The 144,179-nt window shown below is 40.1% G+C and overlaps 4 protein-coding genes across 4 annotated transcripts in view; 3 read left to right on the forward strand and 1 right to left on the reverse strand.

Annotated features, from left to right (window-relative positions):
* Positions 1 to 8,790, reverse strand: part of LOC133649953 (N-acetylglucosamine-1-phosphotransferase subunits alpha/beta-like) — a 25,928-nt gene extending 17,138 nt beyond the window's left edge. The window contains exons 1-8 of the mRNA XM_062046671.1: positions 8,677 to 8,790; positions 7,301 to 7,392; positions 7,026 to 7,145; positions 6,745 to 6,938; positions 4,517 to 4,584; positions 4,342 to 4,413; positions 4,056 to 4,112; positions 2,569 to 2,724 (exon numbers count right to left, since the gene is read on the reverse strand). Coding sequence (XP_061902655.1) covers positions 2,569 to 2,724; positions 4,056 to 4,112; positions 4,342 to 4,413; positions 4,517 to 4,584; positions 6,745 to 6,938; positions 7,026 to 7,145; positions 7,301 to 7,392; positions 8,677 to 8,790 — 873 coding nt within the window. The remainder of the gene's footprint in view (positions 1 to 2,568; positions 2,725 to 4,055; positions 4,113 to 4,341; positions 4,414 to 4,516; positions 4,585 to 6,744; positions 6,939 to 7,025; positions 7,146 to 7,300; positions 7,393 to 8,676) is intronic.
* Positions 8,791 to 32,428: 23,638 nt separating this feature from the next.
* LOC133650778 (serpin H1-like) lies at positions 32,429 to 52,482 on the forward strand. Its single transcript, XM_062048419.1, has 5 exons — positions 32,429 to 32,561; positions 37,701 to 38,295; positions 48,200 to 48,298; positions 51,088 to 51,320; positions 51,869 to 52,482. Exons 2-5 carry the CDS (start codon positions 37,725 to 37,727, stop codon positions 52,169 to 52,171), a joined length of 1,206 nt encoding a protein of 401 aa, XP_061904403.1. The 5' UTR covers positions 32,429 to 32,561; positions 37,701 to 37,724; the 3' UTR covers positions 52,172 to 52,482.
* A 14,496-nt stretch (positions 52,483 to 66,978) lies between these two features.
* Positions 66,979 to 93,838, forward strand: acer3 (alkaline ceramidase 3). Its single transcript, XM_062048422.1, has 11 exons — positions 66,979 to 67,124; positions 70,900 to 71,010; positions 71,086 to 71,138; positions 73,436 to 73,488; positions 78,471 to 78,552; positions 78,635 to 78,670; positions 89,206 to 89,264; positions 89,501 to 89,602; positions 89,830 to 89,934; positions 91,196 to 91,241; positions 91,310 to 93,838. The coding sequence occupies exons 1-11, from the start codon at positions 67,022 to 67,024 to the stop codon at positions 91,361 to 91,363; spliced, it is 804 nt and encodes a 267-aa protein (XP_061904406.1). The 5' UTR covers positions 66,979 to 67,021; the 3' UTR covers positions 91,364 to 93,838.
* Positions 93,839 to 119,697: 25,859 nt separating this feature from the next.
* The window catches only part of LOC133650779 (transcription factor 7-like 1-B), a 38,216-nt gene continuing 13,734 nt past the window's right edge, over positions 119,698 to 144,179 (forward strand). The window contains exons 1-4 of the mRNA XM_062048421.1: positions 119,698 to 119,880; positions 133,583 to 133,660; positions 142,754 to 142,812; positions 142,891 to 143,038. Coding sequence (XP_061904405.1) covers positions 119,716 to 119,880; positions 133,583 to 133,660; positions 142,754 to 142,812; positions 142,891 to 143,038 — 450 coding nt within the window. The 5' untranslated portion in view covers positions 119,698 to 119,715. The remainder of the gene's footprint in view (positions 119,881 to 133,582; positions 133,661 to 142,753; positions 142,813 to 142,890; positions 143,039 to 144,179) is intronic.

Consider the following 144,179-nt stretch of genomic DNA (forward strand, 5'->3'; position numbering starts at 1 on the left):
TCTATTTTTTTACATGTAAATTGTATCCATCCAGTCTAAACAGATCAATATATGAGGAGTCAGAAAGCCACGATTCACTACAGGCAATAAAGTTAAACGTACAGCTCATATTGGAAAGTAGAGAGACTAAATCAGTGTGATGTTTATTCAGGCTTCTGATATTCAAATGTAAAAATGAGTAATTATAAAGATTATATAAGGACTTTAATTGCTCAGGGTCATAAACATTGCAGTTTATATTATTCTCAATATCAATACAGTGCTGTAAGTCTCCAACTGTGTTAAGGTCATCAAAACCCATAAAATAATATATGAAGGTAGTCAGGGTTGCCTGCTGGGATGGCATTCAAATAGTAAATACTCATACATGGACACTCCCATTCACACACACTCGTACCATACATACTGGAAAATGCTGCTTCCATTTTGCACAGGATCGCATCAATCCCCTTCAATGTATGCATATGACATGACAACATTCACGCACCTCCCCCCTCCCCCACCCGCCCGCCAACAACCCACCAAATGTCACGCGTAGTCACCCCGATGGGCATATGAGTCCCACGGAAAAGGAAAAGTCCCAACCAAAAAGGTGAGGTCCCAACTAGCAGTCAGGTTCTGGACCAGTTCAGAGGCACATCAGCGCCACCCCGCGGGGTATAATGAAATTAAGGTAGATACAAGACCAAAACAATAACAAGATTGTCACGTGTGGATCAGAGCCAGGTGGTAGCCTGCGCTAATCTCACTTCAGAGGAAACCAAAACAGAAACAAACGTGAACAACATGAGGAACGAAAATGACGAACATCAACGCATGAGATTGTACATATTGACTTTAAAGCGCAACGTGAAGGCTTGGGCAGGTAGATCAGTTAGGAGAGATGTATATTAATGTTAACGTTACTTACCGTTTAGCAAGTTATGTTAGCTGTTTGCCGCCTCAGTAGCTGGCTCAAGACCCAAGTTGCAGCCTTGAGTTTAAACTCTGCGTCGTAAGCGTGTCTCTTAATAGGAGCCATTTTGGGGTCTTTACATAAACACACAAATGGAAATGAAACGGCACGCCTCGCGCAGTCATATATCCCAGCATGCACCGTGCGCTTCTTCTTCTACGGTAAGCAACCGCCGACTTCATTTCCCCCCGTAGAAGAAGAAGCGCGCGGTGCATGCTGGGATATATGACGTCTTCGACGAGACGGAAGTCTTCATTAATCGAGTCAGTGTCGCTGCTGTTGTCTAGCAGTTCAGTGACAATTCCTGCCTTCCTGAAAGCATGTCTCTTAATAGGAGCCATTTTGCCTCGCGCAGTCATATATCCCAGCATGCTCCGCGCGCTTCTCCTTCTACGGGGGAAAATGAAGTCGGCGTAGTTACCGTAGTTGCGAGACCTGTTGTGGCTCAATATTGGTCCATATATAAGGCGCACCGGATTATAAGGCGCACTGTCAGCTTTTAAGAAAATTTGAGGTTTTTAAGTGCACCTTATAGTGCGGAAAATACGGTAATTGTTTTCATGGTATTTCAGTTTCTAGCTTTTTTATGCTTCCTAAGCACTTCCCTGCAGCACTATTCCCGAGTGTTTTGTGATTATATACTTCACTTACCTGCATGTTGTCTCCTGTCTCTACATCTACGGTCCGCAACTACCACAGTAATGTGCAACTGTAAACACTTAACAGCTTAATAAGCAGTACAGTTACAGTTTAAATGCATATTTCTGAATAAAGTAGTCCAAAAATATAACAAGTTGAGTTTTAAAAGCTGATGGCTGAATTACAGCCACTGAATATGTGTACACTTCATAACCCGATTAGCCGACTAATCGTTACGATAGTCGATGACGAGTCGGTTATTAAAATAGTCGACTAGCCCTTAAATTTCCGATACGAGCAGACCTGCACCGCATTTATTTGTACAAAGCTCCACAGCCAGTTAACAGCTAATTGTCCTCCAAAAAACGCATTAAGGTTTTTTTTTTCTTGTATTTCAGTCCAGTCATTTTCAAAAGGTAGAAATGGTAGGCTATACGCTACTAGGAGCTGGCAGCTACGAAACAGCTAAGCACACAATAGCACACAAGCAAGACATAACGCAATGTGTATTAATTGAAAAACATTGAAGTCTAAAACAGAACATTTATAGTTTCATATTACTTACACATACAAAGTCTCCAAGGCAAAAGCATATTAGAAATAATCTAGTAACAAATGTGTCCGCATCATCCAATTTACTGCAGCTTAACTTAAAGAATTGTTGTCACTAAGTGTTGCCCGCCTCCCCCAGCCCCCCAAAAAACCCACTCCACTTCAACTTAAAGACAGCACAAGTCCATTCCAGACAGTTAATAATAAAAAGGTTTGTGTTTTTCACACCTACCATTGTTCTTTGTTTGACTAATTTCACTTGATCAAACTTTTTCTAACATTACACATTACAAAATAATACAATTAAGTTATATTTCTGCTGGTATCGTATAGGATAATATTTGTACCCCTCCCCACACCCTTGCCCCCCAACTGTAACAATATGTGCATTAGTTAGTTTGTAGTATGCAGTGGTGTACAACCTTGATGATGCCACTCAGGTCCCAGAACAAATACACGGGGCTGATGGCCAACTTCTCCCCATCCAACATCAGTGTATCTTCCTGAAGGAGATCAGTCAAGTGCTGTGGACTTTTGAAGTGGAGCAGAGCGATGTGGTCTTGTGGGTACAACTCCAACTGAGGATCACATATACAGTACAAACTCAAAGTAAGGGAATCATTTAGCCTACTATGATGACAATGTTGTTGCTACGATAATGTTTTGATAGATTAATGAAAACTATACAAGGTTTCCTGATTAATATTAGTGTTTGTTCTCTGCCACTATGTATGGCGGTTAATGTGTGTCTTTATTATGAAAGCTTTTTTTTTTACACTGAATTTATGTACCTGAATTGTTTGCATTCTAATTTTGTGAACTGAAAATATCATGGGAAAAAAACCTCAGTGTTTAAAAATTCAGCGTAAAAAAAATCACAGTATAAAAATTCGGTGTAAAAAAACTCAGTTGTAAAAAAATTCAGTGCTGAAAAATTCAGTGTCGAAAAATTTGCTGCTTCAAAATGAAAGACTCAATTCCGGTAAAATATTCAAAAAAATCAATCCTGTCTCAGAATCATCCAATGACGTGTCAAGTTTGAAGTCTGGCCACCAGGTGTGACGTCACACACACTAGCACATGACCACCATCATAATACAGCGGCACTTTGGATGTTTTCAAACTACAGAAATCATTCCAATTTTTAAAATCTGCACTTTTGAGTGACATACGGGTTACTACGGTGATCATAAGCAGCGCTGCTTCATGCAGACGAGGTACGGAACAGAATCGCCGGGGCAGCAACAAACCTGAGACCTCGCAAACGCACGTGTCGAACGGAGGCAGATTTCTACAACAAAGTTCTGCAAAACAGTGGTATTACATCGACTAAGTGGATGGGGTTTTTTTTATCCTTTTGCTTTTATTTTTCGCCATTTGTTGCATCTTTGTTGCTCGTGCTTGATTATAAAAGATGTCGATCAAAGAGGTCTGGGAAGTAGAGGAGCAGCGTTCATATATTTTAAATATTCAGTGATTTATTGTTCATAGATCCCACATTCTATATTTTCATGTACATTCTGAGTGTCTTTTTCGTTTATTTATTTTTTTACTGAATTATATGAAAATAGTAAATACATTTTTTGACACTGAATTTTTAAGCACCAGTTTTCTTTTTACACTGAATTTTTTTATACTGAATTTTTTTATAGGGGAATTTTCATACACTGAATTTTTTTTTAATGATTTTTTTACACTGAATTTTAAAGCACTAATTTTTTATAGACTGAATTTTAAAACACTGAATTGTTTTTCAATGTAAAAAAAAAAATCAGTTCACAAATTTCAAATGCAAAAAAGGTTACAAAAGTTCATTGTAAAAAAAAAAAAAGCTTTCAAAATAAAGACACAAAATAACCTCCATACAAGGAGGCAATTTGCATTGCACATTGTGGACCGGCAGCTTTACCTCAGTGATCTTGTCGCTGATAGCAGCAGGCAATTTGGCTCGCAGATTCTCTGATACCTTCAAGGAGATGGGAGTACTGATACTGATGAGGACACATTTACCAAACGCAACACATTTATCAAGTATTTTCAAGTCATAAGACTAAATTTCGAGGTAAGTCTCGAGTCATTGATATCATTATGCAAGTCTCGAGTCATTGATATCATTGTGCAAGTCGAGTCTCAAGTCTTTGATTATATTGTCGAATTAAGTCCAAAGTCATCAAAATTGCCACTAGAGAACACACCTTTGGGGAAAATCCACCTAAGTAAGCCATAGTCTGCATTCGGATTAAACCTGGAAGCTCCTTGTCGGTGGTCTGGGAAAAAAAAAAAAAAAAAACTAGTTTGGTGACCTGATTAATCATAAGCAATTTTAAAAGGGAGTGGTTAGATAATTACATTGCGAAAACAAAATCTTACCAGGTAACTTTTGGAGACTGAGAATACTTTTTTGCCTTCATTGAGCACACCTTCCAACGCTTTTTCAGCTGGAATACATCAAATATGTACATTATTCAACTAACAGCATCAAGGGTTGGAATTGGGGGTTAAATCACCAAAAATTATTCCCGGGGGTGGCCACCGCTGCTGCTCACTGCTCCCCTCACCTCCCAGAGGGTGATTCAAGGGTGATGGGTCAAAAGCAGAGAATAATTTCGCCACACCTCGTGTGTGTGTGACAATCATTGGTACTTTAACTTTAATAACCACTGCATTCAAAAGGTGACATGTTGGCGTTGTCATTAATCCCCAATTTTTTACCCAGAGCCGCTTCTAAACAAATTACCCGTTTTTATTTATTTATGTGAAACAGTTTTTATACTTTTAAACCAAACATTATTATAACGTGCACAGATAGTGGTGCTCAAGCACTAGCCTTTTTGCCCTGCATGATAAAAGTTCCTTTTTTGCCGGAGCCCTTTTTAATTGTTTATTTCTTCATTCATTCAGGAATAAAAATTACTCTGTCTGTCATTGATTCCCTCCAAATATGTTTTATATAAATGTAAATTATTGTGGGAGTTCTTCCAGGACAAGCCCCTGCCCCTCTTCGTATGTGCAGAAAGTACATCCAAACACTTTTTATGAAGTTTATTTTTGATCGTGACTGAAACAAAAAGTGGTGATGTTTGTCTCCAAGACTTATCTTTAATAGTGTACATTTTAAAAACATGAATTATGATACTTTTGAAGAGGATGGGGCGTGGAGGGGTTCCAAACACAATCTGGGAACGCCTCCACCAACGGACAGCATGCACACAGAATTAAAAAACAGGTTATAAAGTTCTGTGGAGCAACATTTTCACCAAAGCGTAACATTTAAGTTGGTCTGTTATTATAATTTAAGTATGAAAAGTAATTTATGTTGTGCAGTAATTCTTATTTACAAATTATGAGATCGCATTACTATTATTTTCAAGTAATGTATGGAATGTATTTGGTTCTTACCTGTTGTTTCCGTGGGCCCGAATAGGGAACGGACGGACAGTGGTGGAAAGAGAAAGGGTAGCGCAAGACTGTTGTGTGTTTTTTATTACGAGTTTTGATAAATGTCCAGTTTGGATATTTTTTGTATTGTTTAATATGTTATTTGGTTACCAAAAAGCATACAAATTGGCATTTTGTATCTGTCTTTGCCAGTTAATTTTTTTTATTTAATTTAATTTGATAGACAGTGTGTACTGATTGTGTTTAATACTCTTTGAAAACATTCTGCTGTGATTTGTAGTATAATAATAATAATAATAATGACAGCTAGATGAAGCAATTTCTATAGAAATTGCATGTGAATGCTCCAATGCTGAAGCTGAACTAAAATGCTGATGGAATGTAGAATGAATGTAAGAATATTTTGAATGTAGAAATGGTTTGAATATTTAAATGGTATAAAATGGTGAAATGGTTTAATTGAAAGAATGGTTTGAATGTTGAAATGGTTTGAATGTTGACGGGCTAACGCTGAACTAGTGGACTGTAGAAATGGTTTGAAAGTTAAAACAGTTTAAAAGTTAAAAAATGGGCACTGCAGGTGGTTGGGGACTACTGTAGCTGACTGTCACCACACACTCCGCACTTCAAAATTAAAGACAGCATAATTGTCATGATCCTTCATGTCCCGGAAAACTGGCAATTCTGGGGAATTTGGAAATATTTTCAAAAATAAAGAAGTCCCAACGATTCCTACGTAGGCTGAACATTTTGACGTTACAACGGCGTGAATCGAAAGAACAGGGATGAAGTTATGCTGAATCAAAAAGTGGCGCAATGATAATGATAAAGAATAGTGCTTCTAGCATTCACACAATCACAATAATAATAATAATTAATAATAATAATAAAGAATAGGTGAAAAATGGTGTATAATCTAGCATGTAGCATTCACACAATCACAATAATAATAATAACAATAGAGAGGGACAAGCGGTAGAAAATAGATGGATGGATAATAATAATAATAATAATCATAAAGTAAATACGTTTCAGAGTGGTTGCCTTTTTTTCTGGCTGGAGCACTAGCTCCCCAAAATGTCTGTGCACGTGCCTGCGCTCCACTCCAAGGCGTGCATCTTGGATAAAGGTGCTCAAGGACAGACGAGAGGGAAATTCCAAAAATTTTATAATCAGGAACATACGCTTCAGATTATTACCGTCAGATCGCGAATGGAAGACGACAGCCGAGACCGGATGGAGCGGTTGGTTGAGTTTCAGCAGCGCCACTGCTTCTGAAAGGGAGGGTGACAGCGATGGTAGATCATTGACGGGCACACCCGCAGGCAGAGCGGGATTCAGCACCAACACCGGCGCAGCAATGCAGTGGGACAGCGTGCATTCTGGCTCCTCCCTGGGGGTAAAAAAAAAAAAGAATGAGACAAAAATTAGATTTTTTGTGTTGTGTCTTCTTATCATCTCTCAACACATTCTCACCCACCTCAGACTTCGTTCTTCCTCCGCCAGTTGCTGTCTGGCCTCTATCAGATCCATCACCAGGGTCTCGTCTGACCCATTGACCCACGTGTACACCAGATCGATGGGCATGGGCGTGCAATCTCTGCAGGTGATAAGAGGACAAAAGGTCTACCGACAGTACACAAGTACAGACGTGCTCGGAGTATTTTCAATTTTTCCCTTCTGAAGGTGAGGGTGTTAGCAACAGAGGGGATTTGAACCTTCAGTCGTGCCCTGCATATTCATATAATGTCTCACCTGCTGTGGAACGATGTACAGTTCTCGTTGTTCTTGTGCGGATAAAACACCTCATTTAACAGGCGAGGCCTTTCCCAACTCCTTTTCACTACCTTTAATTGTCAACACAAGTTTTAAATCATTCAAAAATACAAACCCCGTTTCCATATGAGTTGGGAAATTGTGTTAGATGTAAATATAAACGGAATACAATGATTTTCAAATCATTTTCAACCCATATTCAGTTGAAAATGCTACAAAGACAACATATTTGATGTTCAAACTGATAAACATTTTTTTTTTTTCAAATAATCATTAACTTTAGAATTTGATGCCAGCCACACGTGACAAAGAAGTTGGGAAAGGTGGCAATAAATACTGATAAAGTTGAGGAATGCTCATCAAACACTTATTTGGAACATTCCACAGGTGAACAGGCAAATTGGGAACAGGTGGGTGCCATGATTGGGTATAAAAGTAGATTCCATGAAATGCTCAGTCATTCACAAACAAGGATGGGGCGAGGGTCACCACTTTGTCAACAAATGCGTGAGCAAATTGTTGAACAGTTTAAGAAAAACCTTTCTCAAACAGTTATTGCAAGGAATTGAGGGATTTCACCATCTACGGTCCGTAATATCAGCAAAGGGTTCAGAGAATCTGAAGAAATCACTGCACGTAAGCAGCTAAGCCTGTGACTTTCGATCTCTCAGGCTGTACTGCATCAACAAGCGACATCAGTGTGTAAAGGATATCACCACATGGGCTCAGGAACACTTCAGAAACCCACTGTCAGTAACTACAGTTGGTCGCTACATCTGTAAGTGCAAGTTAAAACTCTCCTATTCTAGGCAAAAACCGTTTATCAACAACACCCAGAAACGACGTTGGCTTCGCTGGGCCTGAGCTCATCTAAGATGGACTGATACAAAGTGGAAAAGTGTTCTGTGGTCTGACGAGTCCACATTTCAAATTGTTTTTGGAAACTGTGGGACCCCCGGACTGTTGAACAACTCAAGTTGTACATCAAGCAAGAATGGGAAAGAATTCCACCTGAGAAGCTTAAAAAATGTGTCTCCTCAGTTCCCAAACGTTTACTGAGTGTTGTTAAAAGGAAAGGCCATGTAACACAGTGGTGAACATGCTCTTTCCCAACTACTATGGCACGTGTTGCAGCCATGAAACTCTAAGTTAATTATTATTTGCAAAAAAAAAATAAAGTTTATGAATTTGAACATCAAATATCTTGTCTTTGTGGTGCATTCAATTGAATATGGGTTGAAAAGGATTTGCAAATCATTGTATTCCGTTTATATTTACATCTAACACAATTTCCCAACTCGTATGGAAACGGGGTTTGTAAATCAACACAAACAACACATTTATAGTAAAGTCACCTCTTCTATGTGGTAGACGGACACCATCAAAAGCATGAGGACCGCGCAGTAGACTTGGCATCTGTGTGGCAGAGACAAACGGTTGTAAACCTTCCTGCGCAGTACCGTGAGCATTGTCTTTCTCCGTATTGTGGAAAGTCGTTGTCAACTGTGCAACACTCCCTTCAACAATGTTAGTCGTGTATCAATGATGGAATGAGGTGCAAAAAGTGGGCGGGGTCTAAAAAAACACCTTTAATTAAAGGGTGAAGAGGGGGTTGGGGAAGTATGAAAAAGGGGATTGGTTTAAATGTGCTATCTCATGTCTTACTTAGATAATGAAACGGACATAGTATGTCATCATCTCCCACCATCAAGCAAGCATTTTAACACCTGAACACGCCTCGCCTCTCTCTCTTCAGCCTCTATTGCTCCATACTTGCCACACCACACCCACAACCCCGAGCGTGCCAGCAGGCTACACTCGCTCATCTGTCAATCCCGCATTGCATGACGTGCTCATGATTCATTGCGCTGCAACAATGCATTAAAGGAGCCATATCTAAGAACTGCATGTCAAGTCATCATTAAATGGCCCTGATATGTCAAAAGGCATTAATAAATCATGTTATTTTCGAATACCTCTATAACTGATAAGAGTAGTTCAGCCGGGATGTGCTCATTTCATAATTAGATTTAAAGCCCTGAAATCTTGTTATTGTTTTCGTGTCAACGTTACACACCGCCATCTTCGTCTAGCTACTGCCACTGGTAAAGGTACTAAACATGTCAGACATTAGTCCATAGTGGGGCCTGCTGGCACATCTGCGGTCCTCTCCAAGGTTTCTCAAAGTCATTCACATTGACATCCCACTGGGTTGTGAGTTTTTCCTTGCCCTTATGTGGGCTCTGAACCGAGGATGTCGTTGTGGCTTGTGCAGCCCTTTGAAACACTTGTGATTTAGGGCTATATAAATAAACATTGATTGATTGATTGATTAGTAAATCTAAAAGGCCTATTTACGATTGTCAACTTATTCCTGACAAAGCCAAGAACAAAATGAGGATTTGTATTGGGGATGCCTTTGAAAGATGGAGACGATTGAAGGTGGAAAAAATGTTTTCATCTGACCCCAAACTTGCTAATTTCCTCCTTGATAGGTAAGTCAGGCATTTACGTTTCTTTATTACTTGTAATAAATGGAAATGGACATTTTGTTTGTAAACTATATTGTAGCTGTTGCTCAGAGAGCTTGCATGCTTTAAATATGTGTGATAAATAAATAAATATTAATAAATAAGTTCATGATGCATAGTTATAAAATATTATTACAAAATGTGTTATTGCAAAATCTCCTGGGGAGAATGCATATGCATTGTGTTAATTGTGTTGCAAAGCGGAACAAGTGTTGTGATGTTGCGACCCCACGGACCGTAAACAAGGGAGAACATGCAAGAAGGGAGGGGTTTGAGCACGTTGTCTTCAGCTCCTCGAACGATTGAAGTGTATTCTTTGATTTGTGCAAAACTTCAAGCAAGTCTTTATTAGAACCTCTTTTCGTTACAAGCAGCCAACGAGGTATTGTATTGTTGTAATTTAATTTATTTCCAGTGTTTATTGATGTGAAATCAAAGTCTGATGTACTGTATTGTACTGTATTTTGTAAGTTTTCATGGCGTGTTGGCATTGAGGCGTGGATGGTGTGTACAGCAAGAAGAAGTCATCAATAAACGGCCGTTTTACAAAAAATAACTTTCCTGTGTTGCCGTGTATCGGAAGGAGCTACAGTGAGAACTCGAGTGCTTTCGCGGGTAGAAGAGAAACTGGACCGTACGCGCATGCGAGCAACGGAGATTAACCTGCCTGTCAATCAAGTCGAGTTTCAGGGCGCGTCAAAGAGCTCTGCCAAAGCCGAGTGGTGGGAGAAGAGGCGTGCCTCTGGAATTCACAAGGACTAAGATGTATCACTTTGCAAACGGTGCTTTGTATGAATGTTTTAAACTAGTATTATGTTCATTAATAGCACTTCATTAAAGGAGTTAAAGGACTCAAAGGACTCCAATGACATCACAGGACTCCAAAAACATCATAAGACTGTAAAGGCCCTCTCCATCAAAGAAGAGGATGTACGCAGACAGTTCTTGAAGCTGAATACGCGGAAGGCCCCCGGGCCGGATGGTGTCTCCCCCTCCACTCTCAGACACTGTGCGGACCATCATGGGGAATGTGAACTCGCTGCCAAACAAGATCGACGAGCTTCATGGACTAAAAAGCCAGCGTGCATATCGAGAGAGCAGCCTGTTTATCTTCACGGAAACGTGGCTAAACCATCTGGTACCGGATGCTAACGTGGACCTGCAGGGATTCACCGCAGTGAGAGCTGACAGAGACACAAAAGCATGTGGGAAAAGCAAAGGTGGGGGGCTCACCATATACGTTAACAACCACTGGTGTAACCCGGGACACATCTCCGTGAAGAAAGTCTTGTGTTGCCCGGACCTGGAGCTACTAGCTGTTAGCCTCCGGCCATACTATCTGCCGAGGGAGTTCAGTCACGTGATCTCCCTCTGTGTTTACATTCCCCCGAGGGCAGATGCAGCCAGTGCATGTGAGATGATCCACGCCATCACATCAAGGCTGCAGACAAAACATCCTGAGGCTTTTTTCATAATTCTGGGGACTTTAATCATGCTACTTTGGACTCAACGTTAGCTGCTTTTTACCAGGCTGTGGATTGTCCCACGAGAAACAACAGGACAATTGACCTACTGTATGCTAATGTCACGGATGCATACAAGGTCACACCCCTCCCCCCACTAGGGAAGTCTGACCACAATCTTGTCCATTTGCAGCCAAAATACACCCCCCTGGTCCAAAGGCAGCCTGTTAACACTTGCTCTGTGAGGAGATGGTCCCCTGAAATGGAAGATGCCCTCAGGGACTGCTACAACACCACAGACTGGGACGTGCTGCTTCCACAGGGTGAGGACATTGATGGGCTGACTCACTGTCTCACGGATTACCTCAACATCTGTGTGGATGTGATCTGCCCTGCTAAGACTGTTCGGTGTTACCCTAATAACAAACCCTGGGTAACACAAGAGGTTAAAGCTGTCCTCAACAAGAAGAAAGCTGCCTTCAGGAGTGGAGACAGGGAGGCAATGAGAGCAGCACAGCGGGAGGTGAAACAACGCGTGAGGGAAGCTAAGGACAGCTACAGGAAGAAGCTGGAGCAGAAGCTGCAGCAGAACAACATGAGGGAGGTCTGGGAATGTGTGAAAACCATCACAGGCCACAAGGCAAAGACCAGAGCTGTTGGGGGGACAATAGAGAGGGCCAATGAGATGAATAACTTCTTCAACCGGTTCAACCAGCCCGTGTCCTCTCCACCCCTCACTCCCCATCGCAGCCACCCTCTTCCCCTCAACACACCTCCCCCCCAGCCTTGGCAACACCCCCCTTCACCACCTCTACGCAGACATTAGTCATCTCTGCGGACCAGGTCAGAGGTCAACTGAGGAAGCTACAGCCTAGGAAAGCAGCAGGCCCAGACAAGGTGTGCCCCCGACTCCTGAAGACCTGTGCTGCAGAACTGGGTGAACCACTCCAGCGGATCTTCAACCTCAGCCTGCAGCTGGGGAGAGTGCCCACCCTCTGGAAGACGTTGTGAATCATTCCAGTTCCCAAAAAGAACTGCCCCAGTGAGCTGAACGACTACAGACCAGTGGCGCTCACCTCTCATTTAATGAAGACAATGGAGCGGCTCTTTCTCAGCCTCCTCAGACCACAGGTGCAACATGCCCAGGACAGCCTGCAGTTTGCGTACCAGGCAGGCGTTGGTGTGGAGGATGCTATCCTTTACCTGCTGCACCGAGCCCACTCACACCTGGATAAGGGAAATGGCGCTGTGAGGATCCTGTTCCTGGACTTCTCGAGTGCCTTTAATACTATCCAGCCCCGCCTACTCCAGGACAAGCTGGACAGAATGCGAGTGGATCCCTGCCTGGTTGCCTGGATTTCAGACTACCTCACCGTTAGGCCACAGTACGTCAGACTGAAGGACATCACATCTGACACTGTGATCAGCAGCACCGGAGCACCGCAGGGAACGGTGCTGGCCCCTCTTCTCTTCACCCTGTACACCGCTGACTTCTGCTACAACTCAGAGCTGTGTCACATCCAGAAGTACGCGGATGACACAGCCATCGTCGGGTGCATCAGGGACGGCAGAGAGGAGGAGTTTCGGAGGCTGGTGAGGGACTTTGTTGTCTGGTGCCACAGGAACCTCTTGCAGCTCAACCCTTCAAAGACCAAGGAGCTGGTCATTGACTTTGGGAGGTCGAGTCCAAGGTCACAACCTATTGTGATCGAGGGAGTCGAGGTACAGACCGTGGACTCATTCAAGTACCTCGGGGTGTGGGTGGACAACAAGCTGGACTGGACTGTTAACACGGACCACTTGTACAGGAAAGGACAGAGCAGGCTGTACTTCCTGAGGAGGCTGCACTCCTTCAACGTCTGTAAAAAACTATTGTGGATGTACTACCAATTGTGGATGTACTACCAGTCTGTGGTTGCCAGTGTTCTGTACTACATCGTAGTGTGCTGAGGGGGCCGTATATCTAAGAAGGACAGCTCCAGACTGGAGAAACTGATCAGGCGGACCGGTTCTACGATCGGACTAAAACTGGACTCACTGGTGACGGTGGCAGAGAAGAGGACTGTGGAAAAACTAGTGAGCATCCTGGATGATGCCGGTCACCCTCTGCATACCGTTATCAGTAGCCAGAGGAGCCTGTTCAGTGCTACACTGCTTCATCCCAAGTGCAGGACTAATAGACTAAAAAACTCCTTTGTCCCACACGCCATTAGACTGTACAACTCCTCTCTGGGAGGGAGGGGGGGGGGGGGGGGGGGTACTAGAATGACGGGAGATGCAAAACAATAACAGTGTAATACGTTTTCATAACATGGTCACTAATGCCTAGTTTCTCTTGTTATATTCTTATTTTACTGTTATATTTGTATTCTCATTGATGCTTTTTGTTTTTTTTCTATTGTAATATTTTTCTATTTTGTTTTCATTTATACCCCCATTATTTACTTTTTTAAATTCGATCTCAATTCTGTACACTGCTGCTGGAATTTTAATTTTCCTGAGGGAACTCTCCTGAAGGAATCAATAAAGTACTATCTATCTATCTATCTATCTATCTATCTATCTATCTATCTATCTATCTATCTATCTATCTATCTATCTATCTATCTATCTACCAGCTGGCTCCTGTCTTCTCTGACATTTTTAACACCTCTCTGGAGCTATGCCGCGTGCCGTCCTGCTTTAAGACCTCCACCATTGTCCCTGTTCCCAAGAAAGCACGGATCACAGGACTAAATGACTAGAGGCCGGTCGCGCTGACGTCTGTGGTCATGAAGTCCTTTGAGCGCTTGGTCCTGCCCCACCTCAAGGACATCACTGCCCACCTCCTGGACCCACTGCAGTTTGCCTACAGAGCCAACAGGTCTGTGGATGATGCAGTGAACCTGGCCCTCCACTTCATCCTGGAGCATCTGGACTCCCCAGGAACCTATGCTAGGATCCTGTTTGTGGACTTCAGCTCTGCCTTCAACACCATCCTCCCTGGACTGCTACGAGACAAGCTCTACCAGCTCAGTGTGCCCGACTCCCTCTGCAGTTGGATCAATGACTTCCTGACAGACCGAAGACAGCACGTGCGGCTGGGGAAGATTGTCTCGGACAGTCGAACCACAAACACTGGTACTCCTCAAGGCTGTGTACTCTCCCCCTGGCTCTTCTCCCTATATACAAACTGCTGCACCTCCAGTCACCAATCCGTAAAACTGCTCAAGTTTGCGGATGACACCACCCTCATCGGGCTCATCTCGAATGGCGATGAGTCCGCCTACAGGAGAGAGGTGGACCGGCTGACGTCCTGGTGCAGCCTCAACAACCTGGAGCTGAACGCCCAGAAAACAGTGGAGATGATCATGGACTTCAGGAAAGTCACAGCCCCACCATCCCCCCTCACCCTGATTGACTCTTCCACCCCCGTCCCCATTGTGGACTCCTTCCGTTTCTTGGGCACCACCATCACCCAGGACCTCAAGTGGGAGCCGACCATCAGCTCCCTCATCAAGAAGGCCCAGCAGAGGATGTACTTCCTGCGACAGCTGAGGAAACTTAAGGTGCCGACCGAGATGCTGGTGCAGTTTTACTCTGCCATCATAGAGTCCATCCTGACCTCCTCCATCACAGTGTGGTTCCCCGGCGCCACAGTCCAGGATAAGAATAGACTGCAGCGCATCGTACATGCTGCTGAGAAGGTGATTGGCTGCAAGCTCCCATCCCTCCAGGACTTGTTCTCCTCCAGGACCAGGAGGCGTGTGGGTCAGATCACAGCTGACTCTTCTCACCCTGGACACAAACTATTCTCCCCTCTCCCCTCAGGCAGGAGACTACGCTCCATCCAGACCCACACCTCCCGCCACCTGAACAGTTTTTTCCCCTCGGCCATCAGGCAAATTAACAATAACTCCTAACAGTAGCTCCTTGAATTCCTTGAATTCCTTCTATGTCTATCTGATAGCTCAGTTACAGCTCTTTTTATCACCAAATATGTGTTATATGTGTTTTATGTTGCACGATTGCACCAAGAAAAATTCCTAGTTTGTGAACCCGTTCTCAAACAATGGCAATAAAACGATTCTGAATCTGGTTCTGATTCTGATTCTGATTCTGATTTGCTGATATTGTTGTACTGTATGTGTTTAACTGCAAATTATTATTCAAACTGTAAGGCTAAATAAGAAGGCTTTAGGTTTCACACAGCGCATATTTCAACAGGAAAATTGTGTAATTTCAGTTTATTCCACCAGGTGTCTCATGCATTTTTTTGAGTTAAAGTAAGATTTGCATGTATCTGTTATTTAAGCCAGCTATAAGGCATTGTTTGAGTTTGGCCAAGATTGGTGAATTTCCTGTTAATTAAGCAAAGTGCATTTTAAGTTAACGAAATAGGCCTACTGGTGATTTAATTTACATATAAAAATGTTAATTAATAGTTAAAAATAGCTGTTTGTACAATATTGCAGGAAGCATTTACAACATTAACAAGTAAGTAAACGGTATTCAAGTTTAAAAGGTAGTTTACATACTTAAAGAACTGTTGGTATTTCAAATTATTAGCCTACTACCAAATTAGATCAACCCTTCATCGTCTAAAAACATTGTCAATTGACAAGCCTCATATTATCTCAATATGTCTGACACAAACACAAAGATTACAGAACAGGACACAAACTCAAAGATTACAGAACAGGACACAAACACAAAGATTAGTGAACAGCACACAAACGCTTTAGCTCAGCCTGAGGTTAATACCCAAGCTGTAGAAGGAGAAGACAGAAGAAGCGAAGAAGCGGAAGAACTCGAACCTTGACAGAAAAAGGGAAGGGGCTTCAAGAAGAAAAATTGAAAGGCGTACATCGCAGATACAAACTTGCCTATGAGAAGTGGAAGTATAATGCGAAGGTAGCCAAAGAGTTGATGAGTGATGAAATCTCAGGGGAAGAATTAAACAAGTCGATGGATCATCTACAAGCCACATATGCAGATGTGAAGGCAGTATATGAGGAATTCCGTGAAATACAAGCTCCTGATGCAGATGTTTGACGTAAAGTGGATGCATGTATATCGATGTCTGAGTTCATGATTAAAAGATCACAACTCATTGACAGTGATGCTGCAGTGAATAAAGAACAGTGGCCAGATGTCGGCTCCATTCTAAATTCATCAAGTCCATCATTAAAGTCTCTATACCTTCGTTCGGAACACAACACTCACTTAAAGGCCTACTGCTTGTATAGCCCTTTGAGACACTTGTGATTTAGGGCTATATAAATAAACATTGATTGATTGATTGATACTGAAACCCACTACTACCGACCACGCAGTCTGATAGTTTATATATCAATGATGAAATCTTAACATTGCAACACATGCCAATACGGCTGGGTTAACTTATAAAGTGCAATTTTAAATTTCCCGGGAAACTTCCGCTTGAAACGTCTATGTATGATGACGTATGCACGTGATGTCACGACGGCAACGGAAGTATTCGGACCCAATGTGTCACCATACAAACTGCTCTGTTTTCATCGAACAATTCCACAGTATTCTGGACATCTGTGTTGGTGAATCTTTTGCAATTTGTTTAATGGACAATGGAGACTGCAAATAAGAAAGTTGTAGGTGCGATCGGTGTATTAGCGGCAGACTACAGCAACACAACCAGGAGGTTGTGTTGTGTTAGACATGGATAGCAGACGCGCTACCGTGAGGACAGCTTTGGCTTCCAAACATTTGATCGCTTGCCCGTACGTGCGTGTCGCTATGTGCATGTCACGTACGTAACTTTGGGGAAATATATGTTTCTTGCCGACTCTGATGGCGGCCGGGGTGTCGTTGAAAGCTACAACGCCCGCCGCCACCGCCGCTCCATAGCTAAGTTAGTTAGCTTCAATTGTTAAGCTTCGCCAAGCTGGAAATTATTAACCGTGTATTTACATGTTCATGGTTTAATAGTATTGTTGATCTTCTGTCTATCCTTCCAGTCAGGGTTTTTTTTAAATTTTGTTTCTATCTGCATTTGAGCCTGATGCTATCACGTTAGCTCCGTAGCTAAAGAGCTTCAATGATGTATTGTCGTGGAGATAAAAGTCACTGTGAATGTCCATTTTGCGTTCTCGACTCTCATTTTCAAGAGGATATAGTATCCGAGGTGGTTTAAAATACAAATCCGTGATCCACAATAGAAAAAGGAGAGAGTGTGGAATCCAATGAACCCTTGTACCTAAGTTACGGTCAGAGCGAAAAAAGATACACCCTGCACTGCCTCTCTAGTCCTTCACTCGTTTCCTCATCCACGAATCTTTCATCCTCGCTCAAATTAATGGGGTAATCGTCGCTTTCTCGGTCCGAATCGCTCTCGCTCCATTGTAAACAATGGGGAAATGTGAGGAATCCTTCCTCCTGTGACGTCACGCTACTTCCGGTATAGGCGAGGCTTTTTTTTTATCAGCGACCAAATGTTGCAAACTTTATCGTCGTTGTTCTATACTAAATCCTACCAGCAAAAATATGGCAATATCGCGAAATGATCAAGTATGACACATAGAATGGATCTGCTATTCCCGTTTAAATAAAAAAAATTCATTTCAGTAGGCCTTTAAGTAACCATTCAGTCAAGAGAGATGATGCTGTGGCCGAAGCAGCTGCGGCCAAAGAGGTTTTGTTAGTGCTACAAGAGCAAGATAAGGAAGTCACTGAACTTCAAAGACTGGAGGCTGTTGCATCGACCAGCTCTTTCTAACAGGGAATCTAAGTTACTGGTCAATCCCAAGTTCTTTCGATGACATATATGCTGAGTAAGAAGGACCATCAAGACATAATTGAAATATTTTCAAGTTTCACTAAAGCTTTAGGAGATCAGCTTAACCAATACATTCATATCGGCTACTCTAGTTGATCTGACACTCAAACGGAAGAGCCAACTTCTTGCACACGAAGAAAGCCCCCACCTGTCCGGAAAGAAACACGGCCTCACATATAAGACAAAAGGGATTATTCCATCTCCTACAGTGCAAGCCTTCAAGGTAACACACATAGTTTACTTGCGGACATAAGACAAAATAGAAAGAGTACAAATGGAAAAACACTAGCTGTTTCAAACATGACTATGAGTACAGAAAGAACTCTTAAACATGTATGCATTCTCCACAAGGCTGAAGAGAAGCTATGTGCTGCACAGTTTGAGGCTGAATCTCTAGCCACAACAACAGGCAATGCAAAATCAGCTCCGAAAGATTGAGTGCTTAGAGGACATCAAGAAGCTGAATGCAGCTGAGGCCCGAGTCAAGTTGTAAGACAAACTCAGTGAGTGTTGAGCATCTTCACGATCCAACCGCTCCAGAGCCTCTTACGCCAAACCATATTCTCACCCTGAAATCAGCACTAATACTGCCACCTCTTGGCCAGTTCTGTAAAGGGGGTCTGTATCTGCACAAGAGATGGAGAAAGGTGCAGTTCTTGACGAATGAATTCTGGCAAAGATGGAAGCGAGAATATAACCTGACTCTCGCCAGATCCTTGTAGTTCGCTGAGCTCCACACAAAGATCTGGGATCGAGGGCAATGCAAACTCCTTCAAGATAGCAAAAAATAATGAACCAGTCAGGATCGCCAGGTGGGATTTCATAGATGTGACGTAGCGCCGAAGTAACTGTTCTATTCAAACAACAATGGCGGCACGCTGCGAGGAGTAGTGGGACTAACGTTAACAAGTCGAAAAACTCTCCATTATAAACGAGAGAACTGAGAACTGTTCATATTGTGCTTGCATTGCACTGGTTTACATCATTAGCTACTGTGTGTCTCACGATTCACGATTTTGACTTTCCTCAGTAACACTTTGGCGTGCTCTGGTTTCACTTGTTAGCCTCAGTAGTTTAGGAGCTGGGGGAGCAGTAAGTGTCGGGGGATGGGTACACAATCACCCTGTCCCATTTATGTGCGACAGACACCTTTGCACTCTCTAATGTCGCTGTCGTCGAAGGAGATGACTGTTCAGAACACGGTTCCTCTTCAGTTTTTTGCCATCTTTTAAAAGTGGACAGAGTTTCTTCGAGTTTCCCTATCAAGCGAAAGCACTGAAAGCATATTCAACACGGTCTTTCCCAAACGTTCAACAATTATAAACCAAGTTCTGTTAGACATCCGTCTATGCTTTTTGCGTTGGTGACTGTGAAATATTTTTTTTCTGGTCCCAATGAAACATTTTATTCGCATATTTTCTTTGCACAAACGACATCGATTGTCTATTGACATTGCTGCGTTGTTTCAGTAAAAGTTCTCAAACTTTTCGCTGTTCTGTTTTGGATTTCCCAGCGTCGCTCTCATCAGCAGGTCATGAGCTTTGGGTTATGACCGAAATAACAAGATCACGGGTACAAGTGGCCGAAATGAGTTTCCTCCGCCGGGTGGCGGGGCTCTCCCTTAGAGATAGGTTGAGAAGCTCTGCCATCCGGGAGGAGCTCAAAGTAAAGCCGCTGCTCCTCCACATCGAGAGGAGCCAGATGAGGTGGTTCGGGCATCTGGTCAGGATGCCACCCGAACGCCTCCCTAGGGAGGTGTTTAGGGCACGTCCGACCGGTAGGAGGCCACGGGGAAGACCCAGGACACGTTGGGAAGACTATGTCTCCCGGCTGGCCTGGGAACGCCTCGGGATCCCCCGGGAGGAGCTGGACGAGGTGGCTGGGGAGAGGGAAGTCTGGGCTTTCCTGCTTAGGCTGCTGCCCCCGCGACCCGACCTCGGATAAGCGGAAGAAGATGGATGGATGGATGGGCTCTCATCAGCGTCACGGGTTGATTTCGATGTGAGTGGTTGAAGTAGCACGTCATTCAAGATCAAATCAAATCAAATCAACTTTATCTATAAAGCACATTTAAAATTTACCACAGGGGTAGCCAAAGTGCTGTACAATGGGCAGGTTAAAATAATACGATAACGGACAAGTGGTTTATCCAATCACATACAATTATGTGATTGGAGCTACATATATTGTCCAATACAGTCTATGATCTTGTTTAACAAAGCTAGTAATAGTGTTCATAATCAAACAAAAAGTGAGTAAACAAGTGGGAGTAAGAATGAAACAAACCTGTTCTGCATAACACAACTCGATGTTTGTTGAAAACAGCATCCATAGTTGATGTTGTCGCTTGTTCTTCTCTTTTGTTCTACAAAGTTCCTCCTCGTAGTCTGCTATAGCTCTGTCTAACACTTCAAATATTTATTTAACAACATTGTTTAGTCGCTGAATTCACCAACACTCTTAGCATTTGTACATTATCACACAACAACAACACTTTACACTGACTGCTTAGCTATGTTTTGATCACCTCAGGGTCCATTTGTGAGCAAATAACAAGCTAAGAAGAAACGCCAAAGTGCGCTCAGAATTCTGTCTGTTATATTTATCTAAAATCTCCTTTAGTGCAACAATACATAAGTCGGTGCTATGCTTACGTTTAAAACCAAATTGATTGTCAGTGGTTAAAATTTACTTCTCCAGTCTACTCAGTAGAACTGACTCGAACACTTTGGACAGGACACCTGCCAGGGCTATTGGCCTATAATTATCTGAGCTGTTTAGCTTTCCAACTTTCACAGGTACTAGCACAACAGTTAACATAGCATCAGGTAACACTCCATGGATGAGAAAACCTGTATAGCACATAGTACACTTTCTTACTAGCATGTTTATTTAATAGGTTCAGCTGCAATGTTATCCAGACCACAGGCCTTATTATCTCTCAATGTCATTATTGCTTCATGTATTTTAGTCAACGTGACAGTTACGTCATCATTAAACTCCACTTTATCCACTGCAAATACATTACTTTTTTATGGAGTTTGACAGGTCACTGTATTGTTTCTGCCACAACTGTCACACCATCAATATTCAATGGTAGGGATGTTGTGCAATTATTAATAGTTCTTCTTTCTTTCCAAAAACTCTTTGCAATTATTTTTTTTTTCAGCTTTCTTGCCAGCGAATTTGACCTCAAAAGTGTTTTCATTTATTTTAATATAGCGAAGTGCATGTTTAAATCTAGCATTGGTGCATTTTTTGTTCTCAAACAAGGGGCCATATCTGCTTTTGCCTGCGTCAGCCCATTTTTTTAAAAGCAATTCGGGCCTCTGCACGGAGCTCATCTACATGACCTTTCCAACCTGGCTTAATATTGCACACTTTTGTCCTACATTCATACAGGGGCCTGCTCGAGATACTGAGAGCCTCTACCCTGGCTTCATACAGGGAATGAAGCCAGGGTACATAATGTTGGTTGGTGCTTCCTTGCATGACTTTACAATACTGCCATCTTTTGGTAACTTTTGCCTATCACATGCTATATTAATATGCATGCTGGTCCTGGATGTAGTAGCTGTGGTCTCCATGGCACTGAAAACTGAAGTTCGACATTGAATAGTTTTTCTTATTTTGTGTTTTTTTTGTAGTCTCATATTCTAGCATCATTTGGCAAATATGAATGGTTTGTATTTTGGTAAGACAGTTTTTATTCAGTGGTTTCATTAAATGAAATAAATACGTGCCTTATTCTGTTTTGACAATACATTTCTATTGTTGGTGAATATTTGAAACACAGTTTTTTTTATCCATTATACTTGAAGAAATTAACAAAACGCTAAAAACAACCTCAAATTTCAATAGTAAAAGTATTTAATGCATGTTGGCATCATAATCATATTCAGAATAGTTATTGCTGTTGTCAGTAAGGGTTTCCATTTATTTATGGGTCAACGATGCTTAATGAAACATTAACTAGCAAAAATAAACCAGGGTAAAATTAAGATAGAAGTTGAAATACAACAAAAAATAAATAATTAAATAGCTATAATATAATTGTTATAAAGAACACTTCAATGCTTCAGCTTGAAGTTAAAGTTAAAGAAACACTGATAATCACACACACACCAGGTATGGTGACATTACTGTCTGTGGTTGACCCATCCCCTTGTTCCACCCCCTGGGAGGTAAGGGGAGCAGTGAGTGGCAGTGGCCGCGCTCGGGAATCATTTTGGTGATTTAACCCCCAATTCCAACCCTTGATGCTGAGTCCCATTTTTATAGTATTTGGTATGACTTGGCCGGGGTTTGAACTCACAACCTACCGATCTCAGGGCGGACCTAAGGTAACTCCTTTCTGTACTGTAAAAAAAATAAAGGTAAACATAACACGAGCAGCTTAGTCGCCAGAGTATTGTCATAAAGTTTACAGTGTTTTTTTTTTACACTGAATTACTGTAAAAAAAAAAAAAAACGGCTTCGCAACTATTTTTACAGAAAACATTTTTGTGATTGTTGCGGGCTAAGATGCTTGAATATGCGGCAGATTTTACAAAACGTTGAGGCAAAAGTAGGTTTTTTTTTCAATCACATTGAATCAGTTTTAATTTGTTGCTGATGTTTTAAGTGTTCCTAGTAACCTTAACCTCTAAAAACACAGGAATTCAACAAATATACTAAATGGCCCGTCTCGTGCTGACAACATTGGCATTTATCTCATTGCTCTGGACCTAAAAATGATGTCTCCAGGTTAAATTAACCACAAAATATCAAATCAAATCCAATCAAATGTTATTTGTATAGAACTTTCATACATGCACTCTTTAGCATCTACATGCTGCCGCTAGATGACATCATACGCAAATACGGTGTTAGTGTTCACTGTTATGCTGATGACACCCAACTCTACACGCCCCTAAAGCTGACCAACACGCCGGATTGTAGTCACCTGGAGGCGTGTCTTAATGAAATGAAACAATGGACGTCCACTAACTTTTTGCAACTCAACGCTAAGAAAACGGAAATGTTGATTATCGGTCCTGCTAGACACCGGCACCTATTTAATAATACCACCTTAACATTTGACAACCAAACAATTACACAAAGCGACTCGGTAAAGAATCTGGGTATTATCTTCTACCCAACTCTCTCATTTGAGTCACACATTAAGAGTGTTGCTAAAACAGCCTTCTTTTGTCTCCATAATATCCCTAAAATCCGTTGCATTTTGTCCACCAGCGACGCTGAGATCATTATTCATGGGTTCGTTACGTCTCGTCTCGATTACTGTAATGTGTTATTTTCAGGCCTCCTTATGTCTAGCATTAAAAGATTACAGTTGGTACAAAATGCGTCTGCTAGACTTTTGACAAGAACAAGAAAGTTTGATGATATCACGCCTATACTGGCTCACCTGCACTGGCTTCCTGTGCACTTAAGATGTGACTTTAAGGTTTTACTACTTACGTATAAAATACTAAATGGTCTAGCTCCATCCTATCTTGCTGATTGTAGTGTACCATATGTCCCGGCAAGAAATCTGCGTTCAAAGAATTACAAACTATTAGTGATTCCCAGAGCCCAAAAAAAGTATGCGGGCTTTAGAGCATTTTCTATTCGGGCTCCAGTACTCTGTAATGCCCTCCCGGTAACAGTTAGAGATGCTACCTCAGTAGAAACATGTAAGTCCCATCTTAAAACTCATTTGTATACTCTCGCCTTTATATTCTGCTCTGCCCCCCTCTCCTGCGTGGAGAGGTTATTAGGTGATCACAGATGAATCACTAGCTGTTCAAAGTTGGGACCCGGGGTGGACCACTCCTCTGTGCATCAGTTGGTGACGTCTCTGCGCTGCTGACTTGTCTCCATTAAAGATGATCCCCTGCTATTCTCACTATGGACTGGAATCTCACACTATTAACTAGATCCACTCGACATCCATTGCACCGGTCACCCAGGGGGCGGGGGGGTCCCCACATCTGCGGTCCTTTCCAAGGTTTCTCGTTCCCATTGGGTTGAGTTTTTTCTTGCCCTGATGTGTGATCTGAGCCAAGGATGTCGTTGTGGCTTGTGCAGCCCTTTGAGACACTTGTGATTAAGGGCTATATACGTTTGTAAATAAACTTTGATTTGATTTGATATAAAATGTTGCACAAACTGCTTTACATTAAAAAAAACAGTGCATCCCACCCTCATTACATAAAAACAGCCAAATTAATCACCCCAAAATGTGAGCTGACCTGCATGATGTCACCTACAGAAGACTGGAGACACATTTCATACTGCGTCATTTGTGTTTTGGTAGCATCTTCATCCCAAACATAACATTTTGCTGCAGAATTTGAAGGCATGATCAAATACTGTACGTCTGCCAGATGCATTGTTGCAGATTGTCGCAATACAACTATTATGTGTATTTTTTGAATCAAAACAGAAGCAGAATTATTTGTGAAGGTTAAGCTTCACTGCAGCACGGTGGTACAGGGGTTAGTCCTGGTACATCACAATAAAAAGTTTTACTTTGTGGAGTTTGCATGTTCTCACCGTGACTGCCCTCTGGGTACTGTGGCTTCCTCCCATCTCCAAAGACATGCACCTGGGGATAGACTGATGGCAACTCTAAATTTGCCCTAGTATGTGTGAATGTTTGTTTGACCCTGTGATGAGGTAGCGACTTGTCCAGGGAAGGTTCTCCTTTCTCCACAGAGGAATGCTGTAGCTCTGACAGAGTGACCATCGGGTTCTTGGTCACCTCCCTGACTAGACTAAGATGAATGCAGCAATGTACAGAGACATCCTGGATGAAAACCAACACTTCTCATCCAACCTAATGGAGCTTGAGAGGTGCTGCAAAGAGGAATGGGCGACACTGGTCAAAGACAGGTGCGCCAATCTTGTGGTATCAAATACTTGAGGTTGTACTTTCTGTCGAAGGTGCATCAACAAAGTATTGAGCAAAGGCTGTGAATACATAGGTACATGTTTTTTTTTTTTAGTTTAAATAAATTTGCAAATATAAAAAAAATGTTTCACATTGTCATTATGAGGTATTAGAATAATTTTCAGGACAAAAAATAATGTATTTTATTTTGGAATAAAGCTGCAACATAACAAAATGTGGAAAACATGAAGCATTGTAAATACTTTCTGGATGCACTGTAGATATTGTATACATACTGTAGGTTACATTTTATGAAATGTTTGAATGGATATACAATGTAGTTGTATTTTGAGATATACGTTGTATTTTGAGATAAGAGCTGTGCCTCGGCTAAATGTTATATGCTTTAAATTGCTAATAAGTGTCACAGTCAACCCTGTAATCCGGTTTTACTCGCTAGCATTAGCTTATAGATAGAGATGGACATAACTTTGTTCTTCCCAGCATGGTTGTGAAGAAAGTGAGTGTGAAAGACAGTTCTGGGAAGAAGAAGAGAATGATGATATTCATTGAATAAATCATCAAAAACATGGCAGAGTGTGGGGCTAGCTAACTAGGTGAAGAAGTTGCTAGTCTGCACCATACTGAAGCAAAATTAGTCGATATCGCCAGCTGAGGACGTTAAAATGATATCTAACCGGCAGACATTTATCCATGAAAAAATGGGGGATCTGCCGATGGCGTGTTTTACGTAGATGCAGCGAGAAGGAGATACAGATGAAGTCCACTGTCCAAGCTAAATACTGTAAATTTTAATGATATTACTGCAGTTGTTTGTCCATACATCCATCTTCTTCCGCTTATCCAAGGTCGGGTCGCGGGGGCAGCAGCCTAAGCAGGGAAGCCCAGACTTCCCTCTCCACAGCCACTTCGTTCAGCTCCTGCCGGGGGATCCCGAGGCGTTCCCAGGCCATCCGGGAGACATAGTCTTCTCAACGTGTCCTGGGTCTTCCCTGGGGCCTCCTACCAGTCGGACGTGCCCTAAACACCTCCCTAGGGAGGCGTTCGGGTGGCATCCTGACCAGATGCGCAAACCACCTCATCTGGCTCCTCTCGATGTGGAGGAGCAGCGGCTTTACTTTGAGCTCCTCCCAGATGACAGAGCTTCTCACCCTATCTCTAAGGGAGAGCCCCGCCACCCGGCGGAGGAAACTCATTTCAGCCGCTTGTACCCGTGATTTTGTCCTTTCGGTCATAACCCAAAGCTCATGACCATAGGTGAGAATGGGAACGTAGATCGACTGGTGAACTGAGAGCTTTGCCTTCCGGCTCAGCTTCTTCTTCACCACAACAGATCGATACAGCGTCCGCATTACTGAAGATGCCGCACCGATCCGCCTGTCGATCTCACGAGCCACTCTTCCCTCACTTGTGAACAAGACTCCGAAGTACTTGAACTCCTCCACTTAGGGCAAGGTCTCCTCCCCAACCCGGAGATGGCACTCCATCCTTTTACGGGCGAGAACCATGGGTCGGACTTGGAGGTGCTGATTCTCATCCCAGTTGCTTCACACTCGGCTGCAAACCGATCCAGTGAGCACTTGTTTGTACTACATTCTATTGTATTGTTTTTCATACAATATTTATTATCTTATAGTTAGGTTGTTTTTTTTTTGTTAAAAGGCATGTTACAAGTTAAAAGTGTACTGTTTTGGTGACCATACACCAATTAAACTGATTTTAATACATTTCAATGGGGTACATTGTTTTGAGATACACATTTTTTTAGTTAAAGGCCTACTGAAACCCACTACTACCGACCACGCAGTCTGATAGTTTATATATCAATGATGAAATCTTAACATTGCAACACATGCCAATACGGCCGGGTTAATTTATAAAGTGCAATTTTAAATTTCCAGCTAAACTTCCGGTTGAAAACGTCTATATATGATGACGTATGCGCGTGACATCAATCGTTGAAACGGAAGTATTGATACCCCATTGAATCCAATACAAAAAAGCTCTGTTTTCATCTCAAAATTCCACAGTATTCTGGACATCTGTTTTGGTGAATCTTTTGCAATTTGTGTAATGAACAGTGTTGGGTTAGTTACTGAAAACCAGTAACTAGTTACAATTACTAGTTACTTAATTTCAAAAGTAACTCAGTTACTAACTCAGTTACTTACATCAAAAAGTAATTGCAGTTAATTATTTTTTTCTTCTTTTTTTTTTTAAAGCTCGCATTAATGGCCTTTTAGCCTTCATTTCAGTACTGTTATTGCACTGGAGAATAATACAATCTGTTGATTAACTTGACATGCATTTTTATTTGCATTTTAACATAATTAATGAAAAACAGTGCAACATAAAAAGGCATTTCTCCTTTCTTTAAACTTGGACCAATGACCATTAATAAAAAACAACTGAAAGTGCAACATAAGAAGGCACATCATCTTCCTTGAAACATAGACAGTGAAATAAAGCCTGACATCTGGAGTGATGCTGCTGTCTTCCACACTTGGAGTCATGTATTGTACAATCCTTGTTTTCAGTGGCAGGATCATTGACACAGATGGTGAAGTTTCAGATGTAACACTTTTGAGGGGTTTAAGCACCTGGAGGACCTCTTCTGCCACTCTCACATCATCATCAGACAGGTTGATGATGTATTTGACATTTTTCTTCAGGGTCTTGTGGGTCAATGCAGAGTATATAGCTGCCTGCTGCTGCAACATATCATAAGTGGAGTTCCACTTCGTTGGGACATCATGTATGAGCTTTATGAGTAGGCAGCTTTAGTATTTCTTGCTTTGTCTTAAGCACATGAGCAGCTGTTGTGCTAGGAAACCTCCTTCCTGATCCATCCTATTGACTGAGATGTGATGCCAAATTCACTACATGCACTATCTGTGCTCCCAGTCCTGTCTCATTCACTGCATTTATTTGATTTTTGGCATTATCACGTGTGACTGGGAAATCTTTATCTTCCATTCCCCCACTGCTTGTGTCAGTACCTGCGCAAGGTGACTCTCGTAGAGGGGGCGTGTCTTCTCATCTGCCAGTCTGCTGTGATGAAGTGAGCGCTTATCGTCACATAGTTTCCCTGGACGTCCACCAGTCTGTCGTGAGCGCAACTGGTGATGCTCGGGATAGTTCATCCACAACTTTTTTTCTTCTCATGCTCATAAAGATCTGGCACAATCTTATCGCTGAAGTGGGTGCGCGACGGGATGTCGTAACGTGGCTCAAGCACGTTCAGCATGTGTTTAAAACCCTCGTCTTGCACAACGGAGTCTGCACCTATAAACACACCGATTGAATAGCGCGGGGCGTTCAAGCTCTTCCGTTACTCCGCTCGCCATGACCACGCTGTGTGTGGACTGAACGTGCATGCGAACAACCTTTTTGTTTTGTTTTATATATCAAACCGCGGATCACGTGTGTGCCTCCCCTCCCCACACCCAGACACACGCCTCTTTTCTTCTCTGCGGCGTGTGACAGGGGAAGACTTAGAAGAAAGACACCGCAGCGCATCTGTTTCTAGCCGATACCGATACTACATAAAAAATAACATAAAATAACGCAGTAACGCATCATGTAGTAACGGTAACTGAGTTACTGAATATAAAAAAATAACGCGTTAGATTACTAGTTACCGCCGAAACTAACGGCGTTACAGTAATGCGTTACTTTGTAACGCGTTAGTCCCAACACTGGTAATGAACAATGAAGACTGCAAAGAAGAAAGTTGTAGGTGGGATCGGTGTATTAGCGGCTGGCTGTAGCAACACAACCAGGAGGACTTTGACTTGGATAGCAGACGCGCTAGCCGACGCTAGCCGCCGACTGCACGGATGATCGGGTGAAGTCCTTCGTCCTTCCGTCGATCGCTGGAACGCAGGTGAGCACGGGTGTTGATGAGCAGATGAGGGCTGGCTGGCGTAGGTGGAGCGCTAATGTTTTTATCATAGCTCTGTGAGGTCCCGTTGCTAAGTTAGCTTCAATGGCGTCGTTAGCAACAGCATTGTTAAGCTTCGCCAAGCTGGAAATTATTAACCGTTTATTTACATGTCCATGGTTTAATAGTATTGTTGATCTTCTGTCTATACTTCCAGTCAGGGATTTATTTATTTTGTTTCTATCTGCATTTAAGCACGATGCTATCACGTTAGCTCAGTAGCTAAAGAGCTTCGCCGATGTATTGTCGTGGAGATAAAAGTCACTGTGAATGTCCATTTCGCGTTTTTGACTCTCATTTCAAGAGCATATAGTATCCGAGGTGGTTTAAAATACAAATCCGTGATCCACAATAGAAAAAGGAGAAAGTGTGGAATCCAATGAACCCTTGTACCTAAGTTACGGTCAGAGCGAAACAAGATACGTCCTGCACTGCACTGTAGTCCTTCACTCTCACTTTCCTCATCCACAAATCTTTCATCCTCACTCAAATTAATGGGGTAATCGTCGCTTTCTCGGTCCAAATCTCTCTCGCTGCATTGTAAACAATGGGAAAATGTGAGGAGTCCTTCCTCCGGAGACGTCACGCTACTTCCGGTAAAGGCAAGGCTTTTTTTTTATCAGCGACCAAAAGTTGCGACCTTTATTGTCGTTGTTCTCTACTAAATCCTTTCAGCAAAAATATGGCAATATTGCAAAATGATCAAGTATGACACATAGAATGGATCTGCTATCCCCGTTTAAATAAAAAAAAATTCATTTCAGTAGGCCTTTAAGAGCTCTGTCACAGAACCAATTAAGCTTGTAAGTTGAGGTACTACTGTCCTGTATATGCAAGACTCTCTCTTCATGCACAGATTTATAGAAACTAAAAATCTTACAAAAATATCGCTGTAGAGCCGTGATGTCTTCAGGAACCGGCATCTCTGTAATCGCTGTGGTCTTGTCAGCGTCCGCCTTCAGGCCCTCACTAGTGAACACATGGCCGACATAACTGACCTCTGTCAGCCGGAACTTGCATTTGAGGGGGTTTAGCCTCAGATTAACCGTGCGTGCGCGGTCAAGCACCCTCTTCAGGTTTGCGTCGTGCTCTGCCTCAGTACGGCCTCCGACGATGTCGTCTATGATGATGGCACAGGGGTAACCAGCAAAAATCTGTTCCATTGTGCGCTGGAATACCTCGCTGGCTGAATTTATTCCAAATGGCATTCTGAGAAATCTGTAGCGTCCAAAGGGTGTGCTGAATGTGGTTAGCAGGGAAGACTTGTTATCCAGGGAGATCTGCCAGAAAGAGCTTTTAGCGTCCAAAACTGAGAACAATGTTGCGTTCGCCATCTGTGATGCCACCTCCTCAACTGTACGCATCAGATGATGGGGGCGCTTTAAAGCTGTGTTGAGGTCTCTGGGGTCAATGCAGATTCTTATATCCTTTGTCTGCTTCTTGTTTGTTGCTACCATGGATGACACCCATTCAGTTGGTTCAGATATGGGAGTGACGACACCCATGCCTACCATCCTCTCAAGTTCTGCCTTCACTCTGTCCTGCATGGCTACAGGGATGCGGCGTGCTGGGCGGACAACAGGGTGCACCACAGGGTCCAGTTTCATGGAGTATGTCACCGGTAACTTGCCAAGTTCGTCCTTGAACAGATCTGCATACTCTGTGAATATCTTATGTGGCAAGTTGGCATCTGTATCCACACTGAGTTGGTGAACGTCAGTGTCACCAGCTTCATGCGCAGGCTTGCTTGTAGGCCTAGTAGTGGCTAGACATTTTTCTCCATGACGTGGAATTGTAGTGCATGTTGCTGACCTGCTAGTTTACATTGCAAAACAACTGAGCCCAGGGTGCTAATCAGATTTCCCCCAAATGCGACAAGGTTGATGATTATTGAACGGTCAATTAGTTATCCGTTCTCCACATGTTTGAAGGCATCATAGGATAGAACATTGCATTGTCCTCCTGTATCGACTTTCATTTAGACGGGCTTGTCATTATATATATCATATAGTTGCGAATGCTACACTTTTTTTTAGCACGTTGGAGACTGTTTTGTCTGTGACCACTGGTGTTATTCCGACAATACAGAATGTCTCATTGTCGGTAGCGTTACCTGTGGCCTGATCCATTTCAACTTGGTGGACGGATTCCCTGGAAAACTGTGTCCTTGAGTATCTCTGCGCTGGTCTGCAGCATTTCCTGAAGTGGTTCCATTTTTTACAAGCATGGCACTGTTGACCAAAAGCCGGGCAAGTGTCTTTTTTGGCATCATGGCTACCACTACAATTATTACAGCTGACAATAGGTTGTACAGTTTTTTCTGTCTGTGGCCTCTGCCACAGTTCAAATCTCTGCCTCCTTCCATATTTGTACTGCAGACTGTCAACACTAGTAGGAGTATGTGCTCACTGTCACGTAGCAGGATTTTTCTCATGTTATCATCATTTATGCCACAGACCAGTCTGTCACGGATGAGCTCATCTTGTAATGTCCCAAAGTTGCTGCTCTTTGCTTTTATCCTTAAATCTGTGATACATGATTCAACTGTCTCACCTTGGATCTGGGACCTTGTGTTGAATTTATGTCTCTCCATTGTGATGTTTATTTGGGGACTGCCGATCTCCTGAAATTTCCTCTTTAAACATTCAGGGTCCTCTTTTGACTCAGCCCGAGTGATGACCGGCCCTGGTACGCCGTCAACGGCGGGTCCTCTCACTTCCGGTGTGTAAACAAACGATCTCTCTCTCTCAATAGCCTCCGATCCTGCTAGATTGAGGAGAATGTAGGCTATTGTGCGGGCCGGCTTGTCATAGTGTGTCACCGTGATGAAAATGTCATATTCCTGTTCAAACACTCGCCAGTTCTCTGCAATGTGTTCATCAAAGACGAGAGTGTCCGGTCTGCGGAAGCCGTCTGACATGTTGCACGGCGCGCGTTGGAATAGCCGTTAGCAACGTTAGAAACGGTCCAGAGTTCTTACTTGATGTAGCTGTGTGCTTTGTGGCAAATTGCATGTCCCAAAGTGTCCGCGTTTACTTCTGACACCATGTTGAATGACCAGACGGAGGGTAATACTTTATAAAGTGAACTCTTTTTATTTACAACTCACTGGTACAGCTCTCAGTAGCACCGGTTGATATCACAGCATGCTTAAAGAAAAGAACCGGCTTGCGCATGCGCAGTACACAATAACAAATACGGTGGCTGCCAAGGTACAATAACTACCAAGTGAGCATTACGTGAATGCTCTGCAGAGACTAAAGAGGAAAAGCAGAAATAAAACAAAAAGAAAGCAATAATTAAGTGACTATTGAATGACTAGACATCCCCTCCCGTTATTTTTGCATTTAGTGACGCCCCTGGAGATAACTTCATTAAAGGTCACAGGGTGTGAGAAGCACTGGGTTGCTCTTTAGGCTTCAAGACAAGGAGGGGGAGGGTTCCTCTCCCGCTGCTTTTGGACACAATGGGCGGGACATCCTGGGAAAAACATTCCACTGCAGACATTTTTGCGCACTGAAAACTTCACACAACTTTGCTGCAGCCGTAGGAAAAGTGTGGCTTTCTATGTAAGTGTCTTTGGGACAAGAACCACTGGAAGATCCTAATAAGGTAAGCTAAAAGTACAAGTTAATGTTAAGCATGTGGAAATATGCGCTAGTGCTCTCAGAATGATGAGTTTTGAAGCGTGGGAAACAATCTTGACATTGACGTAAAGAAGTCTGCACATTTTTTCAGTCTGATCATGGTCAAATAAGATGTGCAAAAATTAACTGCTGTCATTTCTCTTTACAAAAGTCAGAGTATTTTATAAAAATCAACTTGACTTGATGATAAGAATAAAAACTAGATTTGCATCAGCTCCCCTCCAACTGCTGCAAGGATACACCCAGCTGCCGCCTGCAGGGATGTTATGTAACACTTGAGAGCTCTTCTTTGGACTGCATGTCTCAGCGAGTAGTCCGGATATTTCCCTCTAAATATATCACAATGAAAACTGTGCAGTCCTGCAGTATAAAGTCTGAGCTCAACAACATCCTTTCTGTCAACAGCCACCGAAATTAGAGCCAGTGGTTTGTTGTAACTCTCAGAATAAACTGCAATTGATGTGTTTTTTCAACACTAAATGCCAACTCAAAGGCAACATTTTTTTCCATTTTTATTCAAGGTTCCCAAGCTAAAGATGATTTATTTGAGTAACAAGACCAAAAGTGGTAACAGGTGTGAGTTTTAAGGATAGAATTAGCAAATCCATTGAATATACTGTAGTCACATGAAATGTATGTGCCTAGTATGTTGACGCTAAGCATATCCAAGTTATTCAACAACTAAAAATACTGTAGGTAACAGGACTGGGCTAAGATTTTAGTTGCACAATGATATGATATGCATCACAGGTGTCAAACTCAAGGCCGGCTACCAGATTAAAAAAACACCATATATTTTACTGTAAAATTCTGGCGACTGAGCTATCAGTTTTTGCTTTAAAAATCTACATTTTCCTTTTTACAGTGTACATAGATACATAGTAATTTAGTGCATAGGCCAGTGATTCTCAAACTGTGGTACGTGTACTTCTAATGCTTCAAAACATAGCCAGCTAGCGGCTAACGTTAATCCGCAGTCGGCAGTGTTTCAGCTACTTCTAAATCACTAATCTTTGCCTCTGTTGCACACATGAACAGGAGTCACCGTACATTGGGTTTTGTTGCTTTATTTCACATTTCTGTAACAACAGAAATAGCACATTAATAATACCGTCACACCGCGTTGGTCCAAATGTGTCTCAATGAACGGCAGGAAGTGTAATGTTACTCTGTGCGCTCCACAGCAATATACAAAATACCATATCCACACATTGACCTGCATGGTCATTCTAATCACATCAAAAAATCTAAATAAATCACATAACGTAGCACAGTATCTCCACATTTAAGCATTGAGTTATTTAACAAGTAGCAATATCCGGTCATTATTGCATCATCCTCAGGCTATGTGTACACTAAGCCGGGTAACCCCTTAAATGAATAATTATTTAGCATAAGCCCCGTTTCAGCATACTTGCCAACCTTGAGACCTCCAATATCGGGAGGTGGGGTGTGGGGGGTGGGGGCTTGGTCGGGGGTGGGGGGGGGGGCGTCGTTGGGGGCAGGGGGCGTGGTTATTTACAGCTACAATTCACCAACTCGAGTATTTCATATATATATGAAATACTTGACTTTCAGTGAATTCTGGCTATATATATATATATATATATTTATTTTATTTACATAAAAGAAATACTTGAATTTCAGTGTTCCGTGGCTATCCATTAGATGGCAGTATTGTCCTGTTTAACTTCTCCGTTCATGATGAGTATATACTCATCATGAACGGAGAAGTTAAACAGGTTAAGTTAAACAGACTTCTCCATTGAACACGGTGGCCGAAAATGCGCAGTTGTGCACTCGACTCTCTAAAAGCCCGAGATGTTATGACGTCATTGGGCAGGCAAGCTGTTTATATTGTGGGAAAGCGGACGTGAGAACAGGCTGTCCCCACTCAGTCTCAGGTCCACATTGAGCTAGAGGGGGCGTGGCCCCCAGCTCCGGCTGAATACCGGGAGTTTGTCGGGAGAAAATCTCTGCCGGGAGGTTGTCGGGAGAGGCGCTGAATACCGGGATTCTCCCGCCAAAAACGGGAGGGTTGGCAAGTATGCGTTTCAGCCACACTAAACTATTGTTTAAGGTCCCTCTCCTTGGATATTTTTTTACACGGGTAAGTGCGCTGTGTATTTCTTGAATCTCCGGCTCTTAGCTTTGTGTGGACTCATTGATCGTTTACAAACTGAGTTCGGAGAGGAAGTGACGCCAGAAAGACCGCGCACCACACAGGAAGCGACGTCATTAAAGCACAACAGCCAACTTAATAATAAAGCGGTTTCGTAACTCGGAGCTAACCACTGGAAATATGAAGGAGAGTCATCCAGACATGACGTGTTTCCCCTTCTTTTACATGTACAGACGCTTGTAGAAATCACACATGAATACCTTAAGTGAAAGCGATTGCAGCTATTTGGGATACAACATTTCTCAGACGGCAAGAGAACTTTCGAATGTCCAGGTCAGCTGTGATTCTACTTACCGAAAAACTTTGTTCATTTGTCGAAGGAGAGACAACGAGAATGCGAGCTCCCGTGGATGTGCTAAAAAAGGTAGCGTGTGCTTTGTATTACCTGGCCGTCGAGGGAAGACTACGGAAAACGGCGAATGCTTTTGGACTGGCAAAGCAGACCGTATTAGTTATTGTCCGCCTCTCAACGTCTAGGTCCACAGTATATAAAGTCACCAAAAACAAATGGACAATAAAGGTGAAGGCAAAAGAGTGATGAGTGTCCTGACCAGATAGCTAGATCCCGAGATTGATTGTTGTAAAATGTTATTTGTCACATGGTGTACTTTCACGTGTTTATTAAAGATTTGATTAGTTTATGATGGCTCAGGTGTGAGTCACTACAATAGGGCCCCACAGCGCACTGGATTCCAGTTAATTGAAATACCACAACACTGGATATTGTTCAGATAAGTTAAATTTAAGAACTTGCACACAAAGCAACACTTGAGGTGACTATGACGTGCGCATTTTCCGCGCATGCATACTAGGTTTTGATTGATTGATTGAAACTTTTATTAGTAGATTGCACAGTACAGTACATATTCCGTACAATTGACCACTAAATGGTAACAGCCCAATAAGTTTTTCAACTTGTTTAAGTCGGGGTCCACGTTAATCAATTCATGGTAAGGTCGGCGTTGTGCCGGCGGACGGAAGGGGGAGGGGGTCTTAAACCGTGGCATTGTTGTGTGTGGACACGGATAAGGTTAGGTGGGATTTACCCTGGATAACCTTATTAGTGTAAACGGGGCCTCGGTTAGCTTCGGTTAGCTACATTAGCACGATGACGCTACTTCTCAAACATATACGGAGTGTGAAAAACGTCCCACTTTCATACTATCACATCGCTATTGCTGAGTGTGTAAGTAGGGCTCTGAATCTTTGGGTGTCCCACGATTCGATTCAATATCGATTCATACGATCACATCGCTATTGCTAAGTGTGCATCATCCAAGCCATTTACAGCTTACTTGTAACAACAGAAATAGCACATTAACATATTTGTCACACCACGTTGGTCCAAATGCGTCTCAATGAACGGCAGGAAGTGTATTCTTCCTCTGTGTGCTCCACAGCAATATTGCCCATTTGGCATGACCCGCCCCCTTGTGGTGAAATAGCGCTATTGCATTCTCTTGCTATTTCAGCTGTACATCATTGTGGAGAACTGTTTACTCAACTGATATAATAAATCCTGAATTTACATTTACCTACTAAACAAACAATCAAACATATGGGAGGTTTTGCTTATCCTACACCTCCATGGCCAAAAAAAAAATACATTTCTTACAAGTATCATCCCTTCAGGACGAGGAATAGCTAAACATGCTTCACAACACTCCATAGGAGGATACAATAGCTTACCGCTAACAGCAAAGTAGTGCTCCTGAATGTAAACAAATGGATGGATCTATACAGTCATCAACTGTAACGATACCAAGTATAAGACCTGTATATGGTCGATACAACAATTATTGCTTCAATATTTTTTAGCATCACAAAATCTTTTGTCTTTTTTTTTATTGTTTGTAAAGACAGGAAATATGTCCTTGTACACAACAAAAACTTTAATTATGATAAATGTATGACCCTGTAACAACTTGGTATTTGATTGATACCAAAATGTGTAGTATCACCCAAAACAAAAGTATCAAGAATAAGTGCTTATTACATTGTAACAGAAGTGTAGATAGAACAAAGGTAAAGGAGAAAATAAGCAGATATTAAAAGTAAATGAACAACAACATTGATAATCCATTCATGCCGCTTGTCCCTCATAATTTTGACAAAATAGTACAATCAGAAATGACACTATATGTTACTGCATACATTAGCAGCCAAATTAAGAGCCTTTGCAACCCGTTTGCTGACTTACTACTAAAAGCTAAGTTGTCTAGTATGTTCACTATCTTATTTAATGACAACGTTGTTATTTGACGGCAATGAAAAAATATATATATGTGTAATGTATCATAAGATTTTCTGTTAAAATATATCCTATAAGGAATTTTTTGTGGTGCCCTTTATTTTAAAAAGTATCAAAAAGTATCAAAATACATTTTGGTACAGGTACCAAATATTGGTGTTAGGACAATCCTAGTTCAAACATAGTGTTACTGTGCAAATTATATGTTTGTTTTATTTAACTTGGATATTTAAAAGTTTACATTTGAATTACCATGTTAAAATATTCAAGAAATATACGTTTGTTGAAAGGGTATACTTGCATTATTATTATGTATAATCATTACATCAGTGGTTAATTTGGTAAAAAAAATAAATAAAAATGCAATAATATCGTTTATCTGCAATCATTTGTAAATCAATATATTGTCGAGAAAAGTTAATCAGCCCATGCCTATCCATGAGGTCATTCAGTCCATCAAAGTAGAACGAGCATGACGACCATGTTGATGATCAGCTACTGAAGTGACCGTTTGATATAAACATGTGGCTCACCAATGTGTAGAGAGTTTATGCCAGGGGCCGGCCCTGTTTATATGCTTTATTTCATGGGAAAATGTTTCAGATGATTCAGTGGAATGGCCCTTATTGTTAAACGTTCACATTTATTGATGTTTGTCTTTATGTTTGTAGGTTTTAATTTACAAGCACAGCACCATGTGGCTAAAGGTGGTAGCTTTGGCCCTCCTGGCTACAGCAGCATCGGCTACCCTGAGCAACCACGCTACCACCTTGGCTGACAGCTCTGCCAACTTGGCGTTTAGTCTCTACCAAAACTTAGCCAAGGAGAAGAGCGAAGAAAACGTCCTCTTTTCTCCGGTGGTGGTCGCCTCTTCTCTGGGTCTCGTCGCTCTTGGGGGCAAAGCCTCCACCGCCTCTCAGGCCAAAAAACTTTTGAAAGCCGACAAAGTGACGGACGAGCAGCTTCATTCGGGCCTGGCGGAGATCCTGACTGAGGTCAACGACCCCAAGACACGCAACGTCACCTGGAAGATAAGCAACCGTCTGTACGGACACAGCTCTGTCAACTTTGTGGATGCCTTTGTGAAGAGCAGCAAGAAACATTACAGTTGTGACCACTCCAAAATTAACTTGAAAGACAAAACAAGTGCGCTAAAGTCCATTAATGAATGGATCCTTAAGTCCACGGGTGGCAAAGCGCCAAAGATGACAAACAACATAGAAAATACTGATGGTGCCATCCTCATCAACGCCATGTTTTTCAAACGTGAGTATATACATACAGTCAGTGGTGTGCCGTTAGGGCCAGCAAGGCCTTCTCTACTGGCCTAACATAAATTATGATCATAGAATAATAAAAGTTAATTTTAATCTACTTTCCATAAAGTATTCATCATATTCTCTTCATGTCTTATTAGGCTCCAGTGTTGCTTGTTTTTACGTTAGAGCTTTTATCCAATCAGAATTCAGCTAGCTTGTTGCCAGCGCTGTGTGAATTCTGCCGGATAGACAATTGATAGACGGTTGCGATAGCCAATCAGATCACCAGTTTTTGACTGTAGCCCATCTAGGTAGCCTTACGCTAAACGTGACTGGGATTGGATTGCCACTTGTCACTCCCAAGTGAAAATCCAATCACAAGTTGTAATTTGCGAAAAGCAGGAAGGGGCACCGGAGCCATACTCGCATTACACAGTGCCAAGAGAAATCATTGTTTCTCACTTCTTTAACTCACAAAGCAAAAGTTCAAAGATTGTATTTATTTATTTTGCCACATTTAATAGGTTCTTTACAATTATTTTTATTTTGACAGTAACACGTAAGGTATGTTTTAAATGCTGATGCGGGTTCATTGATTTTTAAATGTGCCGAAACATAGCCTGTTTTGTACACTGTTGAGGTGATTCAACTTCCAGTAGTGCACAAGTGTGTTTCTGTGTAGTATTTCTCCAGCCGTGGTCATGTGGTGACATAAATGATGGTATTTTGAGGGGTATTTATTAAAGTCGGACTAAGTAGGACATCACTGAAGGCCTAGGTGGGAAACGCACAGCCCGCCACTGCATACAGTACATATAATATATATACATGATAAATTCACAGTGGTACCTGAGTTTTCACACGCACCACTTTCCATATCATTAGTTTTTTGACAAAACCTTTTGTTATGCCTTGGTGAGAATGAGGACTCAGGTGCAGAAGGGGGACAATTGACACAGGCTTTATTTAAACAGTTTTCTTTGAAATCTCTTTGAACAGAGTGATTAAAACAAAGCGGCTACAGAATCTAGCTTTGATACATTAGAGCAGGGGTCACCAACGTGGTGCCCGCGGGCACCAGGTAGCCCGTAAGGACCAGATGAGTAGCCCGCTGGCCTGTTCTAAAAATAGCTCAAATAACAGCACTTACCAGCAGAGGTGGGTAGTAACGCGCTACATTTACTCCGTTACATCTACTTGAGTAACTTTTGGGATAAATTGTACTGCTAAGAGTAGTTTTAATGCAACATACTTTTACTTTTACTTGAGTATATTTATAGAGAAGGAACGCTACTTTTACTCCGCTCCATTTATCTACATTCAGCTCCCTACTCGCTACTGATTTTTATCGATCTGTTAATGCACGCTTTGTTTGTTTTGGTTTGTCAGACAGACCTTCAAAGTATTAGCTAGCGCATGCCTGCGTTTCATCCAATCAAATGCAGTCACTGGTGACGTTTGACTCCGTTTCACCAATCACATGCTGGTGACTTTTGACCAATCAAACAGAGCCAGGCGGTCACATGACCGTCACACGCGTACCCCAACTTAAAGAAGTTGAAAAACTTATTCGGGTGTTACCATTTAGTGGTCAATTGTACTGAATATGTACTGTACTGTGCAATCTACTAATAAAAGTTTCAATCAAAAGTGTGAAGGAAAAAAGACACTTTTTTATTTCAAACGTACATCCCGTCAAAAGCCTAAAGACTGACCGCACAGTTCCTGTCTTCACAATAAAAGTGCCGCTCCATCGCGCCTGCGCTACCAAATTAAGAGTCTCTGAAAGCCAGTGCAAACAAGCTAGCAAGCTACGGAGTTTGCCGCCAATGTATTTCTTGTAAAGTGTATAAAAACGAATATGGAAGCTGAACAAATAAGATGACAAAAACCAACCACTTTCATGTAGTATTAGACAGAAGGAGGAACTTTTTTCTCCTCCATTTGAAAACGTGGACGTTATCAGCACTACTGTCTGATTCCTATCAATGCAAGTCATCAGAATCAGGTAATACACCAACTTATATTCTTGTCTTCATGAAAGAAAAGAATATGTATGTTAAACATGCATGTATATTCATTAAGACAGCTTTAACATGTGAACAAAAACGGCAAAATAAATAAACATAAATTATATACTGTATATATATAAATGTATGTATATATATATATATATATATATATATATATATATATATATATATATATATATATATATATATATATATATATATGTATATATATATATATATATATATATATATATATATATATATATATATATATATATACATATATATATATATGTATATATATATATATATATATATATATATATATATATATATATATATATATATATATATATATATACATATATATATATATATATATATATATAGGCTCCAGCGACCCCTGCGACCCCGAAGGGAATAAGCGGTAGAAAATGGATGGATGGATGGATGGATGGATATATATATATATGATATGTGTGTGTATGTAGAAAATGGATGGATGGATGGATATATATATATATATATATGATATGTGTGTGTATGTATATGTATATATGAGGTAGATCACCTCGACTTGGTCATTTATTAAGTAATTGATTAACGTTGAAAAACTTATTGGGGTGTTACCATTTAGTGGTCAATTGTACGGATAAAAGTTTCAATCAATCAATCAGTGAATGCCTACTGAGTCTATGATGCTGTTAAGTTATTGTGGCTCAATTTGCCTGAATTTTTTTTATGTTAATGTATTATTATTTAATATATATTATTGTTTTAGTTGCTTAAGAGATATTCCTGGCTCTGAATTTGCTCATTGCTATTTTTATGTTTTTGTGCATTATTTGTTGCCGTCATCATTAAACGAACAGGTTACTCATCAGTTACTCAGTACTTGAGTAGTTTTTTCACAACATACTTTTTACTTTTACTCAAGTAAATATTTGGGTGACTACTCCTTACTTTTAATTGAGTAATAAATCTCTAAAGTAACAGTACTCTTACTTGAGTACAATTTCTGGCTACTCTACCCACCTCTGCTTACCAGTGAGCTGCCTCTATTTTTCAAATTGTATTTATTTACTAGCAAGCTGGTCTCACTTTGCTCGACATATTTAATTCTAAGAGAGACAAAACTCAAATAGAATTTGAAAATCCAAGAAAATATTTTAAAGACTTGGTCTTCACTAACTGACAAAGAAACAGATAACAGATTTGGTGTCCAGTTCAAAGTGTGACATGATTTATTTAAAAATTTGAGAGTTGACTTTTGTATTTTGCATGAGTTATTATTTGTACAAACATGGTGCAAAGTAATTCATGATTTGTTAAAAAATGTTAGTGGCTAGCTTGTTAAAATGGGATATTGTGATTTCACAAGACTGTCTTAGAAGTGATCATTTGAAAATGTTCAATTTGAAAAATGTGCACTTAGAGAAAATAAAGTGTTGCATAATGATATTTATCTGTTTCTATATATATTTATTGTGAGATGTCATTAAGATGATCAGTGTTTCCACAAAGATGAATATCATTAATTATTAATAATAACATAGAGTTAAAGGTAAATTGAGCAAAATGGCTATTTCTGGCAATTTATTTAAGTGTGTATCAAACGGGTATCCCTTCGCATTAATCAGTACAGAAGAAGTAGCTCTTGGTTTCAAAAAGGTTGGTGACCCCTGCATTAGAGTAACAAAAGACATATAGGCATATAAAGCCATAAACGGAAAATCACTCCATAGGGAGGAAAAAGGCAATAGCAAAATTACACACAAATCTAATAACAAAAAACCACAACAATCTATGATTAGCTACAAAAAGGTAAATCACTCATGCAGAGGAGACAAGAAACTATAAACAGAAAGTACGCTATAAAGAGCTGAGATAACTACAAACTAAAGCGCTCCAAGAGGAGGAAAAAAGGAAGGCAAGGCACTATGAAATAACACACAAAAAAACTTGACCAAAAACTTTAGCAAACGAAAATCACTCTTTCTCAGAGGAAACAAAGAAATCAATAAATAAGGCGAGGCAATACTAAGCAACTTGGTTCGAGACTGCGGACGAAGGCTGGAGGTACGTGACGAGACGACATACTCTGGCACAAGACAAGAGGAGGACGAGACATTTATACACATGAGGGAGGGTGACACAGGTGGGCACAATCAGGCAATCAGGAGAGACATCAGACCAGTGAAACGGGAGGAAAAGCAAGTGACCTGAAACGAGAGGGAGAGTTAACCATTCAAAATAAAACAGGAAATGACAAGACAACATGAAACCAGACAAGACTTCACCCAGGTGTGACACCTTTTGGCATAGTTTTGCTCTGTTTTTTTGTATAATGTCTCACAGACAAATTAGGCAGTTTGCTCGTATATCATCCCACTAAAATGAATGTCCAAACAAATAATCCCTCGCTTAGGTGATTCAGTTTCTGTACTTTATTATTTGAGTACGATGGAAAAAATAATCCCCCATGGGGCCAAAGAAAGTTGTGGGTGCCAGCACTTTGATAAAGAAAGTTAAAAACACTATAGATTTCAAGAAATAACTCATTACATAGTACAATAGAATACAATTTGTTAAGATCATGTACAGCACAATAAATATCTGCCTTTTGCGCTTAAATGTTTTTTTAGCCGCAAATTTCTCTTATTCGTAATCTTCCACCCAGCCTGCGGACAAGCCTACCCGCGTAAGTGACACAAAAATGCTAGAGTCAAAAATGAAGGTGGGCTCATTGCTAATGAGGTGGACTTTGCCATGACGCCTTTTTTGCGGTTGTGTGAAAATTGTGTTAATAAGGAGTTTTACTAACATTTGTGAATGTTATTGAAATATGAAAAAAATAACACATTTAATTTGAAAAGGCCGTATCAATCCAGACAGTGTGTCGCCATAGTGATGTAGTTTGAGTGACAGCTGACAGTTTGAGAATAACTGTCCATCAAATCAATGGATTCAATTGATAGATTCTACATCAAATTTCTTGCAACATAAGGTGGCAAGAAATATTTCTATAATGAACACAGCTGGGTTCTAGACCAAAAGTTCTCAAACTGTTTTCACCAAGTACCATTTAAGAAAAAGCTTGGCTCTCCAACTACCATAATATTGACCAACGTTAAAATACAGTAGCGTATTTCAGTTCAAGAAACTGTTCAAACTACAAGTGTTTACAGAGTACAGTGAAGAATGCCAAATGTCTTGAATTTATTTGAAATAAGATATTAGTCATCTCATTAAAGGCCTACTGAAACCCACTACTTCCGAACACGCAGTCTGATAGTTTATATATCAATGATGAAATCTTAACATTGCAACACATGCCAATACGGCCGGGTTATAAAGTGCAATTTTAAATTTCCCACCACACTTCCGGTTGAAATTGTCTAGATATGATGACGTATGCGCGTGACGTCAACGGTTGATACGGAAGTATTCGGACCCATTGAATCCAATACAAAAAAGGTCTGTTTTCATCCCAAAATTCCACAGTATTCTGGACATCTGTGTTGGTGAATCTTTTGCAATTTGTTTAATGAACAATGGAGACTGCAAAGAAGAAAGCTGTAGGTGCGATCGGTGTATTAGCGGCGGACTACAGCAACACAACCAGGAGGACTTTGAGGATAGCAGACGCGCTAGCCGAACGACCTCACCTTGACTTCCTCCGTCTCCGGGCCGCCAACCGCATCGGTGATCGGGTGAAGTCCTTCGTCGTACCGTCGATCGCTGGAAAGCAGGTGAGCACGGGTCGTGATGAGCAGATGAGAGCTGGCGTAGGTGCAGAGCTAATGTTTTTAGCATAGCTCTGTCGAGGTTCCGTAGCTAAGTTAGCTTCAATGACGTTGTTAGCAACAGCATTGCTAAGCTTCGCCAAGCTGGAAAGCATTAACCGTGTAGTTACATGTCCAGAGTTTGGTAGTATTGTTGATCTTCTGTCTATCCTTCCAGTCAGGGACTTTTTTATTTTGTTTCTATATGCAGTAAAGCCCGATGCTATCACGTTAGCTCAGTAGCTAAAGAGCTTCACCGATGTATTGTCGTGGAGATAAAAGTCTCTGTGAATGTCCATTTCGCGTTCCCGACTCTCATTTTCAAGAGGATATAGTATCCGAGGTGGTTTAAAATACAAATCCGTGATCCACAATAGAAAAAGGAGAGAGTGTGGAATCCAATGAACCCTTGTACCTAAGTTACGGTCAGAGCGAAAAAAGATACGTCCTGCACTGCACGCTAGTCCTTCACTTTCACGTTCCTCATCCACGAATCTTTCATCCTCGCTCAAATTAATGGGGTAATCGTCGCTTTCTTGGTCCAAATCTCTCTCGCTGCTGATGTAAACAATAGGAAAATGTGAGCAGTCCTTCCTCCGGTGTCGTCACGCTACTTCCGGTAGGGGCAAGGCTTTTTTTTATCAGGGACCAAAAGTTGCGAACTTTATCGTCGTTGTTCTATACTAAATCCTTTCAGCAAAAATATGGCAATATCGCGAAATGATCAAGTATGACACATAGAATGGATCTGCTATCCCCGTTTAAATAAAAAAAAATCATTTCAGTAGGCCTTTAAGTGAATCACAACTGACTTAAAGGGGAACTGCGCTTTTTTGGGGGAAGTTTGTCTATCGTTCACAATACTTATGAGAAACAAGAACACAAAAAGTTTTAGTTTTTTTTCGCTTTCTAACATAAAAAAATGGGCTCGTTCTGGGTGGCTGGCAATGCAGCTAATTGGAATAATCAATTCTACCTCCAAATCACTTTAAAAATGCATTCAAAAACCGTCAAAAATACTTCATTTACGTTCCGTAACCTGTATAATACCCAAGCTGTAGCGACACTGATTTCGTGATTATTTTTTCATATTAAATTTGTACGACGTCATCACTTTTTGACAGAAAGTGGGTCCTATATTCTCTAATAAGCTTTGCTTCTTCCTACTCCTTTTTGGACATGTTGTAAAAAGATGAAATTATGTAAAATATGTGATGTATCATATTGAGACTGTATACATGTTCAAAAGAAACTTCAACCAACCAAGCAACCAACATTATATATGTATTTTCTATTAATTGGTTACATAGTTCGAAGAACACAATCCAAATGAAATCTTTGTTCAAACATGGCAGATATACGCGCGGCCCCCTTTCGCTTTGGTCGCACTCACAACAAGACAACAATGTGCATTTAGATTTTTGATAGGTAATACAGAGTGGCAATAAGGTCCTTTTATCCTCATCTCAGTGGATGTTTCCAGGTGTCTCAATTGAAGCGATCAGAATAGATTTGATAGTTTTCTGAAAGTTTTGTTTATCATTTTAATATATGTTTAGTGTACACTGCATCCAAACGCTTAAGTGCAGTATAATGTTTCAACTTCCCGGGGCGCTGGACTTATTCCTCTCATCATGTCAAGATCTACTCCAGGGGTCCCTAAACTACGGCCCGCCAGTGTCCAAAATCCTGCCAGCGGGAAGTCCCAAGTTAAAAAACAAAAAATATATGTATTTTTTATTTTTTTAAAATCTTTCCTTTCTAATCCATTTTCTACCGCTTGTTACTTAAGGGTTCTCCTAGCAGCTCAGGCAAATCATATTGTCTAAAAATGCATTTTCCCATAGATAATGTGACATCATCGCGCTCGGAATGTATATATATGTATATATATATATATATATATATATATATATATATACACATACACACATAATATATATATATATATATAAAAATGTTTAACCCAATGCGGCCCCCGAGTCAAAAAGTTTGGGGACCCCTGATCTACACCATCTATTTTTATTTCTGTTTGAGTATCTATTTTTGTGTTTCCAAGTAACAATATTTTAGTTTGACTTAAAGTCAAGGATAATCTGCTTTTATCAAACCATCTTTTTAGTGTGCTTATGTCTACTGTAATAGTTGAGTTGAGTTGAGTTTGTTTTGAACATGTTATCAGTACTTCCTGTGAGTTTTCCTCTGAGCAGAATGCAGCAGTATCATCTGCAATTAGTATTAGCTTTAGGTCTTTTGTGTCTTTACAAATGTCATTGATATAGTCCCAGAAGTGACCCCTGACCCCTGAACCCCATCTAAGCACTATGTTGTGCGATCTCCGAGCCTCACATTTTGCATCATGTTAATTAAGTAGCTTTTTACCCAGTTCAAAACTACACCCTTAATGCTGAATGGTTTTGATAGATTCATAAATACTGCAGCTGCACACTGTTTATTATGTATTGCCTTACAAGAGGGACGAGCGGTAGAAAATGGATGGATGGATGGATTCCTTTAGTTATTTCAATTAGTGCCATCGATGTTGAGATATTTTCTCTGTATCCACTAATGACCTAGACCGGCAGTCAGCAACCCGTGGCTCTTGAGCCGCATGCGGCTCTTTAGAGCCACCCTAGTGGCTCCCTGGAGAATTTTTAAAAAAGGATTGAAAATGGAAAAAGATAGGGGAAGAATATTTGTTTTGTTTTAGTATGTTTTTTGTTTGAGGACAAACATGACACAAACCTTCCCAATTGTTAGAAAGCCCACTGTTTAATATGTTTGTGTGTATGCTTCACTGATGACAGTATTTGGTGAACATTGTTTTGTCCTACTAATTTCGGCAGTTCTTGAACTCACCATAGTGTGGACTGTGACGCAACAGTTTGTTTACATGTAAAATCTTCCACTCCTTCTTTCTAATTTTGTCCACCAAACGTTATATACTGTGTGTGAATGCACAAAGGTGAGCTTTGTTGATGTTATTGACTTGTTGGAGTGCTAATCAGGCATATTTGGTTAGTGCATGACTGCAAGCTAATCAATGCTAACATGCTATTTAGGCCAGCTGTATGTACATATTGCATCATTATGCCTCATTTGTAGGTATATTTAAACTCATTTAATATCCTTTACTTTTATCCTCTTTGTATATAATTTAGTTTTGCATGTCTCATGACACATTATCTATATGTAATATTGGCTGCATTTCAGATAGTTGTTTGTGTGCCATGTTGTTTGTGTGCTTCTGATTTACTAATAATTCTAATGTTGTAAAAATGTGTAGAATAAATATTACATTTCAACATTTCGCTTCAGCCTGCGACAGTCATTTTGATAGTAGGCTATTATAGCTAATATAGACACTTACATCATGTGTTGCCTTCGTTATAAGACTTATATACGGCTTTTCATTTTTTGCAGCTCCAGACAGATTCGTTTTTTGTATTTGTGGTCCAATATGGCTCTTTCAACGTTTTGGGTTACCGACCCCAGACCTAGACAATCATGGCTTTGTGTTTACTCATTTTAGTGGATTTCTGTCTTTACCAACAAGTGTATTCAATCAAGTGATGGTAAATGTTAATTTACACATTTTATTCATTATTCATATGGATTTTCCATTATTTTCTGCATGTAAAACTATAACTATTCTCTATAAAATAGATTTTGTGTTACTTTTTTAAATCTAGAAATAAATTTACTAGATTTACAGTTTTTTATTTTCTAATAAGTGCTTTGATTTTTCATATGATTTGGTTATTGTTGGACGTTTTGGAACGAATTAGTAACGAAAACTAAAGTAGTACATCTCACCAAAATAGTTGATATTTTTTAAACCCTGCTGGCCATAATCAAGAAACATCGAAACTTTGTGCTGCCAACAAGACTTTAGCCACCAAATGCTAAACCACATATTGTATTCAAATGGTCATAACCTTTAATTAACTATATTTTTGTAGATATTTTGTTGACATACTGTTTTGATCCTAAACAAAACCTACCAAGAAAATCTGATTACAAATACAATAGTACATAATATACAGTACATTATATAACAAGAAATTGTATATTACATTGACTTGGTAAATAATAAGATCTATTTTTTTTTCAGCTCACTGGGATCAACTGTTCCATCCCAAGATGGTGGACAAGCGTGGATTCATGGTATCCCGCAGTTACACTGTCTCAGTCGAGATGATGCATCGCACAGGTGGGTGGCACTAAATAATTCACCAGTGGGCACATGGATCTAAATAGCGATAGTATCGATACTGAGGTCTGTATTAGTATCAGATCAATATTAGCGTTATAAGATCGATACTTTGCAGTTTCTTGTCAATACATAGAATTTTCTCAGAGTCTCTCTCTCTCTTTCTCGATCTCTCTGCAAATAATATTTTCGAAATCATATTTTTTCTAGTTGACTGTTTACACCGCAAGTAAAATCTGATTTATATCGGACTCCAGTAATAACACACACAGGCCCCAATGTGGTCCAAATGTGGCCTCGACGTCACATGCATGAACTGTTCGATAAAGTCAAAACAAAGTAAGTTGATCGGATTTCGTAAATGAACAAGGTAGTCACTACTACTGCTACAAAATAAAATCAAAGTCACCACACCTTAAAAATTAGTGTTTTTTACATAAAAATACATTAAAGTAATATAGTATATTATAATATGTATATATATATATATATATATATATATATATATTTATATATATATATATATATATATATATATATATATAAATATATATATATAGTGTAATATATTTGGGAGGGTTCTGTTCTTTTTATGGCTGTTAAGTAGGGGCAACACAGACATCAGCGTGGATCTTTGCTAGCTTAATTTTTTAAGTCACTTACCTGAACAACTTATGCAATGTACGTAACATGTAACCAAATATACCACAGTGTCAATTCAGGTCCTTTAACAAACGCTATTTGTAATCTATATTAATATATTAAATATAAAGCCTATTATTTGCGCACTATTGACTAGTGATGCACCGAAAATTTGGCTGCCGAGAAAAGACTCAGCTCACCAAAACTGGATGTTGTGATGACGGATCCACTTTCGGTGGCAAGTTGCGTCTTTACCAGTGCACACGAATGACATAGCTCGTCCAAAGATGCCGAAAATAATTGCATTCGGGTTGCATTTCCGTTTAGTCTGAAGTCGCATTTGAAAATATCGGATTTGGACTACCTCCTGCTGTGAAAAAAATCATTATTATTGGATTAAGAAAAAAAAAATCAGATCTGTATTACTCGAGGGCAAAAAAAATCACATTTGGTGTGCTGTTTAAACTGGGCCTCTACTGCTAACTCAGGCAAACTTTCTCCGTTCGCCTCTTCCGACTCCGCTTACGACTGACTGTATTTTTATATTCACACTTGCGTTATGTTTTATTTAAAATTAAAATACATTTTATACTAATACTTAATATAATAATAATAGTATAATTTTTATTTTAATACAATTTCAGTCCTTTGCTATCATAGTTTCAACAAATTCAAATTCATAAAGTATTGGTATCGGCGATATTATTCCTGTCTCTACTGTCTTGGTACCATATCGATATCTAAATTCCCAGTATTGCTCACTCCTAATTTTCACTTAAAATAATTTGGGATCTGGGATTACAAGAAAGAAAGAAAGTGCTGGGATATTTAAACAGGAACTGCACTTTTTTTTTCGAATTTTGCCTATCATTCACAGTCATTATGAAAGACATGACGACGGAAGTATTTTTTTTAATGAATTCTAAATAGTAAATAAATGCGATCAAAAGTCTGCTTACAATGTAGTCTATTGCAGCCGTTCTATTCTGCCTATAAAGCCCTTAAAAAAACATCCAAACACCTCCATTAAGGTTTTATATACATGATGTAAGTATATATGTAATATTATAACAGGCACATTTATAAATACATTTATTATCTACGTATTTTGCTCATTTTAAGCATACGCGGCGCATTAATTTCAAAAACGCATTACGACGTTCACTTTTTTTAACTATCACTGATTATTACTCACTGCAGACATTATGAGAGCTAACAAACATGATAAAACATCACATACTGTACAAGGTCTGCAGTGATGAGGATGCTGACTTCTAGAATGTTCATATATTCCCATTTAGGTAAAGAAAAAAGGGATGGAACCAAAACGTCTTTTCGTGTCGTTCTTGTCATTACCGGGTCTAAATTGGATGTTAAAGTGTACCAACTTGTTGGAATACGTCCTCGTCATTCTATTATCCAGGTGAGAGGCATGGTTTATGATCTACAATAAAGTTTGACGAGCAGGAAGCAGCTGATCGGTCGATGGTGTCAAAATTGGCACACAAGCTCGTGACCATGGCGCCGCAATAAATAGTTAGTCTGTGATAGCGCTTATAATAACAATATCACTGATACTTGGTCAAAAATCAAGTCACGAAATGTGAATGGAGAATTAATGGTGCTTTTTGGATGTTTTTTATTGGGTTTTATGGGTTGAAAAGAGGACCTCCCATTGGCTCTGCTGTAAGCAGAGTTTTAATTTATTCACGAGTTAGAATACATTAAAATACTACATCCGTCGTCATGTCTCTCATTAGGATTGTGAACGATAGGCAAAATTCCCAAAAAAGTGCAGTTCACCTTTAAGTTATAAGATGACAACAAACAACCTTATAAGACTAAACTGGAATATTTGAAGAACGATGTGGTAATTTGATGACAATATCTTCAAAATATTGCAAGGACAAAGTTGACTGCTGAGGTTCTTGTCAAATGACGCTTTTGTAAACATTCAACAATAAAGATCTGTTGATGAAATAGTCAAACGAGAAAAGAATTTCGTTGAAATAACCTAATAATGCTGCAGCTCTGATTTCATTTTGGCAAAATTGTGATTCTGCTAAATGTTATGTGGTGTTGCAAAAAGGCTAAATCAACAAATGTCTCACAAGAAGCAGTAAAAAGTTAACAATTTGTTTCATCAGGTGTTTACGGCTTCTCTGATGACCCAACCAATCAGCTATCCATCCTGAGCATGCCGTTGGCTGCTAAGAAGTCCACTGTTGTGTTCATCATGCCATACCATGTGGAGAATCTAGACAGACTGGAGAAGATGCTGACCAGGAAGCAACTGGACACTTGGATGAGCAAACTGCAGCCGACTGCAGTGGCGGTGTCTCTGCCCAAAGTCACAATGGAAGTCAGTCACAACCTGAAGGTAAAAGTCAACCTGCATGAATCTAAATGTATTGTCACTCATACCAGTCTTGCTTGGTAGCTCTTTTACCTTAACCGCTATACAGTCAGTGACCAGATCAATGCATGCTTCAGTACAAAAACAGGTGAGGAGACTCTGACTTGTGTGCTCACTGGAAAATGTAACTTCAAAATAGAGCCCGAGGTAACTTTAGATGAAACAGTCGCTGCAAATAAGTGACATGCATTCCAAAATCGGATTATCTGATTTAAAAAATCCAACATTTGACCGCCCTGATTATTACCTATTTGTGCTACGGTATATTTATCTATGTACTGTACATATGTTTTTTCACTCTAGTTATCATAAAACATCTATACAAATTATTTTAGCATATTATTTGGTATAAAAATTGCAACAAAACGTTTTTAAAACAGGTTAGAGGTTACTAAAGCTACAGTCAGCTAAGCTAAGTCAAGCTGCCTCTTTTCAACCTTTGTGGACAAAACTTCCGCTTGTTTTCATACCGTACTTTATTCAAACTGCATGATCCTTCTGTCTGTCTTTAGAAACACCTTGAGAAGTTGGGCTTGACTGATGCAGTGAACAAATCCAAAGCAGACTTGTCCAACATCTCTGGGAAGAAGAACCTCTATTTGTCCAGTGTTTTCCACGTGGCTGCCATTGAACTGGGCACGGAAGGAAATGAGATTGACACCAGCGTCTTCAACACTGAGAAGATGAAGTCTCCTAAACTTTTCTATGCAGACCATCCTTTCATCTTTTTGGTGAAGGATCAGAATACAACCGCCATCCTGTTCATTGGAAAAATGGTCAGGCCAAAGGGGGAAAAGATGAGGGATGAATTATAATTGTGGGATGTGTTGTGTACATTCCTGTCTCACACTAATGCCGTTCTGCAAAATATGAGGGCATGTGTCTTCAATTAAACTGTAGGATTTGGTGTATTAATTGTGAAAAAGACTAATGACTTGAATCGTATGAAAACAGAGATAAGCTACTTCAATGCCAGCCCAATAAGAAACCATTTTACTTGAATGATGTCTTAACTCCTTTTGTAAGATTTTTTGGCAAATTGAACAATTGCTCTTATTTTTGTCAAGTCCAAATATTTTTTTCAAAGATTTGTCCCCTTCCTGTTTACTTGGGTCAGCAATCCTTACAAAATACAGTTTGAATCTTAAAAAGATGGTGACATGTATTGTCTTTTGTGTTCATTTTTCTTTACCGATTGTAGAACTTTAATGGTACTAAATGGTGTAGTGTCTACGTCAGCTCTTCTGACGGCATGCATTCAGTTAAATCAGTCTTTCTCAAATAGTGGGGTGGGCTCCCTTTTGGGGGGGGGGGGGGGGTAGCGCTGCGATGCCAGGGGGGGCGCTTGTGACCTCTGGGAACATGCTTTTTATGTAGTAGTATGTGATGAGGCGTACAGTATGTTACACTTGGCTTCACTGTAACCATTGTGGAAGATGAGGAAAGATCGGTGTGTTTGGGAGGGGGCTCAAAATATTTTCTTCTTCCTGGGGGGTATAACAGAAAATATTTAAAAAGCTCCTCTCTGAGCTGCTACCTTACCGTGGTAGAGGAGTTTGCGTGTCCCAGTGATCCTAGGACCTATGTTGTCCGGGGGCTTTATGCCCCCTGGTAGGGTCTCCCAAGACAAACTGGTCCTAGGTGAGGGATCAGACAAAGAGCAGCTCGAAGACCTCAATGAAAAATAAAAACTATGGACCCAAATTTCCCTCGCCCGGACGCAGGTCACCGGGGCCCCCCTCTGGAGCCAGGCCCGGAGGTGGGGCACGATGGCGAGCGCCTGGTGGCCGGGCCTGTCCCCATGGGGCCCGGCCGGGCACAGCCCGAAGAGGCAACGTGGGTCCCCCCTCCAATGGGCTCACCACCCATAGCAGAGGTCATAGAGGTCGGGTGCGATGTGAGCTGGGCGGCAGCCGAAGGCAGGGCACTTGGCGGTCCGATCCTCGGCTACAGAAGCTAGCTCTTGGGACGTGGAACGTCACCTCGCTGGGGGGGAAGGAGCCTGAGCTAGTGCGCGAGGTGGAGAAGTTCCGGCTAGACATAGTCGGACTCACTTCGACGCACAGCAAGGGCTCTGGAACCAGTTCTCTCGAGAGGGGCTGGACTCTCTTCCACTCTGGCGTTGCCGGCAGTGAGAGGCGACAGGCTGGGGTGACAATTCTTGTTGCCCCCCGGCTCAGAGCCTGCATGTTGGAGTTCAACCCGGTGGACGAGACGGTAGCTTCCTTCCGCCTTCGGGTGGGGGAACAGGTCCTGACTGTGGTTTGCGCTTAGGCGCCAAGCCGCAGCTCAGAGTACCCACCCTTTTTGGATTCACTCGAGGGAGTACTTGAGAGTGCTCCCCCGGGTGATTCCCTCGTTCTACTGGGGGACTTCAACGCTCATGTTGGCAGCAACAGTGAAACCTGGAGAGGCGTGATTGGGAAGAATGGCTGCCCGGATCTGAACCCGAGTGGTGTTTTGTTATTGGACTTTTGTGCCCGTCACAGATTGTCCATAACGAACACCATGTTCAAACATAAGGGTGTCCATATGTGCACTAGGCACCAGGACACCCTAGGCCGCAGTTCCATGATCGACTTCGTAGTTGTGTCGTCGGATTTGCGGCCTCATGTTTTGGACACTCGGGTGAAGAGAGGGGCGGAGCTTTCTACAGATCACCACCTGGTGGTGAGTTGGCTGCGATGGTGGGGGAGGATGCCGGACAGACCTGGCAGGCCCAAACGCATTGTGAGGGTTTGCTGGGAACGTCTGGCAGAGTCTCCTGTCAGAGAGAGTTTCAATTCTCACCTCCGGAAGAACTTTGAACATGTCACGAGGGAGGTGCTGGACATTGAGTAAGAATGGACCATGTTCCGCGCCTCTATTGTTGAGGCGGCTGATTGGAGCTGTGGCCGCAAAGTGTGGTTTTCGTCCTGGTCGTGGAACTGTGGACCAGCTCTATACTCTCGGCAGGGTCTTTGAGGGTGCATGGGAGTTTGCCCAACCAGTCTACATGTGTTTTGTGGACTTGGAGAAGGCATTCGACCGTGTCCCTCGGGAAGTCCTGTGGGGAGTGCTCAGAGAGTATGGGGTATCGGACTGTCTGATTGTGGCGGTCCGCTCCCTGTATGATCGGTGCCAGAGTTTGGTCCGCATTGCCGGCAGTAAGTCGGACACGTTTCCAGTGAGGGTTGGACTCCGCCAAGGCTGCCCTTTGTCACCGATTCTGTTCATAACTTTTATGGACAGAATTTCTAGGCGCAGTCAAGGCGTTGAGGGGATCTGGTTTGGTGGCTGCAGGATTAGGTCTCTGCTTTTTGCAGATGATGTGGTCCTGATGGCTTCATCTGGCCAGGATCTTCAGCTCTCACTGGATCGGTTCGCAGCTGAGTGTGAAGCGACTGGCATGAGAATCATCACCTCCAAGTCCGAGTCCATGGTTCTCGCCCGGAAAAGGGTGGAGTGCCATCTCCGGGTTGCGGAGGAGACCCTTCCCCAAGTGGAGGAGTTCAAGTACCTCGGAGTCTTGTTCACGAGTGAGGGAAGAGTGGATTGTGAGATCGACAGGCGAATCGGTGCGGCGTCTTCAGTAATGCGGACGCTGTATCGATCCGTTGTGGTGAAGAAGGAAGGAGCTGAGCCGGAAGGCAAAGCTTTCAATTTACCGGTCGATCTACGTTCCCATCCTCACCTATGGTCATGAGCTTTGGGTTATGACCGAAAGGACAAGATCACGGGTACAAGCGGCCGAAATGAGTTTCCTCCGCCGGGTGGCGGGGCTCTCCCTTAGAGATAGGGGGGGGGCTCAAAGTAAATCCGCTGCTCCTCCACATCGAGAGGAGCCAGATGAGGTGGTTCGGGCATCTGGTCAGGATGCCATCCGAACGCCTCCCTAGGGAGGTGTTTAGGGCACGTCCGACCGGTAGGAGGCCACGGGGAAGACCCATGACACGCTGGGAAGACTATGTCTCCCGGCTGGCCTGGGAACGCCTCGGGATCCCCCGGGAAGAGCTGGACGAAGTGGCTGAGGAGAGGGAAGTCTGGGTTTCCCTGCTTAGGCTGCTGCCCCCGCGACCCGACCTCAGATAAGCGGAAGAATTTGGCTAATCAGTCTCGTCTAATTTGTCTCCCAGTAGCGCTCAAAGTCACGCGTCAACTGTCTAATCAAAACGTGTTTATATCTTGACTAAACGAAGCAGGAACAATCACATGTAACAATAAATCAAGTCTTTATTGATTAACTAAAGGCCTTAGTGGCCACATGCATGGACAGCACCTTTTAGCTCTTATTTCAAAATTGTGTACACTACTGAATTGGGGTCTTATGGCCGCTTATGTGGACACTTATACTGTCATCTGGTGGTGTCAGAAGAGTATAACATACAATGGAATTTGGAAAAAAAAGTGTAAAATAAAGAATTAGCATGTCACTAAACATGAAGTACACGTTTGTTACTTATGGACTAATAAGTACATCATATAAAAAGATGATTCTTAGTTTTTATTCTAATTAGGGTTCAATAAGCCCAAATAGCAAAGAGAAGTTAAAAAAAGCATGTAAACAAACAGCTTGGGCCTTAAGAGGTTAAACAGCACAATTGCGGTTCTTCCGCGTAGCTCAGACCTACTTCCTGTTTGTGTCGATTGCGCTAAGCCTTCTTAGTAATGTAGTATATGAACATTTATCAACAAACCAGCGTCCTCAGTTTGCATGTACTGTATCTACATATTTATTTGACATGTATTTATCCACGGTAAGGCAACAAATATAAGCTTTTCAATTGCAATGCTGACCTAGCAAAGAGCAACACAGTGGTGCAAGGGTTATTCATTGTGCAACACAAAAAAAAGGTAATGGGCTTGACTCCCAGTCTCTGGGTCTTTCAGTGTGGAGTTTACATGTTCTCAAGTGACTGTGTGGGTTCCCTCCGAGTACTATGGCTTTCTTCCACCTCCGAAGACATGCACCTGGGGATAGGTTGATTGGCAACACTAAATTGGCCCTAGTGTGTGAATGTGAGTGTGAATGTTGTCTGTCTATCTGTGGTGGCCCTGTGATGAGGTGGCGACTTGTCCAGGGTTTACCCTGCCTTCCGCCCGGGTGCAGCTGGGATAGGCTCCAGCTCACCCATGACCCCCACAGGGGATGAGCGGCAGAAAATGGATGGATGGATGGATGGATGGATGGATGGATGGATGGACCTAGCAAAGAGGAAGCATTTAAATGTTAAAGAAGATGAAGTGTGATGATAACCTCTCATTGTTTCTCATCTACCAACAAAAAATAGCACTATAGATCGCTCTTCAAGGCCTACTGAAATGAAAGTTTTTTTATTTAAACGGGGATAGCAGATCCATTCTATGTGTCATACTTGATCATTTTGCGATATTGCCATATTTTTGCTGAAAGGATTTAGTAGAGAACATCGACGATGAAGTTCGCATCTTTTGGTCGCTGATTAAAAAAAGCCTTGCCTGTACCGGAAGTAGCGTGACGTCGCAGGTTGAAGGGCCCCTCACATTTCCCCATTGTTTACACCAGCAGCGAGAGCGATTCGGACCGAGAAAGCGACGATTGCCCCATTAATTTGAGCGAGGATGAAAGATTTGTGGATGAGGGACGTGAGAGTGAAGGACTAGAGTGCAGTGCCGTGCTCGCTCTGACCGTAACTTAGATACAAGGGTTCATTGGATTCCACACTTTCTCCTTTTTCTATTGTGGATCACGGATTTGTATTTTAAACCACCTCGGATACTATATCCTCTTGAAAATGAGAGTCGAGAACGCGAAATGGACATTTACAGTGACTTTTATCTCCTAGACAATACATCGGTGAAGCACTTTAGCTACGAAGCTAACGTGATAGCATCGTGCTTAAATGCAAATAGAAACAAAAGAAATAAGCCCCTGACTGGAAGGATAGACAGAAGATCAACAATACTACTATCAGGAGACACCGAACCAAACACTGGACCTCTAACTACACGGTTAATGCTGTGCCGCCTGTCGAAGCCTAGCAATGCTGTTGCTAACGACGCCATTGAAGCTAACTTAGCTACGGGACCTCGTCAGAGCTATGATAAAAACATTAGCGCTCCACCTACGCCAGCCCTCATCTGCTCATCAACACCCGTGCTCACCTGCGTTCCAGCGATCGACGGCGCGACGAAGGACTTCACCCGATCATCGATGCGGTCGGCGGCTAGCGTCGGATAGCGCGTCTGCTATCCAAGTCAAAGTCCTCCTGGTTGTGTTGCTGTAGCCGGCCGCTAATACACCGATCCCACCTACAGCTTTCTTCTTTGCAGTCTTCATTGTTCAATAAACAAATTGCAAAAGATTCACCAACACAGATGTCCAGAATACTGTGGAATTTTGCGATGAAAACAGAGCTGTTTGTATTGGATACAATGGTGTACCAATACTTTCGGTTCAACCATTGACGTCACGCGCAAACGTCATCATATCGAAACGTTTTCAGCCGGAAGTTTGCCGGGAAATATAAAATTGCACTTTATAAGTTAACCCGGCCGTATTGGCATGTGTTGCAATGTTAAGATTTCATCATTGATATATAAACTATCAGACTGCGTGGTCGGTAGTAGTGGGTTTCAGTAGGCCTTTAACGGTTTACAAGTAAATGTGTTGGAACATAAATGAATGTTTAAGAAGGACAAACAGATTCTTAGTGCAAAGCATACACAGAGAATGTCTGCAACATACAGACGACAGAGCAGACAGCGGACAAAAATTAAGCCTTCGGTTGTGTTTCTTTTGATAATTATAATTAAGTGTTACGTGGAACAAGTGGAAGAAAATGGATGGATTGATGGATTATTAGTTATAGTCAACTAAAATAGTACATTGGGCTCTAAGTATGTGCTTTTACTGCCATCTAATGAGTGTGTGTTATAAAACAAGTAAAATAAAATCATGTGTAATTAGACAGTATTGAAATCAGACGGACTGTTAGTGTGTGTGTGAAAGTTGTGTAGCTTATAAAGACTTTAAATGCATATATTCGTATAAATCATAAAATGAATATTGTCCCTACATCGTGGATTTGGAACTTAATTTGTAGAGGTGTGGATTTTTGGCTACCTAACGATTTGATCCGATTCCAATTACAGATTCAGAATCAATTTTCAATTCAGCACAATCCTCAATTCACACCAATGTTCGAAACGTATTAGTTGGTATAATAATTGCAATGAAATGTTTTTCAAAACAGGTTACAAGTTAGTTAAGCTCCTTCTGGTTGCATTGAGATGGCCTAAAAACACATTTAAAAAAATAAATTCTTTGTTTTGTTTTTTTTTACAAAAAAGTGCCAGCAAATAAATATAAAGTGGCCATAATTTTAATGTAAATAATCATATTGCTTGTTATTATTCACTTAATGATGACTATAAATCAGTCAAGTTTCCTTTACTTCAGAGTGTAAGGTAGCGCTTACCTGATGCACATTGAATTATCATCAGTGGACACTACGACTCATAACAATACTTCATTATTACTAAGGTTTTATTATAATTAGCACATCTCCTGGAAGTTAAATCTCTCCAAGTCTTACTAGTGATGGCTCTGTTACTAACTTTAATTGAATGTACTTGAACGCACCACAGTCATGGGCAATGAGATGCAAAACAGAAATTGTACATAATTTTCTCTCATGCCACCACAGATATATTTGTTATATTTTTACCTTCCTTCTACAGTTGTGCAATGTGAAAATGCATAAAGTTGAGCATATGACATCAGTGTTGAGCGATGAAATGGAATACGGTGTCACTACGGAAGACTCAATCAGTCCATGCATGCGCAAAGCCTTCGTCACTTAGTCAACTTGTTTTACGGCAATTATGTTCGTGCACGTCGTCACTGTTGTCACGGTACACTTTTTTTACTTCAATAACAATGTCAAAAAGATTACATACAAAACAAAAGTTTTTAAAAATATGTTATTAATTTTGAAACCGTATGGATCTGTACAAAAACCTGAACGATGTGTTCAACAGCCCTAAATGGCAAATACATCTACAATATTATTATTTTTTTAAAGCTTTATTCATATGAAATACATTAATTCAAATTACTGACAATATAAAATTGATGTTTAGTTATATAGCAGATATACATTTGTCTGCCTTTTTGTTATCCTGCAGATAAAGATGTAGGTGAAGTGCCTCATTTAGAAATGTTGAATTGAATAAAAAGTGACTTATTGGAATTCAGTTGCAGTAACATGTCATTCAGTGCAATGACAGTAAAGTGAAAGGAGAGATTGAAATTGTAGAGACGCAATGCCCAGCAGAGATGTAGGGAATGAATAAAAATTTTGTTCCAAGTGATTTTTGTTCTGTATTATGACTCATCAAACTCACATAAAAACCTGTATAGTCATCCTTGCCCATTATGAGATTATTGTTTTTTTGCCCAATCAATGAAGCAGTTTGTGCTTTCTGGGGCTGTACTTATCAAGCTTCTTAGAATTACTCCTAAGAAGTCTGCTAAGAGTTGACTTAAGAGTAAATAAATTATTCGCTGAAAGCTGCACTTAAAAGTTAGTTATCAAGCGTCTTACTCACACTTTCAGCGAAGTGTAGGACTGAATCTTAAGTGTCACACTCAGAGCTGAATTACGACATTACTATGTGCCGTAAACGGAATTTTAGGTGACGTCATTTCTGTGTCCATAGAAATGACCAATCACGGAAGGGAATCCCTTGTCTAAGAATAAAGAAATATCTTAGAAATATTTAAGTGGACAATGGGAGTGTATATTTTCACAATAAACTACAAAATAATACAAAACAAACAAACAATATTGGCAATGAATCAAAAATAAATGTTTCCTTTTATTGTTGCACCTTTCCTGCTTCCTGCTCCCAGACCGTAACAAAGAGGCAGGGGAGACACTTCTCCAGGATGTATGCTCGGGGCAACACCCTTCACTTTACCCGGCAGTGGGTCTCCACAGCGGACAACTTTAGAGTGAATGATGAGTCCGGCGATTAGTTGCAAATCTTGCTTTATTGATTGCTTGCACACAGCCAATCCAACACAAAACAAACTAGTCCCCGCTCGCACTCACAATACTGCTCCCTCTCTTCTCTCGCCCACACACTCACTGACGTCACTCACCTCACATGCTGTAACCTAGCGTATGTGTGTGCCACACACATACGTTACTCTCATAACATTTTCTTTCCAATTCCTTAATTAGGCAACTAATTTGAAACTGTTGTGGGTGGCTCTATATACACTAGTCCACTGCAGCCACATGCAGAAATCAACAAGGAATCGAGAATTATTAAATCTGTGACAAAAATAATACCTGCTCTGTCTAAACGATACCGTTTGATCAGCTGCTCGTCATCAAACAAAGATGAACGTTCGCGCACGTCTCTCGCCTCAGTGCCATCCCCTGCTGGCAACTCCTAACCACTTAAGACACCTCTGAAGGTCTGTTAAATATCGTGGAGAGTAGGAGTGATTCTTAGACTTAAGAACGTTGATAAAAAGCTTTTATTCTTAAGTTTGAGAGTAGGACTAAATTTCGCAAATTTTCAGGACTTAAGTGTAAAATGGCACTCTAAGAAGCTTGATAAGTACGGCCCCTGGTCTGTAATTCAAATTGACAAGCATTGCTAATGGACTTAAGTGTGTATATATACATTTAGAGGACTAAGTGAAGTGTCATTCATTCAGTGATAATGTTTTTTTGTCAAATATATAGTATGTACAGTATATCACAAATTTGATTTTTTTTTTACTTAAAGGCCTACTGAAACCCGCTACTACCGACCACGCAGTCTGATAGTTTATATATCAATGATGAAATCTTAACATTGCAACACATGCCAATACGGTCGGGTTAACTTAAAAAGTGCAATTACTTCCGGTTGAAAACGTTTTATTATGCTGACGTATGCGTGTGACGTCACAAGGGCAAGGGAAGTATTCGGAGCCCGTAGAATCCTATACAAAAAGCTCTGTTTTCATTTCATAATTCCACAGTATTCTGGACATCTGTGTTGGTGAATCTTTTGCAATTTGTTTAATGAACAATGGAGGCTGCAAAGAAGAACGTTGTAGCTGGGATCAGAGTATTAGCGGCTGGCTGTAGCAACACAACAAGGACTACTTACTTGGATAGCAGACGCCTAGCCGATGCTAGCCGCCAACCCCACGGATGATCGGGTGAAGTCCTTCGTCGCGCCGTCGATCGCTGGAACGCAGGTGAGCACGGGTGTTGATGAGCAGATGAGGGCTGGCTGGCGTAGGTGGAGCGCTAATGTTTTTATCATAGCTCTGTGAGGTCCGGTTGCTAAGTTGCTAAATTAGCTTCAGCGTCATTAGCAAAAGCATTGTTAAGCTTTGCCAGGCTGAGAATTATTAACCGTGTAGTTACATGTCCATGGTTTAATAGTATTGTTGATCTTCTGTCTATCCTTCCAGTCAGGGATTTATGTATTTTGTTTCTATCTGCATTTGAGAACGATGCTATCACGTTAGCTCCGTAGCTAAGTGTGTCACCGATGTATTGTCGTGGAGATAAAAGTCACTGTGAATGTCCATTTCGCGTGGTCGACTCTCATTTTCAAGAGGATATAGTATCCGAGGTGGTTTAAAATACAAATCCGTGATCCACAATAGAAAAAGGAGAAAGTGTGGAATCCAATGAGCCAGCTTGTGCCTCACTGCCTCTCTAGTCCTTCACTCTAACGTTCCTCATCCACGAATCTTTCATCCTCGCTCAAATTAATGGGGTAATCGTCGCTTTGTCGCTCCGAATCTCTCTCGCTCCATTGTAAACAAAGGGGAATTGTGAGGAATACTACCTCCTGTGACGTCACGCTACTTCCGGTAAAGGTAAGGCTTTTTTTTATCAGCGAGCAAAAGTTGCGAACTTTATCGTCGATTTTCTCTACTAAATCCTTTCAGCAAAAATATGGCAATATCGTGAAATGATCAAGTATGACACATAGAATGGATCTGCTATTCCCGTTTAAATAAAAAAAATTCATTTCAGTAGGCCTTTAAGGAGGACATTACTTATATGAAATGTTATGTATCCATATAAAACCCACAAGGCCACTTGATGCAGTTTCACATTTTTATTAGAACAAACATTTTATCCTTACAGCCTATTTTGTCAACTACTGAATGTCAGCACTAGTGGTTTCCAGTCCACCCACTTGTTATTAGCATTCTTAAATTTCCTATTAACGGCCTTAATCCATTTTATTTTCATGTCTGGATCTTTTGGAAACGGGTACTGTTTGAATGGGGGATCACAAACACATTTTCCTAAGTCAGAATAGCACTCATGAATGTCACACATAGTTTGTTTCCATCTTGTGAGGTGATATGATAAATATACGTACACGACACAGAATAAACAATAATTCAGAAATATATCTACTTCTATTCACGCTAAAGAGTAAAAACAAACCACGAACTGACGAAGTTTACTAAAAAAGTATGGAGTCGTTTGGCTTTGTTTATCGCTCACAAACTTTGACCTCGACAAATTGGACATGCGCAGAAGCCAACTTGGAACTGGTCCATCCTCGAAAAGGTCCATTGTCTTCGGCATATTGAAAAATATACACGACGCGGAATAAAAAATAATTCAGAAATATATCTACTACTATTCACGCTAAAGAGTAAAAACACACCACGAACTGACGAAGTTTACTAAAAAAAAGTATGGAGTCACTTGGCTTTGTTTATCCCTCACGAACTTTGACCTCGATAAATTGGACATGCGCAGAAGCCAACTTGGAACTGGTCTATTTAATCGTATTTACCAGTATTAATATCATTCATGGAAAACAAGTCTAACCTACCCCTAAAAGTGGATGTTCAGCGTCGCTGCTTCCTGGCTGCGTGCAGTATGTACAATATGCATTCGGGATGATGACGACAGGCGAGTGCAATGTTGTCAACTTTTCATCACATCTTTAGCTTAAAGGCCTACTGAAATAACATTTTTTTATTTAAACGGGGATAGCAGATCCATTCTATGTGTCATACTTGATCATTTCGCGATATTGCCATATTTTTGCTGAAAGGATTTAGTAGAGAATATCGACGATAAAGTTGCAACTTTTGGTCGCTGATAAAAAAAGCCTTCCCTGTACTGGAAGTAGCGTGACGTCAACAGTTGAAAGGCTCCTCACATTTCCCCATTGTTTTCAATGCAGCTAGAGCGATTCGGACCGAGAAAGCGACGTTTACCCCATTAATTTGAGCGAGGATGAAAGACTCGTGGATGAGGAAAGTTAGAGTGAAGGACTAGAATGCAGTGCAAGACATATCTTTTTTCGCTCTGACCGTAACTTAGGTACAAGCTGGCTCATTGGATTCCACACTCTCTCCTTTTTCTATTGTGGATCACGGATTTGTATTTTAAACCACCTCGAATACTATATCCTCTTGAAAATGAGAGTAGACATCGCAAAATGGACAATAACAGTGACTTTTATCTCCACGACAATACATCGGCGAAACACTTTACCTACGGAGCTAACGTGATAGCATCATGCTTAACTGCATATAGAAACAAAAGAAATAAACCCCTGACTGGAAGGATAGATAGAAAATCAACAATACTATTAAACCATGGACATGTAACTACACGGTTAATGCTTTCCAGCCTGGCGAAGGTTAACAATGCTGTTGCTAATGACGCCATTGAAGCTAACTTAGCAACCGGACCTCACAGAGCTATGCTATAAACACTAGCTATCCACCTATGCCAGCCAGCCCTCATCTGCTCATCAACACCCGTGCTCACCTGCGTTCCAGCGATCGACGGTGCGACGAAGGACTTCACCCGATCACAGATGCGGTCGGTGGCCCGGAGACGGAGGAAGTTAAGGTGAGTTCGGCAGCTAGCGCGTCTGCTATCCATCTCTCAGTCCTCCTGGTTGTGTTGCTGTAGTCCGTCGCTAATACACCGATCCCACCTACAACTTTCTTCTTTGCAGTCTTCATTGTTCATTAAACAAATTGCAAAAGATTCTCCAACACAGATGTCCAGAATACTGTGGAATTTTGAGATGAAAACAGAGTTTTTTGTATAGGATTCAATGTGTCCGCATACTTCCCGTTTCAACGATTGACGTCTCGCGCATACTTTAACATACATAGACATTTTCAACCGGAAGTTTAGCGGGAAATTTAAAATTGCACTTTATAAGTTAACCCGGCCGTATTGGCATGTGTTGCAATGTTAAGATTTCATCATTGATATATAAACTATCAGACTGCGTTGTCGGTAGTAGTGGGTTTCAGTAGGCCTTTAAGGATTGCTTCATTCATTCAGCAGGTGTCGTTATAAACAAGACAGCGATTAATTTTCCCTCAGCGACCGATGGTGGCAAAAGTGGCGCACTGCATTAGAAATCAGCGAGAGCAGCCAGACGAAGAAGAAGGGACTTTGCAGCGACCAATCAAATGAGCTCCGGGGAGCGCGGGGCGTGGTCATCCCTGCTCTGCGCTAGGGTTTCTAAACTCACTGACAGCCAGGTAGAACGAATTGATTGATTGATTGAAACTTTTATTAGTAGATTGCACAGTTCAGTACATATTCCATACAATTGACCACTAAATGGTAACACCCGAATAAGTTTTTCAACTTGTTTAAATCGGGGTCCACGTAAATCCCTTCACTATAAAAGTGGGTGACATTGTTATCACCAGGAAAGATGAGGTCACCTACCTAGGTTCCATTCTAGAGGCTAATCTTTCCTGTGATAAAATGGCAACCAAGGTAATCAGAAAGATCAACCAACGAACGAGATTTCTCTACAGAATCTCCTCTCTGGTCAACAAAAGCACCTTGAAGATTCTGGCGGGAACTCTCGTTCAACCCTTTTTCGATTACGCTTGCACCTCCTGGTACCCTAGCACCTCCAAAACCCTCAAATCTAGACTCCAAACATCCCAGAACAAGCTGGTCAGGTTACTTTTAGACCTCCACCCCAGATCACACCTCACTCCAACCCACTTCTCCAAAGTGGGCTGGCTCAGGGTGGAGGACAGAGTAAAACAACTTGCACTGAGCCTAGTCTATAAAATCCGCTACACCTCCCTGATACCGAAGTACATGTCAAACTACTTCCATAACGTAAATGACCGCCATAACCACAACACCAGGGGGAGCTCCACAAACCACATAAAACCCAGATTCCCATCTAACAAAGGTCTGAACTCATTCTCCTTCTATGCCACATCAATATGGAATGCACTCCCAACAGGTGTAAAAGAAAGTGCATCTCTATCCTCCTTCAAAACAGCACTAAAACAACACCTCCAGGCAACTTCAACCTTTGACTAACACCCTCCCCCTTCCACATCCCACCTCCCCGGATTGTAAATAACCAAATGTAAATAATCAAATGTATTTCTAATGTATATACGGTACTTGTTCTTATGCTATCTGAACTCACTATGTTCTCTGCTCGCTGTACATATCCTACCAAGTCAGTCCTACACTGTTTCAATGCCCATTTCTCTGATGATGCAATTGTTGATGACTGAAGTGCTGTTATCAACCAAACCCTCCACATCCCACCCCCCGGATTGTAAATAATGTAAATAATTCAATGTATATACTCTGATGATTAACTTGTGTGATGACTGTATTATGATGATAGTATATATTTGTACCATGAATTGATTACGTGGACCCCGACTTAAACAAGTTGAAAAACTTATTCGGGTGTTACCATTTAGTGGTCAATTGTACGGAATATGTACTGAAATGTGCAATCTGCTAATAAAAGTTTTCAATCAATCAATCAATCAATTCATTTTGCATGTTTGATAGTGTGTACATTCTTCAGATTTTTTCTTCAACAACTTTATTATTGAACTATATTAACTTTATATCAATATTTATGACATATTTGTATAACATAAATATTGAAATGGTGGAAAAAAAATATTCCATGGGCTTTTTTAAAGTTGGAATATCAGCTACCACTTCCCTATTATGCCAAGCTAGTTGTTTATGATGTTAACAGAAAAGTAGGAGTATACATATTTAACAACATCCATCTATTTTCAACCGCTTGTCCCTTTTTGGGGTCGCGGGGGGTGCTGGAGCCTATCTCAGCTGCATTCGGGCGGAAGGCGGGGTACACCCTGGACAAGTCGCCACCTCATCGCAGGGCCAACACAGATAGACAGACAACATTCACACTCACATTCACACACTAGGGCCAAATTAGTGTTGCCAATCAACCTATCTCCAGGTGCATGTTTTTGGCAGTAGGAGGAAGCCGGAGGGAACCCACGCAGTCACGGGGAGAACATGCAAACCCCACCCAGAAAGATCCCGAGCCCGGGATTGAACCCAGGACTGCTCAGGACCTTCGTATTGTGAGGCACATGCACTAACCCCTTTCACACAGTGCTGCCCATATTCAACAATATGCTAAATATAACAATATGCCCAATGGTACATAGATAGAAGCAAATTTATTATTATAATTTTTTTTTAAAATTTATTTTATAAACCTTTATTTATAATATGCAACATTTACATACAATCAAAAAATAATAGCGAAATTAAAAATATCGACGTCAACAGTCTGTCATCGAAGGCCATTCGTTTGGCCCCGCCCCCTCCTGTGTGTTAGCGGCACAAAGAGGAGGATGTTCCATCATGGCGCCGGCGTTGGACAGGCAAGGTTTCTGGGGTCGGCCCACTTCAACGCTGGACTGGTGCGAAGAGAATTATGCCGTCTCCTTCTACATCGCTGAATTCTGTAAGTTGCCTTTCATCGTCCTGTATCCCCCCCCCCCCCCCAAAAAAAAGACCTAAATGAAAATTTAACGGCGCAAGGTTTTAACTGCAGCACCCTGACTAACAAACACACTCATTAAATTAACGTCTTTTTATTGTTGTTATTTATGTTGTTTGCTTTATACGGCGTTGAATCGACGACAAATATTAAGGCGTGTTCGCTTGTTGTTGTAGCGCCACTGTAGCCTATTATTCTGCACCATCAATACCTTCATTCATTCATGGTTACTTATTAACTAATACATATTTACTTACCAACACCAGCCCTGACAAGGCAGGTGAACTTTATACAAGATAAACGTTTAAAGATAGTAAAAAAATCCAATCATTTTATCATTTGGTACATGTTGATAAAACTGCCGTTAGAAAGCTGTTGTCAATTCACTGCAATTAATATTAATATTTTATTTTGCAATGGTGCAGAATTGTATTCTCCACCTTATGTACAATATACTAACACACAATAATTGCACAAAGCAGCTTCTAAAAAATAAACACCTTCATCACTGTTCAAGTGTTTAAAAGTTGGATTAAGGGTGCACTTTCCCATTTTTTAGTACAGTTGGAAGCAGTGTTGAAATTATCATACATTATTGTATTAATAGCTTAGAGGAGCAGTTTGCAACTTTCTCAGTTATATTTTCTAAACCAAAAATATGACAAGCGTATGTTACCATCAGTGGTTTATATGTGTCTGTTTTTTTTTTACAATTAACAATGAAATTGGTATAGGCTCCAGCACCCCCGCAACCCCAACAGGGACAAGCGGTAGAAAATAGATTGATGGATAATCATATTGGTTGAAAATAATTGCTCGAGGTCTGAGGAATTTGTCTGGCTCGTTACTCAAAACATGATTTACAAATGTACATTACATTTATCATGAATAAGGGCTGCAACTAATGATTATTTTGATAGTCGACGAGTCACAGATTATCTTAACGATTAGTCAACTAATAGGATTATAAAGCATAAACCTATTCAGCCATTTTCTTTTAAATTCAGCTTTAGATATTTTGGCTTTTGCTAACTTATGGAGATAACAACTAATTATTTCAGATATATTTACAATACTGTAACTGTGCTTTCTCATTAGGCTGTTATAAAAAACAAAATGACTAATATACTGTTGTCCATTTTAAAAGCGAAGACAGGCTCATTACTGACTAGGCATCTAACGCTATATACATTTCATATCACGGGTATTGTGAACAAGTTATCACGCTGATCATTATTATCGCATAATTGTTGAATGTGCTCTAAAAGTACTTACATACACATTAAAATCTAATATTGAAAGTCAATATCTTAGTTGTCCAGACAGCAATGTGTTAATATATAATATATAATGTGTTTAATTTTCCTGAAGGAACTCTCATGAAGGAATCAATGCTATCTATCTATCAATCTATCTATCTATCTATCTATCTATAAGTTTATATTGGGGTATGTCATTTCTCAATGGGGACAGACAAAATGGGTTATCAATCGCTGTTTGATAAATTTGGTAAAACTAACCATGGGGAGTTTTATTGTGGTTATCATTATTATCGTTTATTGTTACATCTCTAGTACTGACAAAAACACAGCATACTTTTTTATGAAAACAAAGGACAGTAAAAATAGCAGCAATAACATCAAACACCAAAGCTCGCTAACTTCCTCAAAAGAGAAAAGCATTTTGAGATGATGTGTTTAAAAAGCTGTACACAGCTATGTTACTGATTATTGATTAACTCTTGGTATTTTCAGCAATCTAATAGACTCCATTATTTCTAAACATTTTAGTCAATGGATTGTATATTTAATTCTTTTATGATGTCCACGCCAGGGATCTTAATGTCTGTGTGTGTGTGTGTGTGATTTACGGTTGTTCTTGTGCATTTCTTCTTTGCACACCGCATATTGATGCTGCTTCACACCTGAAGTTCCTGACAAATAAAGTACGTAAAGTCATAGACAAAGTTTAGCTGGCTGACTTTGGGGAAAATGATAAGTTAAATATATGTTTCACAGAACTTATGCTCACACTTCTCAGCTAGCTAGCCAGGTAAAAAGATAAACTATCTTACCGAGTTGAGATCGCATCTTCCAGATGTCCGACATCATGCCTCCACTTAGGGCTGGACGATATTGCCTTTTAATAATATCTCAATATTTTTAGGCCATGTCACGATACACAATATATATCTCGATATTTTGCCTTAGCCTTGAATTAACACTTGATGTATATAATCACGCCAGTATGATGATTCTATGTGTCTACATTAAAACATTCTTGTTCATACTGCATTAATATATGCTAATTTTAAACTTTCATGCAGAGAGGCAAATCACAACTAAGTCAATTTACCAAAACTGTATTTATTAAACAGGTATTAAGCAGTGGTACAAACATTCACGTAATTTCCAAAACAGAAAGTGCAAGATTGTCAGAGACATTTTAAAACAAGCTGTTAGTGCACTTTTGTGCATGATGTCTCTAAGATGACTTATCAAAACAACACTAAATTAAAGTGCACTTTTTGTACAGAACATCGCTACAATAGTTAAAAACAAATAAAGTGCACTTTTGTGCATGATGTCACACAAGATATTTCAATAAGTGTCAAATAAAAATGAGCTGCATAGTAGGAAATCAAATAGTGTATGTCCTTCGCTACGTGGTAGGTTCCTGCGGACGTTATCTCCTGTTGTAGACTATTTTTTTCATACAGTGTTAAAATGGAAATTGTTGTTTCTGCATTTTGTGGGTGTGGCACCGAACGGAGATGTTGACATGCGGAGTTTCAAGAACTCTTCATTCTCTAGCGGGTGACTTTTCAAATGATGCTACAAATTAGTAGTGCTGCTACTTTTTGCAGCAACGCTTTTGCCGCATACTTGACATATTACGGTTGTCTGTTCAACATATTCCCGCTTGAGGCCAAACCACCGCCAGACGATGAACCCCCTGCTGTTTTTCTTGGGAATTAATTATTCTTCCTTCATTTGTTACCAGATTCGCACCTTCTTTCTCTCGTATTACCACTCGCACCGCTCCGCTAGCATCACAGCTAATGTTACACATGTCGCTACCTCTCTGCTCCGCAAGAGCGTATGACGTTGCACGCGCGACAGTATGTGACGTATGTAAAAAGTTGCGCTTGTTTTACATCTCTGTGAGAAGGAGAGACAAGAAAGAGTGAGAAGAGCCTGTAGTGTAATGCCCACAGCTAAAAGCAACTGCGTGAGAACGTATACTCGAATATCCCGATATAGTCATTTTCTATATTGCACAGAGACAAACCCGCGATATATCGAGTATATTCGATATATCGCCCAGCCCTTCCTCCACTTTAAATGTTACCGTATCACAGATGTACTGCTATAAAACAAGGTCCGCTTTGCAAAGTGAGCAAGGTATTGATGGTTTGAACAAATGTTGCCACAATTTACATGTTTTCATCTGCGATGTTGTTGCGAGTGGCCGCTCTGACTTGCTTCAGTCCAAAAAAACAAGACAAATAAATTTGTCGACAACAAATTTTATTGATAAATTCAACTACATTTTTTATTTTCACTTCCTGTAGCGATGATATCCCAATACTTTTATATAAATGTCTCAATACTTGAATGCAGCGCTCAGGTTTCAGTAATGAAATATGGTTCATGGTGTTATAATAACCACAACATGATGTCCTTTAACTCTCATAATCTCTGCTCTTTTCCTGTTGTGTTGTGCTGTTTGCTTACAGGGAACACGGTCAGCAACCTGATTATGATTCTTCCTCCTATTTATGGAGCCATCCAGACATTTCGTGATGGCCTTGAGTTTCGCTACATCTGCTCTTTCCTTGGACTAGCGGGTCAGTCGTTAAAGTCACACATTGTCACTACTGCAGCCTTCACAGTTGTCATCACACTTTTGTATTGTCACCCAGCTGTTGGCGTTGGTTCGTGGTGCTTCCACATGACACTTCTCTATGAAATGCAGGTATGCTGAATGAATACTAAAACATGTCAACTGATGTACGCACAATTTATATATGTGGGCCATTCACCAAATTATTGCCATTTGCTGTAACTCTCAGATTAAAAAAAATACATGTTTTTTTCAATTCTAAATCTGATAATACACACATAGAACTACTTAAAATGTGTATTGGTCCATCTCAGGCAACTTATTACATTTTTGACAATTATCTCAAGCCTAAAATAACTAATTTGAGTAACCGGGCTGAAAGTAACAGCAGTGAGGTTTAGCATATAATTTCCAAATACATGGTATATGCGTTTTATGCTAATTAAATGTTGGCACTGAGCACATTATGACAGAGATTCAACAAACAATAAACTTCAAACAATTTAGGTTACAGAGCTGTCCGGTGATCTCAAGTCACCTCTAACCCGATACTACCTGTTGCATGGTTGGGCCACTGGCGACCAAAAAACTTCTTTTAGGAGCATGGTGTGGAGGGTGGCTGGACACCCAGTTGGTACTTAAAACAAAAAACAACAGGAGAACCAACGACGGCCATCCAGCAAAGCCCCGCCAGCCTGTAGAGGAGATAGGCACTACTGGGAGACATGCCTTATGCCTGTGTATCGTATCATGAGTAAAACTCTTAATTCCTCTATACCGGATGGGATGAGCAACATTAACAACATCCACACTTCTCGCTGACACCCAGGGTGAGCGTGGAAGGTATGCTATTGGTGGAAAAATAATTAGACTAGTTCATGACACCCAGGGTGAGAGTGAAAAGTATGCTACTGGTGGAAAAAGAATTCGACTAGTTCATGACACCATTAAAATCGGTACATGGAATGTCCGCACACTACATGCTACTACAAAGTTGGAAGTACTCACACATGAGATGTAAAGATACAAAGGGAATGTGCTTGGCCTGCAAGAAGTTAGATGGCTGGGCAATGGAGAACTCACATCTGATGATAGACATAAAATCTAGTACATTGGTACGAAAGACCGACATAGGATTCAGAAGTTATTTTTCACACAACTTCGTCCCACTCTTGTTAGCTAGTTAGCAAGGTAGAAGCTAACAGTCTTACCAAGGTTGGCCGCATCCTCCCTTCAAATGTCCGACCTAATGTCTCCACTTTAAATCTTCGCATGTTACTGATGTACTGCCATAAAAACAAGGTCTGCTTGAATAAAAGGAAATATCCTCAAACTTTACATGTTATTACTGGCGTTGTTTTTGCGAGTGTCCCACTTCCGCCCGGAAAAACACGAGTGATTACTTCAAGACTATTGTCGACAAATATAATTGTCGGCAACAAATGTTATTGGCGACAATGTCGATTGCACCCCTAGCCAGTTACCCGTAGTTGATAAAGAGGAGCTGCCAGCCGACAGCTACGGTCCAGGCACGTTGGCTGTGCGTGAAGGCGAATACGGTGGAGTGTCGCTGTCGGCAAAGTGTCGTAGCGGCTCCGTACGTGCGCCAGATGGATGCTTTGAAGCAACCGTGTTAATTGGTGAAAGAAAAATATGCAATCTACGTTTTGGCGATGACATTGATATATTCGCTGGATATAGAGGAGTATTTAGTGATTTGACAGCAAGACTAAATGATGTGGCAAAAGCCTATGGAATGGAAAAAGCACAGTAAAGAGCAAAACAAAGACAATGGGAAGTGCATCTGACATACCAAGCTAAGGAGTCTCCATGACAGGAGAACTATTTGAGGAAGTTGAAAACCTCAAGCATCTTGGTGCCACCATTACAGCTGATGGGAAGTATGACAAAGAGATCAATACAAGAGTGGACAGAGCACTACAGTCTGTGACACAATTAACCAGGAATAATAAGAGCAACATCTCAACAAGCACAAAAGTTCACCACCTTTGTTCTGTAGTCTTCTCCACCTTCCTCTATGGATGTGAAAGCTAGACACTCTCTGCAAGCTTAGAAAAGAGGATTGAGGCTTTTAAAATTCACTGCTATTGTCGTCTCCTGAGAGTCCCATACACAGCTCATGAAACCAATTAATTTATCAGAAGTGAAATAACTACAACCATTGGAGTCCACAAACATGTCCTGCAAAAGCCGAGGTAAAACTACAAATAATTAGAACGACTCCAAACAAAAAAAAATTCAATTTATTAAGAAATGTGCCCAAGTCCACCACAGTATGAATGATTTTAATATGGGTACGCCCATAGCAAATCGGAAATTAAAAAGTGTGCAAAGAGCATTTAATAATAAGTTGTGTTGGTAAATTGTCTTTCAAATATTGTATGTTTTCTCTGCTTTGTCATTTGTAGCTACTGGATGAGCTGCCAATGATTTACAGCACGTGTGTCTTTGTCTACTGCCTGTAAGTTACATTTAGATTTCATGTTTTGAAGGATTCTCAATAATAATATTAATAGATTTTATTTGTATTGCACTTAATATTTGAATAACAAATCTCATATAGTGTGAAACACTACATTTAAAGTCTCACAGGCCATAGAGTTCATAATTATGCATATCTAGCGGAAACTTCAACATAAATTATTGATCTTAGTTTTGCAAGCATCAAAAAATTAACTAACTTCTTATTTGTTTAGCGTGGTTTAGAAACGAGATCAGGTGTAGCTAAAAATTCCATCCGTTGTACCGAGAATATTGTCCAACTAGAAATAAATTGAAAAGTATGGGAGATCAAGTTTCTTCTGTTTAGCCCTTATTACCCATATTTGCACTATAGGCCAATTTAGCACAACAGTCAACACTCCTTTCTTCCTCCTGGTGTAGGTCAAGTTCGCCATTGTACTAGAAAAATCGGGTAAAACCTGATCAGACTTTCATTTAGCTTTGTCAGCAATGTAGATGGGGTGACGACATGACATGCAAGCGAGATAGCGTGTAATATGGAAATAAATTAATAAACAAGTCACAGTGCAGTATGCTGTCAGTACCTGTAGCTAAAAAACCCTACGTTTAATGTAATCCTTCCTGTTTATAGCGTTCATTGGAACACGAATAGCAGTGTGTTTAATGTACCAAAGCGTACCTTTTAAGACCAGTTTCTTTACAAAACTATTTTTGGTTTATGAATTTATCAGCCAGCATTTGGCATTAGGACTGGGTGATATGGCTGAAAACTTTATCACAATATGTGTTTAATATTGATACAGTAGATATCGATAATTACTGAGATTTTTTATGACCTGTAGAAAATAAGGACCAAGAGAAAAATATTACATGTAAAAATGTTTACGGTAATTAAAATGTAACCTTCCTATGATTATAATCCCTTCAGCTATCACGGCAGAAAGAAAAGAAAATGTCAACACAACCATGGAAAACAATCAATGTAAATACAATTCTAAAATCACATTGAACACTTAACAATAACCTCTCAAAAATAAGGTGCACAAATAAGGAATACATAAGAAATGCTTAATAAAGTGTAACAAAATAGTGCAAAGTGTGAACACGGAAACAGAGAAACCTGAGAAGAACTATTTTCTGCAGGTTTAGTACCAGGAAGTTGTGTGTGCTCGAAGTTGGCGTAGTATTACCGATCTTGGTGGTGACGAGCGCATTGCATATTTTACAGACCACATTTGTCTGACTACGATCTGGTTTTTAAAAACTTCTCCTGTTTTATTGAAAATGTATTTGCTCTCTGTAGCACTCATTTTTGGTTTCTCTTCACACTCAATGCAAAGAATCAACTGCGAGACAACAAGACTGCGCAACCAAAAAGAAAGTTGATACTGTTGCCTGATTGACTGATCGACTGTTAGCGTGTCACTCCCACTGATCAGTGATCACTTACTGCGTTGCTCAGTTACCAGAGAGCAAGTGCCTTTGTTCATGCAACCAACTTTGCGTTGCAAATTCAGGTTTTTCGGAGAAGAAAAACAACAAAAACGTTTAATCAAGCACAATTTTTGTTGATATCGATTACTTGTCTACCGCAATAAATTGGTATCGTTTTTAGCTCTAGCCAGCGTGGTATTTCCTGTAAATATTCATCCAAGTCATTGTATTTTCAGGGCATTGAATCGATTACAAGATGTGTCACCTCTTATCTGAGCAGACTTCATTAGTTCAGGCTCAAAAACTAGATAGGACAGCAGAACTGCCAACATGTGGAGGCCCAGAGTTGCATGAAGAAGCACATGTAAATGTGAATTAATGAATGAGAAAAATGCAAACAAATTCTTAGCCCCTTCTTACTCTGTCATTGATGGCAAATTTCCTTAATAGTCTTATTGTCCCTCACGGTGAGCAGCATTAGTGCTGGGCTTGTGAAGCATTCTGGGTTCAAATCCCGGAGTTGTTTTTGGAAAGTTGGTAAATGTATTTTTAAATTATATTAAATGAGTTATTTTGCACTAAAATAAATACATGATTGTCTCTGAACAATTTCCTTCCATTAAATTAAATTCAAGCTTGATTAAAAAAGTATAACAATTGTTTCACATAAAAAAAGTGTAAAAAACTTTGTAATGTGGGAGTGGGGAGGATCCAAATGCAATTCTGCTTGGGGCCCCAACTTAGCCAGAAACGACCCTGGTTGTAATGTACAGATTAGTTTAAGCTGCAATAACGCTCCCCTTTTGTTCTTCATCATTTATAGCTCGCAGCAAAGGAAGCTGAATAGCTAAATCGCCGAAGGAAGTTGGGCTTGCTCACTATCCCCACAAACGTGTTTCTAAAAAAACAACAGCAAAACTGGGAAAAATAAAGCAAAAGACATAATGTAATGAAAAAAAGCAGAAATGTTAAAACTAATGAGCTTTGTCCATGAATATATTACGTTTTTAATTTCACAAGAAGGTCTCCCCGAAGTTGCAAAGAGTTGTTTGAAGAATACTTTGGATGGGGAATGGAAACAAAACTTTCAAATGTCTTGAAGTTCATTCAATAAACTCTGTGGATTATTTGAAGGAGTTTTAAGTCCAAAGGAAAAGGCCGTTTGTGCCCCGATACCGCTTCAAATGAGGGTTGCTATTGTTGTGTACAAACTTGCCTGTTGTTAATAATCAGTTTTGAGTAAACAAATACAGCCCGAAGAGGTTTGTTTACGCCTTCTTCGCCTTGTAATTACCTGCTTAGTTCTCTTCTAATTATTTTTTAATTTTTCTTGAGTCAGAATGAAGCCGATATTCTCAATTTCTTTAGCTACCTTTTTAAATAAATTTGTTTCTTTTTTTTTTCCATCGATGCACTTCAAAATTTTCAGTTCTTTTAATTTGTGAAGTAAATATACGGTATCCTCTTCATTCTAAAAATGGATGTTCCTAAATGCTGCCGATGCCATGTTGGAGTAGTTGCCTGTGTTGGATTGATTGGAAATCCGTGCGTTGAGACTGGCACATGCACGATAAGAAGGGTCTACACCTGCAGCACACATCCACTCAAAACAATTTATTTTCAATCGCATAATCTATGTGTGTTAATCTGACTAAATCCGACTAATTTAGTGCATGGAAACAAAGTCACTGGGACTTCACATGAATGAAACTACCAAAATACGTGAAAATATAAAAAACAAACTATTTGAGAAATCTGACTTACATTATTGCATGGAAATGTACCATAGTCAATGTTTTCACTTTGACAAAGAACTTAACCTTTCAGAAAAGTGTTATTAGTTATTAATAATACCATTAATAATATTAACATTTTCTTTTTATATAATCAGAATCACATTCAGCTTTTAACACAAGGAATTTGTCTGTGCTCTTTTTTCAATGCAGTTTCAATTGTTGCTGCTTACTGTAAAAGGTAGTAACACAGGCCATACTTTATTCTGCCCTCCCTTATTGTTGCAATTTAGTTTGCCAAATACGTAAACAGTCCTTTGAATTAGATTTGAAAAAAATAACTGGGTGTTTTGTTGATGTTCTTCACAATGAAGTCAATGTAAAACTAACCACACTAAAGAAAGTACATTATGTATACACATGAAATGCACATGAGGGAAATTGTTATCTCTATTAAACCAGTGGACATAGTGTCGTCAAGCCAGTCTAGAGTAATGCACTCTCAGAAATTATTCAACCCAAGTTTGACACTCTACATAATCACAGATAACCAATCTAAGTTAATCTCCGCACACTGTTGACTATAAAACCAGTTTAAGAGAATGTTCTCATGTTGCTTTTGTTTAGTGTAAAGGCTACTGTCTGGATGAAAGAAGTGAGTACTATTTTCATCAATACAACAAAGTTATATCAAGTTAATGCAAAGTGTGGCTGTTATTTATTTTAGAATATTTTTTACTTTCAAAATGTTTTACCTATCATGATCTGAACAAACACAAAGTCGTCAGCACGTCACATCTCAATTGATTGGAGCAATCCATGCTTGTCTTTGCCGTTGACTCTTCTTTTCAGCCACTTCCGTTTGTCCAGAAATACGCCTACAAGCTAGGGATATCGCTCTCGATTGTGGCAGTTGACAATGGCACACGTCGTCTGCATTATGAAAATTACTGGTTAAATGAACGCCCTCTTAGTCAAGTCACTTTTGGAATGTAACTTCCTCCCTTCATTATGGATTCCAGCAAGGCATTGTGGGAAATATTAAAAAATCGGAACCCCTCTATAGTTGGTAGTAATGTCAAAAGATTTAGGGTAGTTTACACAATATCTTTCTCTTAAACTTTCTCTCCTTACTTTTGCCAGGTAGTTGTGCGACCAGCTGACGAGCTTCTGACAGGCGATTTAGATGTACTTATAAATGGTTGATTTATATAGGCTAGTAAGGTAAAGTTTTGTACCTGACAAGTTTCGGCTATCTTGCTTCTGCAGCCTTCCTATATATATGTGTATTTATAAATCAACCATTTATAAATACACATTAGTAGGCTAAATGAACCTCTTTAACAGATTTAGATGTACGTTTTTTTTTTGTTTTTTTTTCAAAATAAAGCAATGAGGAACGTTTTTATGATATTTAAACTGTTTTTCAAACTTATTATAACCAATAGTATGTATATAATAGACAATATACGGTATATCCATTCATACAATATATCATTTTAATTAGTTTTCATGTAAAAAAAAAAAAAAAAAGTTTTCATGTAAAAAACCCTCAATTTTTTTGAAGGTGTGGCGGCGTTGCGCCACTATTGTTTACGTGTGGGAGAAACCCTGAGATGTATGGGAAACACTGTGTTGGATCCTGCACCATCCCCTCAGGCTAAAAGCTGTTCTATCTAGTCTTTGAGCATTAAATGGTGAAACCTGCTCAGATGTAACGCAGACCGTCCTCAAAGACAACAGGCCGTCCAGTTGCGATCGATTCAGTGCTCTGAGACCATTTGACAAAAACAAGTCTTTTCTTTTTTTCCAGATATGAGTGCTTCAAACAAGAGAACAGCGTTAGTTGGTTTCCTGTAGCATTATTATTCATCTTCAGTGTCACAGTCACTGCGGTGCGTATCGATGATGGTATTGTTGCTCGTCATGTCTTCTATATCATATTTTTGCTTGATGAAATTGTCTGTGTTTGTGCAGGTCTACTTGCAGTGGAAGGAACCAGTGTTTCACCAGGTAAGTGTGTTTAGCTCATTAACCTTTCTCGATGTTTGCTTTTAGGGCTCGGTATGGTCGAATTTTTATTTGCCTTGGGTAAACAAGGCAATCTTCACAAGACAATAATCAGGATCCCCTTGGCTAAACATAAGTTAGCTTTTCAAAATAAGGTGCTAAACTTTTGAAATGTCTTAAAGGTTGGCATGTGTGTTTAATTATACTGTCTCACTCATCCATAGTGTTTTGTTAAGTTTTTGTGTGTATGTGATGAATATTCCCGTATTTTCTTCCAAGTCAAAACATGTTGGATACAACAAACTTCTCTACAAATAGAATATAATAATTTATTTGTATAGGAAATGTCAAACATATTATTTGCTATTAAATATACATTTTTATTTATAAAGTGTAGCAGAGAAAGTTCCCTGCTTGGAAAACACACCTTTAGAGGTGTGTTCTGGGCATGTGGGGTGCTTGTAAGATGTTTGCATACCCCTTAAAAAGTAGATAGTTGCGTCCCTCCTTGTGATGATGAACTAGATTTCTTTCACTGCATATCTGGAGCAAAAGCCAGCAGTTAGTCATACTGCTGTAATGATTGACGTTTATGACTGACCAATGTTTGCGTGAGCAGTGCCTGAGATGCTAGCCTTAGTTCAAATAGTCACCTACTAACGTGGTAGAGAGGTGTTTCCCATTGTGCATGCATTATATGTTGCCTAGCCCTATTTGACCTAAATGCATTTTATTGTCCATACTAGGACTGGGGATTACTGTCTAAAATCTATATTGCGATATATGTTGAATCCCCCTGCGATATCAATGTATATCACAATATATTATTTGGTATGTAAATGATAATAGAACTGTTTTTCAACAGGCTACAAAAGCTGTTTAAAAAGGTTAAAATGCTGACAATTGGATTATCAGATTTATAATCGGACCAAGACAGGGTGGCAGTGTAACAATATAATTTAGATATTTTAATTATTTCCTTTTTCCGTTTTTATTACATACAAAATTTTAGCAAAGTTAAGTCACATTTGGGCAGCACGGTGGAACAAGGGTTAGTGCATGTGCCACACAATACGAAGGTCCTGAGTTCAATCCCGGGCTCGGGATCTTTCTGTGTGGGGTTTGCATGTTCTCCCCGTGACTGCGTGGGTTCCCTCCGGGTACTCCGGCTTCCTCCCACCTCCAAAGACATGCAGCTGGGGATAGGTTGATTGGCAACACTAAAATGGCCCTAGTTTGTGAATGTGAGTGTGACTGTTGTCCGTCTATCTGTGTTGGCCCTGCGATGAGGTGGCGACTTGTCCAGGGTGTACCCCGCCTTCCGCCCAAATGCAGCTGAGATAGGCTCCAGCACCCCCCGCGACCCCGAAAGGGACAAGCGGTAGAAAATGAATGGATGGAAGTCACAAGTGCAAAATAAGTAAATAAACAAAATCTACTATAACCGTGAGCTCTCATTTCAACCCTTTAGTTTTGACACTTAAAGTCCTCTTATATCCAGGGACTTATTTCCTGAGTTTGTAAACAATAACAAACATAAATAGTGATAGTAAAAATATAGATTTAATCACTGTAGTATCAACCATATACAGTACTTATACTTACGGATGTGCCAATCGATCGGCACATCGCAATTTCATAAAAAAGTATGTATACATATATTTAATATTAATGGCTGTATGTGTCCTGCATGCCATATTTTTCCAAGGTTTACTTTAAACCAGAGATGTTAAATATGCGGCCAGCGAACGGGTTTAATTGGGCCCACGAGATGAGTTTTCAAAGTGTAATTGAGCTGTATTTTTAAATGAAAAACTGCTCCTTTCAATGTGTCCACTGGATGTCGCAATAGCAATTTTTTTTGGAAAAAAAATGGTTTATACAAGGCCGAGCAAGCAAGATGTACACAGTAAAGTGGGGCTATGGTTCCTCCCCCTCAACCCAACGTAAAACATGTGTTACTTAACTTACGTATTTTGCTTTGAACACATCGTGCTTTGGCGCCCTCATTTCCACAAAATGTTTCTATGAAAGAAGTGAAAAGTGCAAGCAGAGTGCAGAGTGTCCCAAGAAAAATAATCCTCCTCCTATTTATTCACCGAAATGAAAGGGAAATCACATATTTTTGTGAGCAAGTTTTCTACGTAATGACTATCAATAAAACAAAGCTACGCTCAATGCTCATGCACAAGTACTTGAATAACATCCTGGAATTGTCTGCCACTCAAGATGTGACACCTGATATTGATGCACTTGTGAAAGCTAAAAGATGCCAGGTTTCTGCAATAAAATAAACAATTGGTTAGCCCACGTAAAATGCTGCACGAGACACTGCACCTTGATACAGTTCTTTGAAAATGATTGTCTTCTGTGGAAATTTAAAGAAAGTGAACAGTGTTTTACTGCAATACAGTCAGTCTCTTAAATATGTTCCATTTGTTGAAATTGTTCATGCATTGCACAGCTTCTATTTTTTTTTTCAATACTCAGTGATGCCTACAAGGCAGGGAGTAACTCAACCCTCTTGAATCGTTTCTACCTCCGTTTGTATGGTTTATGTTTGCACAGGATTAATATGTGGAAATGACAAACGAGGTATTAAATACCTCAAAGAGTTTTTATTAATTATTTATTCTGTATTTTGTTCAATCTCAGATTGGCTGTGATTTACAGTTTAATGGCTTTGTAGATACACTGAGACTAAGTTTAAGTTAATTGCGGTCATGGTGCTTTTACAGCTGCACCAATGTTTTTCCTCATCGTTTACAACTAACTTGAAGTGTTTTGTCAAGAGGATTATATGTGATACGTACATTTTCGGAATGTGCTTGTTCTATTTTGGGCTAAAGTAAAACAAAGAAAACAATCTGAAGTTTTCGTGTTTTTGAGTTATTATGCCATGATTTTATAAACCCGGCCCACGTGGGAATAGATTTTCTACCATGCGGCCCCTAAATTAAAATGAGTTTGACACCCCTGCTTTAAACACATATTTAATTACTTTACATCTGTTTTTTTACTTTGTACACAATACGGCTGTTAAAGTACCAGTAGAGTGAAAAAACAACTTGCCTCTATAGTGAAGCTATTAACATATATATTTGATTTATGATGTAGTGGATTGTCCAGAGCTTAAACAGCAACAAAAGTGAATTTTGTACAATAAGTTTATTTTCTCATAGTCAAAAGTGCATAAGTTGGATTGTTTTGTCCCTGCAAACAAACGAACGTTCTCCGGAGGACTCACAAAAAGCAATCTCTCTCGAGTACCGGTCTCCTGCCATTTTTATCTGTCTCTTCGTGCGTCACTCTGTTTTTTCTCGTGCGTCACTCTTGTGGTCTTCGACATGTTTGTTTTTGCAACATCCTTGGATCCCTTAATCATACGTAGACAATCAAAACATTCTGTAGACAGGTTGGCACGACTTAATATTCACTTTTGTCCCACACCCGGTTCATTCAATGGCACAGAATAGAAGAGAAATTAAATGAGCGTACATTCTTGACAGACATGAAATAGAGGTCAAAGGTCAGAAATTCTACTACATTCCCCCCTTCCAGGGTTCTAGAACCCTGGACCATACCGATTTCTGACGTAGACCACTAACTTAAATCTCTACCACAGATAGAGGCAAAAACCTCAATGTTTTTATACGAGGCGAAATTCCTCTATGACTCTCCTACAGAGCGATCGCTGTTACCAGCCTGCAGTAAAACCATCTCACAGAACACAATTAGTGGCCTACCCTTTGATTTAGTAAAGGAATAACAGAATACTTTGATCATGAACATCATTGAACATAATTAGATGAATATATATAGACTTATGACTGTAAGACATTTGGAAAAAAAAATTTCCCGGCATTTGCAATGAATTTAGTTACCAATATTGTTAATTACCAATTGATTTTGAACACAAGACTGAATTTCGTATGAGTCCATGTTCGATTAGTGCTCGTGTAGATGGCTCGGTGGTGCCTCAGGCTGGTGGCCTGCCGACACCTCGTTGGGCTTTTGGCTGCCTTGGTGAAGAAGGAGATCCACTCAAACAGTCTGTCTCTGTCTCTTCTTGGGGTGTGGCTCAGTCCATTGGGCTGACTATTTAATGGCATGTGCGTGCTGGCCGCTTTGGGGAAAACTGAGGCAGAGTATGGGGCGTGGGGCTTTGGTCCAGGCCCTCGGCTTGCTTCAAGGCCTCCTCGCTGCTTCGGCACTCCCGACACCTCCTTCCACAGCTGCTGGAGTCCCGACGGACACATTTTGGCTGGCAACCTTAGTCGTTCTCGTCATCGCTGGCAAGGTGTTGTCTCTCCTCTCGGTTCCTTCCAGTCAGGTATCGGGTGTTGGTCCTGGATTGGCTTTGACCGTGCCCCTCTCAGCGAGTGCAAGGGAATCTGGAGTGGCGGCTGTCATCCTCGCATCTGCACAGAGGAACTGGCACACAAATTCTACATTTTGCAAACATACCATTTTGGTCTCATGGTCTTTCCGCCTTCCTAGGAAGCTGCTGGTCCTGGGAAGGGCTGATCTGTATGCAGTTCATTGGGTGAAAAATTCAAAGGCCGTAAAAACAGTTTTATTCAGGGACATTCGAATGATCATTAACGCTAATGGCAATCATGTCAATCAAATTCAATTTGGTCTGTGCGCAGATTTTAGCCAATTTGTTTTGATTTTTTGGTTCCTCCTTTCAACCTTACCTTGTGACTGAAGATGATAACCTGTTTTCTTAAAATGGGTGCCGTTGTTTGACCTAATCTTTTTGGGGAAACCATGTCGGGATATTAGATCATTCACAAAACATTTAATTACTGAATTGGCATCCTCCTTTGAGGTTGGGGTTGCTTCCGCCAACCACTGCAATTGTCAATCTAAATCATTACGTTCCTTTTTCCTTGTACCGGATTGATCATATCGATTAAATAAAACCTCAACATGCTCAAACTTGACCCAATCCAAACTCACCTCCCCCCTCTGTCCCTGAAACAGGGACAGTGTTAGTCGTAGTAATAGTAATAGTAGTGGTAGTAGTAGTAGTTTCAGAAACATCCAAGAAAAAGAAAAGGCAGCTGATAGTCAAGCGCAGCAAGAACAGAGGCGGAGGACAGGTCATGTTTGAGGTCAATGTTTGCTTTTTCAATAGTAATTTGATATTTTTACAACACCTAGTGAATTATTGTGGCCTCAATAATTCACTATGTAGTTGTATTCAATTTAGTATATCTATGATAGGACAATGCACAGAAACATTAAGTTCAGAAACAGATATGTTCTGTACCAGATTATATCTAAATAGCTACTTTCCATCTGCAGTCCCTGGCTACCTAAATTAAAGGGATCCAAAAATCAAGCAATAAAATTATGACACTAATTGACCATAATAAATAATATATATACATTCATAATAATTAATAATCAATGAATAATCATACTATAGCCTGTATTCAAATTTAAGAAAAGTCACAAAATACCCCTTCATCGACACATACTTAATATATAATACAACCACACCTTATTTACATCATCACCTTAAAGGCCTACTGAAACCCACTACTACCGACCACGCAGTCTGATAGTTTATATATCAATGATGAAATCTTAACATTATAACACATGCCAATACGGCCGGGTTAACTTATAAAGTGACATTTTAAATTTGCCGCTAAACTTCCGGTTCGAAACGCCTCTAAGATGACGTATGCGCGTGACGTAGACCGGGGAACACGGGTATGCCTTCCACATTGAAGCCAATACGAAAAAGCTCTGTTTTCATGTCATAATTCCACAGTATTCTGGACATCTGTGTTCGTGAATCTGTTTCAATCATGTTCATTGCATTATGGAGAAGGAAGCCGAGCAAGCAAAGAAGAAAGTTGTCGGTGCGAAATGGACGTATTTTTCGAACGTAGTCAGCCGCAACAGTACACAGCCGGCGCTTCTTTGTTTACATTCCCGAAAGATGCAGTCAAGATGGAAGAACTCGGATAACAGAGACTCTAACCAGGAGGACTTTTGACTTCGATACACAGACGCCTGTAGAGAACTGGGACAACACAGACTCTTACCAGGATTACTTTGATTTGGATGACAAAGACGCAGACGTGCTACTGTGAGTATGCAGCTTTGGCTTCTAAACATTTGATCGCTTGACCGTATGTGCGCAACTTTTTTTTGCGTATGTACGTAACTTTTTAAAAATATATAAGCTTTATGAACCTTGGGTTAGGTGAACGGTCTTTTGGGCTGAGTGATTGTGTGTGTTGATCAGGTGTTTGAATTGTATTGGCGTGTTCTATGGAGCTAGGAGCTAGCAGAGGAGCTAGGAGCTAGCATAACACGTACCGTACCGTACGTGCGCGTCACGTACGTAACTTTTTAAAAATATATAAGCTTTATGAACCTTGGGTTAGGTGAACGGTCTTTTGGGCTGAGTGATTGTGTGTGTTGATCAGGTGTTTGAATTGTATTGGCGTGTTCTATGGAGCTAGGAGCTAGCATAGGAGCTAGGAGCTAGCATAACACGTACCGTACCGTACGTGCGCGTCACGTACGTAACTTTTTAAAAATACATAAGCTTTATGAACCTTGGGTTAGGTGAACGGTCTTTTGGGCTGAGTGATTGTGTGTGTTGATCAGGTGTTTGAATTGTATTGGCGTGTTCTATGGAGCTAGGAGCTAGCAGAGGAGCTAGCATAACAAACACGCAGGTGTTTTTATGCAGGATTAATTTGTGGCATATTAAATATAAGCCTGGTTGTGTTGTGGCTAATAGAGTATATATATGTCTTGTGTTTATTTACTGTTGTAGTCTTTCCCAGCTGAATATCAGGTCACCCCCGGCTCTCACAGCATCTTCCCTATCTGAATAGCTTCAACTCCCCACTAGTCCTTCACTTGCACTTTACTCATCCACAAATCTTTCATCCTCGCTCAAATTAATGGGGAAATTGTCGCTTTCTCGGTCCGAATCTCTCTCACTTCATGCGGCCATCATTGTAAACAATAGGGAACTTTGCGTATATGTTCAACTGACTACGTCACGCTACTTCCGGTAGGTGCAAGCCTTTTTTTTATCAGATACCAAAAGTTGCAATCTTTATCGTCGTTGTTCTATACTAAATCCTTTCAGCAAAAATATGGCAATATCGCGAAATGATCAAGTATGACACATAGAATAGATCTGCTATCCCCGTTTAAATAAAAAAAATTCATTTCAGTAGGCGTTTAAAGACAATACATGCTCTTGTTCACATCTGTCATCATTTGTAACAACAACCAAGATTTTAACAGCCATACCTCACAATTTACAACAAAAATGCTCTTATGGATAAATATACTACACATTAAGTTGATGTGTCAACATAATGCCCCTCTTAGCGACAGAGTGAGCAGCTTTGATTGCTCCAAAGCCACTTTTTAACTTCAAATTTTCTATTCCTTTTGTTATAACGGGGAGAAGGCTAATTGGTCTGTACTTGCTCATGTCTTCTTTATTTCCTGCTTTATGGATTTAATTATAGTAGCAGTTTCTCAACGTGGTAGGGAAAGTGTTTTCCGTTATTGATTTATTTATCATTTGTTGTTGTAGGAGCAATAATACTATCTCTATACGTTTATAGGAAGAAAATGTTCAGACCGTATATATCTCTAGATCGTGAGTTTGATAATGCAGGGAAGATTTTGTTTAACTTTGTTGCATTTGTTAATTCTAAATTTAGTCCATCCTGAATAAATGACAATTATTTGCACTGATTTTGAGGGACTTTTTATTCAGGGTTTGTACAGACTGGATGAAATGTTCATTAAAATTATTACTTATGTCCAGACTGTCTGCGATAGTAGCGCCATTGATATTTAATGTTATAGTGTTGTTTCTTGTTTGCTCTCTTCCCGTAAGTTTGTCCATGGTTTTCCATAACTGTCTAATGTTCCCTTTTGCAGCTTTGATTAATTCTAAGTGAAAGTCAGCCTTAGACTTCCGCATAAGCATTGTAACTTTGTTCCTCAAAACTTTTAAAATCATACGATCTGTATTTAGACCTGTTGTAATTGCTCTTATGAGAGCTGAGTCCCGATTTTTTATTAGAATCCAAATTGTTTTATTAATCCAAGGTATTTTTATTTTAGCAATCTTCTTTCTGGTTTTGTATTAGTGTATTTACAGATGATCTCTTTGATTTTTGTCATCCAATTGTAATTCTAGTAGGGCTGCTTATCATTTGTGTCATGTAGAAGCCGTTTATAATATCCTTTAATTTCTTTCTACGCGTCTTATTTAACCAGTCCAGATTAACGTCCCCCATGACGTTCAATTTTTTCATACTGTGCTGTTTGAGGATGTCTGAAAATGAATCGAGAAAAATGTCTTTAGCTGTGGTCGGTCGGTATACTACAATTACCTTGAAATACATTTCTGAGGAAAGGTGTCAGAAATTCTACTACAATGACACCTAAAGACTTCCAAAGTTTGAGAATAAATAGATATGATCAAAATAATATCAATCTCACGGAGATTCCCGAGCAATTTCGAGAGATAATGAGGAAGCCAGACAGGTCATCGCGTGACGCAGTGGAAGGGAACTTTCAGACTTTGTGAGAGCCAACAACAATTACTTTAGGCAAAATTATGATCCAGAACCTTGTATTGTTGATCCTGAATACAAGGAGGATGAGCCTCAAGATTTAGAAACTCAGCTAAACAAATCCAGCTTTAGTGAAACAATAAGCATCATGTAGCAATATTGCTAAGTGCTAAACAAGAAATACAAACAAATACAACGATTGCTTACTGTACAATATCTGCTCTTACTTCGATGACCACTGATGGGATGTCCATATCTTCCCGTTAAGATGAACAATTAATCATGATGCACACAAAGGGTTAACAAGGAATCAAATCAAATCAAACTTTATTTATAAAGCGCTTTTCATACATAAAAGAAATGCAATACAAGGTGCTTTTCAGACTTAAAAACCGTACCCCAATGACCCAGATCTCCCATTATCGCACATACACACTCACGCATGCACACAACTACCAAACACACACAGTGATATGCACATGAACAAATGAATGCATGGCTGAGTACAGAGGAGACATGTGAGTAAACATACTGTATATCACAGGAGCCATCTGCACCAGGAGGTCATCAGACCATGGTCACTAGGACGCAGACACAAAGCACCCCCACAGCGCGGCCAATAACCCGTGACTGATCTTGAATGGGATTGTGCTGAAAATGTTAATTTCCCCTCGGGGATTAATAAAGTATTTCTGATTCTGATTCTGATGTAGATGACTCCCTCTGAGGAATGCTGGAAAGTAAAAATAATAAAACCTGTAAAATAGTTTGAACTATGAGGTGAGAAGAATGATAAAATACAAGTAAGACATATGAAGATAATAAATAAGTAAATATATAATAAATAAATAGAACTAAATACAATCTATCTTTGGTTGTGTGTGTTTGTCTCCATCCCTAGGTATACATTGTATGTCACAGGTGAACAGCTTCTAGATTCAAGGCTGAATCCTCCTAAAATTATCTAGATGAGAGGCATGATTTAGAATCTAGAATTACTTTGACGAGCCGAAACGCGATGATACGGGAGCAGCAGGACATCGATGCCGGCCGGCTAACAGTCAAGGCAGCAAAGGGCTACTTAGCTGTCTGTATCATTGCGCCGCTAATAAATAGTTTGTCTGCTTTAGCGCTTATAAAAATAACATTGCTAATATTTGGTTAATATTCAAATCACGATATGTATAAAGAGTATTGTTGGCGGGTTTGGGTGGTTATTTAGAAGGTTCTGTGGGCGAAATAGAGAGCCCCCATTGGCTACATTGTTAGTGGACTTTTTATGTATTTATTTAACACTAAGAAAGCATAAAAAAAGAAGAAAAGGTGTTCATGTCTTATATAGGGATTGTGAATTATAGACAGCTCATATCTCTCTAATTTTTTCGTATTTCCAGATCTGTTACCATTGTCAGAGTGCAGAAGCGTTCCCATTGTGGACCTCAATCTCCGGAAATAGCCAAAAGTATTCAGAGCGGAATATTAAAAATGGCTGACATAATTCTTTGAATTTTGTGATGTTTATACGGTATTTTTACATATTTTGCGGATTGCAAATATGATTGGATATGGTTTAATGGCTACAATAAAACGTAATTAAGCATATGAAGTCAACTTGTTTTTCCACACTACTGGTACTTTAAGATAGTGTTTTTGTTTTATTATTTATCTATACATAGTGCAATTGGTACTGCACAATATGTATTGTTTATTAATCATTTTTAGTTTTTTATTACGTTTTACCTCTGTTACTGTATGTGAAAATCTGCACTACAACCACATAATTTCCCCATTGTAGGATCAATTAAAAAAGTATATATTAAATTAGATTTTTCTCTTTTCACTTTGACTGTAGTTTAAAAAAAAAATGTTTTAATTTATTTTTTATTTTATTTCTTTTTACAAATGAACACTTTTAACCACCACATGCTTTACTTAATGGTCTCTCGTCTTTTTCAGGTTATGTACGGTGCTTTAGTAGCTTGTCTGGTGATGCGATCTGTCTTTATAGTTACATGGTGAGTTTACTAACACAACATTCCATTCAGTTTTTGGACAAAAATATTTTTTTATTTTTTAATTGTAGCTTTCCCTCTTATTTTTCTTTTTAGTTAGGTTTTTTAAATATATTAAATTCCATGTAATTGCTATTTTAATGAATAAAGAATAATGTTCAAGGACACAAAATTATTTAATTTTGTGAAAAAATTGCAATAACGTTGTAATAATAATACAACTTTTGTTTCACTTTTAGGATGTACCCATGGTTGCGGCCTTTGTGTTACACTTCTCTGGGTGTGTTCATGCTAGGGTTTCTCCTGTGGAACATTGACAATGTCTTTTGCGACTCAATAAGGTATTTATAAAGTTTTTGTTCATTTCTAAATGTTATAAAGTGATAAAAAACATGTTTTGGATGGAGTCAAAGTTATTTTTCATTACACACTTTGGAAAATATATAGTCAATTTAAAAATCCATCCATCCATCCATTTTCTACCGCTTGTCCCTTTCGGGGTCACAGGGGGTGCTGGTGCCTATCTATTCTGTGTAATTGGATGGATTTGTTTTCTATGTCAATGTAGAGCCAGTAGGCAAACACTTCCCCCTGGTGTTGGAGTGCTAACACAGTTCCATGCCTGGTGGCACATCTTCACAGGCTTGGGGTCCTACCTGCACATACTTCTTAGGTAATTACACATCACCTCTACACTGGTACCTCGGTTTGCATCAAGTGTTCATGATTAATGCGGTAATTTTTTTGTGATTGATCACCAGTTAACTCGTTGATTATGACAGCCCTAGTTTAAAATACGTTACAACTTTAAGATATTTTGTTTCCTCCTTATTTTTGTACCTATGAAAAATATATTTTTTGTATATTCTTTGTTGGCACACTTAATTTTGTAATGTTTGAACCTACAATAACCGAGACAGTGTACCAAAACTGTCCTTAAAAAAACTGTACTCATACTTGTGTTATGATTTTTTTGATATTGTACTGTTACACCCAATGTGACACATATCCCTATATTGACATTTACTGCTAAACTCTCAACTGAATCACTACCTCCAAAGAACAGGCAGGAGTTGTTGGTCCACAATTTTAATGCAACAACGTGTCAAACAGAAAGCGCTGAAAAAATATAAAGCCATTTAGCAGATCAGTGTATGACATCACATACTATATTCAGCAGGAACTCAAATTGGACTATCGTGTTTTGTTCTTACAGTAAAATGCTTTAATTGCCACAATGATCACAGATAAACATTTTAGCACTCAAATAAAAAATACACTTTACCCATTGCCACTGAAAGGGCTAGAAAGGAGATGAAGGATTGGATGGAAAATTAACAACTCTGCTTAATCAGCTGTTGACATATAGCAAATAAAGAAATGTCTTATACTTAATTTCCTGTTGCTGCTTATTGGCTGAACACTAACATATGGAATGACCTCTAGTGGCCTGGAAGAAAACAAAATTACATAAATTCCAATTCAATTACAGTGGTACCTCAAATTAAGAGTGTTATGACATAAGAGCTGTCTTTTGGCTTATTGTTATGCCTGAAGTTGATAGCAAAAATGTAAGTTACAATCATCCCACCATTAGTTGGCAAAGCAAATGTCACAATAAACACTGTAAAATACAACCAAGGCATCCGGTCTTACTAGCTAGTATTAGGTTATAGCTAGACATGGGCATGATGTTGTTTTTCTAAACATGGGAAGTAAGAAAGTGAGTGATAAGGCGACGTAGATTTCTAGATACACGTGCTTTGAGTTAAGTGTTCCATCACAGATCCAATTAAGCTTGTAAAGTGAGGCACTACTGTATATATTTAGTATTTTCATTGATACTAGATCATTTATATATTTATTGTTCACAATTTACTATTATGACACACGTTCAAGCACGTTCAACTGAAATGTTTTTTTTCCTCATTTAGTTTGCAAATCAGATCAACTTACCTCAAGCACCGACCAAAAGTAAAGGTATGTATTTGATTTCTATAGTTATATACTTAAAAATTATGTCATTATAAAACAACGCCTTTATTTAGTTTTTATGTGGCGTTTGGCCAACTCTGCACATTGAGCCACAAAAGACGAGCTGAAATGAAGGACCTCCCAAGGGATGGTGACCCATCACCTTGAGGACCAACCATTGCCCCTCGTCTACAACTACGGGGACTTGTGCACCCAAGAGAACCATACGCCCTGGACTAATGGAGGACAGTAAGGCACTGACACTACTTTTATTGGAAACTTCACTTTTTTTAAACCCTTAATCATTTATTACATCAGCTTTCCACTGATTTGCTTATTGTTAATGCCAAATTATTAGGTTCAATTGTGTGTTACTGATGCTCAAAAATACCTGTAATGGAAATTCTTAATCTAGGATAAGGAGAAGAGAAAATGCAGTGAATCTGCATTACCTTCACTGGCGTTAGTGCTAGAGCTCCCTTGGACAGACAGAGCCCCCACATACTTGACAAAACACAAATTATTGAGCAATTAAGTTTGCATGTTCGTCCTGTGACTGCGTGGGTTCCCGCCAGATACTCCGGCTTCCTCCCACCTCTAAAGACATGCACCTGGGAATAGGTTGATTGGCAACACTAAATTGGCCCTAGTGTGTGAATGTGAGTGTAAATGTTGTCTGTCTATCTGTGTTGGCCCTGCGATGAGGTGGCGACTTGTCCAGGGTGTACCCCGCCTTCCGCCCGAATGCAGCTTTTTTTTTTTAATACCACTCCACTTCAATTTAAAGACATGAGTCCATTCCAGATGGTTAATAATAATACATAGGTTAATGTTTTTCTTACCTATCATTATTCACTGTTTGACTAATTTCACTTTATCAAACCGTTCCACACTACAGAATAATAAAAGTATGTACTACGATTCTGGCTAATACTGTATCAAATTAATATCAGCCAGTATTCAAGACTCCAATATTGGTATCGGATCAGGAATTAAAAGTTGTATGAAGACAGAATGTAGTCCAAAATAGTACAGTGGTTTTATGAAGTAATGTAATAATTAAGTACAGCATTTACCTTGGAGAGTGGACCTCTACGGCAGGGGTCACCAACGCGGTGCCCGCGGGCACCAGGTAGCCCGTAAGGACCAGATGAGTAGCCCGCTGGCCTGTTCTAAAAATAGCTCAAATAGCAGCACTTACCAGTGAGCTGCCTCTATTTTTTAAATGTTATTTATTTACTAGCAAGCTGGTCTCGCTTTGCCCGACATTTTTAATTCTAAGAGAGACAAAACTCAAATAGAATTTGAAAATCCAAGAAAATATTTTAAAGATTAATGATGGATTTTTAACATGTAAAGCGACTTTGGGTACTTAGAAAAGCGCTATATAAATCCCAGGTATTATTATTATTATTATTATTATTAAAGACTTGGTCTTCACTTGTTTAAATAAATTCATAATTTTTTTTACTTTGCTTCTTATAACTTTCAGAAAGACAATTTTAGAGAAAAAATACAACCTTAAAAATGATTTTAGGATTTTTAAACACATATACCTTTTTACATTTTAAACTCTTTCCTCTTCTTTCCTGACAATTTAAATCAATGTTCAAGTAAATTTATTTTTTTTATTGTAAAGAATAATAAATAAATGTTAAGTTAATTCTTCATTTTAGCTTCTGTTTTTTCGACGAAGAATATTTGTGAAATATTTCTTCAAACTTATTATGATTAAAATTCAAAAAAATTATTCTGGCAAATCTAGAACATCTTTAGAATCAAATTTAAATATTATTTCAAAGTCTTTTGAATTTCTTTTAAAATTTTTGTTCTGGAAAATCTAGAAGAAATAATGATTTGTCTTTGTTAGAAATATAGCTTGGTCCAATTTGTTATATATTCTAATAAAGTGCAGATTGGATTTGAACCTATTTAAAACATGTCATCAAAATTCTAAAATTAGTCTTAATCAGGAAAAATTACTAATGATGTTCCATAAATTCTTTTTAAAAAATGTTCTAAAAGATTCAAATTAGCTAGTTTTTCTCTTCTTTTTTCCGGTTGAATTTTAAAGAGTCGAAATTGAAGATAAACTATGTTTCAAAATTTAATTGTCATTTTTTTCATGTTCATTTAAGTGTAAATATAATTAATTATTAATAATAACATAGAGTTAAAGGTAAATTGAGCAAATTGGCTATTTCTGGCAATTTATTTAAGTGTGTATCAAACTGGTAGCCCTTCGCATTAATCAGTACCCAAGAAGTAGCTCTTGGTTTCAAAAAGGTTGGTGACCCCTGCTCTACGGTATCTCCTTCCAGCTGCTTCTCCGTCAAACACACCATCAGCAACTTCCCATATTTTAATAGATAAATGCCAACGTCTAAATATTATTTTACGTCCTCGGCTGGCGTCATGCACTCAATTTGCTTCAGTATGGTACAGGCTTGAAAATCAACATTAAGTGAGCCAGCTACACGCTCTGTCATGTTTTTGATGATTTCTGTCTTTAATTAAATGAATATCATCAACTTCTTCTTCTCAGCACTGTCCTTCACTCTCATGTTCCTACTTCTCATGCTTGAAAAAAACAGTTATGTCCATCTCTAGCTATAAGCTAATGCTAGCCAGTAAGACCGGGTGTTTTGGTCAGATCTTACAGTGTTCATTCACTGTGATATGCACTACACCACTTAGTGGTGGGGACTCAAAATGTTGCTCGCAATCCAAAGCATAAACAATAGCCAAGAGATGGCTCTTATCTTGAAGAACTTGTAAGGTTAGGTTTGTGTTTTTTTTAAAACAAATATTACCCTTTAATTGCCAATGTTCCTTTTAGAGACACGCATGAACCAACAACTACTGTTCTTTATTTTACTCACATGTACACCACTCACCAACGTAAGTTTTGGCTATTGAACTTTGGAGTGATATTTGGGGATAACTTTAAGAATATTACAATCTTTACAGATGAGCTTTGATTTTTACACAACTTGCGGTTCTCAAACAAGGAAGTAAACGGCAAAATGGACACGGGTGTGTGTGTGTGTGTGATCCATGGATAGATCAATAAATGTCTCGGTTCAATTAGAACTGGTATTTAAAAGAAAACTGCACTTTTTTTCCATTATCCACAATCCCCTTGTGAGACAAGAACACACAAGTATTTGCCTTTTCTGTGCATTTTAAATAACAAAAAACCTCTAGTGTGAGGCGGCTAACATTGCAGGTAATGGGACTCATCTATTCCGCCTACAAAGCGCTCCAAAAACAGCCAACAATGCTTTATTTACATGATGTGACCTGCATATTAACCAAGATATAGCAACATTGTTATTTTAAGAGCTTTTATATTTTCTGGCATAGTGACACATTGCCTTGCTCACACCGCTCCTCCAACCACTTCTAGCTACTAGCGAGCTTGAGCTGCTAATAACGTTGGTTGAAACTCGCCATTAAAAAAAGCAATTTGAGCTGCTTTTGCTGCTGTAATAACCTTTTGAGTTAGGACAATTTCAAGATAGATTATAAATCATACACCTCACCTGTATAGTAGAAGGTTGTGGCACCAAGTTGGTCAATTTTGGAAATTCACACGTGACCAACTCGATATTACTGTTAATGGCTCAACAAATGGAACACAGCGTAAAGATGACAACATCACTAGGAAGTATTTTTTATGAGGATTATTCTGAATTTAGCAGCTCAAGGAGAGCACAAGTGCTGAAAGATACAAACATCCCATCAGTCGACATTGTAAGTCATTGTTTTGAGTTCCTCTTTAAAACGTTAGGTAAAATGGCTACATGATAACGCCCCAAAGCTCTCGCCAAGTCTGCTGTTAATGGTAGCAAACATAGAAAGTGCTCTCTATGTTGTTGTTGTTGACAGAAATAGTGTTCGTTGCTATGCGCTCTGTGAAATCAATGTACCCAGGGAAGAAGTATTGGTAATGCTTAAATGAGTAAAATACTATATATATTAATATATGAATGTGCCTGTTACTACATTACATCATATCCCTACTGCCTGCATTGTTTGCCGCCTCTTGCTAGCAATTTTTCACCAATTAGAAAGCACAGAAAAGGGAAAGTATGTGTTCTTGTCTCACATAAAGTTTGGGGATGACCAAAAAATAGTGCAGTTCCTCTTAGAACATCCTCTTCATCATGCGGTTCACATTTTGAAATCACAACACCGAACAATTGATCAACTGTGCCTCACCATTCAAACGTGCTGTACTTAGAGGGAATTATTAGGTTAGAACAGGGTTGTGTATTTTTAAATGGAAAAATAATTGAGAATTTTGCCGTTCAGCACCTTGCTAAAGAACAGCGACTTGTGTAATTGCTGCTGAAACATTGAAGAGTTGGGCAAGTCTAACGAGGGTTAAATGACCACAATACAGCGGTGCAGCAACTTGATGTGTTTGTCTTATTTTTCCGCTTGTGCAACCATGCATGACACTACCACTAGATGGCGTACATGCCAACCCTGCCATGCAGTAGAAAGTTGACCTTCCTCATCCATGAATTTAATGATCTAATGAAGATTTTGATTGTATTGTCTATGTGATGAAAAAGGGAACCTGTGTGAAACATACAGTAAGGTTGTTTTTTTTTACTTGATTTGGCACCATTAGTGCCAGTGACTATTTCTGAACATACTTTGTTTTTTTAAACAAGTATTACCATATTTCATGTTTGTGCCTGGAATGTTCATTACGTCTTGGGTAAATGATACGCAGTTCTTCAAATGTGTGCCTTATTTGGTGGTATGCAAGTTAATCCATGCTGCCTTATTTGTTCACATGAAAATGACTTTGTGTAGGACATTACAAGAATTTGTGCATCTACTGTATGTTGTACTACTGATCACATGTTATAGTAACATTATATGTCTTAACATCAACATTTACAAGTGTATTCCAGTATTTCATGCTGTGTGTATGAAATAATAAATGTCATGAATTGTAAACCAGTGTTTGACGCTATTTTGCCCAGCAATTCATACTGACCCTGTTTCAAGCTCAAACAATCATTGATGGGTAACTAGTTGCCATATATCCAGGGCTGCCACTCCCTGTACGCAAATCACAATATTTCCCCACGAGACATTGGGTGTCACATTCTGCGTGAATAGATGGATGTAAAATGTCAATTAAATTAACGAATGACAAGAGGCTTCCTATACAATTTTACTGCAAACGTATCAATTATTTTCCATTGAAATCATGTTTGTAAAAAACAGCTATCAAATTAAATACAAGTTTTACTGAAATATAAAAAAGTGTGGAAAAAAATGCTGCGGTGAGGGGCAACCAGATAAAATTCTGCTTAGGGCCCCAATTTAGCCAGAAGCGGGCCTTCATCTATCCATGTTATTTGCAATGATCAAAATGAATTTTATGATTTACATTTAGGCTATTTGTGTTTCATGCTTAAAATCTCAGAGTTTTGGCCAATTAGCACATTTTTCTTTTGGCCCTTGGAGGAAGATTTTGGACACCCCTGCGCCAAAGGCTCACCAATGTCATGTGGAGCTGATAATGTGGAAGACGAACTCTGGACAGCTGTTGATAGCAGTCTTGTTAGCATTAAGATTAAAGATTAAAGTACCAATGATTGTCACACACACACTTGATGTGGTGAAATTTGTCCTCTGCATTTGTCCCATCCCCTTGGGGAGCAGTGGGCAGCAGCGGCGCCCAAAGTGGCATCTTTCAACATTGCTCACGTCAAAGGCTCAACAATTTGTAAAATGTGTTATTGATGAGGCAGGAGGTGGTTAAGTGCTTAAAAAAGTTGTTCTTTTAAAACTTGGTCAACTTGATTATCGCCGTGTTGTTGGCATTGTTCCGGAAATGGAAGTCACGCTTGGTATCTTTATAGATCGCCACAACATAATAGAAAATAAGACTGCACTGCAATATAAATATATGATACATTTATGAGCCATAAATAAGGCTTAATTCAATATTTAATGTTATCCAAGAATTTGTAGAAATATGCTTCAGCAAAAATCTTGGGTGATTTGGCGAGGGACGACAGTATTCTGCACCCATTCCATCCCATGTGATGTCATTTCCTGTGAGGCTACAACGAACAAATTGATAAGAACTCCACACTGATTTAAAGTTTTGAGACTATTTTAGCACATCACCTGACTACAGATCTTGAACATAATTACAGGTGTTTGCTGACACCACTGCATACTTGCCAACCTTGAGACCTCCGATACCGGGAGGTGGGGGGTGGGGGGCGTGGTCTGGGGTGGGGCGGGGGGCGTGGTTAAGGGCACGGTTAATAGGGGAGTATATTTACAGCTAGAATTCACCAACTCAAGTATTTCATATATATATATATATATATATATATATATATATATATATATATATATATATATATATATATATATATATATATATATATGAAATACTTGACTTTCAGTAAATTCTAGCTATATATATATATATATATATATATATTTATTTTATTATACATATAAATAAAATAAATACTTGAATTTCAGTTTTCCGGAGGCTATCCAGTAGATGGCAGTATTGTCCTGTTTAACTTCTCCGTTCATGACTGAGTATCATTTTGGCCACAGTGTTCAATGGAGAAGTCTGTTCTACAAAATGTACAGGCAACATACCCCTTCCCCTTCGAACTGTCTTGGATGAACTGAAATTCTTGTTTCCATTCGTTTTGGAACTTGCAAGCGTATTTCTTCATCTTGCTCGTCGACGGCGTCACCATGTCTGTAACTTCCTCGTTCTTCTGCTTCGTCTCCTTGTTGTGTGCGCAGTTGTGCACTCTACTCTCTAAAAGCCGTAGATGTTATGACGTCATTGGGCAGGCAAGCTGTTTATATTGTGGGAAAGCGGACGTGAGAACAGGCTGTCCCCACTCAGGTCCGCATTGAGCTGGAGGGAGCGTGGCCTCCAGCTCCGGCTGAATACCGGGAGTTTGTCGGGAGAACATTTTTGCCGGGAGGTTATCGGGAGAGGCGCTGAATACCGGGAGTCTCCCGGTAAAACCGGGAGGGTTGGCAAGTATGCACCCCTGCCTTGAACACTGCGCGACGGAAGCAACTATCGTGTGGAAAGAAATCGAGCTAACGTTTGCCGATGATCGCTTGCAAGACATGCTAAACATAGCTAACGCAGAAACTTAAAGGCCTACTGAAAGCCACTACTACCGACCACGCAGTCTGATAGTTTATATATCATTGATGAAATCTTAACATTGCAACACATGCCAATACGGCCGGGTTAACTTATAAAGTGACATTTTAAATCTCCCGGGAAATATCCGGCTGAAACGTCGCGGTATGATGACGTATGCGCGTGACGAAGTCAGCGTAACGGAAGTTATGGTACCCCGTAGAATCCTATACAAAAAGCTGTTTTCATTTCATAATTCCACAGTATTCTGGACATCTTTTGCAATTTTTTTAATGAACAATGAAGGCTGCAAAGAAGACAGTTGTAGGTGGGATCAGTGTATTAGCAGCGGACTACAGCAACACAACCAGGAGGACTTTGTTGGAGCGCTAGTCGCGCTAGCCGCGCTAGCCGCCGACCTCACCTTGACTTCCTACGTCTCCGGGCCGCCAAACGCATCGGGTGAAGTCCTTCGTCCTTCTGCCGATCGCTGGAACGCAGGTGAGCACGGGTGTTGATGAGCAAATGAGGGCTGGCTGGCGTAGGTGGAGAGCTAATGTTTTTAGCATAGCTCTGTGCAGTCCGGTTGCTAAGTTAGCTTCAATGGCGTCGTTAGCACAGCATTGTTAACCTTCGCCAGCCTGGAAAGCATTAACCGTGTATTTACATGTACACGGTTTAATAGTATTGTTGATTTTCTATCTATCCTTCCAGTCAGGGGTTTATTTCTTTTGTTTCTATATGCAGTTAAAGCAAGATGCTATCACATTAGCTCGTAGCTAAAGCATTTCGCCGATGTATTGTCGTGGAGATAAAAGGCACTGAATGTCCATTTCGCGTTCTCGACTCTCATTTTCAAGAGGATATAGTATCCGAGGTGGTTTAAAATACAAATCTGTGATCTACAATAGAAAAAGGAGAGTGTGGAATCCAATGAGCCAGCTTGTACCTAAGTTACGGTCAGAGCGAAAAAAGATACGTCCATCACTGCCTCTCAAGTCATTCACTGTAACGTTCCTCATCTACGAATCTTTCATACTCGCTCAAATTAATGGAGTAATCATCACTTTCTCGGTCCGAATCTCTCTCGCTCCATTGTAAACAACGGGGAATTGTGAGGAATACTAGCTCCTGTGATGTCACGCTACTTCCGGTACAGGCAAGGCTTTTTTTTATCAGCGAGCAAAAGTTGCGAACTTTATCGTCGATTTTCTCTACTAAATCCTTTCAGCAAAAATATGGCAATATCGCGAAATGATCAGGTATGACACATAGAATGGATCTACTATTCCCGTTTAAATTAAAAAAAATCATTTCAGTAGGCCTTTAAGACAGACAAAATGGCCCGACTTTTGTCATAAGGAATGCATAGGAGGAGGTTGTGGAAGAGAGCCAGGATTAAGGTAATTTCTGAAAAGTAAGTTGAATGACATAATAGACATGTTTAACAACATGGAAGACAGGTTGTATGAAATAGGAATTGGAGGCAAGGACACAATATGAACTTCTTGTCAACACATTAAAGAAGTGACGGTAGCAGTAAATAAAGTTCATAAAAAAAAACAAGATGGCATTTCTGCGACTGAAAGGAACAAATGTTTACACTCACGGCCAAACGTTTTGAGAGTGACCTAAATTGTGTATCATAAACTTTTGCTGCTTCGTTTTTTTATGTTTATTCAATATACAGCAGACACAAATACTTAGGAAGGAGAAGTTTTGAAACATCTGTCAGGCTTGCTACTCACCGTTTGCTCATGTATGTCTTATCCTGTGTTATTTCTAGTTTCTTCTTCCTGTGTTTTTGAATCACTTCCTGTCCTGTTGCTCTTATTTTGTTAGTATTTCCTGTTTGTTCTCTGTGTTTTGAAGCACCTTTACTTTACGATGAGTAGCTGTGCAGCTGGGGAGGCACAGCAACTTCCTGCTCCAGTGAGGTCATCCATGACACCGCTACCATGCCTCTCTTATTGGATGACCTCATCAAGGAAGTCGCTACCAGCAAGCCTTCCTGCTTCGGTGAGGTCGTCCACAATGCTACCATGTCTCCCTGCTGGGATGATCTCAACCACGTCGCTACCAGTACTCCCTTTTGCTCCAGTGAGTTTGTCCAGAATGCCGACACCTTTCCGCCCTGTCCTGCAGACGCCGCCGTCCTCTCCAGTAGGACTGCCGCAGTCGCCGCCGTCCTCTCCAGTGGGTCTGCCGCAGTTGCCGCGGTCTTCTCCAGTGGGTCTGCCGCTGTCGCCGCCGTCTTCTCCAGTGGGTCTGCCGCTGTCGCCGCCGTCTTCTCCAGTGGGTCTGCCGCTGTCGCCGCCGTCTTCTCCAGGGGGTCTGCCACTGTCGCCGCCGTCTTCTCCAGGGGGTCTGCCGCTGTCGCCGCCGTCATCTCCAGTGAGTCTGCCGCTGTCGCCGCCGTCATCTCCAGTGGGTCTGCCGCTGTCGCCACCGCCGCCTTCTCCACTGGGTCTGCCGCTGTGGCCGCCGTCTTCTCCTGTGTGTCTGCCGAAGTCGCCGCCGTCTTCTCTAGTGGGTCTGCCGAAGTCGCCGCCGTCTTCTCCAGTGGGTCTGCCAAAGTCGCCGCCGTCTTCTCCAGTGGGTCTGCCAAAGTCGCCGCCGTCTTCTCCAGTGGGTCTGCCAAAGTCGCCGCCGTCTTCTCCAGTGGGTCTGCCGAAGTCGCCGCCGTCTTCTCCAGTGGGTCTGCCGCAGTCGCCGCCGTCTTCTCCAGTGCGTCTGCCGCAGTCGCCGCCGTCTTCTCCAGTGGGTCTGCCGCAGTCGCCGCCGTCTTCTCCAGTGTGTCTGCCGCAGTTGCCGCCGTCTGCTCCAGTGGGTCTGCCGCAGTCGCCGCCGTCTGCTCCAGTGGGTCTGCCGCAGTCCCCGCCGTCTGCTCCAGTGGGTCTGCCGCAGTCACCGCCGTCTGCTCCAGTGGGTCTGCCGCAGTCACCGCCGTCTGCTCCAGTGGGTCTGCCGCAGTCACCGCCGTCTGCTCCAGTGGGTCTGCCGCAGTCACCGCCGTCTGCTCCAGTGGGTCTGCCGCAGTCACCGCCGTCTGCTCCAGTGGGTCTGCCGCAGTCACCGCCGTCTGCTCCAGTGGGTCTGCCGCAGTCGCCGCCATCCTTTCAAGTGGGTTTGCCGCAGTCGCCGCCATCCTCTCCAGTGGGCCTGCCGCAGTCGCCGCCATCCTCTCCAGTGGGCCTGCCGCAGTCGCCGCCATCCTCTCCAGTGGGCCTGCCGCAGTCGCCTCCATCCTCTCCAGTGGGTCTGCCGCACCTGCCAGCCTGGATTCCAGTGGGTATCCCACAGTCGCCACCCGGTTGTTGTGTCAGTAGAAATGTTCACATGTCACTCTGCCTCAGCCTGGTGGCAGCAAGCTAGTTAGAATTGTCTGCCTGGCTTCTGGTAATCAGACTCCAAATGTGTCTTTTTGCTGTAGCAAAAAAAAAAAACAATGAAAAGTTTGGAGATTGATTTTGTGTGAATGTTGTCTATCTGTGTTGGCCCCGCGATGAGGTGACGACTTGTCGTGTACTCTGCCTTACACCCAACTGCAGCTCGAATAGGTTCCAGCGCCCGTGACCCCAAAAGGTACAAGTAGTAGAAAATGGATGGAAACTACATGTTGCTATCACGTCATGCTAACTTGATATTAAGTTTCATTTAACCAGTAATCTGTATTAACAAGCTACATGTAGCTAAGCTATGTAGCTTAACAGCATTTTTCAGTAGATTGGCGGTAGCTTAGCTACTTTAACGAGTAGCTTTTCCTGTGGCTTAGCTACTTTTAGACCCATGTAGCTAGGTAGCTTATATCAAAGCTAATAAGAGAGAAAATGGACTGCAAATCCAGACAAAAAAAAAATCGCGAATCACCCTGTAAATTTCATTTCCAAAGATAACTCTTGCATCAGAAAAAAATCTGTACATTAGTCTGCAATTCAAAAGGGGTGTTCTATTTATCTAGCACGTTTTCTCCAGAGACATAAAGCGCTTTAACTAGTGAAACCAATTTTCTACATCTTTAAGCTACATTTAAACCAGTGTAGGTGGCACTGGGTGCAGGTGGGTAAAGTGTCTTGCCCAAGGACACGACAGCAGTGACTAGGATGGCGGAAGCGGCAATCAAACCTGGAAACCTCAAGTTGCTGCCACGACCACGCTACCAACCGAGCCAGGTGGATTGACATGAATCATGGCTCCAACACGAGAGATGTTAATTGAAACAAAGTATAGAATGAAAAATAAATAGGTGAAAACTGCAGTCACCGTCTGTGACCGAACTATTAAGAAATCGCCTGAAGGTAATGGGATTTAAATACAAAAAAGCGAAACAAAAGCTGCCATTAACACAACTTAACAGAAAAAAACAAGCTAACGAAAACCAATCAAGGACTATGGATGAATGGATTAAAGTCATATTCAGTGATGAATCGTGAATCTTCATTGGGCAAGGTGATGACGCTGGAACTTTTGTTTGGTGGCCTTTGAATGGGATTTATGAAGCCGACTGCCTGAACACTTAGATTGAAATGTATATTTACATTTTGGACACTTTTCTTATACATTAATCGAAAGAATGTTTGGGGATGATTTAATTTTTCAAAATGATAATGCATCCTGACGTCGAGCAAAAACTGTATTAACATTCCTTGAAGAAAGCTACATAAAGCTAATGTTATGGCCTGCAAATAGTCTGCATCTCAATCCAATTGAAAATCGATGGTGGAAATTGAAGAAAATGGTTCATGACACCGTTGACATGACTCCAACCTGCAAAGCTGACCACAGCAATCAGAGAAAGTTGGAGCAAGATTAATGAAGTCTGTGTTTGGCACTCATTAAATAGGCTGTTTGCAACATTTGCACAGATGTTCAGAGGACACCAACTTTCCAATATATCTTGTCAGTGTTCTGAAAATTACTTTAAAAAAGTAATTAATTATTACTTTACCAAAAAAGTATTTGAATTACTAACGGAATTACTTTTTAACCCTTGTGTGGTGTTCGGGTCTGTTGGACCCGTTTTCGATTTTTATTAAAAGAAAAATGATACAATTAATTAATTTTTCAAACTGAGACTCACTGGCTTTGGCTCATTTTCTGTGAAGAACATATATCAGAATACATATTTAATGAACACACACCATACACCCCCCGTACACATTTCTATTACATATAAGATGTCCGGGGTCCACTGGACCCGGGGCTAATAGAAGTGTGGAAATTGATGTTTTGTGTACCACACACACACAAACACACTTATACACACACACAGCGGGCCTAGATGGGGAGGACAGAGTGTAGGTACACAGAACATCAGAGGGTCAAATGTGCGACAAAATGAGCGCAGACAGTGTTGACAAACAATGTTGCAACCTTGTGTGGGAACCGCAGGTGCAGAAACACAAAAGAAGAATCCCTGTGGGATGCAGAAACTGGCAGAGAAATTTCCATGCAACGTTCATATTGTTGTTCCCCAGCCAGTGTTTGTGGGTCTTAGACTTAGACTTACTTTTTATTGTCGTTCAAATTTGAACTTTACAGTACAGATAAGAACGAAATTTCGTTGCATTAGCTGGTTGACAGTGCAGGATAAAAAAGCAATAAGGTGCAGATATAAATAAATAGATTACTGTAAAGATAAATATATTGCACATGCATCTACGTTTATGGATGTATGTTATATTGTCTTTATATTCCAGCGAGTTCATCCATTTTTGGGGGGAATTGAGGGGATTATTATGATGCGTTCAAGAGTCTTACGGCCTGAGGGAAGAAGCTGTTACAGAACCTGGAGGTTCTGCTACGTAGGTTGCGGATCTCTTTCTAGAGTCCAGCAGTGAAAACCGTCCTTGGTGGGGTTGGGAGGAGTCTCTGCAGATTTTCTGAGCCCTGGTCAGGCAGCGGCTTTTTGCGATCTCCTGGATAGGAGGAAGAGGAGTCCTGATGATCTTTTCTGCCGTCCTCACCACTCTCTGGAAAGACTTCCAGTCTGACGCATTGCAGGCTCCAGTCCAGACAGAGATGCTGTTGGTCAGTAGGCTCTCTACAGTGCCTCTGTAGAATGTGGTGAGAATGGGGGGGAGAGAGCTGTGCTCTTTTCATCCGACGCAAAAAGTGCATGCGCTGCTGAGCTCTTTTTACAAGAGCTCTGGTGTGTAGGGACCAGGTCATATTGTCAGTTATCTGCACCCCCAGGAACTTGGTGCTGCTTACTATCTCCACCGCTGTGCCGTTGATGAAGAGTGGAGCGTGGCTGGACTGGCGCTTCCTGAAGTCGACAATGATCTCCTTGGTCTTGTCGACGTTCAGGACCAGGTTGTTGGTTCTGCACCAGTCAACCAGATGTTTCACCTCCTCCCTGTAGTCCATGTCGTTGTTGTCACGGATGAGGCCCACTACTGTTGTGTCGTCCGCATACTTCACAATGTGGTTAGTAGTGGACCTGGCGCAGCAGTCTTGGGTCATCAACGTGAACAGCAGCGGACTCAGGATGCAGCCTTGGGTGGAGCCGGTGCTCAGGGAGATGGCACTGGAGGTGTTGTTGCCCACTCTCACAGACTGGGGTCTGTCTGTGAGGAAGTCAAGCAGCCAGTTGCATAGGGGGGTACTGAATCCACGGGGGGCCAGTTTGCTCACCAAGTGCTGCGGGATGATGGTGTTGAATGCCGAGTTAAAGTCCAGAAACAACATCCGCACGTGTGTGTCCTTTCCTTCCAGATGTTCTAAGCTCAGGTGGAGTGCAGCGGAGATGTTGTCCTCTGTGGAGCGGTTAGGGCGATAAGCAAACTGGTATGGGTCGAATGTGGGGGGAAGTCTGGAGACAATGTATTCCTTTACCAGCCTCTCGAAGCACTTCATTACAGATGTTTTTTGGGATAAGTCAGTATTTTAACAAAAAGGTGTTTGATTGTGAGGCATTAAAAGCCACAAAATGCAACGGGTCCATCAGACCCACAAACACTGGCTGAGTAACAACAATATGAACACCACACAAGGGTTAATAAATGTAATTCATTACTAGGGAAAGTAAAGTATACGTTTTTGTTTTTTTTAACTAAAACTTTAAATATCTGGCATATGCATTTGAGAGATGTTTAATATGAGATCACAGTGTGTGGAGTCTATGCTTTTTTAAAGGCAGTGCCTGTTGCCTAGCAACGCATGACGTCATTGAGGGTTTAAACGGAGCTGTGTTTGTTAGATTTAGAAGTTAGCAGCGGCAATGTGTCGCCTCTGACGCTCTTTTGAATCATTTCACCGGATTCTGCTTAATAAAGAGATTGACTGCTTCCCTGAATGTCATATCTTGTTGTCAACAAACGGGGTATGTTTTGGATGGCAAGTTTGTCACTTCAATCACTAATTTGTTCAATATTCCCATTGTGTACGTGTGTATGTTGTCTGCTATGGTGCCTCTTTCTATTTGATATCAAGTTCCTCTTTCTATTTGATATCAACTTCAATGCAAAACTCGCGAGAGCATGCGTGACACGGGAAAAAAACAGTCAAGCGGATCACAAGGCTGTCAGATTCATTCAGACATCCGCCAAAATTAAACTAAGGCAAAAAATAAGCAAACAACATATTAAAATATAAAAACCTGGAGGCACTCAAAGACTATATTGAAGAGTGCTTCGATCGTCTCGTCATGAAAAAGCCCTCAAAAACGGCAACATCGAAAAGGAGCCGCCTTGAAGACTCACCTGGCTATGTGTCACCGCCAGGTACAAGCTTCACTGATATCTTAGATTCCATTGACAAGAGGCTGATTTGTTTGGATGGCTGCCTCGCACTTGTCGAAGTGCTCCACAAGGAGTTGCAAGCCATCCGAAAGAGTTTGAACTTCGGACAACAACTGTTCATCTTTCTCGCCCAAGAGAATGCTGCTCTGCGTGAGTCCGTAAATTCCCTCACCGACGGTGAGTGAGTGGCACAACTCACCCGGGAAAACAAGACCATGAAGGAGACGATGCTGGACCTCTCTCTAGGTGAGAAGCATGAGGGCACAATGTGGTTTCCGCGGGAATACCGAAAATGGCAGAGAAAGATCTAGAGGAAACCATGAAGTCCTTCATGGAACACCACTCAAGCTTCCAGCGGACTCCATCAGAAACATCACCTACCACCGCGTTGACGGGCATGGAGCCAAAAAGCTGGAGAATAGGATGCCGAGACCCATGATGGCAAAATTTGAGCACTTCTAGCAGAAGGAACAGGTTAAGGGCCGGGGCAGAGAGCTGAAAGGATCCAACTTCAGCATTAACGACCAGTTCCCCAAGGACGTCCTTGACAGACGGCGCCATCTGTTCCCGCTTCGTAAGAAGTTTATCGCCGAAGGATGTCGCGCTGTCATCGCGGTGGATAAACTTTTTATCAACAGTTAACTTTACCATGATCCGGAAGCCACGCCCTGGCTGTATTAATAACCTCTGAAACACGGTAAATGTGAAATGTAAATTATGCTTCATTGCCTCTTTCTTTTTTACTTTTTTTTTCTCTCTTACAATTCGCCTGTGCGTCATGATAGCGCTCACGTAAACACCAACCGTTCTCTCTCTCTTTCGGAGAATCATTAGCTATGTTTATTGTTTTTCTTTCTCGTTTTCCTTTTTATCTCACTTATTTCACTACTTGTCGAATCCACCACTCGCTTCTTTTTTCTGTTCTATTTCTGTTATGTTTTTTTGTTTTTCCCTTTCTATTTCTGCACGTGTTATGTGTCCCCTTGTTCTTGTCAGCATGTATCACAGTTAAATTACACACACTCACAATTCTCTGCTAATACATGCACAACACCCTTTACACATTTACTCACTTTGCACACATCAATATAACCATGATAGGCTTACATTTAGATACAGATGTGCATTACTTACACATAAAGTATATACATATATCCACACACTTAGTTACAGTCTAGTTTAGTATGTCCACTTTACAGTGTTGTATATTTGTTTATCGTGTCACTCTCCCAGGACAGAGTGACTGCGTGATGGGTGATGAGCCAAGAAGACGCCAACGAGGAATCGTTGAACAAAAAGCTTTATTGTTTCCGCGAGCCTCCTACTGGGACTGCAGCTTCCAGGAGAAAGTGTATGGGCCTAATTACTCTTCTGCTGTCCTCTCGAACCACTGTCCCTAAATACCCCTTACACCAGACCTGGGCAAATTAAGGCCCGGGGGCTACATGCGGCCCGTTAAGCTTTTCAATCTGGCCCGCCAGACATTCCCAAAATTTTTTTTTAGATCTTTAAGATGGAAAGTGTAGCTGCCATTATGATGTGCAGTGATGTTTTCGAATGACCGTAAGTCTTGAACTATACTAAGTATTTCAATGGTTGAAATCTGCGCTTATGGATGATATACCAGTTACTATGGTAATCGAATTAGTTACTATGGTAATCGAATTAGTTACTATGGTCATCTAATTAGTTACAATGGTAATCTACGTCACAGCAGCTCAGACGAGGCACCAAGCAGTGTGGGCGGGAAGCGTTTCCACAGACGCGGAAGGAGATTTTCACAACAAAGTTCTAAAGCTTAGTGATGTATCAGATATATCAGATTGTAGGTGGGTTTATTTTGTACCCTTCGCGTTCATATTTCACTGTTTGTTGCATTTTTGTTGCGTTTCACTTGATTGGAAAATATGTCGATCGAAAGGGGGTGTGACGTTCATATTTTGTCAATATTCAGTGTTTTATCGTTCATAGAAAAATTTAAAATTCCATTAATTTTTTTAAGGCGGTCTGCCAAAACGTTTTTAGCATTCAATCAGACATTATTGTGAGGTTTTGTATTAGTGTTCCTAAAAATAGATATACCGGCCCCCAGACACATTTCTTTCTCTAAATGTGGCCCCCAAGTCAAAATAATTGCCCAGGCCTGCCTTACACGAAGACCCCCACTCTTCGTAACTCTAGCCTTGGAGCTGACCAGTCTTGACAAATCCCAGTTTGTTGTTTGGCCAGTCAACCTATATTTCCTGACCTCTTTCCTCTGATCAGTTTGAGTCGGGTGACCTCCGACCCCTATCATCTACTCCTACTTGTGGGGGCTCCTACCAGATGTCACTAATGTGTTTATAATCACTCCTAAAATCCAAGCCTGCACCACTCTGGATGAGCTGTGATGGACATCTGCACCTGAACCTATCTAAGGGCATATTTCCTAATAGAATATTCCCCTAAAAGATTATGTGACCAAATACAAATACATGCTAGTTCACAATCATATAAGACAATTGTATACAGTATAATTTACCACAACAGTTTGTCACATGGAATGTGCATGGGGTCGGGTCCAAGGAAAAGGGCAGATTCATAATTCTTAATATTTCTGTTAAACTTTTGTTTCGCCAACATTTATGGTCCAAATGTTTTTCTCTTCACTCTCCACTCACTCAAATGCATCCTTGATTCTAGGAGGGGACCTCTGTTTAGTGCTTAATCCAAAAATAGATCAGTCCAGCGTGACTGGAAGTCACCATGAATCTCAGTCAGTGGGAATACTTAAGCAATATATGAACGATTATGATCTTTGCGGTGCCTGGCGTTCTTATCACCCCACTCTTAGGGAATACACTTATTCATTCTCTTGCATTGACTCCTTTTTTAACAAGTAGCTCAAATTTATCTGACATCTCAAACTTTCACATCCACCCTATCATCATCAGTGACCATACACCTGTCTCACTCTCCCTCCCTAACAAAACTATCACTGCACCTACAAAACAATGGAGACTTAATACATCATTAATAAAGGACCCAGACTTCCTAAACTATTTTGAGAAAGAATGGACAGATTTTTTTCAATTTTAATGACCGACCAGAAACCACGGCGTGGGTTCTCTGGTAGACCGCGAAAGTAATTATGCGAGGAAAAAATATTTTTTATTCATCGTACAAGAAAAAAAAGGAACGTTTATTAGAGCAGAAACTTGAAAATTAAATCTAAATATTAGAAATAGCTTATGCTAACTCATAAAACAAATCTGAACAAATTGAGAAAACTCAAATTAGACTTAAGAGAAATAATTGATTAAGAAAATTCAATTCCTGCTGCAGAGGGTACGCTTAGAGAAGTTGGAGCATGACAATAAACCAAGCAAACATTTGGCTAACCAAATAAAACTAAACAAAGAAAAAAGCTGTATACCATCCATTAAGGATTCAGCTGGGAACATTACACACATTCCTGAGGAATAAACTTATATACACCCCAGATTGACCCATCTCGCTCAGATATTGAGACGTTTCTTATTGATATAGAGTTACCTAAATTAAATACAAGGCTGGTATCATATTTAAATCTTGCTATTTCAGGACCTGAAATGCATGATGCGAAACAATAAAGCACCAGGGCCTGATGGGTTTCCTGTGGAGTTCTACAAAACATTCTGGTGACTGCTAGCTCCAATATTTACAAAAATGGCTTTAGAGATTAAAGAAAACTCATTCCTTCCTCCAAATATGAAAACTGCTATAATCAGTCTCTTGCTAAAACCTGATAAAGACCCAACACTTCTGTCCAGTTACGGACCAATCTCCCTGATTTATGCCGATGTTTAACATGATCTGCAAAGCATTAGCTCAAAGATTAGAAAAAGTCACACCATATACAGTATAGTACATCCTGATCAAACAGGTTTCATCAAAGGGAGACAATGGTCCAACAATGTTCATTGTCTACTCAATCGGATAGATAATTCTGTTATTCATAATCTAAAAACAGCTGTTGTTTCATTAGATGCTGAAAAACTGTTTGATTGAGTGAATTGGAATTTTCTTTTACTACTCTACAGAAATTTGGATTCTGAGACTCATTTATAGCATGGATCAAGGTTCTATATATAGTTTCACCACAGCTTTAAATTAGAACAGCCAAATCTCTCCAAGGTTTCAATTTATGAGGGGCACGAGGCAAGGTTGTCCACTTTCTCCATCACTGTTTGCTATATTTATTGAACCTCTTTCAACCACAATTCAACAGCATGCAAATATTAAAGGCATCCATACTGCAACCGTTCATCATAAAATAAGCCTTTATGCTGATGATGTATTACTTTTCCTATAAAATCCACATTCTTCTCTTCAAGATACAATTTCACTCATTGAGAAATTCCGTTCTATTTCAGATTACTCCATCAACTGGTCCAAATCTACCATGTTACCAATTAATTTTGACTTTCAGAGCTCCTCTTTGATTTTACTGCACAAAGGGAACATTAAATACCTGGGTATCAATATTTCTTCCACCTTGTCGGATCTGAATCGCTTGAAATACTTCCCAATCTTAAAATCAATTGAGGGTGATCTGGTGCGTTGGAAGACACTGCACATCTCACTTATGAGAGGGGTTTCTACCGTGAAAATGATGGTCTTGCCTCGGATTAATTATCTCTTTTCAATGACTCCCACCAAACCTTCTCAAATTTGGTTTGGTGTGTGTATGTATGTACAGTATATGTATTGTTGCCTTTGAAACAATTGTCTTGTTGATAATAGAGGTAATTATTATTATTCATTATCAATAGTGGTATTTTACATTCCGAGAGATCTTTAGACATTAAAAAGTCACATTTACCCCACTTTAAGCCAATATAATAATGCTGCATGAGGCTGAGCCAATCAGTGGCTACGATACTAAACAGTGTGCTCTGACGGATTTGGTCTCATCTTGTTGCAAATACTGATGTTTTTAATGTTTATTTAGACATTGTTTTGCTTAAAAATGCTTAGTTCATGCTAAAAAGACAAAATAAATAAATAAATATATATATAGAACTTATTGACTCTGGGTACATTTCTAACCATCCATCCATTTTCTACCGCTTGTCCCTCTCGGGGTCGCGGGGGGTGCTGGAGCCTATATCAGCTGCATTCGGGCGGAAGGCGGGGTACACCCTGGACAAGTTGCCATATATATGGATAATCTGCTGATGTCACACGTGAAAAAAACGGTACACTTGTAGCAAATTCCAAATAGTACATTTGTAGGAAGTAGGAAGGAAGGCAAAGTGTTTTATAAATATCTCCGTCATTCCTCCATGGTGTGATTTCACATTTTAGGGACTTGTGCAGATCACAAATATACAAAAAAAAGTTGGTTTTGCATAATATGGCCCATATAAAGTATATAGTCAGGTCGGGCTTATACAGCGACGGGTAAGATGTACCCCCGTGCTACCTGCCGCATTCAGGCAGATGGGGCTCGTAAACCTGGTAAGGCAGCCCATCTAGGAGAAGGAAATCTCCAATCTCAAAACCACCGCTGCCTTGTGGTCAACCCACTTGAGGGTAAGGCTAAGGGAGTAAACCCCGACAGAAAATCAGGAGCCGAAGTCCTGAAGGCGGTTTGATGTTGTAGCGTCATTCCGGCAACTCCTGCGGTGTCGCTGGTGCCAAGTTGTATCGACACTCGTCGCTCCCTTGGATCCACCAGCCATGCGGAGAGACGGGGCTTGCTGCCTGGACAACAGCTTGCCCTCCATAGTTCCTTGCCCAGGCCGTGTAGATCCACTGGAGAGGTCACTCCAGCACATACCGGTTCTAAGCCCATCCGATTGGCGAAGGAAACAGGTGCCAGGGGCCATCTCCGTCCGTGGGAGGGACCATCCCAGTGAGACCCCCCCTTTTTGGATCCACCCCATCGTCTCCCGAGACGGAAGGATGCAGATGACGACGACGAATTTGTGTTTTGGCGACACCTAGTGTCCACATCATTAAATTAAGCACATACCGCAGTAAGCTGAATAATGTGGACACGTTTGTTTCTGATTATTATCAAATATTCTGCCTTGGAGACTTTGTATGTTTAAGTAATATACAACTATAATTATTTTATACTTGTTATTTTGACAAATGTGCTGTTTTAGACTGCAATATTGCTCAATGAAGGACACTTGTGTGCGTATGCATGTTCGAAATAAACTGGAACTGAACTGAACGTATTATGTATGTCTAGCTTGTGTGCGAATGTATTTAGCTGTTGTAAAGCTGTTAGCTCTTAGTAGCCTAGTACTTAAATAACTTTTTGAAAAAATTGTAGTTGTCAGAGTAGTTTAAATGCAACATACTTTCACCTTGAGCATTTTTATGAAATGTCATCATTATTTGTATTCAAAATCTCGTGTTTACTGCTTGCAAAGCCTTATTCATTTGGCTTGTTAGACCTCTTCCAGCGGGCACTTTCACATGACTCTGTTTCACCAATCCAACGTGTAGTGATCTTTGACTTTAATTTACCATTCAAATGGGGGTCTGGCTTTCACATGACCACAATTCAACTGCTTGCTGTAAAAAGTGACATGATTTCAGATGTGGCAATGTCAATGTTTATTTACAAACTATGCAAAATAACATTTATATCATCATTTGTGTCTTTAGAAATGGTCACATTTCAGCCTACAATAATTCTACTTCCAAGTATAGAAAACAACTTGCTGTAAGTTGTACATGTTTTTTTTTTGGTTTTTTTAGACATTGTTATGCAAGCATTAGCCCTGTTAGTGACCGTAAAATGTGCATATTTTGTGGTACATGCTTTAGGGATGTCTCTCTCACACACACACACAAACTATCCCAGCAAGCACAAGACATTGATACAACTTTGGTTATACATACAGTCGTGGTCAAAAGTTTACATACACTTGTAAAGAAAATAATGTCATGGCTGTCTTGAGTTTCCAATAATCTCCAAAACTCTTATTTTTTTGTGATAGAGTGATTGGAGCACGTACTTGTTTGTCACAAAAAAAACATTCATTAAGTTTGGTTCTTTTATAAATGTATTATGGGTCTACTGAAAATGTGACCAAATCTGCTGGGTCAAAAGTATACATACAGCAATGTTAATATTTGGTTACATGTCCCTTGGCAAGTTTCACTGCAATAAGGCGCTTGAAATTGGTGCAGTTCAGCTAAATGTGTTGGTTTTCTGACATGGACTTGTTTCTTCAGCATTGTCCACATGTTCTCAATGGGGTTTAAGTCAGGACTTTGGGAAGGCCATTCTAAAACCTTAATTCTAGCCTGATTTAGCCATTCCTTTACCCCTTTTGATGTGCGTTTGGGGTCATTGTCCTGTTGGTACACCCAACTGCGCCCAAGACCCAACCTCCGGGCTGATGATTTTAGGTTGTCCTGAAGAATTTGGAGGTAATCCTCCTTTTTCATTGTCCAATTTACTCTCTGTAAAGCACTAGTTCCATTGGCAGCAAAACAGACCCAGAGCATAATACTACCACCACCATGCTTGACGGTAGGTATGGTGTTCCTGGGATTAAAGGCCTCACCTTTTCTCCTCCAAACATATTGCTGAGTATTGTGGCCAAACAGCTCAAATTGTGTTTCATCTGACCACAGAACTTTCCTCTTCTCTTATCTTTGTCCATGTGATCAGCAGCAAACTTTAGACGAGCCTTAAGGTGTTGCTTCTGGAGCAAGGGCTTCCTTCTTGCATGGTAGCCTCTCAGTCCAAGGTGATGCAAAACACGCTTGAGTGTGGACACTGACACTTGTGTTCCAGCAGCTTCCAATTCATTGCAGACCTGCTTTTTGGTGGTTCTCGGTTGACTCTTGATCATCCTGCAGCAGCAGGTGATAGCTTGCGTTTTCTTCCTGATCGTGGCAGTGACAAAACTGTGCCATGCACTTTATACTTGCAAACAATTGTCTGCAGTTTCTCTTGGGACCTTAAGCTGCTTTGAAATGGCTCCAAGTGACTTTCTTGACTTGTTCAAGTCAATTAGTTTTTTCAGATCTGTGCTGAGTTCCTTTGATTTTCCCATTGTCGCGTTTGTAACCGAGTCTAATGACTGCATCACATGAGCCCTATTTAAATGGGCTCAGAGAAGTCAACAGGTGTCGTCAATCATAATCACCCACATGAAGTTAAGAGGCCATGCCATGAAGCTAATTTGATTTGATTGTAACTTTTCTACATCACCAACATTGATAATGTATGTTGCTGTATGTATACTTTTAACCCAGCAGATTTGGTCACATTTTCAGTAGACCCCATAATAAATTCATAAAAGAACCAAACTTCATGAATGTTTTTTGTGATCAACAGGTATGTGCGCCAATCTCTCTATCACAAAAAAATAAGAGTTGCAGAAATTATTGGAAACTCAAGACTGCCATGACATTATGTCCTTCACAAGTGTATGTAAACTTTTGACCACGACTGTACATGTCCTTTATAACTGACTTTGAAACAACATTGCAAAACAACATTGTAAATTGAGACAACGTTTATGTTCAACGTTGGAGCCACGTTGTTGGCTGGGAAATAACCAAAATGCAATGGTCAAATCAACGTCAGAACCCAACATTGATTAAACGTCATCAAAAAGCGTGTTGTTGGAGTTGCTCAACGTCAGGACCTGATTCAACAAGGTCTCAACGTTGTTTTAATGTCTTGTGCCTGCTGGGATGGTTGTAAGTATAGCTACAAAATGAATCAGAAATTACTTACCAGTTACTCAGTACTTTAAGTTGTTTTTTTAACGTAATACTTACTCTTACTCAAGCAGGCCTGGCCCTCCCTATACGTCAGGCCTGGGCAATTATTTTGACTCTGGGGCCAAATTTAGAGAAAAAAATCCAAACGGTATATCTATTTTTAGGAACACTAATACAAAACCTCACAATAATGTCTGATTGAATGCTAAAAATGTTATGACAGACCGCCTTAAAAACAGAATGGAATAGACATTTATTTTACTGAATGAGACACCCAGAATGTACATGAAAATAAAGAATGTGTGATTTACAATATTAACTATGAACGATAAAACACTGAATATTCACAACATATGGACGTCACACCCCCTCTCCATCGACATATTTTACAATCAAGCGAAACACAACAAACATGCAACAAACACAGCGAAATATGAACGCCAAAGGTAAAATAAACAACCCACCTCCAAACTGATATATCTTATATATCACTAAGCTTTAGAATTTTGTTGTAAAAATCTCCTTCCGTGTCTGTCCCTGACACCCGCATTTCAGGCTGGCCGCTCTGGAAACACTCTGTGGAAACACTCTGTGGAAACACTCTGTGGAAACACTCTGTGGAAACACTCTGTGGAAACACTCTCCACCCACACTGCTTGGTGCCTTGTCTGAGCTGCTGTGACTTAGATGACCATAGTAACTAGTACATCATACAAAAGTGCAGATTCTAACCATTTAAATACTTTGTATAGTTCAAGACTTACGGTAATTTGAGAACATCACTGCACATCATAATGGCAGCTACAGCTTCCATCTTAAAGATCTAAAAAAAATATTCGAGAATGTCCGGCGGGCCAGATTGAAAAGCTCAACGGGCCTTAATTTGCCCAGGTCTGCTATACGTAGATGACGCACTGATCGTCGTGCCCTGCGATCCATGAGGGGCCTCGTTCTGCGTAAACAAGCGCATGTAACGGTAAGTTGTTTATGTTTTTAATGTTTTTAGCTGCGCATATGCTAACATTAGACCTGTTATAACATCATACAAGACTGTAATTGTGTAATTGTTTTAAGTACATGCCGTACTATAGTGTCTTTGTCGCACACACCAATACGATTGTAATGCAAGTACCATTAAATACAAAATAAATCAGAAGTTACTCTAGTACAGGGGTGTCAAACTCATTTTACCTCAGGGGCCGCATGGAGGAAATTCTGTGCATACTCGTGCCGGACTATTAAAATCGTGGCATTAAAACAAAAAAATTAAGAAAACTTCAGATTGTTTTCTTTGTCTTATTTTGGCCGAAAAATTGAACAAACACATTCTGAAAATATTACAATGAAAATATAGAAAAAACTACAGGCAGCGGTAAAGTTTAGATCCATGAAGGAAAAAAGAAAGTGAATTAATGTTTATAACTGAGTACATTTATATATGCGTAAAAATTAGTTTTCTTTCGTATTATTATTTTTTTTATGAATTAAGTCAGTGTTTTTCAACCTTTTTGGAGCTAGGCACATTTTTGTTCATTGAAAAAATGCAGAATACATAAAAAATGTGAAACTCGGTAGTTGATATTGACAGTATAAAGGTAATTGTTGCAATTGTTGGATATGAATTCAAACCATAACCAACCATGCATGACTATAGCTCTTGTCTCAAAGTAAGTGTCACGACCTGTCACATCACGGTGTGACTTATTTGGAGTTTTTTGGTATTTTCCTGTGTGTGGTGTTTTAGTTCTTGTCTTGCGCTCCTATTTTGGTGGCTTTTCCTCTTTTGTTGGTATTTTCCTGTAGCAGTTTCATGTCTTCCTTTGAGCACTATTCCCCGCACCTGCTTTGTTTTAGCAATTAAGGCTATTTCAGTTGTGCGGACGCTATCCTTCTTTGTGTGGAAATTGTTGTGTGACGATCTGTCACTTCATTTCTGTTTGTTTCCTTGTATTTGTATTTACTTTCTGTCAGTGCTCTTATTTTGTTATATTTCCTGTTTGTTCCGCTGAGCGCTGTTTTTTCTCACCTGCCATTGATTGGCAGCTGGTCCACACCTGCTGCCAATCAACATGTATCCTATTTATGCTTGGTCTCGAGCACTCCTCAGTGCTCGATGATAAACACTCTATGTTTGGAACATTTATGCAAGACTGCTTTATTTTCTGTTTTTGCATGAGATTAAAAACTCATCGTACCTGCTCTCAGCTCTCCTGGTTCTTGCATCTTGGGGTCACAAAACGGCAGCCATGCGAGTTCCTCACATGTTGATTGTCATGTACTTTGTGGACGCCGTCTGCTCCACACGCTGTAAGTCTTTGCTGCCGTCCAGTATTCTGTTTTTGTTTACTTTGTAGCCAGTTCAGTTTTAGTTTTGTTTTCCATAGCCATCCCTAAGCTTCAATGCCTTCTTTAGGGGCACTTGCCTTTTGTTTATTTTTTGTTCAAGCATTAGATACAACATTTACAAAGCAATTAGCTACCTGCTGCCACCTAAGGATATGGAAGAGTATTACACGGTTACTCTACCGAGCTCTAGACAGTACTGACACTCAACAACGGCACTTTATTTGCAGATTATAATTACTGGTTTGCATAAAATATTTTTTAACCCAAATAGGTGAAATTACATATTTTCCCACGGCACGCCAGACTGTATCTCACGGCACACTGGTGGCACAGTGGTTGAAAAACACTGACGCTTATGACAACCTTTTTCCAAAACACAATATAAAATGTGAGATATAACAGGATAATGCATACATTTATCATTTGTTTTCAAAACGGTTACAAAAAAGTGGGACCCCAAAAATGTACTGTGGGACCCCAATTTTATGACTTGATGGGGTCAAAGGACCCCTTTGGAAAATTCCTAGCGCCGAACACTGATGGAGTATTGGTCCGTGCAAAACAGCAGCAGGCGGCTGTGGCCTGCGGGCCGGTTTTAATACTAATCAAATACCATCCCGGGGGCCATAGATCATTAATTCGCGGGCCGAATCTGGCCCGCGGGCCTTGACTTTGACACCCCTGCTCTAGTATTTTCACTGAATATTTACTTTAACTCAAGTAATTATTTGGATGACTACATTTTACTTTTACTTATGTCATTTTACTCTAAAGTAACTGTATCTTGATGATAAAGTGCCTTGAATCCTTGATTGCTGACATGTAATGTATCCGGCTCCCCCCAGGGCTGCGTCCTGAGTCCGCTGCTGTTCACGTTGATGACTCATGACTGCTGCGCCAGGTCCACTACTAACCACATTGTGAAGTATGCGGACGACACAACAGTAGTGGGCCTCATCCGTGACAACAACGACATGGACTACAGGGAGGAGGTGAAACATCTGGTTGACTGGTGCAGAACCAACAACCTGGTCCTAAATGTCAACAAGACCAAGGAGATCATTGTTGACTTCAGGAAGCACCAGTCCAGCCACGCTCCACTCTACATCAACGGCACAGCGGTGGAGATAATAAGCAACACCAAGTTCCTGGGGGTGCAGATAACTGACAATATAACCTGGTCCCTACACACCGGAGCTCTGGTAAAAAGAGTTCCGCAGCGCATGCACTTTTTGCGTCGGATGAAAAGAGCACAGCTCCCTCACCCCATTTTCACCACATTCCAGAGGCACTGTAGAGAGCCAGCATCTCTGTCTGGACTGGAGCCTGCAATGCCTCAGACTGGAAGTCTCTCCAGAGAGTGGTGAGGACGCTGGAAAAGATCATCAGGACTCCTCTTCCTCCTATCCAGGAGATCGCAAAAAGCCGCTGCCTGACCAGGGCTCAGAAAATCTGCAAAGACTCCTCCCAACCCCACCAAGGACTGTTTTCACTGCTGGACTCTAGAAAGAGGTTCCGCAGCCTCCGAAGCAGAACCTCCAGGTTCTGTAACAGCTTCTTCCCTCAGGCCGTAAGACTCTTGAACGCATCATAATTATCCCCTCAACTCCCCCCAAAATGGATTAACTCACTGGAATAAAAAAGACAATATAACATACATCCATAAACGTGGACGCATGTGAAAAAGTGCAATATATTTATCTGTACAGTAATCTATTTATTTATTTATATATATTTATTTCTTTTATATATATATATAATGTATATATTATTTATATATATTTATGTATTTATATATGCACCTTATTGCTTTTTTTTATCCTGCACTACCATGAGCTTATGTAACGAAATGTCGTTCTTATCTGTGCTGTAAAGTTCAAATTTGAATGACAATAAAAAGGAAGTCTAAGTATAATGTATTACTTTATCACAGTCTATGCACAATTTTAAAGCCCAAATAATTAATGGTTACGTTTTTTTATTGAGTAAATTATCACTTGCATGGTATCAAATTTGGGGAACACATCTTCTCAAATTTAATGAAAAATAATACAAATGTCTATCATTTTTTTATTGTCATTTCCAGACAAAATATCATAAAGATAAAAAGGTTTGTATTTACAGTTCATACATGATTATTATTGTATGTTTTTCTGAAATAATGAATGGGTATTATTTAATATGTCTAAAAAAAAGTCCCGCTCATGTGATCAATAACGATAATACCGTTGTGATGTGAATTGTGTGTGCGTGTTTATCAATAATGCGCAGAAGTCCGCTGCGGACGGCCGGCGCGTGACGTGCGCGCCGTGTCGCGTCATAATTACTTTACGTGATGCTAAGCGGTTGAAACGTGGGCGTGTAATCACACACGTTTTCATTATGTAAAAGTTGATGTCAGCGCCGACAAAACTCTGTCGAGTCCGTCATTCCATGTGTGCGTGCTCACCTGCACCTGAGATGTGCTTTCAGTCCGGAGTGACACAGCTTGTGTGTGAACATGGATCAGATGTGGTCGGGCTGTGATCCCAGGGACGTGCGCTTCAACTACCAAACTTTGCCGCGCTTTGGGGAGCAAGGGCCGCCCGCCATTGCTGCTCCCGACATGTTCAACATGCAGCCAATGTACATGAACAGTACTGCGGGATACTACAACCACGGACAGGTAATACTGCACTTACTTTGACATATATGACATTCACCTTGCATGCACAGGTGAATGTGGCACTGGTGCACTGCAATAATTGCATAATTACACTTCAACACAGTAAAACCCTGCACATGTGAATACTGCACTATACTGCAATCATTAAATCATAATTATACTTCAACATAGTACAACCATGCATAGGTAAATATTGCACTATATACTGCAATCATTAAATCATAATTATTCTTCCACATAGTACAACCCTGCACAGGTGAATACTGCACTATTATACTGCAATATTCTGCAATTATTTCATGCACAGGTTAATACTGCACTATTATACTTGAATATACTGCAATCACGAGATCATAATTATACTACAGCCATGCACAGGTAAATACTGCACTATTATACTGCAATATTCTGCAATTATTTCATGCACAGGTTAATACTGCACTATTAGACTTGAATATACTGCAATCACGAGATCATAATTATACTACAGCCATGCACAGGTAAATACTGCACTATTATACTTCAATATACTGCAATCATTAAATCATAAGCTGCACTACTATAATTCAATATACTGCAATCATTAACTCATAATTAAACTTCAATATAGTACAACCCTGCACAGGTAAATACTGCACTATTATACTGCAATTCACTGCAATCATTATTCATAATTATAATTCAACATAGTATAATCATGCACAGGTAAATACTGCACTATTATACTGCAATATTCTGCAATTATTTCATGCACAGGTTAATACTGCACTATTTTAGATCATAATTATACTACAACCATGCACGGGTAAATACTGCACTACTATACTCGAATATACTGCAATAATTTAATCATAATTATATTTTAATATAGCACAACCATGCTTAGGTAAATACTGCACTATTATACTGCAATTTACTGCAATCATTAATTCATAATTATACTTCAACATAGTACAACCATGCACAGGTAAATACTGCACTATTATACTGCAATATTCTGCAATTATTTCATGCACAGGTTAATACTGCACTATTAGACTTGAATATACTGCAATCACGAGATCATAATAATTATGATCTCGTGAGTGCAGTATATTCAAGTATAATAGTGCAGTATTTACCTGTGCATGGTTACGAGATCATAATCATAGTACAGCCATGCACAGGTAAATACTGCCCTACTATACTTCAATATACTGCAATCATTAAATCATAAGCTGCACTACTATACGTCAATATACTGCAATCATTAACTCATAATTAAACTTCAACATAGTACAACCCTGCACAGGTAAATACTGCACTATTATACTTGAATATACTGCAATCATGAGATCATAATTATACTACAACCATGCACTGGTAAATACTGCACTATACTATACTCGAATATACTGCAATAATTTAATCATAATTATATTTTAATAAAGTACAACCATGCTTAGTTAAATACTGCACTATTATACTGCAATTTACTGCAATCATTAATTCATAATTATACTTCAACATAGTACAACCATGCACAGGTAAATATTGCACTATTATACTGCAATATTCTGTAATTATTTCATGCACAGGTTAATACTGCACTATTAGACTTGAATATACTGCAATCACGAGATCATAATAATTATGATCTCGTGATTGCAGTATATTCAAGTCTAATAGTGCAGTATTTACCTGTGCATGGTTGTAGTATAATTATGTCATAATTATTGCGGTATATTCAAGTCTAATAGTGCAGTATTTACCTGTGCATGGTTGTAGTATAATTATGACATAATTATACTACAACCATGCACAGGTAAATACTGCACTATTAGACTTGAATATACTGCAATCACGAGATCATAATTATTATGATCTCGTGATTGCAGTATATTCAAGTCTAATAGTGCAGTATTTACCTGTGCATGGTTGTAGTATAATTATGTCATAATTATTGCGGTATATTCAAGTATAATAGTGCAGTATTTACCTGTGCATGGTTGTAGTATAATTATGACATAATTATACTACAACCATGCACAGGTAAATACTGCACTATTATACTTGAATATACTACAATCACGAGATCATAATTATACTACAACCATGCACAGGCAAATACTGCCGTATTATACTTAAATATACTGCAATCATTAAATCATAAGCTGCACTACTATACGTCAATATACTGCAATCATTAACTCATAATTAAACTTCAACATAGTACAACCCTGCACAGGTGAATACTGCACTATTATACTGCAATCATTATTCATAATTATACTTCAACATAGTACAATCATGCACAGGTAAATACTGCACTATTATACTGCAATATTCTGCAATTATTTCATGCACAGGTTAATACTGCACTATTAGACTTGAATATACTGCAATCATTAATCATAATTAAGCTATAACACTGCACAGGTGAATACTGCACAATACTGCAATCATTAAATAATAATTATACTTCAACATAGTACAACCATGCATGGGTAAATACTGCACTATTATACTGCAATTCACTGCAATCATTATTCATAATTATACTTCAACATAGTACAACCCTGCACAGGTGAATACTGCACTGTTATACTGCAATTAACTGCAATTATTTCATGCACAGGTTAATACTGCACTATTAGACTTGAATATACTGCAATCACAAGGTCATAATTATACTACAGCCATGCACCGGTAAATACTGCACTATTATACTTTAATATACTGCAATCACAAGGTCATAATTATACTACAGCCATGCACAGGTAAATACTGCACTATTATACTTCAATATACTGCAATCATTAACTCATAATTAATCTTCAACATAGTACAACCCTGCACAGGTGAATACTGCACTATACTGCAATCATTAAATCATAATTATACTTCAACATAGTACAACCCTGCATAGGTAAATATTGCACTATTATACTTCAATATACTGTAATCATTAAATCATAGTTATACTTCCACATAGTACAACCATAAACGGGTAAATACTGCACTATTATACCACAATTCATTGCAATCATTAATTCATAATTATACTTCAACGATGTACAACCCTGCAAAGGTGAATACTGCACTATTATACTGCAATTCACTGCAATCATTATTCATGATTATACTTCAACATAGTACAATCATGCACAGGTGAATACTGCACTATTATACTGCAATATTCTGCAATTATTTCATGCACAGGTTAATACTGCACTGTTAGACTTGGATATACTGCAATCATGAGACCATAATTATACCACAACCATGCAGTTAAATACTGCACTATTATACTTCAATACACTGCAATCATTAAATCATAAGCTGCACTACTATACTTCAATATACTGCAATCATTAACTCATAATTAAACTTCAACATAGTACAACCATGCACAGGTAAATACTGCACTGTTATACTTGAATATACTGCAATCATGAGATCATAATTATACTAAAACCATGCACAGGTAAATACTGCACTACTATACTTGAATATACTGCAATAATTTAATCATAATTATATTTCAATATAGTACAACCATGCTCAGGTAAATACTGCACTATTATACTGCAATTTACGGCAATCATTAATTCGTAATTATACTTCAACATAGTGCAGTGCTATTAGACTTAAATATACTGCAATCATGAGGTCATAATTATACTACAGCCATGCACAGGTAAATACTGCACTACTATATTACAGTGTACTGCAATAATTGCATTATAACTATATTGCAATATAGTACAACCATGCCCAGGTAAATTCTGCACTATTATACTTTAATATACTCCAATCATTGCATATTAATATACTCCAATCATTGCATATACTTCAACGATCATGCATGCACAGGTAAATACCGCACTATTTTACTGTAATCATTGCATCATAATTATACTTCAACACAGTACAACCCCGCACAGGTAAATACTGACCTATTATACTTGGATATACTGCCATCATGCACAGGTAAATCATGCACTATTATACTTTAATATACTCTAATCATAGCATGTACTTCAACATAGTACGATCATGCATGCGCAGGTAAATACTGCACTATTATACTGCAATTTAGGGCAATTGTTGCATCATAATTATACTTCAACACAGTGCAATCATGCACAGGTAAAAACTACACTATTATACTGCAGTATTCCGCAATCAACGCATCATAAATACACTTCAACACAGTACAACCCCGCACAGGTAAATACTGCATTATTATACTTTAATGTACTTCAATCATTTAATCATAATTAAATTTCAATATAGTACAACCATGCACAGGTAAATACTGCACTATTAGACTTGAATATACTGCAATCATGACATCATAATTATACAACAACCATGCACAGGTAAATACTGCACTATTAGACTTGAATATACTGCAATCATGACATCATAATTATACAACAACCATGCACAGGTAAATACTGCGCTATTATACTTCAAGATACTGCACTCATTTCATCATAATTATATTTCAATATAGTACAACCATGCACAGGTAAATACTGCACTATTATACTGCAATTTAGGGCAATTGTTAAATCATAATTATACTTCAACATAGTACAACATGCAGAGGTAAATACTGCACTATTATACTTGAATATACTGCAATTATGAGGTCATAATTATACTACAACCATGCAAAAGTAAAGACTGCACTGCTATACTTCAGTATACTGCAATAATTTCATTATAACTACATTTTAATATAATATCATCATGCACAGGTAAATTGTGCACTATTATATTTTATATACTCCAATCATTGCATATACTTCAACATAGTACGATCGTGCATGCACAGGTGAATACTGCATTATTATACTGCAATCACTGCATCATAATTATACTTCAACACAGTACGATCATGCACAGGTAAATACTGCACTATTATAATGCAATATTCTGCAATCAACACATACACTTCAACACTGTACAACCCCGCACAGGTAAATACTGCACTATTATACCTAAATATACTGCAATCATTTCATCATAATTATATTTCAATATAGTACAATCATGCCCAGGTAAATCCTGCACTATTACACTTTAATATACTCCAATCATTGCATATACTTCAACATAGTACGAGCATGCATGCACAGATAAATACTGCCCTATTACACTGCAATATTCTGCAATCATTAAACCATAATTATACTTCAACATAGTACAATCATGAACAGGTTAATATTGCACTAACATATTTCAATATACTGCAATCATTGCATCATAACTATACTCCAATGTAGTACATGTCCATGCAAGGACAGGTAAATACATCACAATTGCTCATTCATATTATATTCGATAGATCACAATTACTTTTCAATATACAGTATAGTCGACCATGTAAGGGTAGATTAAATACACCTGAGTACTGATTCACCATAAAATAAATATGACCGCGAGCCCAATTATACTGCATCTTAGTACTACAACTATGGACAGTACTTGGACAGTATACCATAATTATGATGTATTTTTTCATATATTCAAGTATATTTATGAAAAAATACATTGTTATTATACTTGTACAATATTTATGAAAAAATATATCATAATTATACTTGAAGTCAAAAAGGTAACACTTCATCAAATGATTGTATAACAATTGTCTTGTACAGTTCAAAGTTTGCAGCTACACTTTATAGCACTTTTCTGTTGTTGTTGGTTTTGTTTAACATTGTCCACGTATTTTTGGTATCAATTAAACATTTCCAAGCATAAAAATGGCTTGGTGAACTAAATATATTAATATAACAATAGAATTGACCACTAGATGAGATAAAACCAATCAGGTTCAGCCTCAGACAGCATTCTTATATGTGATTAAAAGAGTGTAAAGGTGACTAAAGGGTGTTGTTTTGTGACTGGAAACGGTTTTTATGCTCTAGCCATGAAAATCCACCACGGTCAGGCCCTAGAGACTAATTAACCGATGAACAAGGGATTACTGTACATACAAGTTTAAAGTTATTTGACGTGTACTTAAGTACACTTGGTGTAAACTTGACGTGTATATTGTTGTATTGAGATGAAATACAATACAATATAAAAACTGACAATTGTTTTGCTCACTTTTTGAACTCACAAATTCTCAGGACTTTTTAATACTTTCTTTTTAGAAGGATGACCTCTACAAAGACCAACCGGTAGATTTCTTCTAAGTTTGTTCAATTGTTTTACTATTATAAGAAAATGCATGAAAAAACAAACAAGAAAATCCACAAACAAAAAAAGAGCACAGTTGTAAATCTATTTAGTTAACTCCTGGCCCAATGGTGGCAGTGTTGTGCATTACAAAGAGGTGGAAGCATCATCTGGCATGTTAGCTGTTTTGCAGCTCTGTACATTTCCATTCTGCTCATTTAAAGGGCTTTTTAAATGATATTGGATCCCGGTGTGGCTTTATATTATATTTTAATAAAATACTCCATAAATGCAGAATGCAGATGTGTACATCTGCATTCTTCTCCTTTTAGCTCAATCACTCAAGACAGCCTTTTGCTCCCCGACTACGTGTATGTTGTGGCAACTGGTCAGAGGTCATTATACAATAAAACAAACAACATTATTTCAAAGAATGATTCAAATTACATTAATGTAAAATATATCAAATATATGATAACATAAATATTAATTTATTAATATAAATGTATTTATATTATATTATGTATTATTCAATCATATATTTTTCATTACATTGTATAGTGTTTATTTATATATGTATTTCCACCAGGGACCGGTTTATTGTATGTATTATTTGTGACAGATAAAAACAGCAAAAAAAATGAGCATGAAAAATCAACACACCATAACGTTGAAGTAGTGGGAGCCATGGGTGTTTCTTTGTGAAGAGATGGTCCCCGGCACATTGATGGCATATACCAGGGGTCACCAACGCGGTGCCCGCGGGCACCAGGTAGCCCGTAAGGACCAGATGAGTAGCCCGCTGGCCTGTTCTAAAAATAGCTCAAATAGCAGCACTTACCAGTGAGCTGCCTCTATTTTTTACATTTTATTTATTTACTAGCAAGCTGGTCTCGCTTTGCTCGACATTTTTAATTCTAAGAGAGACAAAACTCAAATAGAATTTGAAAATCCAAGAAAATATTTTAAAGACGTCCATCCATCCATCCCTTTTCTACCGCTTATTCCCTTCGGGGTCGCAGGGGCGCTGGAGCCTATCTCAGCTACAATCGGGCGGAAGGCGGGGTACACCCTGGACAAGTCGCCACCTCATCGCAGAGACTTGGTCTTCACTTGTTTAAATAAATTGATTAATTTTTTTTACTTTGCTTCTTATAACTTTCAGAAAGACCATTTTAGAGAAAAAAATACAACCTTAAAAATGATTTTAGGATTTTTGAACACATACCTTTTTACCTTTTAATAATAATAATAATAATACCTGGGATTTATATAGCGCTTTTCGAAGTACTCAAAGTCGCTTTACATGTTAAAAACCTATCATTCATTCACACCTGGTGGTGGTAAGCTACTTTCGTAGCCACAGCTGCCCTGGGGAATTCCTTCCTCTTCTTTCCTGACAATTTAAATCAATGTTCACGTAAATTTATTTTTTTTATTGTAAAGAATAATAAATACATTTTAATTTAATTCTTCATTTTAGCTTGTTTTTTCGACGAAGAATATTTGTGAAATATTTCTTCAAACTTATTATGATTAAAATTCAAAAAAATGATTCTGGCAAATCTAGAAAATCTGTAGAATCAAATTTAAATCTTATTTCAAAGTCTTTTGAATTTCTTTAAAAATTTTTGTTCTGGAAAATATAGAAGAAATAATGATTTGTCTTTGTTAGAAATATAGCTTGGTCCAATTTGTTATATATTCTAACAAAGTGTAGATTGGATTTTAACCTATTTAAAACATGTCATCAAAATTCTAAAATTAATCTTAATCAGGAAAAATTACTAATGATGTTCCATAAATTCTTTTTTTAATTTTTTCAAAAAGATTCGAATTAGCTAGTTTTTCTCTTCTTTTTTTCGGTTGAAGTTTGAATTTTAAAGAGTCGAAATTGAAGATAAACTATGTTTCAAAATGTATATGTCATTTTTTTCGTGTTTTCTCCTCTTTTAAACCGTTCAATTAAGTGTAAATATCATTAATTATTAATAATTACAGAGTTAAAGGTAAATTGAGCAAATTGGCTATTTCTGGCAATTTATTTAAGTGTGTATCAAACTGGTAGCCCTTCGCATTAATCAGTACCCAAGAAGTAGCTCTTGGTTTCAAAAATGTTGGTAACCCCTGGCATATACTATATACCAGTGTTGGGCCGCGAGCGCCCCCTAAAATGTGATATATCTGTTTTTTCAGCTGTGGTCCCCATAGGCCGCAGCGGTACTAAGTTATAGTACACTTTTCCACCACTTGTGGCAGTAATGACAATACAAACAAGCAGAAGAAGTCTAGAGTGAATGTCATAGAGAAATTTCTTAAGCGCAAAAATTATGACAAAATTTGTGAAGCTGTATTTTCATTTGCACTTTAATTTTATTGACAGTTTAGTTAAGAAACATTTATTATAAATGTAGTTACTTTATTTTAGCACAACATCATACATATTGTATGTAAATGTATCGTTTATTTGGCTAGTACTTATTTTTCTAATCAGCTTGTCCTAAACCCAAGGTTTACTTGAAGTTAAAGTTAAAGTTAAAGTACCAATGATTGTCACACACACTAGGTGTGGTGAAATTTGTCCTCTGCATTTGACCCATCCCCTTGTTAAATTAATGATAATCTTTGTGATTAACACATGCTTTTATATCATTTGTCAAGGTAGTAAACTGTACGTACTGTAGGTTACATATAAGTATTGAATATGATCAAAATCAAGAATAAGATTACTAATTCAGTGTTAATATTGGAGTGGCAGGGCCCCTCTGTAGTGGAAATGTTGGGTCCTGTGGTCAAATAAGTTAACCCCTGCGATATACACTGACCCTGCAGATGGAATTTAGCCTTTGGCTACAATCTGGCACATTAACATAGTATATGTTCATTAAATGGGCAGCACGGTGCTGCATGTGCCTCACCGTTAACCACGCTATACTGTTGGAAAAGGTCAGAGCAATCACATTTAATAAAACCTCATGGAGCTGGATGCAATCTTACTTGGAGGGGAGGGAGCAGGTGGTAGAGGTGAACGGCACCGTGTTCCCCCCCTCTCAGTGAGTTGTGGAGTCCCCCAAGGCAGTATATTGGGGCCTTTACTGTTCCTAATATACATAAACGACTCGTCATCGGCATGTGACTGTGAATTGTTCTTGTTTGCGGATGACTCGGCCTTGCTGGTATCAGACAGGGACAAGTCACAGGTGGAGAAAATCCTCAGTGCTGAACTCTGTAGAACTTGCACCTGGCTCGCTGACAACAAGCTATCCATACACTTGGGTAAAACGGAATCCATTCTATGTGGGTCCCACATCAACCTTAAGAAAGTCAATTTCACTATAAAAGTAGGTGACATTGTTATCACCAGGAAAGATGAGGTCACCTACCTAGCTTCCATTCTAGAGGCTAATCTTTCCTGTAATAAAATGGCAACCAAGCTAATCAAAAAGGTCAACCAACGAACGAGATTTCTCTACAGAATCTCCTCTCTGGTCAACAAAAGCACCATGAGGATTCTGGCGGGAACTCTCGTTCAACCCTTTTTCGATTACGCATGCACCTCCTGGTACCCTAGCACCTCCAAAACCCTCAAATCTAAACTCCAAACATCCCAGAACAAGCTAGTCAGATTACTTCTAGACCTCCACCCCAGATCACACCTCACTCCTACCCACTCCTCCAAAGTGGGCTGGCTCAGAGTGGAGGACAGAGTAAAACAACTTGCACTGAACCTAGTCTATAAAATCCACTACACCTCCCTGATACCGAAGTACATGTCAAACTACTTCCTTAACGTAAATGACCGCCATAACCACAACACCAGGGGGAGCTCCACTAACCACGTTAAACCCAGATACCGAACTAACAAAGGTCTTAACTCATTCTCTTTCTATGCCACATCAATGTGGAATGCGCTCCCAACAGGTATAAAAGAAAGGGCATCTCTATCCTCCTTCAAAACCGCAATAAAAGTTCACCTCCAGGCAGCTACAACCCTAAACTAACACCAGGCCCGGCCCTAACCAATCTGGCGCCCTAGGCAAGATTTTAGGTGGCGCCCCCCCACATCGGCAGTGAAGTGTATATACTCACAAGAAACCGAATAGCTTTGTCTTTGACCTTTTTTTTTACTTAAAGAAAGCAAATTAACAATCAGAATTGTTAACAAGATAAAAAAAACTATGGATAAATAAACGAATACAAAAAATAAAAAATGAATATATGAAATACAATATTTTTTACATACATAAACACAAAATAAAACGTGTCAACAAGTTGCATAAAATAAATTAAAAATACATTATAAATAAGACACTGCACAAAACAAGATATCAAACCAGTATGACTTTAACAACTATATTACAAAAAAAGGGGATCCAACAGAGTTCTCTATTTGTGCTTTTTAATATTGCATTAACTAGAATGACTTACAAATTACTGTACACCAGGGAGTACTGTAATTACCTAAAGTTACATTATTATTTTCCATAACAATTTAGCCCCCTCGACAATATTAACCCGACGTTAAAACAGAACTAGCTATTTATTGATTAGGAATTGCCAAATCATGTAACATTGGCTTAATGCTAAAGGTTACTATCACATTCTGTAACAGACAAATAATTTCATGTAGGCTAACGTTACCTACCTGCTACCTCTGTCTTTTTCTCCTTTCTCCTCTTCTTTTCTCTTTTTTCTTCCCTGGGCACCTGACAGTTTTGGCCGTTTTGACATCTTGTGTTGATTTTTTTGATGTGGTGACGTCTAAAAAGAGTCATGATACGGGAAGGGAGGGGGCGCACCGTGCGGGGGGAGGGGGGTGCGTAATGTTGTAACAAATAATATTTCTATTAAATAGGCTTTACTTTGCATTTTAATTAACGTGGGATTATTTTATGTATTTAGAAATAATAGTACCAACTTTTTTATTTTTTTCCTCCAACATTTGTGGCACTGGCGTGCCGCCCCCTGATGGACGGCGCCCTCAGCATTTGCCTATACGGCCTATGCCACGGTCCGGCCCTGCTAACACCCTCCCCGGATTGTTAATAATCAAATGCAGATACTTTTTCTTATGCCTTCTGATCTCTCTCTCTCTCTCTCTCTCACTCTCTCTCTCTCTCTCTCTCTCTCTCTCTCTCTCTCTCTCTCTTCTCTCTCTCTCTCTCTCTCTCTCTCTCTCTCTCTCTCTTCTCTCTCTCTCTCTCTCTCTCTCTCTCTCTCTCTCTGCCCACTACTTGCTGTCCATATCCTACCAAGTCAGACCTACACTGTTCCAATATCCATTTCTCTGTTCTCAATTGTTGATGACTGATGATAACAACCAAACCTAACCTCCCCACCCCCACCCCACCCCACCCCACCCCGGATTATAAATAATGTAAATAATTTAATGTGATTATCTTGTGTGATGACTGTATTATGATGATAGTATATATCTGTATCATGATATCAATTTAAATGGACCCCGACTTAAACAAGTTGAAAAACTTATTCGGGTGTTACCATTTAGTGGTCAATTGTACGGAATATGTACTTCACTGTGCAACCTACTAATAAAAGTCTCAATCAATCAATCATCAATCAATCACAATACGAAGGTCCTGAGTAGTCCTGGGTTCAATCCTGCGCTCGGGATCTTTCTGTCTGGAGTTTGCATGTTCTCCCCGTGACTGCGTGGGTTCCCTCCGGGTACTCCAGCTTCCTCCCACCTCCAAAGACATGCACCTGGGGATAGGTTGATTGGCAACACTAAATTGGCCCTAGTGTGTGAATGTGAATGTTGTCTGTCTATCTGTGTTGGCCCTACGATAAGATGGCGACTTGTCCAGGGTGTACCCCGCCCTCCGCCCGAATGCAGCTGAGATAGGCTCCAGCACCCCCCGCGACCCCGTAAGGGACAAGCGCTAGAAAATGGATGGATGGATGGATGTTCATTAATGTGCATTGTCCCATGTGCTATAACAAATGGTGACTTCCTATCAGGAGTTGTAATATACATCTATAAACAAGCTTATTGGTGTGTTTAGTGGGACAGGCGAAAGTTAAGTCGGAGAAAATACTTTATAAATTAAGGAATGTTTCTGTGCGGCCCGGTAGCAAATGCGTCACGGACCGGTACCGGTCCCCAGACCGGTGGTTGGGGACTACTGATATACAGTTAACACTTGTGTACCTGACCCTGGTATATTAATATCCGATAAGTAGGAATTATTGTTTACGACCTTCTAATCATATTTTTACATTGCAAGAGCTCTTTAGATATTAAAAAATAGTCACCTTTATATCCTCCTTTAAGCCAATATAGTAATGCTGCATGAGGCTGAGCCAATCAGTGGCTACGATACTGAATAGTGTGCTCTTATGGGTTTGGTCTCATCTAGTTGCAAATACAGACGTTTTTTAGTTCATTTAGACATCGTTCTGCTTAAAATGCTTAGTTTATGCTGAAAATACATAGAATATGCTAAAAAAAAAAAAAAAAAAGGCACACAAAAAATCAGTTATATTTAATAACAACTTTCTATTTTCTGGACATTTTGTTTTTTGTGTTGCATTTAAAGAAAATATCCGAATGAGATTTTTTTAAAAACTTTTTTTTAATCTCGCAACCTTTAGCTTTACAGATGCCACTCCTGCTGTTCAGGCAGTGTGGGTTGTAGTAAAGTCTAGTGTGATACGGGGTGATATCAGTCATAGTGAAAGGTAATTACAGCCACTAAGATACCCATGCATGATAACTTACATCCTTAAAGGCCTACTGAAACTGTCATGTCTGTGTGATCATGTTTTGTTTTAGTCATGTTCGGTTTTGTTTTTGGACTTTTTATGCACTTTTATTTGTCACCATAGCAACCATTAGTGTCACCTGGTTCACATTGTCATGTCACGCACCTGTTTCACGTTTTGAGTCACGCACCTGTTTTCACTGATCATGTCACTATTTAAATCTGTCTGCTTCTATTGTTCGTCCTGGCGACATCACATTCATGCTCCACATTATCTACACACCCTTATGATCCATGCTGCTCTTTTTCATGCCCTTTTCTCGTCAAAATAAGTTTTCTTTATTCAGCCAACAGTTAGTGTTTTTTGTTTCATTGTTCATAGTTTCTGCCTTTGTGCAAGTTTTGTGTTTATAGCCAAGTTTTGCACTTCCGCCTTTGTGCGCGCTTTTTGTTTTCATAGTCAAGTTTTGACCTCCGCTGTGAGCGCCTTTTGTTTATTCTTTTTTTGAATGTTTATATTAAATCATGTATTTAAATTGACGCCTTGCCCGCGCCAATTTTCCGTTGCCTTCCGGAGAAACAAAACCCAGGGACCAAGTCTTGACAGTACTGTCAAGTCTTGACAGTACTGTCAAGTCTTGACAGTACTGTCAAGTCTTGACAGTAGGCCTTTAATAGTTAATTAGTTGATCAATGAACAGATTAATAAATGACTGGCAAATGTGAATATTGTGTTGAACCTGAATTTCCCGCCATGTTGCCATGATGTCACGTTATTACAGCTTTCTTCTCATCCACAGCAGGTACCGTATTGGTGGCCTGTGCAAAACTTTGTCCCGCCAGCATCCGTCAGTTTTGCTGCAGCACCTCCACAAATGGTAATAACCCTCTGTACCACACACACACACAAAACAGAAAAAAATACAGGTGGTCCTCGGTTTACGTATCAGTTCCATTCCTACAAATGTGATACCTAAATGAACATGAATACATACCATCTTTATCCTTCATGATGGTCACGTTTGACTAGAGACGCAACCATTGTTGATTTCTCTAATTTCACTTTTTTCCTTCACACTGCCATCAGAAGAGTCTCCAGGCAAACATGAAGGGCAAAAAGTTAACTAAAGACAACCAAAATGACGTCTTTCGTCAGTGTTTTGACGCACAACTACATATTCTTCTGCTGCTAATCATTGAAATGTCGCAAACCAAAAAGTTGTGAACTGAAAAGTTGCAACACTAAATGTTGTCGTGGCAAGAAATGCCTCAGCATGAAACGTCTTAACTACTACAGGCCGTAATACTAAAAGTCTTGACACTAAAAGTGACAATACAAATCATCGTAGCACTATAAAAGTCATTAAAAAAAATGTAACACCAGGACTGCCTGTTGAAGAGGACACATGCATGCATTTTGTATCGAAGTCCTACATGAATAACCACAAAATAACCGGACAAAAAATGTCATAAAATAAAATGTTGTAACACAACGTCCTCACTCTTGAAGTTGTAACAAAGTCATGCTACCTAAAGTAATAATAGTTCAAGTTGTAACACAAAACACTAACACTTTACGGCGTAACACTAAACGCCGTAACACTAAACGCCGTAACACTAAACGCCGTAACACTTAACGCCGTAACACTAAATGCCGTAACACTAAACGTTATAACACAAAATGTCGTAACACAAGACATAACGCGAAACATTTTAACGGGAGGACCGCTTGTTGAAGACACATTCATGTATTTTGTTTAGAAGTCCTATCTGCATTACTACAAAATCGTCGGCGCACAGAATGTGATAAAACATGAAATGTAATAATAAAAGTCGCAACACTGAAACTTGCAATACGAATCATCTTTGCACTAAAAATCATAACACAAAATGTTGTAACACGAGGGCTGCCTGTTAAAGAAGACACATTCAAGGATTTGGGGTATTGAAATTGTTGCGTTCGACCAGATGTTCCTCCAAGTGGGATGTAAAACGCTGGTCAGTCCCAAGTTCCTTAATGACATATAAACTGACTCAAAGGTACCACCCAGCACAGAATAGTTATTTTGTAATTTTATTGTCAAATATTTGAGAATAGAGACCAGCCTCGAACAACACATACAAATGCGCAGCCTAAGTTGATCTGGCATTCCAAAGGAAAAAGCCACTCTTTTCACACAAAGAAAGCCCCCCCCCCCCCCCCCCCCCTCCTCTCAACACTGATAGGAAGAGAGACTTGGGGGTTGTGTTCACATTCCTGATGGTTTACGACAGGGGTCGTAAACCCTGTCGTAAACCTGGAAAAATATGAGCTGATTCAAACATGATTATGAATAAAGAAATAGCTCTTAAACATATGCATTATCCACAATCCCCCTTCAGATCTTATCCAAAAGATCTCTCCTACGAGAGCAACACCTCTAAAGCACGCCCTACATTAAAGTAGGTGCTGTTTTGGTTTTCGAGCAAGCTATCGATAAACAATCAAACCATAGTTACATGGGAGAGAGAAGGAGGGAGTCAACGTCAATGTCGTCATTGTCAGGGAAGGAAACTAACGGTCCCTGAAAGTCACCACTATGCTTGACCCCCTTCAGTGACATAGCAAGCCCAGAACCAGGGTGGGGTTGACCTTTGACAGCTCTAACAATGATGCGGGTGCATAGAGACCTAGCACAAGGGGCAATAAAGCATCCGCATGAGGTTATGACGGCCAAGAAAACTCCAATGGAGACCAGGGCCGACTTAATTAGGTCAGACCACCTGCCAAAGGTGTTATGAAGCCAATCTTTAAAGGGGTCAGAGACACCGGAAACTTCAGTAAGTTCTTAGGCTCTGAGGCCTTCTAAGGCGCTCTGGACCGAGCCATCGGGGGCAGCATTGTTAGGAATGAAGGTACAGCATTGGTCACCAAACATTGCACACACACCTTCTTCCTTGGCTAGGATGCGGTCAAGGGCTATGCAGTTCTGGATGGCCATGAGGGAGGTCGGGGCAAGTTGTTCAGCAAGTCCCTCAACGGCGTCACGAGTCAGGTTGGTCAGTCTCAACAGATTATAAAAAACATAGTTAATGCGTTCTACATTTTTAGTAGCAGTCACAGGGAAAATACCACCAATGATAGGAAGGTTCTCGAAACCTGCACAGGATTCACACCACAATTTGTGTTGTGAGGGGACCCCTCTTGGTTGTCCAATTGCATCAAAGTAAACACCATCAGGGTTTCTCATCAGATCAAAGGAGCCCTTTACACTCCTCCGAGATAAAACATGGCGGCGTCGGCGAGAAGTTAGAGAGGCCGCTGAGACAGGAGTTACAAGGGGAGTTAATTTGGTACCCACTAGGGTGAGTGGGGTCACCAGTCTAACCATAGCACAAAGCCCTACGGATAACGTTGGGATTCTAATGTACAATCTGTGCTCCCCACAATACCAGAATAAGTCAGCTCGTGCCCAAGGGCCTATCCTTGAGCCATCTATCAGTGTGGTGCACCAGGAAGGGTTAATGTCACCCAATTTGTTGGGGGACGAAGAGGGTCCTTTGAATTGAAAACACGTGTAATTCAGCTTTTGGGCCACAAATGGAAGAAGTCGGGTGGAATTGTCAACAGGAGGGTACACACTAGCCAACAAATCGCACCCTGGTGGCGTGGGTTCAGAGAACAAGGAAATAAGACAGTTTGAGCCATTTATGTCAGTCAACTTAAAAGGGGCGGGGTAAGTGTGGGGAAAAGGACGTCCAGCGGAACAAGCAACACAGTCACCCAGGTTTTGGCTCTTAGCCATGCTAGTCATCCACCTGAGCCATAGGTTGCCTGCACCTGCTCCTAAGGTCAAAGCTACCAGGCCTTCGGTGGTGATGTCATTAGCACGCACAGATGTGAGAGCCTTTGAAACACCACCGAGGTGGGGTGGTACTTTGGGTGCTACAGAGGGTGTAGAGGTAGTTAACGCCCTCTCAAGGACATTAATTTTAATAATTCCTTTAGAGTCTGTATCAGTCAGGTGAACCCCCAAAACAACATAAAAGGGACGATGGGCACCACTTACCATAGTATGTTGTCTGCATCCGACACCATTGGTTCAGGGTTGAGTCGTAACAAATATAGAGGTTATTACCACGGTAATAGCTATTGTGTCCCCCGTAATTAATCACACTGCACAGGTCAAAAAATAAGTCTTGCTATCCCCTTTGACCCAGTCTATTTAAAGTCCGCTGTTTGTTCTTAGACACTTGTCAGTCACTGTCGTCAGGAAGGAAGAACTGAGACACAAAGACAGTAGAACATGCCCAAGCACCAGTCCGTCAGGAAATACTACTGGGCGTAACATCCTGCCTTTCGTCTATCAAAATCAGAGTAATTCAGGTAACGAAACGGGGATAAACATCAAACTTTTCACTTAATATAACGACACAGATAGTTATGCTGAAAACAAGCAAGAGAAATTGGATAACTTCGAGTATAAAGGCTGGTCTCAAATAAGGATATACAATATAGAAGTTAAAAAGAGTAATATAGGTAGAAAATCTCTCTCTCAGCGTCGTCTTCTGGGCTGTAGGATTATGTGTGTGTAATTAAAGCCTCGCTCTTCTATGACCTAGAGGGGGAGAGGTTACTAGCACAATCACCCCTTATGTGTGTTACTTCGTTAACACACACACTAAAAATTAGTCGTTTTCTGCTCCCGTTCTTCTTCAGCTGCCTCAGGCTCAAAAGGCGCTGCTGGGGGGTTGAGTGGGGCAGATGTAGTGGCGATGTCAGCAATGACATCCGCTGGTAATCTGTCAGGTTCTTCAGCAGGAGTGTAGAGGGAGAGGTGGTACCAGGTGTCCCCTTTTCCAGCTAGTCGAAGGGCGTGAGACGTCCGTTCCACGACCTTGAAGGGACCAGTCCACCTGGGCTCCGTCCACTTGCGTTTGATGACCTAGATCTTGACCCTCTCAGCGGCCGGAAGGGAATCTGGAGTGGCGGGCTGTCATCCTCGTATCTGTACAGAAGAACTGGCACACAAATTTTGCATTTTTTGTGTAAAATACCATTTTGGTTTTACGCTGAGTCCTCCTTCCATGGCGGGATGCTGGTCCTGTGAATGGCTGACCTGTATGCAGCTCATAGGGTGAAAAACTCAAAGGGCGGTAAAACAGTTTTATTCACGGACCTTCGAATGATCATTAACGCTAATTGCAACATGTCAATCCAATTAAATTTGGTCTGTGCACAGATTTTAGCCAATTAGTTTTTAATGTTCTGGTCCATCCTTTCAACTTTACCTTGGGACTCAGGATTGTACCCCAAACCTGTGTTCTAGTCCGAAAGCCTTTTCGACCAAGGTTAAGTGAGTATTTTTTTTAATTTTTTTTTAAATGGTTGCCGTTGTCTGACCTAATCTTTTTGGGGAAACCATGTCGGGGTACTAGGTTATTCACAAGTCATTTAATTACTGTTATTGCATCCTCTTTTGAGGTTGTTGTTGCTTCCGGCCAACCACTGTAATTGTCAACACAAGTCAGTACGTACCTTTTCCCTTGTACCGTATTGATCATATCAGTGAAATCAAAGACTATACATGGTTCACCCTCACCTCCTCCATATTCTAAATTTGATCTACTAAAGTACTATCGATGTGTAAAAACGTTATTTTCAAATTAAAATTAGTTATAACTTCTTACCCACGGGAAAAACGTTAAAACTATGGAATGTGTCAGAGCCGGATGATTGTCGATTTTGTTCCAAGGAGTCTGTATCTACCCTCACTCACCCCCTTCTGTTTCTGAAAAAAGGACTGTTAGTAATACTATCACTTTCAGAAACATCTAAGAAAAAGGTCAACTAATAGCCAAGTAGCGGAGGACAAGTCATGTTTGAGGTCAATGATAGTCTCTTTAGCCTCTGTGGTCCACTGGGGGGTGTTGTTAGGGTAGGGGACCCCTTAGCAATATAACAAATAACTCAAACTCCACTAAATATGCTTATATTGTATATTGTCACAAATACTAGAAAAATACTACCCGTATGGCGGATGCTTTATCAATAGTATTTTGAAAATTTACCACACCTGGTGGCCCCAATAATTGATTAAGTCAAGCTCATGTTGTAGAAAGTCGAATGATGCGGACACGTTTGTTACTGAATACTTTCTATCAGACTTCTGCCATGGCAACTTTGTGTATGTAATGAGCAACTATAATTATTTGATATGCTTAAATGTGTAATGTTTGGCAGCTACGCCGTGTCTTATCATTGCACCTAAGTTCTTTGGTTTTGTAGGCGAGACAGAGAGCAAGTGAACAATGTGGGCCACAATTGTGTCCATCTTATACCATGCTAGTTGTTTCAAAGATAGGTCAACATGAGCAACCACACCTTGAGTTCCAACATATATAAATATACAAAGGAGTCAAAGGTCTCCTGGTATGAGTGTCTAACTGGTGATCATAACATATGGCGAGTCGGGTGGCAGAACACACGGAAGCATCTCAGCCAGTCAGGGTTTTCACTGTTAGAGCAGTTGGATGTCAGCCATTCCTGTTGTTTCAGGCTGTGGTAGGAGCCTTGGTAGTGGTGTCGCAGCTTGGTGGTTGAGCCGTCAGGTAACACCAGGAATGTTCCTTCTGTGCGATTTGAATGTCAGGGTACAGTCTGTAAAGGAGGTCCAGCAATCTGAACCGGAAGTGGTTTGGTGACAGGTAACCTTGTGACCCCAGCGAAGCCTTCGACCTTTAAAGAGGAAGCACACAGTTTCTTTGGTACCTCTGCATTCAGAATCGAATGGGTGGCGCCAGTGTCAATCACGAACTGATAACATTGTCGTTGACACTCATGTCCAGCAGGGGGCCAGTCTGTATCTCCTGCTGGGGCTCCTGCAGTGGGCGTCCTTTGCCACGCTTTTGTGTTCGTTTGTTGGCACTACGGAACCTTTCCTGTTCGGAAATGTTCGGACTGTCACGACTCCAGTGACCAGGCTGGTCACAGCCGAAACAGTTTCCACCCCAGACTGGCTTTGAAGCACCGTGTTGTCCACCACCCGAGTCCAACCGTCTGGTCGCACGTCTGTTGAGGATTCTTTCCTCCACCTGTTGGAACTCAGAAGCAAGGTCACCCAATGCTGAATATACCCTAGCTGATTTTTTACTAATTAGTTCTTTTGACCTTTTATCTTCAGCGATCTGTAAATTAAGGAGTTGCTTCCTTGCTGCTCTGCCATTAGCCTTATCATCCTCATCTTGAGGAAAGAGACTGCGCATAGCAGTAGCTATGTTTGTAACGTATGGTGTTATCGGTGAGGTTGAAGATTCAGCCATTAATCCTGCTTGTTGTTCTGTATTTTTGCCATCTTGTGTGGAAACACAACGATACAAAATGCTTCTAAAGTCTGCCACAGCAAAAGGCTTATATTGAAATCTGCCGCTTTTATCAGGAAAAAGTGGATATGCGTGTCCCTCCAGCTTTTTTTTTTTAAGCGTGTGTTGTATGCATGTGGTTCATGTGGGTGTTGGTCAATGTAGCCTTCCATTGAGCCATTAACAGTTACAGGAGACCACAGTCTGGCTCTGTTGTGTGTTGTTCAAGAATGTCTGATGTGCACGTGAGAGGCTGTCATCTACTGGGGGAGGGCATTTGTTTATGGCAACAAAATGGTCTGGCATGTAAAGTGAGGAGTTTTGCGTTGACTCATGCATTATCTGCTGTCTAGTAAGATTAGGCATATTCGGGAGGTTTTCCGCTGGGTGGATGTTATTTTGGGGCTTAGGCACCAGAGGTGATTTACACTCAGGAGACAGCGTTAGTTTTGGAGGAGGGTTCAATCTTAGAGAGGCTGTGTGAGCACCGCCCTCATTTGTCACAGGAGTAGGGGGCGGTGGCCTAGTCAAAGTCTGGGCGGGTCGTTTGAATTGTCTTACGCATGCGCGGCAGGCAAAAGACCAATCAGTCAATTCTGTCATTAATCATCGGTTCTTTTGTTGCATTTCGTTTTTCCACGTAATCCCCGTTTACTTTTATCATACGCCAAACTCTTAAATTCTCTCCCTGAGTGTTCCATTTTCACCAGCGCACACACACACACACACACACACACACACATGACCACGCGCATCCAGCACACACACACACACATGCACGTGTAAGCACTCACGCACACACAAGCAAGTGCCTACGGCCCTACGCACACACACACACACGCACACGTAAGCACTCTCTCTCTGCGTTTCACTTTACCATAAAACTTCCAGTTACTTTTTTATTCTATTTTTTATTTTACCAGACGTTTGAGTTCACAACTTTTCGAGTATTGTAAACTCCCTCTTAACCCTTTCAAGGAGCGTTCTCTTTTCGACAACCGTCCATTCAATTGATCATTACAAAGTAATGACTAATCACATTTTCCCCAGCCGCCATCACATTCTTGTCTGTCACACTCCTTGGCCATTGTGTCCAATTTTTTTTTCCCAGGGGCCTCAAACCCCTGAACCATACGGCGGCCTTTAACCCCGTACTTTTATCATACAATACGCAGCTAGAGCCTCTAACTCTAACCCGTGCAATTTATCGTACAATACGCAGCTAGAGCCTCTAACTCTAACCCGTGCAATTTATCGTACAATACGCAGCTAGAGCCTCTAACTCTAACCCGTGCAATTTATTGTACAATACGCAGCTAGAGCCTCTAACTCTAACCCGTGCAATTTATTGTACAATACGCAGCTAGAGCCTCTAACTCTAACCCGTTACTATTTGCTTACTCGTCAGTGAAGCAGCCCGTCACGGTAATCTTGACACAATGACGTGAGTGGTATTCACAACTTTTATGCAATGGTGGCTACGGCAAAATGCAACCAATCTATCAAAATTCAATCAATCAATCAAAATCACCACTCTGTGTCTGGGGTACAATTCTGTGTTTGACTTACAGACCTCAGGACAGACTCCTAATGCAGATTTTATCTAAAAAGAAAGGTTCTGCTTACCTTGAATTATGTTTTGGCCATGTGAGTCTGTCCAGAAGATTGCAAGAGAAGGTCCAATTGTCAGCGTGTCATCTCGGACGAAGCCCCCAAATTGTTGCGTTCGACCAGATGTTCCTCCAAGTGGGATGTAAAACGCTGGTCAGTCCCAAGGTCCTTAATGACATATAAACTGACTCAAAGGTACCACCCAGCACAGAATAGTTATTTTGTAATTTTATTGTCAAATATTTGAGAATAGAGACCAGCCTCGAACAACACATACAAATGCGCAGCCCAAGTTGATCTGGCATTCCAAAGGAAAAAGCCACTCTTTTCACACAAAGAAAGCCCCCATCTCCCCCCCCCCCCTCCTCCTCTCAACACTGATAAGAGAGACTTGGGGGTTGTGTTCACATTCCTGATGGTTTACGACCCTGTCGTAAACCCTGTCGTAAACCTGGAAAAATATGAGCTGATTCAAACATGATTATGAATAAAGAAATAGCTCTTAAACATGCATTATCCACAAAGTTCTATATAAATAACAGCAAAATATCGGCGCAAAGAATGTCATAACACAAAATGTTATAACACAAAAAGTCTTCACTCTTAAAGTTGTAACACGGTCATACAATGTAAAGTCATAATAATTAAAGTTTTAAGAAAAAACATCATAATAAAAAACGCCGTCGCAGGAAAAAACGTTACACGAAACGCCATAACACGAAATGTTCTAACCCGAAACGTCATACTACAAAACGTCATAACACAAAACGCAACAGGAAATGTAACGCAAGGACTGTTGAAGAAGACACATTCATGCATTTTGTATGCAAGTCCTATCTACATAACCACAAAGTATACGAAATGTCGTATATTGTCGTATGTCGTAACATGAGATGTCGTAGCTCAAAATGTCGAGCACGAGGACCGCCTGTTAAAGATAAGGCACATTCTTGTATTTTGAATACATACATCATGTATAAATATATGCATATGTATATATATTTGATTCCTATTTTTAGATTGGAGGCACAACAATGATGATGCCTGGGACGCCAAGTATGGGTCCTGGTGTGTTCATGTACGTGACCAGCATAGATTTTACATCCTGTTCGCCTCCACATAGACAAAAAAGTAACATTGTCGTCATCATTAACAGGAGAGATGCTGACGACGAGGTGGAGCAGCAATACATAAAGAAGCCGCCCAACGCCTTTATGGTTTTTGCAAGGAAGCATCGCAAAGCCCTGATGGGAAAACTGGACAAAAAAGACAGCGCGTCTGTCAATGTCATCCTGGGAGAAATGGTAAGTGTTTGCTCCTTCACACAAATTAACATCACCTGATGACAACACCAAATTGTGGAAATGTTTCAGCTCCAATTTCTAATAATCTCATAATACACACATAAGAAAGTTCTAAATAGAGCTTTAAAATGAAAATAGTTATAAAATAAATGGGAGTGAGACAGTGAGACAAATATTTTTAGGAAGCAGATTACTGCAAACAACAGTGCAGTTCATCAGCTAATCAAAAGTTTAAGACAACAGGTAAGAAAAAAAATAGAAATAGAAATGTCAAAAAAGGAAATCAGTAATGAGTAGTTGCACCATTGTTGTTAATCATCACCTTAAAAAAATTGTGGGAATGTTGTTACATGCGGTGTGATTAATTTTTAAATAATGACAAGCGGTAGGAAATGGATGGATGGATGAACAAGAATCAAAGTCTTTTGTATCTTTTTTGATATGCTTGCATGTTTGAATTTGAAATATTTCAAACTGGGTATTACAAAACCCAAAATCAGTGACGTTGTCACTTTGTGTAAATCGTAAATAAAAAGAGAATACAATGATTTGCAAATCCTTTTTAACCTATATTCGATTGAATAGACTGCAAAGACAAGATATTTGACAGTCGAACTGGAAAACTTTATTTTTTGCAAATATTAGCCCATTTGGAATTTGATGCCTGCAACATGTTTCAAAAAAGCTGGCACAAGTGTCAAAAAAGACTGAGAAAGTTGAGGAATGCTCATCAAATTCTTATTTGGAACATCCCACAGGTGAACAGGCTAATTGGGAAAAGGTGGGTGCCATGATTTGGTATAAAAGCAGCTTCCATGAAATGCTCAGTCATTCACAAACAAGGATGGGGTGAGGGTCATCACTTTGTGAACAAATGCGTGAGCTAATTGTCCAAAAGTTTAAGAACAACATTTCCCAAAGAGCTATTGCAAGGAATTTAAAGATTTCACCATCTACGGTCCGTAATATCATCAAAAGGTTCAGAGAATCTACAGAAATCACTGCACGTAAGTGATGATATTACGGACCTTTGATCCCTCAAGTGGTACTGTATCAAAAAGCCACATCAGTGTGTAAAGGATATCACCACTTGGGCTCAGGAACACTTCAGAAAACCACTGTCAGTAACTACAGTTTGTCG

Source organism: Entelurus aequoreus, linkage group LG05 (genome assembly GCF_033978785.1).
Source record: "Entelurus aequoreus isolate RoL-2023_Sb linkage group LG05, RoL_Eaeq_v1.1, whole genome shotgun sequence".
Taxonomy (NCBI): Eukaryota; Metazoa; Chordata; class Actinopteri; order Syngnathiformes; family Syngnathidae; genus Entelurus; species Entelurus aequoreus.

Bases quoted from the DNA above. Each gene is read 5' to 3' on its own strand.
- acer3 (XM_062048422.1), top strand. From the start codon at position 67,022: ATGGCGCCGGCGTTGGACAGGCAAGGTTTCTGGGGTCGGCCCACTTCA. The intron at 71,139-73,435 runs GTATGCTGAATG...TGTCATTTGTAG, and splicing joins CACTTCTCTATGAAATGCAG to CTACTGGATGAGCTGCCAAT. The intron at 89,603-89,829 runs GTATTTATAAAG...ATGTCAATGTAG, and splicing joins GTCTTTTGCGACTCAATAAG to AGCCAGTAGGCAAACACTTC.
- LOC133650778 (XM_062048419.1), top strand. From the start codon at position 37,725: ATGTGGCTAAAGGTGGTAGCTTTGGCCCTCCTGGCTACAGCAGCATCG. The intron at 48,299-51,087 runs GTGGGTGGCACT...TTGTTTCATCAG, and splicing joins CGAGATGATGCATCGCACAG to GTGTTTACGGCTTCTCTGAT. The intron at 51,321-51,868 runs GTAAAAGTCAAC...GTCTGTCTTTAG, and splicing joins AAGTCAGTCACAACCTGAAG to AAACACCTTGAGAAGTTGGG.